The sequence below is a fragment of the Cannabis sativa genome, chromosome 6 (assembly GCF_029168945.1).
Source record: "Cannabis sativa cultivar Pink pepper isolate KNU-18-1 chromosome 6, ASM2916894v1, whole genome shotgun sequence".
In the NCBI taxonomy this organism is placed as follows: Eukaryota; Viridiplantae; Streptophyta; class Magnoliopsida; order Rosales; family Cannabaceae; genus Cannabis; species Cannabis sativa.
In genome coordinates, this window is record NC_083606.1 from 59,982,427 (window position 1) to 60,126,605 (window position 144,179).

The 144,179-nt window shown below is 34.0% G+C and overlaps 6 protein-coding genes across 6 annotated transcripts in view; 3 read left to right on the top strand and 3 right to left on the bottom strand.

The window, feature by feature from the left end:
- Positions 1-38,874: 38,874 nt before the first annotated feature.
- LOC115695338 (3-ketoacyl-CoA synthase 7-like) lies at positions 38,875-40,691 on the top strand. The gene has a single exon (XM_030622411.2). The coding sequence runs from the start codon at positions 39,103-39,105 to the stop codon at positions 40,585-40,587; it is 1,485 nt and encodes a 494-aa protein (XP_030478271.1). The 5' UTR covers positions 38,875-39,102; the 3' UTR covers positions 40,588-40,691.
- Positions 40,692-67,289: 26,598 nt separating this feature from the next.
- LOC133039318 (uncharacterized) lies at positions 67,290-70,428 on the top strand. The gene is made up of 5 exons (XM_061118184.1): positions 67,290-67,600; positions 68,062-69,235; positions 69,353-69,923; positions 70,057-70,274; positions 70,370-70,428. The coding sequence occupies exons 1-5, from the start codon at positions 67,574-67,576 to the stop codon at positions 70,426-70,428; spliced, it is 2,049 nt and encodes a 682-aa protein (XP_060974167.1). The 5' UTR covers positions 67,290-67,573.
- Positions 70,429-70,581: 153 nt separating this feature from the next.
- Positions 70,582-71,909, bottom strand: LOC133038875 (uncharacterized). The gene is made up of 2 exons (XM_061117327.1): positions 71,590-71,909; positions 70,582-71,489 (listed from the first exon to the last, which is right to left on the bottom strand). Exons 1-2 carry the CDS (start codon positions 71,883-71,885, stop codon positions 71,294-71,296), a joined length of 492 nt encoding a protein of 163 aa, XP_060973310.1. The 5' UTR covers positions 71,886-71,909; the 3' UTR covers positions 70,582-71,293.
- Positions 71,695-73,603, bottom strand: LOC133038874 (uncharacterized). The gene is made up of 5 exons (XM_061117325.1): positions 73,462-73,603; positions 72,850-73,117; positions 72,454-72,752; positions 72,225-72,357; positions 71,695-72,081 (listed from the first exon to the last, which is right to left on the bottom strand). The coding sequence occupies exons 2-5, from the start codon at positions 72,940-72,942 to the stop codon at positions 71,905-71,907; spliced, it is 702 nt and encodes a 233-aa protein (XP_060973308.1). The 5' UTR covers positions 72,943-73,117; positions 73,462-73,603; the 3' UTR covers positions 71,695-71,904.
- Positions 73,604-89,344: 15,741 nt separating this feature from the next.
- On the top strand, positions 89,345-91,207 carry LOC115695340 (3-ketoacyl-CoA synthase 7-like). Its single transcript, XM_030622412.2, has one exon. The coding sequence runs from the start codon at positions 89,650-89,652 to the stop codon at positions 91,078-91,080; it is 1,431 nt and encodes a 476-aa protein (XP_030478272.2). The 5' UTR covers positions 89,345-89,649; the 3' UTR covers positions 91,081-91,207.
- Positions 91,208-144,102: 52,895 nt separating this feature from the next.
- Positions 144,103-144,179, bottom strand: part of LOC115695341 (uncharacterized) — a 2,554-nt gene continuing 2,477 nt past the window's right edge. Inside the window, exon 3 of the mRNA XM_030622413.1 lies at positions 144,103-144,179. This exon is cut by the window's right edge and continues 756 nt beyond it. Within this exon, the coding sequence (XP_030478273.1) occupies positions 144,103-144,179 (77 nt within the window).

Consider the following 144,179-nt stretch of genomic DNA (forward strand, 5'->3'; position numbering starts at 1 on the left):
GACCTAAAAGTAGGCTTAACTAACAAATCAAAGAACACGAATAGCCTTTCAAGATTGAGCCTAATCATAACAGGATTAAGAACATTTGATCTAGGATCAACTTGGCGATATTGACTTGAATAGATTTTACGGTAAGTTTCATTAAATCTAAGTCAAAGTTCAATATCGGTCCCTTCCGATGCATACTCCATGCATCCAACCTGAGCTTTACTTTAACCAATGTTCTGGAAAGAACATAGCGTTTCTCCAAATGCAAGTAAACTCTTGTTGTAGATTATCATATCAGTAAAACCCCGTGTCTGATAAATCTAGGAAACTTTATTCACATAGTCATGTTTACTTTCTAATGTGATGACAACACAATAAACAGGATCAAGTATGTGAAAAGGGTTTAAGATGAATTTTTCAAATCAAATAGACAAGCAATTGATAAAGTGAACCAAAACATACACAAATGAATGAAAAATACTTCTGTTTCTTTATTGATGTTGAATAAAATAGATTACATTGAAATGGAGTTTTATTTAGGGCATAAAACCTAACACAATATACCTCCTTTTCGGTGCAAAAACTTGTGTATTCTTAATTTGCAACATGCACTTTCATCTAGTTGCAGCAAGAATAGGCATCCATGAAAGACATCAACTCGTGGTCGGATGTCGCATCAACTATTTTGTCAATCCTTGGTAAGGGAAATCGGTCTTTGGGGTAAGCTTATTTTAAATCAGTAAAGTCTATGCAAATTTGCCAGTTCCCATTGGGTTTTGGGACAAGGACTGGGTTTGCCAACCACTTCAGGTAATACACATCCCAAAAGAAAAAAATTCTAACATCTTTTCTACTTCTTTCTTCAAAGCCTCTACCTTCACGGGATCTAATAAACGTCTTTTTGTTGCATGACAGGCATATCTGGATTCACGTCAATACATGAAAAATTTCGGGTCAATTCCTATCATATCCTTATGACATCAGGCAAAGATGTTTGGAGATTCCTTGAGAGTGCTTGCGATCTCCTCCTTCATTTAAGGGTCAAGGTTTCTTCCTATGCAATGGCTTTGGTTGGATCTGTTGGAATATATTTTACTAGGATCTAGATTTACTAACAAGTATGTTCTTAACATCCTAAACATGAACTTCTAAAACGATATAAAATAAACACATAAAAGGCATGAGAAACCTTACATTGGTTGCAGCGGAATTAAATGACTCATTCCGCTTAGATCTCTAACCCTTGTATCCTTTCTGTAGCAGAGTATCACCAAGATCTGAGACCAAAACTCCTTCTGTTGTTTGGATTCTTCACAGTCTTACACACTATGATTGAGGGCTCACTTGCTATGTGTGGGCATGCACTCAATCACTAAGGCTCAAATTTGATAGTGAAGAAGGCTATAGGAATTCAAAATTAGAAGAAGAAAGGAAGAAGATGAAGTCTCATAAACCTAGTTGTCAAAGGGAAAGAAAAACTAGGTTTTTAGCTTTAGAAGCATTAGGTGGATAATGAGACCATAGCTTTTCTTTTATACTAATTTCACCTAGGGTTAGGGTTGATTTATTTGGAATAAAAAAAATGATAAAAAATAGAGCAAAAATACCTTTAAGTGGCCGGCCATGAAATGGGCTCTACACTAGTTGGATTTTTGCCATTTTTCTCAACCATTTTATCTATTTTTCATAATTACCACATTTTACACTTTCAACCTTATAAATGCCAAAACTATTTATTTAATAATTGAAATAATTATTAAATAAAATTGTCATTTATAATATTTATTAATTAGACTCCATAAAGTCTCTTAATTAACAAATAAACCCTAAAATCCTATTTCTTCACAATCGAGCCATATCTTAGTGAAAATTCATTAACTAGACATAGTCTAATTTTAGAATTATAATGGATTAACTAAAATTAATTAACTGAGTCTTACAAGCAGTTTGTCTCAACTAGTATGGGGACCATGGGCCTATATAACTGAGCTCCCAATAAGCAGATCTAGAACTTACCAAGTAAATTCTCTAACTTATTAATTCCTCATTGCACCAGTATAGAACTTGGAATTGCACTCTCAGTTATATAGAACGCTCTATATGTTTCACGATATAGATACACTATAAGATTATCCATTTGTTATTATCCCAATAATCAATGATCCTCTATAGATGATTTACATTGCATAGGGATTAATTTACCGTTACACCCTTCAATGTATTTTATCCTTAAAACACTTAGCTACCTGTAAATGATATTTCAGTGAACTAATATAATCAATAAAATGAGTACTCAACCATTTATCTGGTGAGCCAAGCTTGAAGGAAATAATCATTTCACTTCTATGTTCGGATAGAAGCTATAGATTCTGTATCTATGATTATCGCTCCCACTCAATTGAACTACAATGTTCTTAACCTATACGTCACGGGAGGAACCATTTGGTCGACTTTAACTAATATTTTAAAGAACACAAATAATGCAACTGAACTAGAACCTAACCATCTCAGGATTGAGATCATTTGATCTAGGATCAACTAGGTGATATTAAATTGAATAGATATTACAGTAAGTTTATCATATCTAGTTCAAGTTCAATATCGGTCCCTTTCGATGCATACTCCATGTATCAAACCCAAGGTTACTTTAACCAATACCTTGGAAAGGACATAACACTTATCCAAGGTGCGAGTAAACTACATTGTAGATTATCATATCAATTAAACCCAGTGTACTCATAAATTATAGGAATATATTTAATCACATAATCTTGATTACTTTCCACTGTGCTAACGACATTATAAACAAGAATATCAATGTGATAAGGATTTGGATGAATTTATAATCAAATAAACATATAAATGATCACATGAACTAAAAAAATATACTAAATAAGTAATGAGAATAAATATGTTTCTTTATTGATAATTGAATAGAAAAGATTATATGATTCTTAGGTATAAACAGTCCATCCTATCAGTTGATTTTGTCGCTCTCTTTGGAGTGTGTTGATTTTGTCTCTTGCTGTCCTTTTTGTTCTGTTTTTTGGATTACCTGCATCATGGCTTCTAGTAGCAATAGTGGGGGTGCTTTACATGAGAAGTGGGCAGATATGTGCCTAGAGGAAGAAGAAGAAACTGAAGTCGTTTTTGATGAGGAAGACCCAGACGACAAGGAACCTGATTTAGACGACCGATGGTGCTTAATTGGGAAGCTATTGACTGGAAAAATATCTGATTTTGTTATCTTTCAAAACATTATGGCGGACCTTTGGAAGCCCGGGAAAGGGATGTATGTGAAGATTTTAGAACCAAATCGATTCCTTTTTCAGTTTTATCATGAAATTGACATTCAAAGAGTTATTAAAGGTAGTCCATGGACCTATGATCGGAAACAATTGTTAATCGAGCGTCTCATACCAGGGGCTAATCCTAAGAATGTTGTGTTGAATACCCTTGATATGTGGGTGCAAATTCACGACCTTCAATCTGGTTTTCGTACTGAGAAAGTTGTTCTTGAGGCAGGCCGGTTCATTGGGGAATATCTAGAATCTGATCCGAACAATTTCACGGGTGTTTGGAGAGAGTATTTCAGAGTAAGGGTACGTATCAATGTCACACTTCCACTGAAGCGGAGAATGAAGTTTCATCGCAGGGGAAATGAGTCCTATTTTTACGCCAATTTCAAATAAGAGAAAGTCCCTACATTCTGTTTCATCTGTGGGGTGTTAGGACATTCAGAAAAATTCTGTCCTAAGCTATATGATACTCCTGAAGATCGTATTATCAAGCCATACAGATTGTTTATGAAAGCTCCTAATAAAAGACAAAATTTCCTTACCGCCTCACCATGGTTGCGAACGAGGAAGACGACTGCTCCGGTTGACAGTGAGGAACCCGACGATGAAGCCATCAACAATAACTCCTCTGCCCATTTCACGCCTGAATTTTCGAAGCAACACAATCATAGGGATTTGATTCCCAGCAGCCCCGTGAATGAAGGAACAACTGTGACAATAAATGGCAATGATACATGTTTTTCTTCTGATTTGGATGTGGTAATAACTGAAGGAAAAAGAAAGAGATTAGCAAATGGGCCTGACACTAACTCTATTGGGCTGGTTGACTCTTCAACTTATGGCACTTTGAAAAATACCACAAATGCTGGAAACAATTCAAAAAACGACTCAAAGGTGGGTTCTGGTGTCCAGGCCCACCTATTATTATGAATACGCTGAGTTGGAATTGCCGTGGGCTTGGGAACCCACGGGCCCAACAATTCCTTGCTGACATTTGCTGTCAAAAGAAACCCAAATTCTTATTTTTGTGTGAAACTCTTTGCTCTAAAGATTTGGTGGATCGGGTAAAATTCAAATTGGGCTTCGAATCATGTTTTGCTGTTGAAGCTGTGGGAAGGTCTGGTGGGCTTGCATTCTTTTGGAAAATTGATGAAGAAGCCCGGTTAATTGGTTACTCAAAGCATCACGTGGATTTTGAAATCACAGTCCCAGGCACGACTACTTGGCGCCTGACTGGTTTTTACGGCGAGCCAGACCGTAGTCTCCGATTTCGGACGTGGGCTCTCATTCGTACCCTCCTTGCTGATTCTCCTCTCCCATGGTGTTTAATTGGTGACTTCAACAACATTGCTAATCAAAGTGAGAATAATGGAGGCCGTCCGTACCCGAATGCACTTATTGAGGGGTTCCAGTCGGTGCTTCACGAGTGCTCCTTACATGACTTGGATCTTCACGGTCATCCCTACACTTGGGAACGTGGACGTAACTCAGGCAATTTGGTGGAAATAAGGCTTGACCGAGCCTTAGTTTCCCAGCTTTGGCTTGATACTTTCCATGAGGTAACTTTATCAAACCTCCCTATTTCCTCTTCGGATCACACACCAATTTTTTTGGAATTTCATGATTGTTCTTATAGTAGCAATACATATCATTTTCGTTTTGAAAATTCTTGGTGCCGTGAGCCTATGTGTGCACAGATTGTTAAAGCTTGTTGGGACAATAATAGTCATCTTTCTCTTATTGAGAAAATTAAACTATGTAGCTCTCAATTTGTAAGTTGGGGAAAAGATCTCACTGGTAACTTTAAGAAACGTATTGCTAAATCCAAAAATAAAATGGCTGCCTTGAAACACTCTGGTCTTGACAATTGCTATCAGGAGTATGCAACAGAGAAAAACAACTATTTTGAGATCCTTGCTCAGCAGGAACTCTACTGGAAGCAGAGATCTAAGCAATTCTGGCTAAATTCGGGTGATAAAAATAGTAAGTACTTTCATGCTACTGCTAGTTCTCGCAAGCGAAGCAATCAAATTTATCAGTTGCAGAATTCAGATGGAGATTGGTCAGGTTGGGACACCGGTCTTAGCAAAGTGATTTCTGATTATTTTGATGATTTGTTTACTGCTAATGGTACTTTCCATGACGTTGTTGCTAACGACATTAGGTGTTGTATTGATGAAGATCATAATAATTTACTGATGCAGCCGATTTCCTCTGATGAAGTCAGACATGCCCTCTTTCAAATGCATCCTGATAAGGCACCTGGTCCTGATGGTATGGGCCCTGGTTTCTATCAGAAACACTGGGATGTTGTTGGTCCGGATATTGTCAATATGGTTACTGATTTCTTTGGCTCTGGTGTGATTCCTAATGGCCTGAATGCTACAAATCTTGTTTTGATCCCCAAGAAGAAGAACTTTATTTCTATGAGCGATATGCGGCCGATTGCTCTTTGTAATGTGCTATATAAAGTGCTTTCTAAAGTTCTTGCCAACCGTATGAGAGTTATTATTGATCAGATCATTTCGGTGAACCAGAGTGCTTTCATTCCTGGTAGACTTATTTCTGATAATGTGATGATAGCCTTTGAGGTGATGCACTATTTGAAACGAAAAACAAAAGGCAAGAAGGGGTTCATGGCGCTTAAACTCGATATGAGTAAGGCTTACGACCGGGTTGAATGGAATTATCTTCGTGCTGTTATGACTAGTATGGGCTTTCATTCGAAGTGGATTGATCTTGTTATGTCTTGTATTTCTTCGGTCAGCTATAATGTCATCCATGGTGGGCATGTTATTGGTCCTATTACTCCTTCACGTGGAATTCGACAAGGTGATCCTCTATCCACATATCTTTTCATTATGTGTGTTGAAGGTCTTACGGCACTTATCAATCGATTTGAAGCAAACCGAGCTCTTCAAGGATGTAAGGTGGCTCGTGGGGCCCCTGCCATAACTCATATGCTCTTTGCAGACGACAGTTATCTTTTCTGCCAGGCCACTCCGGATGCTGCTATGAGTATCAATACTCTTCTTCATATGTTCCAACAAGCTTCTGGACAACAAGTAAACTTTTCTAAGTCTTCTATCTTTTTCAGTCCAAACATCACTGCTCAGTCTCGTTCTAGTATTTGTTCTGTGCTTGGGATGCTTGAAGCGACAGAAGGTAGTCTCTATCTCGGGTTGCCTAACATTATCGGCCGAAATAAAAACTCTATTCTTGGTTTCTTGAAGAATAAGGTTATGGCTCGGGTTAACAGTTGGGATGGCAAGTTTCTATCTAGAGCCGGCAAGGAAATCCTTCTGAAAACTGTGATCCAATCCTTGCCCACTTACGCTATGAGTGTCTTCTTAATACCTCTTGGCATTTGTGAGGATATTGAGAAGCTTATGGCAAGTTTTTGGTGGAAAACGTCTGCAAAGAAAAGGTCGTGGTATTATATGGATGTCTTGGGATCGGATGGCAAAACCCAAGTTAGAAGGCGGTATGGGATTTCGGCATCTTCATGATTTTAATATTGCAATGCTTGCTAAACAAGGATGGGGAGTTTTGTGTAAACCGGACTCACTTTTAGGCCGAATTTTCAAAGCCAAGTATTTTCCTACAAGTGACTATCTTTCGGCCGATTTGGGAAATAATCCCAGTTTCGTCTGGCGCAATATTTGGGCTGCTCAAAGTGTGGTTCGGCACGGGGCTGTTCGTATTATTGGAAATGGGGAAACTACTAGCATTCTCTCTTCACCTTGGCTGCCTGACAATGAACATAGACTTGTAACTTCAACTCATCCCGCTCTCTTGAACAACACTGTGAGTTCTCTTTTCTCTCCTGAGGCTCGGATTTGGGATTATGAGGTTATTAATGATCTATTCAATAACCGAGATGCTAGTTTAATTCTTGGCCTTCCGTTGTCTCCAAATGTTGATACTGATTTTTGGTCTTTGTCGGGAGATCGTACTGGGTCTTTTTCTGTAAAATCTGCCTACCATTTGCTGCAGAAAATTAAACCTGATCACTTTGGCGCTGACAATTCTAGATTTTGGCGCAAGCTGTGGCATTTGAAGATTCCACCCAAGGTTAAGAATTTGTTATGGCGTGCAATTACTGATTGTCTTCCTACCTGTCTTCAATTAGTAACTAAACATGTCAACATTTCTGCCACCTGCCCTGTGTGTAAACAACAAGCTGAGACTATTATTCATGCTCTCCTTACTTGTCCTTTTGCTATGGCATGTTGGCATACCCTTAGTATCACTTACGATACGCTTCATCCTTTATCTTTTGGTGGTTGGTTTGAGAAAGTACCTATGGCTCTTGATGATGAGATAGCTTCACGGGCAGCTGTGCTCTGTTGGGCAATTTGGAAGGCTCGTAACCTTGTTGTTTGGAAAAGTAAAACATCCTCACGATCTGAAGTCATTGCATCTGCACAAATAACTCTTGATCATTGGCGTAACGCTCAAGATAACACTACACTATCTTCTTTATTCTTTGAGAAGGAAGGAGATGGAGCTGAGCGTTGGACTAAACCTGAAGAAAATAAAATCAAGATAAATGTAGATGCTACTCTCTTTCCTCAGGATAACTCTTATGGGTTTAGGATTGTTGCTCGAGACAGTTCTGGCAGTCTCATTGAGGCTCAAACAAGGTACTTTGGCGGAGTCTATGATGCGTAAGTTGTTGAAGCGATGGGAGTCAAAGAAGCTCTGAGTTGGATAAAGAGTAAGAATTGGTCTGATGTTGAAATTGAGACGGATAGTATGCTCACTGTACAAGGCATTCGTAGTAATCATACCTTGAATTCTATTTTTGGGTTGATTATTCATGACTGTCAGATTTTATTTTCCTCTCTCAATAATGTTAGGATTTGTTTTATTAGACGATCAGCAAACCGAGTTGCCCATGTTGTTGCAAGGCACTCTCGCTTTCTCTCTGGTCGTAGCATTTTTGAGCATAATGCTTGGGATGAGCTATCTTCCCTTATGTATTCTGAATGCTAATCATTTCAATGAAGTTGATATTTCATTTTCAAAAAAAAAAAAAAATAGAAAAGATTATATTAAAATTGAGTTTTATTTAGGGCACAAAGCCCAACAGGATCTTGATTGCAAATTTGAATATTTTCCATTTCTTCCATGGGCTCCAATACCTTATCTGCCCCCACACGCGGATTTAGCTCGTCCTCTTTGTATTGTTGTTCCCTATCCTTTCCCTAATCAGCTACTAGGATTGATGATTTTGTAGCTACATTATAGAATTTCTTAGCCTCAGCTTAGTTTTCGTGGATGGTTCCCACTTCTATGACCTAGGTTGGAAATTTGAGACATAAGTATCAGATTGAGGTCACGACCCCAAATTCCACTGAGGCTGGTTGTCCAAAGATGGCATTATAGGCAGTTGTGCAATCAACAATGACAAAAGTACAATACTTGAAGGTGCTTTGTGGGGGTGTCTTGACACAGCATGATGGCCAGTCGTATCTTCACCATTGAGATCAAGAAGTCTCTAGTGAATCTTGTAAGTTGTGAACCACTGGGGGACAGGTCTTGATTCATGAGGCCAATGGCTAGGAATGCATCCTTGAATAGTAGGTTTGCTGAACTACCATTTGTTGGGTTTTATGCCCTAAATAAAACTCATTTCATATAATCAGATTTACTTATTAATAAAGATCAGAAATAACATTTTATGTTGCATGGTTCACATGATTTATTTCATGATTATATGTATATAATGTATGAATTCCTTTTAAGTCCAGAACATATGAGTTTGTTAAGATTATAGTGTTGTCAGCACAGTGGAATATAATCTTAATTATATGTTCAAAAGTTGATTCCCTGATTTGTCAGAACATTGGATTTAGACTGACATGGTATAATCAGCGATAGGTATTCTTACACCTTGGAAAAGTGTTATGTCCTTTCCAGGACATTGGCAAAGTTTACCAGTATCGGATGTATGGAGTATACATCGGAAGGGACCGATATTGAACTTTGATTAGATATATTAAAATTTACCGTAATATCTATTCAATTCAATATCACCTGTTGATCCTAGATCAAATGATCTTAATCCTGATATGGTTAGGTTCAATCTTAAGAGTGTTACTCGTGTTCTTTGATTTGTTAGTTAAGCCTACTTTTGAGTAAGGGTGATACGAACATTTTGGGAACACGGTAATGCAATTGAGTGGGAGCGCTAACATAAATATGGAATCTATAGCTTCTATTTGGCAAATAGAAGTAAATGATGATTTCCTTCGAGCTTAACCAAAGAAGATAATTGGTGGAGATATCATTTCACTTAGGTGAAATATCATTTATACAGGGTTAAGTGTTTTAAGGATAAAATACATTGAAGGTGTAGCGGTAACAGTAGTGCCTTTTCAATGTAGATCATCTATATAGAGGATCATTGATCACATTAGGGTTATAACAATGGATAACTAATGACGTGTCTATATCATGGAACATATAGAGCGTTCTATATGACTGAGAGTGCAATTCCAAGTTCTACTGTGGATTCAATGAGGAATTAATAAGTTAGGGAATTTACTTGGTAAATTCGGTTCGACTTATTGGAAGCTCGGTTATATAGACCCATGGTCCCCATACTAGTTGAGACCATACTGCTTGTAAGACTCAGTTAATTGATTTTAATTAATCAATTAAAATTCTAAAAGTTAGACTATGTCTACTTTATGAATTCTCACAGTTTAAGGATGAAATTGTAAAGAAAAGGGTTTCTAGGTTTAATTATTAATTGAGAGACTTTGCATGTCTAATTAATAATTATTTTAAATGACAATATTATTTAATAATCTATTTTAGTTATTAAATAATTAGTTTTGGCATTTAAATGATTAGAATTGGAAAAATGGCATTTTTGGAGAAATAGAAATAAAATTGAGGAAACTGCAAAATCCAAGTGAGGCCCATTTCACCCTATGGCCGGCCACATGGTTTGCTTGTTTTCCAATTATTATTTTCAATTTTAATTTCCATGTAATTGCTAATCAAAGCCTAGCAATAATAGAAAAGTGGTGGATCACACTAAATAAGGCAGTTAATCAATTACACAGTAAAAGAAGAAACTATTTATTTGGAAAGTTGTGCTCTCCCTTTTCCCTATATAAAGCAACCTTTGTTCTCTTCTCTTGCATGTCATTGTAATCGTAAGCTTAAAACCACGAAACTCAAGAGAGAAAAAGAGAGAAAAATTTCGAAATCCTTGTGAGATGAGTAGTGCCCACACACATCAAGTGGTATCTCAATCATAGTATGTAAGACTATGGAATTTCTGCATCAAAGAAGGAGAAAAGAAGATCCAGGTTCAAATCTTGGTGATGCTCTGCTACAGAAAGGAATCAAGGGCTAGAGATCTGAACGGAAGGAGTCATATTATTCCGCTGCACCCACTGTAAAGTTTTCTAACTTTATATGTGTTTATTTTCATTATTTTAGAATTCATATTAGGTTGTTAATCCAACATACTTGTTAGTAAATCTAGATCCTGGTAAAATAATTTCCAACACCATTCTCTATCAAGTTGCGGGCTACTATTTTGTTTGTAGTTGGCACTTCAATGACTAGAGGATCATTATTCGAGATCATCAATCCTAAATAAATTAGAATTAACAAAGTCTCTTAATTAATAAATAAACCCTAAATAAAACTCTATTTCAATATAATCATCTATCATTTAAATATCAATAAAGAGACAAAAGTATTTTCATCACTTATTTAATGTGTCATTTGGTTCATGTTATCATTTATATGTTTATTTAATTTATAAATTCATCCAAACCCTTATAACATTTATGTTCTTGTTTATTTTGTCGTCAGCACAGTGGAAAGTAATCAAGATTATGTAATTAAATATATATTCCTAGATTTATCAGTACACAAGGATTTAACTGATATGATAATCTACAACATAGTTTACTTGCATATTGGATAAGTGCTATGTCCTTTCCAGGGCATTGGTTAAAGTAAAGCTTGGGTTGGATGCATGGAGTATGCATCGGAAGGGACCAATATTGAACTTTGACATAGATTTATTAACTTACCGTAATATCTATTCAATTCAATATCACCTAGTTGATCCTAGATCAAATGATCTTAATCCTGATATGATAAGGTTCAATCTCAAGAGTATACATGTTCTTTGATTTGTTAGTTAAGCCTACTTTTTGGTCAGGGTGATACGTACATTTTGGAAACATGGTAGTGCAATTGAGTGGGAGCGCTAGTCATAGATATGGAATCTATAGCTTCTATCAGGACATAGAAGTGAAATGATAGTTTCCTTCGAGCGTGGCTAAACAGAGATAAATGGTTGAGTACTCATTAAAGTGATTATGTTAGTTCAATGAAATATCATTTATAGGTGACTAAGTGTTTTAAGGATAAAATACAGTGAAGGGTGTAACGGTAAATTAATCTCTATACAATGTAAATCATCTATAGAGGATCATTGATTACTGGGATTATAACAATGGATAACTAATAGCGTATCTATATCATGGAACATATAGAGTGTTCTATAAAACTGAGAGTACAATTCCAAGTTCTATGGTGGATGCAACGAAGAATTAATAAGTCAGTGAATTTACTTGGTAAATTCTAGATCTGCTTATTGGAAGCTCAAATATATAGGCCCATGGTCCCCATACTAGTTGAGACAATACTACTTGTAAGACTCAAATAATTGATTTTGATTAATCAATTATAATTCTAAAATTAGACTATGTCTAGTTTATGAATTTTCACTAAGCAAAGGGCTTAATGATGAAGAAAAGAGATTCTAGGGTTTATTTGTTAATTAAGAGACTTTTTTAAGTCTAATTAATAAATATATTAAATGACAATATTATTTAATAGTTAATTTTTGTTATTAAATCATTAGAATTGGCATTTAAGTGGTTAAATTGGAAAAATGGCATTTTTGAGAAAATAAGATGAAAAATGAGAAAAATGGCAAAATTGCAAAGTGGGGCCCACAATCCATGGCCGGCCACTTCACAAGGGTTTTGCCACTTTATTTTTATATTATTTTTATGCTAATTAAATCTAACCTGACCCTAAGTGGTTTTCTATAAATAGGTAGTGATGGCTAAGGGGAAAAGATGATGCATCTCATTCCTTCATTAAAATTTTTGAGCCTCTCTTCCTATACCTAGCCGAGACCTCTCTCTCTCTCTTCCTCTCTTCAAAACCGAAGCCTGAAAGAGTGAGTGCCCACACACATCAAGTGGTACTCAATCATAGTGTGTAAGGCTGTGAAGAATCCAGTTTCAAGAGAAGGAGATTCGGACTCAGATCTTGGTGATACTCTGCTATATAGAAAGGATACAAGGGTTAGAGATCTGAGTGGAAGGAGACATTATATTCCGCTGCAACCATTGTAAGGTTCCTGATACTTTATACGTGTTTATTTCATAATTCCAACAACTAACCTTAGAGCCATGGTAATTGATTTACTTTCAAGAAATTTGAACTTAAAACGATTTATGTGTGATTTGGATGGTTTCATGTTGATTTGTGTGTTATTTGATGATTGATTGATGTTTGCAAAAATTTTATGAAAAATAATTGAATTTTTGTTCTGGAATTATTTTTGTTGGATAGTTTGGGAAAAATTAAGCAATTCACTTTTTTTTTTACAGAACTTGATTTCGATTTAATTTGAATTAGTTATGATTTTTTTGAAGTTTTGAAAAAAGATAGTGGTGGTGTCACTCAATACGCGCGCGGATCCGAGTGATCACTCGGTCACGCGCGCCTCAGACACGAAGCTGTCCGAGATTTCTCGGTCTGAAGCCTCGAATTTAGCTATTGTTGGAAATTATTTTACCAGGATCTTAGATCTACTCACAAGTATGTTTATTAACATCCTAAATATGAACTTTCTAAAACGATAAAATAAACACATATAAAGTTTAAGAAACCTTACATTGGGTGCAGCGGAATAATATGACTCCTTCCGTTCAGATATCTAGCCCTTGATTCCTTTACGTAGCGAGCATTATCAATATCCGAACTGGATCTCTTTCTCCGAATCTTTTATCTTTGAAACTCCTTTCTTGATGATCTTTCTTCACGATCTTCCTCACTATGATTGAGGTATCACTTGCTGTGTGTAGGGCCTTACTCATACACTAAGGATTTCAGAAATTCTAAGGAAGAAGAGAGAGTGGTCGGCTAAAGATAGGGAGAGAGAGGCTCGAGTTTTTCTCTGAAGGAAAAATAGAAAATTTAAGTGTAATTTTCACAAAGAACGCCTTCACTTTATCCCCATTTATAGCATTCCACTAGGGTTAGATTTGAATTATATGGCATTAAAATAATGAAAAAATCAATTTAAATTTCCTACAAAAGTGGCAGGCCATACACTTAGTGGATTGGGCCTTGCTTTTTGCAATTTTGCAATTTTAACACCTTTTGTATCTGATTTTCTCAAAAATGCCAATTTCCTAATTCAAACATTTAAATGCCAATTCTAACTATTTAATAACTATAAATAATTATTAAATAATATTGTCATTTATCATATTTATTAATTGAACCATACAAAGTATCATAATTAACAAATATGCCCCTATTAACTCTTTCTTTACAATTTAGCCCTTACTTAGTGAAAAATTCACAAATAGACATAGTCTAATTTGAGAATTATAATTGATTAATCAAAACCAATTACATGAGTCTTACAAGCAATATTATCTCAACTAGTGGGGGGACCATGGGTCTATATAACCGAGCTTCCAATAAGTAGATCGAATTTAGCACTAAAATTCACTAACTTATTAATTCTTCGTTGAATCCACGCATAGAACTTAGAATTGCACTCTCGGTTATATAGAATGCTACATGTTCCACCATATAGACACATCATTAGTTATCCATTGTTATAATCCTAATGTGATCAATGATCCTCTATATGAATGATCTAACTTGTAAAGGGATTAAATTACGGGTTACACCTACAATGTATTTATTCACTTAAAACACTTGACCCATATAAATGATATTTCGACTTATGTGAAATGAGTACTCCACCATTTATGTTCGTTTGGTCAAGCTCGAAGGAGATCATCCTTTGCTTACTATTCGCCGAGATAGAAGCTATAGATTCCATGTTTATGCTAGCGCTCCCACTCAATTGCACTAGTGTTCCCAAAATGTACGTATCATGACCTAAAAGTAGGCTTAACTAACAAATCAAAGAACACGAATAGCCTCTCGAGATTGAGCCTAAACATATCAGGATTAAGATCATTTGATCTAGGATCAACTAGGCGATATCGACTTGAATAGATATTACGGTAAGTTTAATAAATCTAAGTCAAAGTTCAATATCGGTCCCTTGATCATACTCCATGCATCATTTGACTTTACTTTAACCAATGTTCGGAAAGAACATAGTATTTCTCCAAATACAAGTAAACTGTAGTAGATTATCATATCGGTAAAACCACGTGTCGATAAATCTAGGAAACTTTATTCACATAGTCATGTTTACTTTCCAATGTGTTGACGGCACAATAAACGGGATCAAGTATGTGAAAAGGGTTTAGGATGAATTTATACATTATGTACATATAATCATGAAATAAATCATGTGAACCATGCAACATTAAATGTTATTTCGATCTATATTAATAAGTAAATCGATTATATTGAAATGAGTTTTATTTAGGGCATAAAACCCAACAAACTCCCACTTGCACTAATATAAAACAAAAAGTGCGTTTCAAATAATCTCGACACCTTGATATACAAATCAAGTGTAGTAGTAGTAAACTCTCGTAATAGGATGCGAAAGGTTGAATTAACCACAACCTTTTCTCCACCATTACTCTTCCTTTAATCACAAAATCATTGATAATGTGAAATTCCTCTCTATATGTTTACTCTCTTGGGATCTTGGATTCTATACCTTTGGCAACTACTTTTGGTTAATCGAAATTAACACTAGTAGTTTAAGGCAATTTGGAATGGTGCCAAAGATGTATAGAACTTTCCTTAAGAATAAGTACCTTTCTGAAGCTTTAACATTCAGTCTCTCTCTGGTAGACCTAGAGACTTGGATAGGTTTTAAACTTCTCCAAAATCACTATTCCACCCCCAGAGTAACCACCATCTTATCGAAAGATTTTTTACAGCACTAAGGCAAATTTCGAAATCGATATGGTGTAGTCTAAGAGTTTTTAAACACACTCTTATAGACTAACATATAGTTCCTCTTCTTTATCTTAAGATTTACTTGATTGTCTTCCAATGTTCTTCTCTCTGGATTAATCGATACCTACTCATTACTCCCGGCTCAACGGAGTGTATTGCAGGCATACAAAAGCATATCAAGACCTCTCACTTGTTGATGTAAGAAATTCTTTCATGGCTTTATCTTTTCTGGAATAGTCAAGACTTTTCCTTAGATAAATAAAATCTATACCTAAGAAGTTGTGAAGCTTAATATGGTGCCATTAGAAAGAAAATGCTTGACATCTTACTAAAGTAAGTTGCTTGCATTAGAGTAAGTAATTACCGGTTATACCACAAGCCATAGGTTTAGATAAACTCAAACCTATAATACTAGGAACAAGAAGTTTTGTTAAGTCCATTGAATGGACTTATAAACAAAATTTCCTTTTATGTCCTTGTAATAGAAAACTTTAGGTTACTCCATGTGAATGGATTAAACCATAGTTCTATTAGCTTTCTTCTTAGTTTCTTATCTTGACAATCCATTACTTGTTTAAACTCACAATGGATTTTAATCACTAGTGTCTCCCAAATCATGAGAAGGTGAGTTCCTAGAAACTCTCCCACTACGACAAGGTACAGTGAATTATGTCTAAGAAATCTAAATGGTATTGATCTCTTCGGTTGTGACAAGACAACGAGGCGATTGGGATCATCATATGTCATATAAGATGATAGAACACTTTTGGAATCAAGAATTAAATATCTCCTTTATTTGCTACTTGTCTTCAGACTTAGTCATTTTCTTAGAAAAGTAGTATTTGTTTGAACAAACACTTTCTTATCTATTGACAATGGGATGGTCCACCCCCAATCACTTAGAATAGCTAAGAAACCATGGTTAACGATTCTAGCTTTTCTTAAGATTTTGATTAGGTCATCCATGAATCTAGTAATGATTTACATTAAGTATACAACCATTACATCATTCGAAATTGTATTACCATAGAAGGATTTAGGCAACGACTAGTAACTAATCATCAACATGCAACTCGAAATTTGCAGGGAGGTAAGTTTGGATATAATTCAAAAATCAATTTAATGATCTTTGAGCTACATATCTACTAACTATTTCTCCACCCCTATCGATTCGCAAGATCTTTAACCACTTACCTTAATGGTTTTAACCATTGCTTTAGAAATTAATGAAATTTTTCAAACATTTCAAATTTCTTTGCATAAGGTATAATCTAGAGTTATCGTTTTAAGAATACAACGAAAAACTCATATCCACCCCCTGAATGTACATCCATGCGAATGAGATGAACTACTTTCGGTGGATATAGGCATATTAACTCTTTGCGAGAGATTGATCTTGTCAAATCCATTATGAACAAGATACAAATGCCATAGATTAAAAAAATGTGGTAGTGTCTATTGATGATATAGGTTTAGTTACATCGAAGAGTTCTTAGAATAGTGCAAGTGGATCCACAGTCACGAATACCTAACTCATATTCCATACGGTTTTAATCCATTAATAGAAGATGGATATTAAACACTTGAGAAAGTGTAAGCGTATTGTATTACGGAATTAGAAATATAAGAAAATTTCTATTTGGAATCTAAAATTAAAGTCAAAGACTTAAATTTATACCAAATATAATGAGTAATTCTATCTTGGACCAGCACTACTAATACAAACTCTAAGTCGGATTTGCCCATACAAGTAGGAGATTTCTAAGATTGAGGATTTATATCAATTGGGAATAGAATTTCGGGATTATAATCATATGCGTCATATAAAATGACATGAAATGATTTATAGACCATTCATCCAATGATATATATGAAAGCTAATTCGAAATGAATAAGCTAAGAGGAATTAGGATAATTTCGTTTAAAATAAGAATCCAACGATGCTTCGATTAGCGAAAGTCAAAGTAATCTTATTTATATAATCTTCTTGTTTCATATCGTAAAAATACTAGTCTAAGGTGTCATCAATTGATGAACGGCTAGATATCGCATATACAATATTTATCTTTCGAGATCTAACAATTTATTATGTATGTCCCCTAATGGTGAAAATCCACTAGGGATTTATCTCATTAGATAAACAAGCCAAGTTAGACCAACAATGAAGATTCGAAATTAAACTACAACTTAATAACAGAAAATAACATGGTTCAATATAAATTCATACACAATTCAGAAATTATAAGCATATAGCAAGTAGGAATGACAAGTGAAAATACTAAAACTTACAATCCTAAATAATTTCCAAGGTTTTCAACAAGCGATATCGGTGTCCGTTTAGGCGAGAGTCAAAGCTACCATTCATTGAATAGAGTTGTCGGCTCGTCTAAAATGTTAAACATTCTAGCAACCTTTTATTCGATCAAGATTGGAATTCGGCGTTGTCCGTTTAGGCGAGAGTCAAGGCAATTCTATCTTATGAGCTTCCACCATTGTTTCATAATTTGCAAGTCAAGTATGGTCGCCACCATTAGGGTGATCCATACCATACAAAACACTTACAAACTACTTATCATGCGAGGTTAAACGGTGCGAAATTGCTAATGAACGTTCCTCCATTAGGGAGGATTACTCACTAAAACAAACGCGGTGTAAAACCCACAATGGAGATCGAATGTCTACATAATAAAGCTCATTATTTGAAAAGAGTTGTATTTTCTATTATTCTCTTTATTTATTCTATTTATTTTAAATATATATTTATTTAATTAAAATTTCCAATTTAGAATGAAAAATTCTAAATATAAATTTTAATTTAATATTTATAAATTTTACTTAGATGGATATGAAAATAATATGAATTATTTCCATCTTAGTAATAATTTCCAATAAATATTTAGAAAAAATATTTAAGTTGTTACAAAATTAATTTAAATTAATTTACAACTCAAATTTAATTTTCTATAAATATATATATTGCATTTCGAAAAATTAAAGTATATAAGAATACAATTTTCGAAAAATGCATATTAAAATAAAAAATAAATCCTGGAAAAATTATTCTAATTTAATGTTGGCCCAAAATTAATTAATAAAATTAATTTACAACAAAAATATAATTTTCCTATTTAATTAAATATATAAGAAAAATTACAAATATTTAAGTATGATGATGAAAATCAACTTAAATATTAATTTTCTATTTAATTAAATACACTAGAAAAATACTTCAAGCAAAAATATCACCTATCTAGATTTTCCTTTGACTAATTAATTCTATTTCTAATAATATACTTTAATTCAATTTATTTTAAATTAATCAATAAATGAAAAAATCATTGATTTAAGTTGATCCAAGAATTAATTAAAATAATTAATTTACAACTTAATCTATTTTTCAAGATAAATTCGAAATTCTAGCATTTAAGAAATGCAATTTCGAAAATTGATTAATAAAATAAAGAAAAAATATATTTTGAAAATTATTTAAATTTAGTTGAAAAAATAAATTTCAACTAAAAATAATTTTCTATTTAATTAAATGTCATGAAAAAGAAATATTTAAGTATGATGATAAAAATCAACTTAGATATTTAATTTTCAAATTAATTAAATGTATTAAATTCAAGAAATAAATAATTAAGTGTAGAAGGCTTAATTATTAATCTCTACAGTTTAATACTAGGAAAAATATACTTAAAATAAATTGTACCAAAATTAATTATTTAAATAATTAATTTCACAATTTATAATATTTTCCTATTTAATATTAGAAATAATAAGTAGTCTAGAAATAGCCTATCTAGAAAATATCTTATTTGACTAAGTATCTTTTCCACAAAATTTGAAAAAATATCTAATTTAAGTTGTACTAGAAAAATCTAGAACTTAAATATTTTCAAATTTAAATTTAATTAAATATCAAAAATTAAGTTGTAACCACTTAATTTGAAAATATTCCATTTTAAGTTAATATTTGAAAAGATATTAACTTAAAAAAAATATCTAAAGAATCTTAATAACCAATGCCTAAAATTCCTCAACTTAATTTTGAAATTTTGAATTCAAAAGATATTCAGATTTAAGTTGGTTAGTTGAAGATAACTAAATATCAACTTAAATAGGAATATTTAATGAAAAATTTAAATTAAGTTCGAAAGAATCAGATGGTTATAATTCTATATTTAATTAAATACAAGAAAATACATATAGTTTAGCTTAGAATAAAAAATAATTCTTTAAACTATATTTTTCTTAAATTAATTTCAAAATAAATGAAATTAATTATGTTGCTAATCAATTTTAATTAGGTTAAACTAGTGTAATTAACCTAGTACAGTCATTCAAATCAGGCAAATGGGCCTTCACAATTGGGGTGGTTTGTGTGAGGGGAGTGCGGTTCGGTATGTAATTACCCTTCTATGGCTCCAAACTCTCACCTGAGGCCCAAGAGAGGAATTTAACCTTAATAAGAACAATGCTGTTATTAATTGAATAAGCTTGATAACTAAATGGGCCTAAATAAATTCTATCGAAGCTATGATAATTTATTTTAGCAACAACAACCTATATGTATCTATAATCAAATTAAACACATAGGCTCACACGTGCACACTTTGGATGGGTCTATCATGTTGCTAGGTCATACACGAGATGAAAGAAGATTGTAAAATTTTTACATTACAAATTATTAACTTGACCAAGGGAGCCATCGGATCATTGGGATACGAAAAAGTAACCATGGCTATTTGCAATCGAAGTAATAATAGGTTTTGAAAACTTACAAACAAGCTAAAACACATACTCATAACGGGGTTAATTTGGATAGTTGGAAGTAGGATTTATTTAATTTTAAATAAATAATTTCGAATAAATAAATAATTAAATTAAAAAAAAATTTAATATTCGAAAAATAATTTAAAAAAGAATTAATTTCGGAATTTAAAATTAAATTTCGAAAATAAAAAAATTTAAAATTAAACCTACTTTTTATCTTATATCTATTTAAAATTACATGATTATAAATATCTATTTTAAATTTAAATAAGGTCAAAATATCTAAAAAGATTTAATTAAAAAATCTTAAAAGATAAGAATTTTTAAAATATCTTAAAAGATATTATAAATATCTTTAAAAGATATTATAAATATCTTAAAATATCTGACTTAAATTTAAAAAATATAATCGGAAAATTTAAAAATAAGATATATTTTTTAAGCAAAAAGATAAATACAATTACATTCAAATTCAAATTACACTAATATCTTGAATTAAATTAAAAAAAAATTTAAATTAATTCAAAATGATAATTAGAATTGAATTAGGAATAGAAATAGTATATATACAAAACCATACAAAAAATTGGAAGTTAATTCCATGAAAAAGTATGAAAAATTGAAGAAAATTGAAAAAATTCGAAACTGTACGGACAGTTCTGCGATCACGAAACTATCGGCCGATTTTGTCAAATCTTCAAAAAATCATAACTAATTCAAATAAAATCCAAATTGAGTTCTGTAAAAGGCTAACTTGCTTAATTTTTTTCCATACTATCCAATAAAAATAATGCCAGAACCGAAATAACAATTATTTTTCACGAAAATTTCACAATCATCGATCAATCATCGAAATAACACTCGATACAACATGATACCATCAAAGAACATACAAACAATCGTTTTAAAGTCAAATTACATGTAAGTAAATCAATTACCATGGCTGCGAGGGCCAGTTGTTGGAAATTATTTTACCAGGATCTTAGATCTACTCACAAGTATTTTTATTAACATCCTAAATATGAACTTTCTAAAACGATAAAATAAACACATATAAAGTTTAAGAAACTGCTTACATTGGGTGCGGCGGAATAATATGACTCCTTGGATTCGGATATCTAGCCCTTGATTCCTTTACGTAGCGAGCATTATCAATATCGAACTGGATCTCTTTCTGCGAATCTTTTATCTTGAAACTCCTTTCTTGATGATCTTTCTTCACGATCTTATCACTATGATTGAGGTATCACTTGATGTGTGTGGGCACTACTCATACACTAAGGATTTCGAAATTCTAAGGAAGAAGAGAGAGAGTGGTCAGCTAAAGATAGGGAGAGAGAAGGCTCAGGTTTTTCTCTGAAGGAAAAATAGAAAATTTTAGTGTAATTTTCCTGAAGCCTTCACTTTATCTATTTATAGCATTCACTAGGGTTAGATTTGAATTATATGGCCTTAAAATAATGAAAAAATCAATTTAAATTTCCTACAAAAGTGGCAGGCCATACACTTAGTGGATTGGGCCTTGTTTTTGCAATTTTGCAATTTTAACACCTTTTGTATCTGATTTTCTCAAAAATGCCAATTTCCTAATTCAAACATTTAAATGCCAATTCTAACTATTTAATAACTATAAATAATTATTAAATAATATTGTCATTTATCATATTTATTAATTGAACCATACAAAGTATCATAATTAACAAATATGCCCACTATTAACTCTTTCTTTACAATTTCGCCCTTACTTAGTGAAAAATTCACAAATAGACATAGTCTAATTTGAGAATTATAATTGATTAATCAAAACCAATTACATGAGTCTTACAAGCAATATTATCTCAACTAGTGGGGGGACCATGGGTCTATATAACCGAGCTTCCAATAAGTAGATCAAGAATTTAGCACTAAAATTCACTAACTTATTAATTCTTCGTTGAATCCACGCATAGAACTTAGAATTGCACTCTCAGTATATAGAATGCTCTATATGTTCCACCATATAGACACATCATTAGTTATCCATTGTTATAATCCTAATGTGATCAATGATCCTCTATATGAATGATCTACATTGTAAAGGGATTAAATTACGGGTTACACCCTACAATGTATTTATTCCTTAAAACAACGACCCCCGTATAAATGATATTTCGGCTTATGTGAAATGAGTACTCCACCATTTATGTTCGTTTGGTCAAGCTCGAAGGAGATCATCCTTTGCTTACTATTCGCCAGATAGAAGCTATAGATTCCATGTTTATGCTAGCGCTCCCACTCAATTGCACTACCGTGTTCCCAAAATGTACGTATCACCCTGACCTAAAAGTAGGCTTAACTAACAAATCAAAGAACACGAATAGCCTCTCGAGATTGAGCCTAAACATATCAGGATTAAGATCATTTGATCTAGGATCAACTAGGCGATATCGACTTGAATAGATATTACGGTAAGTTTAATAAATCTAAGTCAAAGTTCAATATCGGTCCCTTCCGATGCATACTCCATGCATCCAACCTGAGCTTTACTTTAACCAATGTTCTGGAAAGAACATAGTATTTCTCAATACGAGTAAACTCATTGTAGATTATCATATCGATAAAACCACAGTGTACGATAAATCTAGGAAACTTTATTCACATAGTCATGTTTACTTTCCAATGTGTTGACGGCACAATAAACAGGATCAAGTATGTGAAAAGGGTTTCAGATGAATTTATACATTATGTACATATAATCATGAAATAAATCATGTGAACCATGCAACATTAAATGTTATTTCTGATCTATATTAATAAGTAAATCTGATTATATTGAAATGAGTTTTATTTAGGGCATAAAACCCAACAGCTATGTGCGTGGACAAGGCTGCTGGCAGCCTCTCTGGCCGAGATTTCTCGGCTGTGCACCCTGGGTTGCGCGCGCGGATGGTATGCAGTGCATACCATCCGTACCATTTATAATTTTTTTTTCAATTTTCTTCCTTTTTTCATGCTTTTTCATAGAATTAATTTCGAATTTTTTGTGTAATATTGTATTTAGAATTTTTTTTTCATATTTCAAATCTAATTATCAGAATTAAATTTATTAGTATTTTTTAAAGTAATTTAAGATATTAGTGAAATTTGAAGCTTGAAAATAGGTAAAAATCTAATTTTTTGCTTAATTAATTATCTTATTTTTAAAATTTTATTATTTTATCTTATTTTTAAATTTAAGGTTAGATATTTACATTTTTTTAATTGATTGACCTTATTTGAATTTTAAAATAAGATTATTTTAATCATGAACTTTTAATTTGAAATAGGATATTTTTGCTAACTTTTAAATTTTGTTATTTTTTATTTAAATTAAATTATAAAATCAGAAAAATAATATTAAATTATCATTTTATTTTATTGAACATTTAATTTTTTAAAATAACATGAAATTTGAAAAGTTGTTAGCATTTTTTTAAAAAAAGATACTTAGGTTAATTGAAACCTAATTTTTCAAATTTATAGGTTTAATTTTATTTATTTATTTATTTATATTCCGATTTTTTTTAATTATTTATTTTATTTTTGAAATTATTAAATAAATTAATTAATTTAAAAAAAAAATAAACCCTATACCCAACTATCCAACTTGTTGCAGGTTTATGTGTTTTATATTGATTGATTATCAAAACAAGTTTTATAAAATCTATTATTGTTTGATCTAAATTGCCATGGTTAACTTGTTGACAGATCCAATGATCTGATTTTAACCCATGGTTCAATTGTCAATAGGTCAAACAAATAATTTGTAACATGTAAATTTTACATTATTCTTTCATCTGTGTATAACCTAGTAACATGATAAGATCCATCCAAATCTGTGTGCCTTTGTGAGCCTATATGTTTGCTTTGGGCTTAGATGCATATAGGTAGCCCATTTAATTTTTGTAATTAAAATGGACTAGGTTGCTAAATAAAATGTCACACCATGATAGATTTTATTTAGGCCCAATTAGTGTTTTGGCCTATTCAATTAATAACAGTTGTTCATTTTAAGGTTAAATTCCTCTCTTTTGGGCCTTGTGTGAGAGTTAGGGGGCCATAGCAGTGGTTACGACATACTGAACCTTACCCTCCCTCACATGAACAACCCCAACTGTGAAGACCCATTTGCCTGATTTGAATAACTATACTAGGTTAATTAAATTAGTTTAACCTAATAAAAATTGATTAGCAACATAATTAATTTCGAAATATATGAAATTAATTTTTCATTTGAATATTTTGAAATTAATTTAAGAAAAACACACTTAGTTTAATGAAATTAATTCAAGATAAACTACATGTATTTTTCTTGTATTTAATTAAATATAGAATCTAACTAATTAGATTCTTCAGAAGCTTAATTATTAAATATTTCATTAAATATTCCTATTTAAGTTGTAGATTAGTTATTTATAACTATTTTTTTTTATCAACTTGAATTTAAATATTTTTGAAATTCAAAATTAAGTTGAGGAATTCTAGGAATTAGTTGTTGAGAGATTCTTGGAATATTATTTTAAGTTGAAAGTTTGTTAATTTTGGATCAACTTAAAATGAAATATTTTTCAAATTAAGTGGTTAGTAACTTAATTTGTTATTTAATTAAATTTTGAAAAATAATTTAAGTTGAAAATTTTGTTGTTTTAGAACAACTTAAATTAGATATTTTTCAAGCATTTATTTTATTATATTTTACAATTTTCGAAATTTTATATATTTTTATATAATGATTTTCGAAAATTAAATATTGAAAATTAAATTAAAGTTAAAAATTAATTTTTTAATTAATTTTGGACCAACTTTAAAAATAATTAATTTTCATTATTAAAATATATGGATTAAAATAAATGATTAACTAAAAATACATTATTTTAAATAATGAGCTTAAATTAAGAGATATTCGATCTCCATTGTTGGTCTTACAATAGTTAAATGTTTTCAATATAACCTCGAGACGCTAGATTTCGTCCTCCTTTTGGATGGTTATTCGTTGAAAGCATTTAACACCGTAAGATCTCATATGATAAGTGTTTTGTAAGTTTTCGTCTCTATTAGACTCTCTCCTACGGTGACTACTTAGAGATAAATTTACAGAACATGAAACAATGGTGAAAGCTAATAAAATGAGAATAACCTTGACTCTCGCCTACCGGGACAACGTTGGATTCTCATTTTGATCAAATAAAAGGTTGCTAAAATGGTGTCCATTTTAGATGAGCTGACTACTCTATTCAACTAATGTTATCTTTGACTCTCGCCTACCGGGACACTATATTTCATTATGTTGGAACCCTTAGAAAATAATAAATATGTTTAGTTTTTGGTATTTTTACAAACATATTTGCTTTACTTGTTATTTTCTGAACTTTTGTATGAATTTATCAAACCAAATGATTTACTTCTGTTTATTGATATTTGTAGTGTCAAAAATGTACAACCCACATCCCAACACTCATCTATAATATGCCTTTAGGAATGAACTTGAAGGTGTGAAGAAGACTCCTAGTTAGAGTAACACTTCACACTTGCTCATGATGAACATGAAATTTCAGAAAGCAGCTAATTAAGCTGGGAATTGTTCAATCTGAAGAGCAAAGAGTTCATAGCTCCGACAATCCTACTACTTCAAGCTCAGTTGAGAAGAATAGAGAAAGTGATTCCACTTCCTTAGATTATCCTTCACAACAGATTGAACCCACAATAAGAATAATCCAAAAATGGTTAAGCAATGATGCTTTAGTTTGTGAATCATGTATTTTAGAGAATGATAAATTCATCTGGATTCTTGATTCTAGATCTACAAACCATGTCAGTTGTTCATTGCAATTGCTTGAAAACTGGAATTATTTGAAATCCGGAGAGTTGAAACTTAAAGTTGGTAATGGCGAAATGGTACGGTTAGATAAGTTGAAACTTAAACTTAAGGTTCCTGATACTTTATATGTGTTTATTTCATATCGTTTTAGAAGTTCATATTTAGGATATTAATAACATACTTGTTAGTAAATCTCGATCCTGGTAAAATAATTCTAACAGGCCAGTCGTATCTTCACCATTGAGATCAAGAAGTCTCTAGTGAATCTTGTAAGTTGTGAGCCACTGGGGGACAGGTCTTGATTCATGAGGCCAATAGCTAGGAATGCATCCTTGAATAGTAGTTTTGCTGAACTACCATTCTCTATCAGGTTGCGGGCTACTATTTTGTTTGTAGTTGGCACTTCAATGACTAGAGGATCATTATGCGAGAAGTGCACTGGTCTGGCATCCTCTTTAGTGAAGGTAATGGGTTAATCCATGAGCCTAGGCCTTCCGCAAGGTAATTGAGTCACTTTCCATACTTTTCATGATTATCCAACTCTTCTACATATCACTTTCCATGCAGTCCTCTAGATATCATCGCTACTCTCCTGTTAGGTCAAGGGGGATTTAGAGGCATTCCTGGTTGTACTGAGTTTTATGCTGGCAAGGGAATTTCGCACTAGGAGCTTAAGGTATACCTCCTTGAGGTATTTGACCCCCAGCGTGTCTTTCTTGCATGTGTGGTAACTAGTCTCGTACTCAGTCGTGGAGGTGTGCCAATTGTATCAAATTTTTGATTTCATCTTTCAAGCATTTGCACTCGTTAATATTGTTCTTGATTTCATTGTGATATTCACACTTCTTATTTGGGTCCCTCTTAGAATGGTCCTGGAATATAGGTGGAGGCTTTCGGTAAGACACATTCTGATGTGCGACTAAACACACTCGCTCTTGGGTGTCCCTGAGGTCGTTGTATTATGCATACTACGGGTCGTACCTGGATGATTTATTGCCTTTATTATTTTTAGTCTAGGTATTTCCCTTTGCAAGTCTTTTACTCTGTGCAGTGTGGTGAGTTGGTACAGTGCTCATGGCTAGAGACGCTATGGGAGTTGGGTGTAGAACAAAGGCTCTTGGTGCTACACTTTCTGCCGAAGGAGCTCTGTATTTGGAATAGGCTGGCATGCGACTGTGTTTTGCGAGTAAGCCAAGTGGACTTGGAATTGCACACTTGAAGTAGGCACCACTCTGGGTGGTGTTGAAGATCCAGTAGGTACTCCTCACGTGTACTGTACTCCGTAAGTGTTATTCGACCTTCCGGTCAGGTAATATCCACCAAATACTGTGATCTGTGCTTCTTCCATATTGATGTATTTTTGGGCTCACTTTTGGAAATCTTGCAGGTTGGCTGCACCTTCTTGTTGAAGCTCGTTCCAAAAAAGGGTTCCCACTCCAATGCCTGCTTGTAGCAATCCTAGCTGTTGCTCGTCATTAACTTTCTTGGTTTTAGATGCTTCTTCTTTGAATCTCTTTATAAAGGTTTTCATAGTTTCTGTAGGCAACTTCTTGATTTAAGTCAGAGCAGTGACTTCGTGGTTTATTTTTTTGAAAGCCACAAATTGCCTCCGGAAGTTAGTTTGTAGCTTACTCCAGCAGCTCACGGAACCTAATTCCAACTTTTTGAACCATTCTTCTGCGGATCCTCCCAAGGTCAATGGGAAGCACAAACACTTTGCATCATCATCACTCACTCTTAACACGGTCATAAGTCTATTGAATTGTGACAAATGGTCACTGGGGTCCGTGTCCCCCATGTATTGTTGTTGGTATTATGTTTATCCAGGATCTTAAATCTATTTGCAAGTATGTTGATTTAACAACCTAATATTGAACTTCTAAAACGATGAACTAAACACATAAAAGTTAAGAATAACTTACAGTGATTGCAGCGGAATTAATGTCTTCCTCCACTCAGATCTCTAACCCTTGATTCCTGTCTGTAGCAGAGTATAATCAAGATCTGAGCCCGAAAGTTCTTCAGTTGGATGTGATCCTTCACAGTCTTCCAAACTATGATGAGATACTGAATGATGTGAGTGGGCACTTCTCTCTCACTAGGGATTTCGAAATCTCTCTCTTGTTTTTCTCTCTTGATTTCGTGTGACACACTTTGCAGAGCAAAGTTTTCTCAAGCAAACACATGCATACAAAGAGAGGAGAGGGGCTGCTATAAATAGGAAAAGGGAAGATCACAACTTTCCAAATAAATAGTTTCCTCTTTTACTGTGTAATTGAATAATTGCCTTATTTAGTGTGATTCACCACTTTCCTATTTAGGCTAGGCTTTGATTAGCAATTAAATGACAAATTAAATTGAAAAATAATAATTGGGAAAATACAATGATGTGGCCGGCCATGGTGTGAATGGGCCTCACATTGATTTTGCAGTTTCCTCAATTTTATTTCTATTTCTCCAAAAATGCCATTTTTCCAATTCTAATCATTTAAATGCCAAAACCAATTATTTAATAACTAAAATAGATTATTAAATAATATTGCCATTTAAAATTAATTATTAATTTAGACATGCAAAGTCTCATAATTAATAATTAAACCTAGAAACCCTCTTATTTACAATTTCATCCCTAAACTGTGAGAATTCACAAATCAGACATAGTCTAACTTTTAGAATTATAATTGATTAATCATAAATCAATTATAGAGTCCTACAAACAGTATAATCTCAACTAGAATGGGGACCATGGATCTATATTCTGAGCTTCCAATAAGTTGAACCGATTTACCAAGTAAATCCCTAACTTATTAATTCCTCGTTGAATCCACTCTTAGAACTTGGAATTGCACTCTCAGACTTATATAGAGCATATAATATGTTTCACGATATCAATATGCTATCTCATTTAACCATTGTTATAATCTTAATGTGATTTAGAGATCCTCTATATAGATGATTTACATCGAGACGGGACCAATTTACCGTTTACACCCCTCAATGTATTTTGCCCATTTGAACACTTAGTTACCTGTAAATGATGTTTTAGTGATCTAATATATAGTCACTGAAACAAGAGCTCATCCATTTACTTCTATTTAACTAAGCTCAAAAGGAATCATCACTTTACTTCTATACACCAGTAGAAGCTATAGATTTCCATATTTATGTTTAGCACTCCCTATTCAGTTATGCTATCATGTTCCCAAAATATATGTATTATCCTTACTCAAAACAGGCTTTAACTAATAAATCAAAGAACAAGAATAGCACTCCTGAGATTGAGCCTAAGCATATCAGGATTTAGATTCTCTTAATCTAAGATCAACTTCTGACATTGACTTGGAAAGATACAACGGTAAGTTTACGATATCTTTAACCAAGTTCAATATCGGTCCAGTCCAATGCATACTCCATGCATTCGAAACCAGTATACTTTGCCAATGTTCTGGAAAGAACATAACACTTACTCCAAGTGTAAGTATACTTCATCGCTGATTATCACATCAGTGTAAATCCAAAACACTGATGAACAGGGACCAAATCTTTTGAATCATATAATCACAATCACATTCCACTGTATTGACGATACTGTAATTGTGAATAACTATATGTTCTGGATTTAACTGATTTTGTGCATATATCAAGTATATGTATTAAACCATAAACATGTAACATACATGTAAACATACTTCACTTCTAAATTGATAACTAATCAGATTGTAATGAGTTTTATTTAGGGCATAAAACCCAACAATTGTGTCATTTCTGGCATTTTAAATTTTGTAGGGAGTTCAGTCGTTAGGACATTTCTAGCACATGAGTCCCGATCCTCACAATCAAATTCAAAATCATCTCCTTTCTATCGTCAAGACACTTTGTAGATATCTCTCTTAAGAATGGTCAACTCTGCCATGATGCCCTCATTCAAAATTTCCTTAGCATTTGCTGAGTCATTCCTTCAAGAGTTCATACGAGGTCTAAGGTCTCCTTTTTTTGCATTGCTTATTTTTCTCTCAAGTCCACTGGTGGGTCTCTTTTGCTTTCACAACCTTGGTGTAGGGATATGCATTGACGCTCCTTACTATCCTTGGGTTTGTGCTTTCTTCGAGGAAATACATTCCCTTGCGAGAGATCAAAACAGACCCTACGAGGGTCTCGATGGGTTTTGTGCCTCCTAGGTACTAGTGAAGGGTTATCTTTTAAATAAGAGGGTCTTTGTGTTGGGATTTATGCCCTAAAAGCAAGAAATTAATGGATGCCATTTTCTCTCTCTCTCTCTCTCTCTCTCTCTCTCTCTCTCTCTCTCTCTCTCTCTCTCTCTCTCTCTCATGATGATTCCACACCATCAAAGGTGTGTGTGAGATCAAAACTCTAACTCTATTACACATTAATAAAACATACATTTCACAAAAAAAATTTTGTGTACACCTTCTCCAAGTTGTTAAAAGTCCTTTTGCTCAATCTGAAAATAATTAAAATTAAATATTTTCAATTATAGAAATAAATTAAAAATATAAAAAAAATATACAACAAAATATATATAAATAAGAAAACAGAAAAATACAAAAAACGAAAAAAAAAATTACAAAAATACTATGGGCCGGCCCATTAAATATTTATATAGTCCACATACAAATATTTACAATAATACCACATGCACTAAACCTTCAGCTGCACGGAGCGAACGATGAAGATGAACATACCTCGATCGTTTCAAAACAGCAAACCAACCAAAATGAAACCAAAACAAAGGAAATACAACCATTAATTCCGGCGAAATCAACTGGAAAAGAAGACCTGCAATGATCTAAACTGAAAATGACGAAAAAAATCAGAAAAACTGTGAAGAAACTGAAATTACACATTTGTTTTCTGCTTTATTCGATCAAAACAACTCCCCCTAATATCGAAATCCATATTCATGAAATGTAGATCTGTAACAAACATATCTGGAGCTCCCACCAAATCCAAAACAATGTATAATGTAAAAATTTAAAAAAAACCTCATGAATAATACATCTACGATATATACAGTTGCATTTTGATTGATTACTGGTTTCCAATATAAATATATTTATTTAAAAACACAATAAGAAGAGTAAATTCGAATTAAGGTACAACCAGTTACGTATAAGTCTGTTTATTTTTTGTTTTGGTTGCCTTATAGTTGCATTATCATTTTCTGATAGTTTATATATTATGCAGGAATTTAATTTGACGGGGACTAAGAAATAGTAGTTATACATAGTAAGTTTTGTGCAAATAGTTGCATATTAGTTTTATAATGAAATAACATATGCAAGTAGCAAAACTAAAATAAAACTACAAAACAATTGTATACAAACTAAAATACAGGAAAAACTCTTTGAACATCAACATCCATGATAAATCTCATTGTTACCCATTGATGATATAAAAATGGACAGGAAACAACTACATAAAAAACATATATAAAAAAATACATACAGAAGGTGTTTACACTATTAAAAAACTATGAAAAAACTATGACAAAATGAGAAATCAATAAACTCAAAACCCACAAAAGTTGAATATGAAAAAATTTCAAAAATGGGGGAAAACCAAAAAGAAACCGAAAACAAACCTGCGATCGAAGAGGAGCACCATCCTAATCATTTTTTTGAGCAGGAGCATGAGAAATTTTTTGATGGGCAGTAACCTTTGATTTCTTTTTAGGAGGAGCTCGCTCACGTTTCGACAAATGAGGAGCAAAATCCGAGTCATCGTTTTGAACAACAGGACGTTTGCCCTTATTCCTATTAGCTAAAATTTCAATCCCATTTTAGAACTTTTCTTTGGCACAAGGGAAGGAGAAGAGTTCAGCTATGGAGGTTTTATTTCTTTTTTTTTAAAAAAAAAACTGAAAAGTAATTGAAAATTATAAAAAGAAAAAAAGAAGAGAAAAAGAGAGGAAAATGATGTAAGGTATGATTGATATAAGTCATCAGTGGAGGTTACAAGATATTTAAAAAAAAAAAAACTGAAAAGAAATGAAAAATCAAAGGAAAAAATGAAAAAAAAGAGAGGGAAGTCATGATTAATGGTTGATTGAAGAGGGATGGGGGAGATGCACGTGTCATATGCATGGGGGGAGTGTGCATGTAGTATATATGTAATAAAATAAAGAGAAAAGGTAAAAATATTGAGGTAACCGTGTGTAAGTATTTATGTAATAAAAATTCTATTTTGTATTTTTGGTGTAAAAATTTCCATAATAAACTGTACACAATCTATATAGTATATATATATCTGCCTATACTATATACATTATATATATACATATATATATACTAGGTGAATGTACGTGCCGAGCCACGTATTGCTAGTTTCATTTAAGATTTTGGTCTTTTTAAGATTTTGAATATTATTTAATAATGTATTAAAAATAATATTAATGTAATTATAAAATTATAAATAAATTTATTATTGGAGTAGTAGATTATTCTATTTAGTTCTTTTTTTAACATAGCATTGTAATGTAAGTTTATATCTATAAATATTCTGTTAAGTGTTAATATTATATGAACATCTCCATTTATAAAGCTAAAAAGTGGGTAATGACAGAAGTAGTATATCTGCAATCACACAAAGATAGAAGTGGTATTTCTGCTTCCTATGCTTATCCAGAAAAAACATTAAATAACGTGAGGTTAACTTTAATATATAAAGATTTTTCTTTTTTAAAAAATAAATAAAAAAAATTATTAATATTCTCTCAAGATAGGTTTGTTAGAGAGATATGTGGCTAAGATGATTTTTTTAATTTAAAAAGATATTATTAATATTTAAAAGATTGTTTAATTTTTTGGGTTTAATTATTGGGTTTATTTGTTAACGGGAGATCAAACCTAATCGTTAAATTTAACAGAATATTCTTTTATTTTTAAGTATATTTTGTTAAACCAAGAAATACCGTTAGATAGGCACTTTTAATATATAAAGATATATAAATAAAAAAAGCATATATATTATATATATACATTTAAATAATCAATATATCTATAATACACATATACTACACTATAGATATATTATACATATAAAAAATATACACAGATAAAATATATATATATATATACACAGATCAAAAATACATATATACACAAATCAAAAATATATACGGTAAAAATATATAATAAATAAATCTGTACACACCCTAAAATAATCTATATATATATATTTATACACAGATTTATATATATACCCAAACTTAATTATATAAATAAATATATATATAAATACACATTATATATAAATTTAAAACCTAAAAACAATTTATATCGTTAAAATTTTTCAACTAAAATAAAATCAGAAATATAAAACAAAAAAAAAAAATACTTACATGAAATAGTGTGCCGGTATTCGGTGGTGGTGGAGGTACGTCGTTGTGGTCCCGCGTGGTGTGTCGTGGTGGTGGTGGAAGAGGGTCGGATGGGGAAGAGGCTGAAGGGAATTAGGGTTAGAGGAAAAAAATGGAAAAAAATGGGAGAAGAGGGTCAGATGAGGTAATTATAGAAGCATTAATGGCGGATAGTTAATAAATATTTTTTATTATTATTAGCGGTGGGGTCCCCTGCTAATACCCTGCGGCTAATAATATTCGAACTGAATGGGCTGAATTTTTCTCGCCCATTCATTAGCGGCAGACCCCGCTGCTAATACTATTACCGGTGGGCACTAGCGGCGGACAGCTCGCCGCAAATAATATTAAAAAAAGTAAAAAACCCCCAATTAGCGGCGAAAATTGGAGTCCGTCGCTAATACTACCATTATTAGGAGTGAATTTTATCCGTCGCTAATAATTTCGCCGCTAATTAAGAAATTTGTTGTAGTGATAGTTAGTTACAATGTTAGTAATTAGTATTGTAATAGTTAGGATAAATATTATATTGTTATATTGCTGAGTGATAAGGTTAGATATTATTGAGTGTTAATGATAATTATAATAAGCTAAAAAAAGATACCTGTGATCAAAAAGATATATTTATAAGTCCTTACCTCTATACCAAATAACTATTTTAAATAAATTAACTTTTATAATTTTCTTTAAATATTAAAAGAGATATAAAGGGAAATTAGTATTGCACATTTATTGTAGTAAAATTAACAAATACATGATAAACATTGATTCTAATACTTAACATAAGAATTATATTAGTTTATTTCAGGTCAAATAGGAAAAGAAAACACAAAAAATTAGGTGAAAATAGTGTATAACATGATTTTAGTATACAAAATAGTATTTTTTGGACAAAATAGTTGGTCAAACTACCATAGGCTATTTGGGATGCATAGAATGCGAAAAAAAATACCCAAATTCAAAATAAAAAAAAAAAATTGCCTCAAACGGATAACTAGATCAAAAGTTATTGATGTTTAAATTTTTTGAAAAAGTTTATGTATTGTTTGGTCTTTCTCTTATTTTATCCATTCATTTTGTACCTTAACTTATTACTTTATTGTATTGGTCTTGAAAACATTATATGAAATTGAGTGGTCACATTACATAATTGGTTAAGAAATGAAAAAATTATGCCATTTCGAACCTACTAACTGCCCTCTACTCAATTTAGTTTTTAGCACCACATAGTTTAGGTCATTCTCTTATTTTTTTTTTTTCATCATTTGATTGCTTCTAACTTGTTTTTTTATTCTATTAAAACTTCAGTACAAAATTCTTTTTTGATGTCTCGTATACACATCATTATTTGGTATGAGGTATGTTTCTTTATAAGAATATATTTTTTTTTTCCATATTTAGGTAATCCTTAAATAATTAAAGTAATTTTAGAATAACATTAGTGTAATATATTTACTTAGAGTAGAATTCTTTTTAAAAAAATATGTATAAAAATATTAAATTACATAAAAATTAAAATATCACATATTATTTATCATTCAATGTACTAATTATTATACGAAACATAACTTAAATTATAAAAATAATATTAATATACTAAAAAAAATACAAACCCATATTATAAAATTTAAATATACAAAAATATTAAATTATATAAAAATTAAAATACTAAACATAATTATTATTCAATATATTAATTATTAAACAAAACATAAATTAAGAAATTATAAAAGGATACTAAAATACTAGAAAAATACAAAAAAACATATTATAAAATGTAAAACATGAATAAAAAGATGGCTAATATACAAATACTTAGAGCAATGTAAATTTGTATTTATTTAATTTTTCAATTTAATTTTTATTAATAAATTTAGATTTTTAATAAAAGTAAAAAAAAATAATGTTAATTAAAGCTGAAAAAAAATCATAAGAAGCCCCTATGGAGTCGGTTATTTCATAAAAATTGACTCCTTAGGGTCCATATAGTGTCGATTATAGGGACCTTATGGAATTGGTTATTTCATAATAATCGATGCCATAGGGTCCCTATGGTGACAGTTATTTTATACCCCTTTAGCGCCGCCCAAAACAGCGTTGGTAGTGAATTTTGCAAAAACCAACGGTGAAGGCCTTAAAAACTGCCTCTAAAGCCTACTTTTCTAGTAGTGGGTTAGATAGGTTAGATTTATTAGGTAATTTTTTTATATAAATGGGTCGATGCCTGTTACCGGTATTGTGTTTTTATTCTTTTGTTTTTTTGATTAGATGTTGCGTCGGTTCACAATTAACGCATATAACCTTGAAAATAATGCTAACCTTGGGTCAGTGCATAACTGACACCAAATTTTCCAGCTCTTTAATTGCACCAGTTTTTAAATTTTGTGGACGTTAGAACTAACACAAAAATGTGATTTTGTAGTATGTTTGGTGAAAAATTCCACAGTTGTAAGGGTTAGTGAAACCCATTTACTTGGCTCGATAGTTGAACTTAAAATTAGGTCCATGGCTTTGAAGACTAATGACGTAGGTTGTTTATTTGAACCTTATAAAAATCGAGAGTTTGCAATTTTTATCCTTAAACTCTTTACATTTCAAGTTTAATATTTGTTTATACTTGTGATTATCTTTGTTATTACATTAAACATGAATATTTGCATAAATTATCTTTGGGGTTTTTAAATTTTCAAAATTAGTTAAAAAATTTTAATTCACCCCTCTTGAAAACCTATCTTGGGTTAACAGTGTATTTTCAAAGATGTCCAACTACATCAACAATCCGAATAAAAATTGCTTGTATCGAATGACGGGCATTAGTAAATCATACTAATAACCTTTGATTAAAGATTATGTACTTTAACATGTTGCTGACTCTTTTATTCATAGCACATGATCTTAATTTTCTTATGCCATTACATAATGTTTTTTTTTTTTTTTGTGATAAAATCACACAAAAATATAATATTTATCCCCTTACAAAAATATTATCTTGTGTACTATTATATAGTTACTTCCTCATGCATTTTATAAATAAATAATCTATTATTGTAAGTTATTATCTTGTGTACTATTACATAGTTACTTCCTCATGTATTTTATAAACAAACAATCTTTTATTGTAAATTATTAATCAATTTGTTATCAATAGGAAGTCACACATTATTTCTAATTTGCATTTAACTTTTCCCCATAAACTGTCCAAGTTTTCTTTGAATTAGTTAGTTGAAGTTGAAGAGCAACACTCTACTTCATGATCACAAGATTTACATGTAATAGTAATTTAACAAACAAACGGTAGCTTACCTAATTAAGTTATAATAATATCAATCAACCCTAATCAAAATATTTTAATATAAGTAAACAAATATATATATATATATAAATATTTATATATATATATATATATATATCTTATCTTACCTATTTTATATAAATGTTTATGTAATTAAAATTTGTTGGGTATTTAACTATTTGTTGTGTTTTTAACAGAATATACCCCTTAGAAGTTAAGTTCAACAGATTTTATATTGCTAAGTAAAAATATATTAAAGAGTTGTACCTTCTCACAAAGACATCCACCCACAACAAGTAAGCACTCACTCACACTTACTCCTTTACATGAATTTGTATCAAATTATACATACCATACATGATACATTTCATTATTAGAATTTCTATTGTTTTATTTTAATGACCACATATATATATTCTCAAAATTAAAAAAGAAATTAAAAAATAAACTTTCAACTGATCTTATTATTATTATTATTATTACTATATAATAAGAAATTAGCCTAATTATCGTATGTATATATATATCGCAAATTATAGATTTTGTACAATAGGGAATTAGCTTAATTATTGTATGTATATATATTAATACAACTATGCATCGAGTCACAATGTCCAATATATATTAATACAAATATATATAATAACATATTAATAAATACAATTAAACAAATGTTACACAAATTATTGACACTGTACTGGTGAATGACTTGAATTGTTATCAAAGTAATAAAAAAAAAACTTTAATTATCTGAAGAAACACATTGTGTATTTGTGTTTAAACGCAATGTGTTTTGTAGTGGGATGAAAGAGGATGAGGATAAGAGAGTGCTTGAAGTGTCAGGGTACATAAGAGCAAGCCTTCCTTTTAGATACCTCGGCATTCTAATTTGCTCCAAAAAAATATCATCAGCCGAATGCAAATGTATTCTTAAGAAGATGGTGATTCGTATTAAAGTATGGAGTTCGAAGAACTTGTTATATATGGGAAGAAAAACACTCATCAACTCGGTGTTAATTGCTATTCACTCATATTGGGTTCAAATCACAATCTTGCCAAAGAAATTGTTGAAGGATACGGAGAGCATTTATAGAGCATTTCTTTGGAAAGGCATGACAGTCACTTCGGGGCCTGGCTTCGTAGCATTGCAGCAGGTGTACGTGTTCACCTAACAAAGCAGGGGGGCTAGGCTTTTGGAACATACATGATTGGAATACTGCAGTAATGGGGAAATATGTATGGGCACGCAATTGCCACCAAAGAAGACAATTTATTTGGCAAGTGGATCAATGAGGTATACTTGATGGGAAAAAACTGGTGGGAGTACCCATCAATCGACTGCAGCTGGTACTGGAAGAGGATAGTGGCAGTTAAGAACATGCTCATGGCTAAGATTGATCAACAGGCCTTTGCAGCAATGAGTTATGACATCAAAATTGGTATTGATTTACTGTTTACCGAGCCTGTAGATGTAAGTTGGAGCAAAATAGTTTGGAACAGACTAACTATACCAAAACACAGGGTGATTATATGGTTGATATTGCTGCGAAAACTTAAAACAAAAGAGCAAATACAAAAGTTCAATCCAACAGTGGATAAAATTTGTTTATTATGCAGTAATGGATTCGAAACATTGGAACATCTTTTTCTCAACTGTCATCACAACAAAATGTGTATACAAGGGATTAAAGAGTGGCTGGAATGGAAAATAAAGGCATACAACCTGCTGCATCTTGCTAAGTGGACTAATAAATCGAAGCTGTCTTCAACTCAGAAGATCATACTTCATGCTGCACAGACAATACTCAATGGTGTAACCAACAAGCTGATGAGAGAGAGAGAGAGAGTCTCAAGCGAATGAACAGAGAATGAGAGAGAAAAAGTAAATTTTGTAAAAATAAAAAATTACAATTATAAATTGATTAGTTACGCCCGAAACAGTTGTTCTGAGTTCCTTAAATAATTACATTTTTTAAAAAATATTATCTTTTAACGTAATAGAAACTCTAAATTGTTGTAGTGTTGTTATGGTTTCTTTCTTATTTTTTATGGTGCACGTTTGGTGAATGTATAACTTATTTAATTCAAATTGATGGGTTTTTCTTTGTTATACATTACACAAAAAAGTAGTGGTTAGTGTTCCCTCTAGGCATTATTTAGTTCTCCCGTATTATCTCCTCATACAAATTCCCTTCGTAACAAATCTCCCTTAATGCCATCAGCTCTTCAACAATCTTAAACTAAAGAATTATTACAATATATAAATATTTCAAAACATACATACCAAAAACTACTCTTAAACCATTAAACCAAGATATACATAGAGTTCTTATCCTTTTAACATTTCAACATGGATATCATGAGAAATATCACTATGGTGATAGTGAAATCCTTCTCTACAGTCACATCAAACCTACATAACATCATCACAAATAAAGCTCCACAACTACTAATCATAATCTCTCAACTACTCGGCCATTACCATTTCCCACAATCAGTCTTATTAGCAACAACAACAATTTTACTCATCTCGCTTATGATAATACTTTATTTCTCGACAAAACACAAACCCATTTATCTCGTAGATTTTGCCTGCTACCGCCCTCCAGACTCGCTACGAGTTACGCACTCGAATTTCACCGAGCACTTAGAAAGGAGTGGTCGTTTCACCCAAGAAAGTGTAGATTTTCAAGACAAGGTGTTGAAAAAATCAGGCATCAGCAGCCAAACATGTATGCCACTTTCACTCCATCAAGTTAACCCCAATCTTTCAATACGTGCAAGCAAAGCAGAGATCGAACAAATCCTTTTTCCTATTGTGAAACAACTTCTTTCAAAAACAAGAAACAACAACATAAAGATAAACCCTAGAGACATTGATATTTTGGTCACCAACTGCAGCCTCTTTTGCCCTACTCCCTCTATTTCGTCCATGGTAATAAACAAGTTCGGGTTCAGAAGCAATATCAAGAGCTTTAGTCTTAGTGGAATGGGGTGTAGTGCTGGGATTTTGGCTATAAGTTTGGCTAAAGATTTGCTTAAAGTTCACAAAAACTCCATAGCTTTTGTTCTTAGCATGGAAGTTGTGACTCAAAATGGTTACGAAGGCAACGTGAAGTCCATGCTTTTGTCCAATGTTTTGTTCAGAATGGGTGGCGCAGCCATTCTTCTTTCAAATCGAAAAATCGACAAGCCTGCCGCTAAGTACGAGCTTCAACATCTTGTTCGAACAAATACCAGTTCAGATGATAATGCTTACCAATCTGTTTTCCAACAACCGGATGATAATGGGTTGCAAGGGGTATCCATTTCAAGATCACTTATTCCTGTTGCGGCCAAAACCTTAACTATCAATGTGTCAAGGTTAGGCCCTTTAGTGCTTCCCTATTCTGAGCAGTTTCGGTATGGATTGTCTGCAGTGTTGCGGCGAGTGTGGCAGTCGTCATCGTCGCCCTCTTCATCGTCCGGTAAGATTTCAATTTACGTGCCTAATTTTAAGAAAGCTTTTGAGCATTTTTGCATACATGCTGGGGGAAGAGCTGTGATTGATGCTCTTGAAGATAGTCTAAAGTTGAATAAGGAAGATGTAGAGGCTTCAAGAATGACACTATATAGATTTGGTAATACTTCTTCTTCTTCGGTTTGGTATGAGCTTAGTTATTTGGAGGCGAAAGGAAGAGTTAAGAAAGGAGACCGTGTTTGGCAAATTGCATTTGGAAGTGGTTTTAAGTGTAATAGTGCGGTTTGGAAATGTATTTCAGAATCAAGTGATGTAAATGCTTGGTCAGATAGAATTAATATGTATCCTATTGAAGTACCAAGCATGTTCGATTAATTGTTACATGATCGATCTAACAAAGTTGGGTGTTCTCTTATATATAATGTTGTATACTTTAATATTAAAGGAATCTAATTATCTTCTGTCGTGTTGGGTATGAATCATTGTATCAAATCATATATATAAATTTACTAAAAAATACACCTCATAAAATATATAAAATTTAATTTCCACATGAATTGGTAATATTAAATAAAAGAGAATAATACTTATTTAAATGTTGACTTTGCCATATATATAACATATTGGAGGGTCTGCCCTAATAAAAAAAATTATTTTATTATAATAATTGTTATTTATTTCATTACAACTTTAAGTAAGTATCAATCTTCTATTTAAAAAAGATCATTCTTCGCACACTTTTTGAAGCGAATTCATCAACCATCTCTTCATAATTTACAGTTTCTAAAACATCATTTTCAATCGCAATCAATGCTAATCCATTAAGTCTTTCTTGTAATATGGTAGACCGTAGGTAGGACTTCAACAACTTTAATTTCGAAAAACCTCTTTATGCAGAAGCAACTGTCACAGGAATAGTTAATAAAATTATGTACGCAATAATTGTATTAGGAAAACAATCTACGCCTTTCACAAAATTTAATATATCTATAGCTCTCATTTTTTCCCTAGGTAAGATTTCTTTTAATAACTTTAACTCCACATATAATTCATTTCCATCAATATCATATTGTTCATTATGTTTCAAATGCCTTTTCAAAATGACTACAACAAGACTTCAAACCTGTATTGTCTAATGATTGGAGCTTATCAGAAGTAAAGAAGAAACCAAAAATATTTTCATATTCTTCATATTGTTCAAATCGCTCAACAAGGTATAAAAAATAATTAATTCTAAAAGATTCTTCTCCAGATTACTCAATAGATGGGGTATTTAAATTCTCATCCAATTGTCTTTTTCTTCGAATTGTTCGTCTTTGAGGAAAAATTCGATCAATATTCATTTCAATAGCAATTTCCTTAGCACTATTCAAGGCATCATAAAAACGTGTTTCTCTATATTTTTCAAAAAAAAAAAAAGAAATTAACCCTTTTATTTTTTCCATATTAGCATCAATAAGCATATCTTTTGATTGTAAAAGCTTGCTAACTAAATTCATAGCAGATAATACTTCAAACCAAATAATAATTGCTATTAAAAACTCAAAATCTCCAAGCTCATTTGTTGCCAAGGATTTTGCTTCACTTCTTATTTTAGAATCAAGTTCATCTTTTTTTTTGACACTTCAAGTAAAGTTTCTTTAAATTCTGATAATTAAAATCTTATAGCTTTAACACTATCTACACGACTTTCTCAACGAGTGGGTGACAATGATTTTGGAGTCAATCATTTCACATTATCTTTGAAAATTTTCCATCTCTTAGTAGAATTGGCAAAAATCGTATATATGCGCTGGATAACTCCAAAAAAATCTCTAGCTTTACTACATGATTCAGTCATGTCACATAATGTCAAATTAAGACTATGACATCCACAAGGAGTATAAAAGACTCCTGGATTTATGTCTAAAATTTTATTTTGCACACCTTGATGTTTTCCTTTAATATTTGACACATTATCATAACCTTGTCCTCGCACATCAAATATGTCAAGATTAAGTTTTTTCAACTCATTTTGTAAAACATCAAAAAGTCCTTGACCAGTTGTATAATTCACATTTAAAAATCCTAAAAAAGATTCTTCAATGTTAGCCGAATGTGAAGAAACATCTGCATATCTCAATATTAAGGACATCTGCTCTTGATGACTAACATCAGGAGTACAATCAAGTATCACAGAAAAATATTTTGCTTGTTTAACTTTTTTAATGATTTCAGTTTTGATTGCAGAAGCAAGCAAAAGTATTAACTCATTTTGGATGTTATGTCCAAGACAATGATTGTGAATATCATCATTTGTAATACGTTTAACATGTTCTTAGACAATAGGGTCAAACTCGGCCAACATTTCAATTAAGTCCAAAAAATTTCCATTACTATTTTGATACAATTTCTCATTAGAACCACAAAAGACCAAGTTATGTTTAGCAAGAAATTTCACTATTAAAATAATTCTTAGTAAAACTTTTTTCCAATGATCTTTTTCTTTTTCAATTAGCCTTTGAGTAGTTTTATCAATCGTTCGATTCCTTTTCAGCCTTAGACGCAATTCATACCAAGTGGTCATATATTTAACATGTTCCATGCTAATCTCATGCTCTTTAAGTCTTTCACCAATATGCGCCCAATTACTAAAGCCTTCATTTGTTAACATGCCTCTACCAATCCTAGTTTTAAAAACTTTGCAACAAAAACAAAATACTCTATCTAACTCTTTTAAATAAACAAGTCAATCTCTATCACACTTCTCTCCATTTGATAAAATTCTAGTATACAAATTAGCAGTGAATCGTCTAAAAAATTTAGTTTTAGAACCACTCATAACAGAATAATCTCTTTTTGGACCCTTCATCACTAATAAATCAATCATTTTTGAATCAAGAACATCCCAATTTCTTGGATCAAATATATCAAGCAAATGTTCGAATGGGTTTAATTGGTCTGCATTGTTATCATCATTATCCTCTAAAACATCTTCGTTTTTAAGTGACTTATTCAAATGATTATCATCACTATTTGTAGTATTATGATTTTAATTTTTCATATTATCATTTTTAAATGACACATCACTATTATTTTCCACATTAGCATTTTTAATAGGCACATCACCTCTATTTTTCACATTAACACTTTCATTTTGATTCTCAATACTAACATTTTCATTAGAAACCATATTTTCAAGAATTTCAACATCAACAATGTCATAATTATGATTTTCTAAAGAAACTAATGGTTCTTTTATAATAAATTTATCAAGAGTTCTTTTTTGAGATTGAGTTAACTCCCCATTTTTTTTCTTTTTCTTACGTTTTTCATACCCAGACTTATATTTTGTAATATTGGGAGGCATAGTAAAAAAAATAACTAATATAATATTTCAAAAAGCAATCAAGAGAGTAATAATTAAATTAAAAGTGAATAAAGGAACAAAAGAACCTGGTATTTGTTGCTATCACAAATTCAATGTCGCCAATTGCCCAATACCACAATAACCAGGTGAAAAAAAAATAACAAACCAACCACCAAGTGAAAACTCCAATCTAAAAAACAAATATATATATATATAGAGAGAGAGAGAGAGAGATTAGATTAGATAGAAAGAGAATACATATAAACAATATATATACATTATGTAACATTTATATTATGTAATAATATATATATACCTGGCTTTATTTATGAGAATTGATGGTAGCAAAAAACTAAAATTGATTAATAAAAAAAAGGGAAAGGAAGAGAATGGTACTGATTTTTTTTAAAAAAAAATGAGAAAAAGAGGAAGAATGAGATAAAAATGGACATATCAATTGTGTATTTATATAATAATTGTACATAACATTAACATTAACGTTATGGGCAATTACCAAAAAAAAAAAAAAAACTTTCTCATTCTCAATATTAATTAACATCCTTTTATATTCTCAAACAAAGAAAAAAAAAATAGGCCCCTATTATTTTGGGGCCTTGTGCAACTGCCATGTTGCACAGACTATTAGCCTGGCCTGATTACCTCATGTATATTCTTATGATAAACTCAAAATGAACCACTATTTATAGTACTAAATAAATTATACTGACTAGATCTCTACTATCGTCATCTTTATGCACAGCTCTATTTATTTATTTTTTTTCTTTTTTTGTTCTCTTTTTATCTTATATATGTTTATAAATTATTATGTTAGCCAAAACAGTACTTTTATTATAAAGTGCACTATAAGAATATTATAAGTTAATCTTATAGCTAAAATCTCAATATTTTTCTCATGTTTATGGCAGGTGGATGATCAGTTCTTAACTAACATAATTTTGGATATGTATATTAATTTATCTCATGAATATATGTAGTGATGTTCAACTACCAAATTTATCTCATTAATTTATCCTTGAGGCCAAATATCTTAAAGGAAAGTCCTTTCTAGATTGTGTTCCGAAAGCCTCGGACTCCTGGTTTTGGAAGAATGTTACTAAGTCAAGAGACGTCATTCATAAGGGGGCTTGTAAACGTGTGGGTGATGCCCAGGATACCAACATTTGGTTGGACCCTTCGATTGCGCATCTAAAGGGATTCACTCCCCAACCTAGTGGGCGGGTCATGACTAGGGAGACCAAGGTAGCCGAGCTCCTGTTACAGAATGGTGGATGGAATTTCCAGATGCTCCACCAGTTGTTTAATCAAGAAACGATCTCTGCTATCCTCAGCAAAGGTGCCCCTACTGGTCGGGGAAAGGATAACTGGGTCTGGACCTTGGAAAGTAATGGTAGGTTCACCTGCAAATCTGCCTATTTGGCCCAAACCGTGGATAATTCAAACCCTTCAGAGGTTTCTCCCTCTATGTGGAACAAGCTTTGGAATAGTAAAATCCCAGAGAGACTCAAAGTCCTTTGGTGGTGTATTCTGTCTAAGGCTCTCCCAGTTCGTTCGGTGTTAGGTAGAAGGTTTCCTGTTGAGGATGAGAGTTGCCCCCTGTGTGGAGCAGAAAGTGAAACTATGGAGCATTTATTTCTCTCTTGTAATGTTGCCTTTCACCTATGGTGATCTTCTCCTTGGGGTATCTTCCCCATTTGTGACGCGGGTATAAGAATGTGGGATTGGGTTAAGTTCTTATGGGAGCTCAAAAACAAAGGAATTAATGAACAAGAAATTTTTTTATACGCTTCGCTCATCATTGACACCATCTGGCGGACAAGAAATGAAAAGGTACATCATAATAGTCCGGTGGATATCTTTAAATGTATTGACGCTGTTCGTTTTTCTTTTGCAGATCATCATGCTTACTTGCTCCCTTGTCCAACCCGATGCCTGACGGAATCTTGGAGTCCACCCCCACAGGATTGGTTGAAGCTCAACTGCGACGTTAGAGTGGGGATGGATAGCATGTGCGCTGCAGTGGTTGCAAGGGATCACGTCGGCAAGGTGATCTGGGTATCTACAAAAAGACTGGATTTTTCTAGTGCTCTCTGTGGGGAAGCGGCGGCCTGCTGTTTGGCCATAGAGGAGACAAAAGCTCGCGGTATTCAGTACCTTATAGTGGAGAGTGACTCGAGGGTGGTGATCAACGTCCTCAATGGGAAGGAGTCCCGTTGGGAGCTTGATAACTATGTCTCATTTTGTAAAACCACCTCCACCTCTTTTATTTGTTGTAATTTTCATTTCGTCCGTAGACAGTGTAATTTTATGGCCCATAATGTGGCTAACTGGACATTTTCCAATCAGAGGTTTGGCTCTGTCCCGATTTCCTCTTTGCCTGAAATTATATTTTCTAATGACCGGGAGGTCTAACAGTTTCTAATCTAATATAAGTACGCTTTTCATCAAAAAAAAAAAAAAAACTACCAATCTATTATTTTGGTACAATATACTCAGGATTCATAAATTTGTAGATACGTGTATAATGTTTATGTATCTATTTAAATATTTTTAGATTTTGTGACTAGAATGATTAAGGCTACCTTGAAAAAAAACTTGTACCAAACATGTTTTAATTATTTTTCATTGTATACAATTTGAACTTTTATAGTTATTTATAAGAGGAGTGCTAAGGAGACTCTCTATCCCACTCTCTTTTGAACTCTCTCTTTGATGTAATGACAAATGTCAAATTTTGAGTAAGTTTTGTTTTTGCTTAATATTTAGTTATGATATTCTAATGTTATTTCAATTATGACATTCTAATTATACAAATTATTTTAGGAGAATTACCCCATACACTGTTTTTTAATTTTTTTTTTTTTTAAATTTACGGTTTGGATTTCTAAAGTGGTTGCAGCGCTAGTTGCAATAGGAGTTTCTATACGATTTTTTATTGCGATTTAGGTTGCAGCGCTAGTTGCAATAGAGGTTTCTATGTAAAATTCCGTGTAAAAAAAAAAAAAATTATTTTAAAGTGTAAAAATGAAAAAGCCCTATTATTCTACTATAATCTAATTACTTCATTAATTTTTTATTTTTACTTAATTACAAGTGAAAAATATACATATTTAGAAGAAAAAATAACCATATTAAAAAAATTTAAGAAGTACAATACGTATATTTAAATTATACATAGATTAATTGCAAGTTTTATTTTTTTTTAAAAAAGTAAAAACTATAATAAGTTTAATGTATACAAAAATTAATACAATTAAAAAAAAATCAATGGCTTAAAACTATTATTATTAATATTTTGAAATTTTTACATCAAAAATACAAAATGCAATCTTTATTACATAAATACCTACACACGAATAAAGCGATTTTTATACACTTTTGCTTAAATTTATTACATATTTACCACATGCACACACAATTCTTACTTTTTGACACGTCAGTGATTGATGTATATACATCATTTCCATCTTTTTTCTCTTCTTTTTCCTTTTATTTTCTATTTCTTTTTCAGTTTTTTTTTTAAAATATTGACCTCCATAGCTGAACACTTCCCCCTCCACGATCCCAACTCCATTTTCCCTCTTCTTTTTTTTCTTCAATTTTTTTTTTCAACTCTCATTAACCGAATCCCATAACCGTTTTCTCTCTTTTTTTCTTTCTCTTAATCCATATATAAATATGACTGTAACTCGTTCTTCATCAACTCCTTCCCATGTTCAAAAGAAAAGTTATAAAATTGGGTTGAAATCTTTAGCTAATAGAAACAAGGGTAGACGACCTGTTGTTGAGGAGGACTCTGATTTTGCTCCTCCATTGTCGAAACGTGGGCGAGCTCATCCAAAGAAGAAATCGAAGGTGGTTGCCCAGGAAAAAATTTCTCAAGATGATGCTCAAAAAAATGATCAAGATGGAGTTGGTCTTCGGTATCAGGTTTGATTTCAGTTTCTTTTTGGTTTCGCCCCTTTTTAAAATTTGTTTGTATTTGCCATATGTGTGCTTTGTGTTTTTCGATTTTACTATTCTAGGTTTTTTATTTTAGCATTTTGTTTGGTTTTTTAGGGCTTCTATTTTTTTAGTGTAATTTATTTATTCTTTTTATGGGTTTTTCATTTTCGTTTGTTTAGTCTTAATTTCTGTTTCATTTTGTTGTCTTAATTTCGTTTGTTTTTTGATCTGCTTGGATTTTAGAAGAATATGTCCCATGTTCGTGATTTAGGTTCTGACCCTAAAGCTCCTCTAAGAGTTGTGGAGATTGCTGGTCTGCCATCTCAACAAAAAAGGGAGTTGTTGTTTTTAAGTTTATTTTATGTTGTATAATAGTTGTTTAACTGTTTTGTTTTCCTTTCTAGGTAATAGTGATTGCGGAGCATTTGTGGCTGCATTTGCCGAGTTCTTCATCCATGGGAAAGATGTTCCTAGTGATTTTAACATTGAAGTTTATCGCACTCAACATGCTGCCCTCTTCTTCTCGTACAGTCAAAGGAAAAATGATGAAAGTGTTGAGAGCGGGGATGAGAAGCAAAGCAAGTCTTCCAAGGCTTCTAAATTGAAAAAGTAGGGTCATTTTTAGGGAAACTTTATTGTTCTTGGTTGATTTTCATTTCAGACAATTTTTAATTTTTTTTTATGTTTGTAGGTACTCTATGCGTTTTATATTCTGGAACTGGTTATAAACTTTTAAGATATTTGACATTAACCATTATAATATGTTTATTTTTTTTAATATTTTAACAACAATAGTGTTATGATTTTATATTTAATCATGTTTGTTTTTTTAAAGTCGTCCAACTATAGATAAACTATTATGCAACTGTATACAAACTATTTTTAGTATTCAACATACTTGTTATTTTATTTGTGACATCTTATCTCAATATATTCCTTACTGTTATGCAACTTTTTCCTTCTCCTTATTATACAACTTATAAAAAATCATATCTGACTTTAAAAGATTTTTATATTGAAATTCTTTTTGTGATAAATCCTTAGTAAGTGTCAAAACTGTCCTGAAACTATTATGCATTTAATAGAAAACTATTTAAACTTTGTCAATTAATAACAATCTATCAAATATAATATTTCATCCTGTGTAAATTCTCATAGAGACTTAAACATTTCAAATAATCCTGCTGTATCTATTTTATTGCTTGATTATTGCATGTCATTCGATTGTGACCGTGTTGACCACATTTGCTACACCTGTTCTGTTTTTTTGTATCCCAATCAGTTATAAAGCTTCTTTTCCTTAGTTTTCCAGATCTTATTTTCTCGTTTGGTGGCAGAACAAAGATATCTTTTATGTTATGTGGTACATCCCATGTTGTGTGATTGTGTGCCGGATATGTTGAGTCGTTGTATGTTTCAAGCCATGTTCTTGTTGTGTAATAACTTGAATAGTAGTTGTAAACATTCAAGTTCATCTCTTTTATCACAGCAAGTGCATGAGCACACGGTAATTCGTCAATTTGGAATCAGTTGCAACTGCATGTTTTCTCCTTTAGATCGATCACCCATGATCTTGTTAGTTCTACCACTTCAAAGATGCTCTCGTTTATTGGCTTTACCTGCAAATTAGGTCAATATAATCAATTGTCAAACTGTACTGGAAACTGTAATGCAACTTAAAGTTTAAAGAGGTTTTATATTTTCTGTGAATGAGTCGACAAAGTTGTTGACTAGCTTCTTCTCTACTGTAGGTGTCAAAAATATTGTGGTTTTCTGTACTTTTTTCCTGTTTGTGTATGTCCATTGTTGTATCAAAGCTCTCAATGACTCCATTAGTGTTGTGATTGGTAGTTCTCTAACTGCTAAGTTTGTTGCATTTAGAGATTATTCAGCAATATTAGAAGTCATAGTTGAATACCCGTTGTGTTTGATGTGGTATATCTTGACCATTTATGGTATCCAACTTGTTGTAAATATGGTCTAACACGAATGTCCAAGCTGTCCAACTCGCTCATATGCTTTCAGTTGCAGAACAGTGTTTTCTTGGTTGCATTACAAGACCTCTTTCAGCTTCCGTTGTAGTTCTTCATACTTACAATTGATTGAAATGTAATGTCCACTAGCTTCATAATTTTTATAATTCACTCGATCATCAAATTGTCCATTGCAAAAAACTAGGAATGGATGTCTTCTTTTTCTTGTGATTTTGAAATTATTATTAGTGTAAGGCAACAATTTTGAAACTGTTTTGATTCTGTTATTGCTAATGTTAGTAATGTATATGAACATTTTTTAAACTGATTTTTATAACAAAAAAAACTTTTATATTTATGAAATAGAATAGAAACTTACTTCTATTTCCTTTCCTCTGTTCAAGTCTTGTATTTCCAGTTCTGAACCTTGTTTTTCTCATTTTTTGTTTTATTATTGTTATGAAACTATGAAAAAACTGAAATGCAGCTATTATGAAACGTTTTAAATTTATTACACAAACTAACCATTTGTCCAATTGTTTTCTCTTTTTCCTCTATCCAAAATAAATTCCTGCAATTTTGAATAAAACTATTATGAAATATTGATGCAACTGTAATTCAACTTGAAAAATCATGGAACTTAACTGCAATTAACATAGTTGTTGCTTGATTTTATTTTGAAATCATAAAAAAATGACTATGCAACTGAATGTAACTTATCTATATTGGTTATACCTGATTTGGATTGATTGGGAGCTCCTCATCTTTTCGTTATTTCAGGTCAGTTGTTACCAATTGTGAACCTTGTGCTTTACATCAGTTTTATTTTAATCAGATCTTTTTTCCAACATTATAAAATTAATATGCAATTATTGCATAAAATTTACCATGTATAACTATTATTTGTTGGTACCTGTCAACTTAAATTCCTGCATAATACATAAACTATCATAAAATGATAATGCAACTATAAGGCAACCAAAACAAAAAAATAAATTGACTTATATATGTAACATGTTGTCCCTTAATTCGAATTTGCTCTTCTTATTGTGTTTTTAAAATGGCTAATTAGCAATTTTTCCCCCTGAACTTTTTTGGCCGTTAAAAATTCCCCCTGAACTATTGAGATTGTTAAATTTAAGGACTTTTGTCTAATTTCATTCAATTTTACTGTTTCAGTGATTGTTTATGTACTAAAAGATGCTCAGACTTTGATATCTACCAAATTATGCCCCTCAAACTTTGATATGTACTAAATCATGCCCCCTTAACTTTCATCCATGTTAGAATTTTTTTACTAAAATTAGACAAAAGTCCTTAAATTTAACAATTTTAATAGTTCAGGGGGAATTTTTAACGGCCAAAAAAATTCAGGGGGCATGATTTAGTACATGTTAAAGTTCGAGGAGAAAAATTACTAATTAGCTTTTTAAAAAACTGAATTCCACATTGGAAACCAGTAATCAACCAAAATGCAACTGTATATAACGTAGATATATTATTCATGAGGTTTTTTTTTTTTTTTTTAATTTTCACATCATACCTTGTTTTGGATTCGAGCAGAGCTCCAGATCTGTTTGTTACAGATCTACATTGCATGAATCTAGATTTCGATATTAGAGGGAGTTGTTTTGAACGAGTAAAACCGAAAATAAATGTGTAATTTCAATTTCTTCCTAGTTTTTCTAGTTTTTTTTTTCGTAATTTTCTGTTTAGATCATTGCAGGTCTTCTTTTCCAGTTAATTTCGCCGAAATTAATGGTTATATTACCCTTGTTTTGGTTTCATTCTGGTTGTGTTGCTGATTTGAACGATGCAGGTATGTTCATTGTAACACCCAAACTATCTTAGGCGTATTACGTGATTTTTAAACGTACTGTGCAGCTCGTTGCTAATCAACGAGGTTTATGGAAAAACGTGATTAATTAAAATTTTGCTTTTTCATTGAACTTATAAACCATTTTACAAAAAGTCTCGGGATCCCGATTTATAAAAATATTTACAAACGTTTTTACTGTTCAACTTTTACATCAAAATAAAGTCGTCTAACGACAATTACAAAATCTCAGCCGTGCTGTCCCGAGGATCGTACGCTCCAGGCCTAACCGCCCCGACATGTACAATCCCATAAGCTCGCTCACGGTCCATCAGCAACTGCCTTGCCTTTACCTACACATGAACGTAAACTGTGAGTCGACAGACTCAGTAAGAAAAGCATAATAATATCATACATAAAACTGACTGCCGTGTCCAACACGATACTGAGTCCCGCTACTGCCATGTCCAACATGGTACTGAGCACTACTGCCATGTCCAACATGGTACTGAGTTTTGAACGTTCAGGGGACGGTACTATTGACAAGTATCCTCCTGATCGGTCGAACCGGTCATACTCCGGCTGCTGGTCATACTCCAGCCTGTACCGACGGGATAGGTCAATAGCACTGAACCACCAACCAGTGTCAGCCTGATCGGTCGAACCGGTCATACTCCGGCTGCTGGTCATACTCCAGCCTGTACCGACGTGACAGGGTTGGGTGGTTCGAAGCCTAAATACATATCTAATGTAATCTAACAGGCTTCCTACATGCACGCTAAACATGTAAACTACATATGCATACTGTTATACTAATCTTACCTGGATTCCGATTTCAGGTGTGCCGGTCAACCTGATTGGAACTGAAGCTGAACGGCGGATTACTGGCTCCTAAACCATAAAAATCACAACGCTATAAGTGACACGCTAAATCACTTCCCGGGGACTAAAACTCGAAACTAAAAGTTTCCCTATCGATAAAAAGCATGGCAATACCCCTAAAAACCCAAAAACAAGGAAAACTAGGGTTCTGAAAAATCCCCAACCGGCAGACCGGTTGCCCAACCGGAATTCCGGTTCTGGGAAAATTCAGGACCCCATCCGGAATTCCGGATGCTCAACCGGAATTCCGGTTCCTCGCAGGCAGCAACCAAAAATCACATATCTTGACCAATTCAAACCCAATTGGTCCCAAACTTTCCAGACCTGTTCTATAGGTCCCAAATAACAATCCTAGAGCATCAAACCTACCCAGAAATCCCACATGCAAAATTCACCATTGAAGCTCAAGCTTTGAGTTCCAAACTCAAGCTTGAGCAAAACCAACTAAACAAGCAATCCACTAGCTTAATTCACCTTAAACTAGCATAAAATAGCCTCTGCAAACTAACAAGAACAACAACAACAACACAGAAACAAAACATCACATTTTCTTTCCAAAATTCATAACTTTTGCTAAGAAAACTCAAGGCTTTAATAATCTAACCTACATGCTTCTAACATAGCTTAAACAACAACAATAATCATGCTTTAAACAACTTAAATCAACAACAAAACACAGCAGAAACATCTCTCAAAAATCACATGCATTATCATCCATTTTCATCATTTTCTTCAAGGAATTTAAAGAGAAAAGAACTATAAAACACATACCACAACAAGAGATCAATAGGTTGCAAATTAGGGCTTGAATCACCAAAGAAAACCAGCCCTTTTGAACCCCCAAGCTCAGCCGAAAGAGAGGAAAAGAGAGAGAGAGTTTTTCTATTTGATTTTTTCTAATTTCTTTAAAATTTGACTAAGTGATGGAATTTTTAGAAAAGGGGATTTATAACATATTACTCATTTAATTTCAGCCAAGAAAAATAATTTAAAATCAACATATAATTTCCATTTACAAGCCACAAAAGACAAAAAGTCATTGGGGCAAAAAGACCATTTTGCCCCTCCACCATAAAATTACATAATTCATACCAAAGGGGTAATTTTGGGACATTCTAAATTCCCGGCCATTCCCGACATTCCCAATGTCTAAAACCCGTCCCCAAAATACTAACATACTAAGTTGTGATTTCTACTGAGCCAAACGCCGCGTTCCAAAATACCGGACACCGGAAATGCGAAATATAAAAACTACTGATGACATGATTATGCATATCTGAATTCCATAAATAACAATGATAAATTATTTAAATAGCTATAAATAATTTCCTGATTAACATAAATAACTGCTAATTTCCAAATTAACTAAGCGGGCTTTACAACTATCCCCCCCTTAAAAGGATTTCGTCCCCGAAATCTAACCTGAATAACTCTGGATATTGAGCTCGCATATCTGATTCTAGCTCCCAGGTGGCTTCTTCCACCTTACTGTTTCTCCAGAGAACCTTGACCAACGCTATGGTCTTATTCCGAAGGACTTTATCCTTTCTATCCAGGATCTGCACTGGCTGTTCCTCATAAGACATATCTGACTGAAGCTGAAGGCTCTCATAGCTGAGTATATGAGAGGGGTCTGAAACGTATTTTCTCAACATTGAGACATGAAATACGTTGTGCACTGCTGATAACGCTGGAGGCAATGCTAACCGATATGCCACTTGACCTATCTTCTCGAGAATCTCGAAAGGTCCTGTAAACCTAGGGCATAACTTGCCTCTTTTCCCGAAACGTTTAATCCCCTTCATCGGAGATACCCGCAAAAACACATGGTCCCCTACTCGGAACTCAACATCCCTACGTTTCGGATCTGCGTAACTCTTCTGTCTGCTCTGGGAGGCAAGCATTCTAGCTTTAATCTTCTCTATTGCCTCATTGGTCCGCTGAACTGACTCTGGACCTAGGTATTTCCTCTCCCCTGTCTCATCCCAGTGGATAGGGGATCTACATTTCCTACCGTACAACAGTTCGTAGGGTGCCATCCCTATCGTACTTTGGTAACTGTTGTTGTAAGAAAACTCTATCAACGGTAGGTATTTATTCCATGAACCCTCAAAGTCCATAACGCAGGCTCTCAGCATATCCTCCAATATCTGAATTGTCCTTTCGGACTGACCATCTGTCTGAGGATGGAATGCTGTACTGAATTTTAGCTTCGTACCCATTGCCCGTTGCAAACTCTGCCAAAATTTGGAGGTGAATTTCGGATCCCTGTCCGAAACTATAGACTTCGGTACCCCGTGAAGTCTCACTATCTCCCTGACATATAACTCTGCCAACTGATCCACTGTAAACGTTGTTCTAACCGGCAGAAAATGGGCAGATTTCGTAAATCGATCCACCACTACCCAGATGGAGTCATACATACCCGTGGTCCTAGGTAACCCGACCATAAAATCCATCGTAATGTCCTCCCATTTCCATTCTGGTAGGGTTAGAGGCTGCAACAACCCTGCTGGTCTCTGATGTTCAGCCTTGATCTGCTGACACGTGAGGCATCTCGAAACGAATTCTACCAAATTCTTCTTCATACCGTTCCACCAAAAGTACGGTTTCAAGTCTTGGTACATCTTGGTGGTGCCGGGATGCAGAGAATATGGAGTAGAATGAGCCTCCTCAAAGATCTCGTTCCTCAAGTCCACACTGTTCGGGACACAAACCCTGGCTTTATACAAAAGCATCCCACTATCTGACACTGAAAAGTCTTTGGCCTGACCAGCCAATACCTCATCTCGGATCTTCACTAACTCCGGATCTGTCGTCTGAGCAACCTTTATTCTTTCTAACAGATCAGATTGCACCGTTAAGTTGTGAAGCTGACCTACCACAAACTCAATGCTGGATCTAACCATATCCTCTGCTAGCTGAGGTGAGATCTGAACCATGCTAGCCACTTGCCCGGGACCCTTTCTGCTCAGGGCATCGGCCACAACATTGGCTTTCCCGGGATGGTAAAGGATCTCACAATCATAGTCCTTCACTAACTCCAACCAACGCCTTTGTCTCATGTTCAAATCTTTCTGAGTAAAGAAATACTTGAGACTCTTATGGTCGGTATAGATCTCGCACTTCTCACCATACAAGTAATGCCGCCAAATTTTCAGTGCAAAAACCACTGCGGCCAATTCTAAATCATGAGTCGGGTATCGCTGCTCATAATCCTTTAACTGACGGGAGGCATAAGCGATAACCCGATCGGCTTGCATCAATACGCACCCCAAACCCTGTTTGGATGCGTCACAATAGACCACGAACTTCTCCTCGTCCGAAGGCAAAGCTAGTACCGGAGCAGTAATCAACCTCTGTTTCAGTTCCTGAAAACTAGCTTCGCATTTATCTGACCAGATAAATCGCTGATTCTTCTTTGTAAGCTCGGTTAGGGGCATTGAAATTTTGGAGAACCCCTCCACGAACCTACGGTAGTACCCAGCTAATCCCAAGAAGCTTCTGATCTCTGTCACTGTCTTCGGTCTCGGCCAATCCCTGACGGATTCGATCTTCCCGGGATCCACCTTGATCCCATCTTTACTCACAATGTGCCCTAGGAAGGACACCTGAGACAACCAGAACTCACATTTCTTAAACTTGGCGTAGAGTCTATGTTCTCGAAGTCGTTGCAGTACCATTTGAAGATGTATCTCATGCTCCTCTTCTGACTGAGAGTACACGAGGATGTCGTCGATAAATACAATCACACAGATATCGAGGAAATCCTTGAATACCCTATTCATCAGGTCCATGAATGCTGCAGGAGCGTTGGTTAGTCCGAATGACATAACCAGGAACTCGTAGTGTCCATACCTAGTGCGGAAAGCCGTCTTTGGAATGTCCTCCTCTCGGATTCTCAACTGATGATAACCCGAACGGAGATCAATCTTAGAAAAGACCGTCTTCCCCTGAAGCTGATCGAACAAGTCATCGATCCTAGGTAATGGATATTTATTCTTCACCGTCAGCTTGTTCAACTCTCTGTAGTCGATGCACATTCTCATAGATCCATCCTTCTTCTTCACGAACAAAACCGGGGCTCCCCAAGGTGACACACTGGGCCGAATGAAACCTATGTCAAGCAACCCCTGGAGCTGAATCTTTAACTCCTTAAGTTCAGCTGGAGCCATCCTATACGGGGCTTTAGAAACCGGATCCACCCCTGGTGCCAAGTCAATCACAAAGTCAATCTCCCGATGAGGTGGTAACCCTGGAAGTTCTTCGGGAAAAACGTCCAAAAATTCCCGAACCACACTGATGTCCTCTGGCCGAATGGTGTCTGGCCGAGTGGTGTCCACCACCACGGCCAGAAACCCTAAACACCCACCGTGCAATAATTCTCTCGCTGACATAGCCGAGATCACCGGGATCCGAGATCCCTGAACCGAACCCACAAATACGAACGGTTCTTCACTTTCCGGTTGGAAGACTACCATCTTCCTCTTACAGTCAATGCTCGCCGAATATTTAGATAGGAAATCCATTCCTAAAATAATATCAAATTCGACTAAGCTCATCTCTATCAGATCAGCGCTTAACTCTCTACCATCTATCCTGATCGGCATAGACCTAATCCACCTGTTGGAGATAACCAATTCTCCGCCAGGTAACAGGGTTCCAAACCCTGACTCATATCTATCAAAGGGTCTACCCAACTTACTAAAGACTCTGGCCGCCACATAAGAACGTGTAGCCCCAGAATCAAACAGCACTGAATAAAACGAGTCGTTAATAAGAATCTGACCTGTAACAACTGATGGGCTGGCATCTGCATCAGCCTGCGTGATCGCGAATACCCTGGCTGGAGTGGGCATCGCTGGAGCTCTCGGTGCCTCTGGCCGGAGCTGGGGACATTCCCTCTTGAAGTGCCCGGGCATGCCACAATGAAAGCATCCCTGCCCCTTGCACTCTCCCCGATGATGCCTCTTGCAGCTAGGGCACTCGGGATAGGAGAATCGAGTCTCATTACCACCAGGACGACTCCCTCTGTTCTGGTTCCCCCGGAACCTCTTGTTCGACTCGAGCCGCCGAAGCGGTGGGTGCCCTCTTCCTCCGATCAATGGCCGAACCACTACTCCCCGCTAAAGCCCGATGCAGGAGGGGTAGGAGCTCCGCCACCAACCGAGTACCGGGCCGAATCTGACATACACCCCACTGCGCCCTCAGCTCGCAGTGCCTTCTCCACCATCTGAGCGTAGGTGGTGCTGTCGTCAGTGGTAATCATCAGGTCATGCCTGATCTTGGGATTCAACCCGTCCAGATACTTCTCCTTCCTGCTGAAGTCGGTCGGCACGATTCCCGAGGCTAACCTCGCCAACCGGTCAAACTGAGTAGTATACTCAGTGACACTCATGTTCTCCCGCTGGGTCAGGTGAACGAACTCTTTCCTCTTGGCGCTTCTAACCGCCTCATTGTAGTACTTCGCGTTGAAGAGTTCCTGGAATCTTTCCCAGGTCATGGTGGTGACATCGTGAATCTGAGACACCATGTCCCACCATACTGTGGCATCCTCCCGGAACCGAAATGTGGCGCACACCACTCGTCGTTGCGGTGACACCCATGAAGTTCAAGATTCTGGTGATCACCGTAAGCCACTGCTCGGCTTTTGACACATCTGGACCTCCCAGGAACACCGGAGGTGCTTGCTTCCGGACCCGCTCAGATAAAGGTTCCAAGCGGTGGGCCGCCACTACCATCTCGGCACAGGCGCAGGGGCAGGTGCCGCTGGAACTACTGGCACTGGAACTGCAGGAGCACCCTGCTGTCTCAACCTCTGAATCTCAAGGTCTTGTTCTTCGATCCGGGCTTGCATCTCCGCAAACCGCAGCTCCCGCCCGGGGCTCCCCGATCGGCCGGGGGAGCCTCAGGCGCCCGTGGCGGGTTCTCATCACCCCGACCACGAGCCCTGCCTCGGGGACCTCTACCTCGGCCCCTAGCAGGTGGGGGAAACCGAGCTCCCTCTCCCTGATTCGACCCCACGGAGTTGCCTCGACTCCTGGTAGTCCGCCTGGCGTCCATCTAGTTAGAACCGCCTGCGAAACCAAGAGTTGGCATATCAGGTCGTATTCAAGGCGAGCTTACTAATGCCGCTTAATTTGGAAATTAGAAATGAAACATGCGCCTATTCTACTATCAGGCTACTAACATGCTTCCTATCAGGCTTTTCTTTTTCATAACTGAATAAAATAAACTACTAAAGCAATAAAGGCTTACTGAACCGTGAACCGAGCTAACTGCTGATGATGATTGTACATGTCGTGACGATCTTCGGAAGACAACCTGGCGGCTCTGATACCAAATTGTAACACCCTAACTATCTTAGGCGTATTACGTGATTTTTAAACGTACTGTGCAGCTCGTTGCTAATCAATGAGGTTTATGGAAAAACGTGATTAATTAAAATTTTGCTTTTTCATTGAACTTATAAACCATTTTACAAAAAGTCTCGGGATCCCGATTTATAAAAATATTTACAAACGTTTTTACTGTTCAACTTTTACATCAAAATAAAGTCGTCTAACGACAATTACAAAATCTCACCGTGCCGTCCCGAGGATCGTACGCTCCAGCCTAACCGCCCCGACATGTACAATCCCATAAGCTCGCTCACGGTCCATCAAGAATCGCCTTGCCTTTACCTACACATGAACGTAAACCGTGAGTCGACGTACTCGCAAGAAAAGCATAATAATATCATACATAAAACTGACTGCCGTGTCCAACACGATACTGAGTCCCGCTACTGCCATGTCCAACATGGTACTGAGCACTACTGCCATGTCCAACATGGTACTGAGTTTTGAACGTTCAGGGGACGGTACTATTGACAAGTATCCTCCTGATCGGTCGAACCGGTCATACTCCGGCTGCTGGTCATACTCCACTCGTACCGACGGGATAGGTCAATAGCACCGAACCACCAACCAAAGGTCGGCTGATCGGTCGAACCGGTCATACTCCGGCTGCTGGTCATACTCCAGCCTGTACCGACGTGACAGGGTTGGGTGGTTCGAAGCCTAAATACATATCTAATGTAATCTAACAGGCTTCCTACATGCACGCTAAACATGTAAACTACATATGCATACTGTTATACTAATCTTACCTGGATTCCGATTTCAGGTGTGCGGTCCAACCCGATTGGAACCGAAGCCGAACGGCGGATTACGGCTCCTAAACCATAAAAATCACAACGCTATAAGTGACACGCTAAATCACTTCCCGGGGACTAAAACTCGAAACTAAAAGTTTCCCTATCGATAAAAAGCATGGCAATACCCCTAAAAACCCAAAAACAAGGAAAACTAGGGTTCTGAAAAATCCCCAACCGGCAGACAGGTCAACCAACCGGAATTCCGGTTCTGGGAAAATTCAGGACCCCATCCGGAATTCCGGATGCTCAACCGGAATTCCGGTTCCTCGCAGGCAGCAACCAAAAATCACATATCTTGACCAATTCAAACCCAATTGGTCCCAAACTTTCCAGACCTGTTCTATAGGTCCCAAATAACAATCCTAGAGCATCAAACCTACCCAGAAATCCCACATGCAAAATTCACCATTGAAGCTCAAGCTTTGAGTTCCAAACTCAAGCTTGAGCAAAACCAACTAAACAAGGAATCCACTAGCTTAATTCACCTTAAACTAGCATAAAATAGCCTCTGCAAACTAACAAGAACAACAACAACAACACAGAAACAAAACATCACATTTTCTTTCCAAAATTCATAACTTTTGCTAAGAAAACTCAAGGCTTTAATAATCTAACCTACATGCTTCTAACATAGCTTAAACAACAACAATAATCATGCTTTAAACAACTTAAATCAACAACAAAACACAGCAGAAACATCTCTCAAAAATCACATGCATTATCATCCATTTTCATCATTTTCTTCAAGGAATTTAAAGAGAAAAGAACTATAAAACACATACCACAACAAGAGATCAATAGGTTGAAAATTAGGGCTTGAATCACCAAAGAAAACCAGCCCTTTTGAACCCCCAAGCTCAGCCGAAAGAGAGGAAAAGAGAGAGAGAGAGTTTTTCTATTTGATTTTTTCTAATTTCTTTAAAATTTGACTAAGTGATGGAATTTTTAGAAAAGGGGATTTATAACATATTACTCATTTAATTTCAGCCAAGAAAAATAATTTAAAATCAACATATAATTTCCATTTACAAGCCACAAAAGACAAAAAGTCATTGGGGCAAAAAGACCATTTTGCCCCTCCACCATAAAATTACATAATTCATACTAAAGGGGTAATTTTGGGACATTTTAAATTCCCGGCCATTCCCGACATTCCCAATGTCTAAAACCCGTCCCCAAAATACTAACATACTAAGTTGTGATTTCTACTGAGCCAAACGCCGCGTTCCAAAATACCGGACACCGGAAATGCGAAATATAAAAACTGCTGATGACATGATTATGCATATCTGAATTCCATAAATAACAATGATAAATTATTTAAATAGCTATAAATAATTTCCCGATTAACATAAATAACTGCTAATTTCCAAATTAACTAAGCGGGCTTTACATTCATCTTCATTTCGTTCCGTGCAGCTGAAGGTTTAGAGCATGTGGTATTTTTGTAAATATTTGGGTGTAGGCTGTATAAATATTTAATGGGCCGGCCCATAGTATTTTTGTAATTTTTTGTCCTTTTTTATATTTAGCTATTTTTTTCCCTAATCTTTTTGTACTATTTTATATTTTATTGGTTATTTTACTATACAGTACTAGTTTTTTTTTTTTTTGGATGGATCACTCTATTATTAAGTTGTTTTTTATTTTTTTATACAAGCGAAAATTCAGTCCACTCTTAATACAATATTTTTCAAGTATTTTTAAATTATTTTCTTTATTTAATATAATATTGTTATTATACAGTTTGTTTGTTACATTATTACATGCAATCCTTGTGATCTCGAAGCACAATTATGTTGCTTTTCAACTTCAACCAACTAAATTGAACCTAGGTTCTTTCTAAAAAAAATTCAACCAACTAATTAAAGCTGGACAGTTTTTCGGATAAATCTACTTAGACTTTTTTTTTTCTTTTTCCTTTCAAAAATGCCTTAAGACTTTGAAAAACCGTGTTTTTGCAAATGTCAGTTGTATATAAGAAAATATAAAAACTGTAATCGTTTGCAGCAGCAGAAAGTAATTCTACTACAGCAAAACAGAACAGGCAGAATATAAAATATTTGCAGAAAAATAAATAACTTGACACAAGAGATTTATACGTGGTATCAGTGTTCTCCCGAACACTCCTAGTCCACGGGGCCACGCCCAGAGAATGAAATCAATTAATAAAGTATCAAAATTACAAAGACAATTGACTTAAACAAGTTTAGACTCCCTCTAAAGTATTGCCGCAATCCTTTGTAATCCACTTTATGAATCTGACTTCTTGAAACACCTTCAAGCCCGAACTCCCTTCGTCTTTGAAGTGTGAGTGCTTACTTCCTCCCGAAGTAAGGCTTCAACAAGTCTTCTCCCGAAGACCAAGTGCTTACTTCCTCCCGAAGTAAGGCTTTATCAAGTCTTCTCCCGAAGACCAATCTCTTGTTCAGTCAAGTAGTTCTTCACAACCTCTAGGATAGAGTAAGAACAGAAATAGAACAACTAGAACCTAGATGAACAACTAGGCTCTCACAAAACAAAGAAAGACTCTCTTCTCTCAAAAGATAAATGTAGAAAATGAATAATGGAAGAGGTAATTCGAATGGTTGCTCTCTAGGCTCTATTTATAGAACATAGAAACCAAAGAGGCAACCACAAGTTCGAATTAGCAGCTGTACAAAAACTTTCCAAAGAAAACACGATCTGCAACATCAGATTCGGATGCTGACGCAGCAGATCAAACCAGAAACGGGAAACTTGCTATAATCGGGTCCGATCCTCTATTAATGCTTGATTCCTGCCAAAAACAGATTAGATATTCTGATTGTATCAAGATACAATCGAAATCAATAAGGAAAAGGCAATAATCAAAGTTTCCCTAAAAAGGACAACTTTCCAAAAGAGAATTGCTTCTCTTTTAAGAAGTTTCCAAATAAAAGAAAGTCCAGCTGAAAAGTGCAACTTTCCTAACAAGGAAAAGAGCAACTACAATCCGAATAAACAAGGTAAGAAATCGGTTTTGAATGCACAAGAATCTTACCATAAAAGAAAAAATATTTTGTCAACTAACTTGCCAAAAAAAGACTTTACAATCTCCCCCTTTGGCACTTTAGATGAACAAAATATTTTTTAACACAAAGTACCTGCAAATTAAAGTTAGCAAGAACAAATAACAACTCCCCTTGAGTAACACACTCGAAATTGTAAAACAACAAAACAACATGCTAACTTTTAATCCAAATAAGTTCACAAGTACCAAACACAACTCCCCCTGGAAAAAGGGTCTAGAGTTGATAAAAACAAATTGAATGCTCAATAAAATGCACATTAGTTAAAAAAATATTTTGACAACTAAATTGCCAAAAAAGGATCTAACAATCTCCCCCTTTGGAACTTTAGATAATCAAAATATTATTAATTAAAAAATACCTGCAAAACAAAGTTAGCGAAACAAACATAAAAACTCCCCATAAGAAGCACAACATTAAACCAAAATAAAAAACTAACTTTGACCAAAGACGAATACAAAACAAACACAAACACAAACACAAACCTCAACTCCCCCTAGACAGTTGAGTATACAATTAAAAACCCAATTACTCCCCCTTTTTGTTTATCTATAAGGGCCAAAGACAAAAAGAAATGAAAATATAGAAATATGTCCACAAAAACAAAAAGAAAGAAAACTTATGCCCCATAAAGCTTGATCAATGAGGACAGCTGCTGGGACATCTCTTGCTGAACCTCCTCCATGGCAGCAAATCGATTGGAGCAGCAAGAGGAGCATTTGAGGGGACTTGTTCGGATTCCACCAATTTTTTGAGATGTCGTAGGTTCTTTGTTCTCACCATTTTGATCTGAAAAGGAAGATGAACAGAAACACACAAGAAACAGGAAAGAGGGTTCGGGTAGGTAGTGAGTTAAATGACAAAGATTGGTTTATATAAGCTTCGAAGCAAGACAAGAAAAGGAAACCAATTTTTAAAATTTAAATGGTAACCGCCAGCCCATGAACACATAAAAGGAAACAGCCCACTCCTCAACTCCTTTCCCTTTTTTTTTAAAAAAAAAATAAAAGGAAACTAGAATTGCCAACAATATTTCCAAAAATAAATCAATCTTTCAAGAATAAAGGCACATTACCATATAAAGATTAATCTTTACTTGGAAAAATATCAAAATAAATCAAAGAAGAATGAATGTTGATACTTACCATTTAAGCACAAGATTCCCTTAACCCATGAAGTAAGTCACACACCTCCCTCTTATTTATTTTTTTTTTTTTTTTTTAAAAAACCGAAAATAAAATACAATGTGTACAATAGATATATGTGATTCGAATCAAGCAAAGAAATCAAATATCATTGACAATTGACAAAATAAAATACATGTTATGCTTTTAAAGAAAATAACTAATCAGTATCTCAGGGACAAATCATACTTAATTGATGTTGAGGAAAAAGATATGCATGTTACTAAAAATTGTGAACCAGGATTATCAATTTAATTTTAATAGAGGAGACTTACAAATTTGAACACACTTGTCAGACATAAGTGTGTGTAGTGAAAATAGGATCATTGTCCTTGGCAAGATTTTTCATTTTGCCTTTTTCAATTTGATCCCGCAACTGGATGCTTTCACACCATACTGAAGGTAGCCCTTTTCTATGGTAGTGCATCCTCATCATAGTTGCTAATTAAAATGTTCCAGCTTACTCAACAGATGGCTTTCACACCTCAGTATGGGTAGCTCTATTCCAGCAAGGGGCCTGACAAGACTGAAACAAAAATTGCTCAACTCTGTATAAGTACATTATTTAATCCTAGACACAAATAAAGAGTAACATGAACCTTTTAACACAACATCACAAAGTATGATAAGAATGAGATCCTAACTGATTATAATCCAAAAGCATAAACATGATTGTCAAAATACAATGATAGGAGATTAAAAGCTAGAGAAGAATCACATAACACTATTGTACAAAAATTATGAACATGATAAAATTAAACAATGCAAACTCCCAAAGACTTTTTGAGGGAGTCAAAGCGACTTGCATCTAGGGCCTTTGTGAAAATATCAGCTAATTGTTTTTCAGTATCAACATATTCTAATTGCAATGATTTATTTTCAACAAGTTCCCTGATAAAGTGATGTCTTATATCAATGTGCTTTGTTCTAGAATGCTGAACAGGATTTTTAGAAATATTTATGGCACTAGTATTATCACAAAAAATAGTCAAAACACCTAATTCAAACCCATAATCAATCAACATTTGTTTCAACCACAATAGTTGAGTACAACAACTGCCAGCAGCTATGTACTCAGCTTCGGCAATAGACAAGGAGATGGAATTCTGTTTCTTGCTATGCCAAGATACTAGATTATTCCCAAGAAAGAAACACCCTCCACTTGTGCTCTTTCGATCATCAGCATTTCCTGCCCAATCTGCATCACTAAAACAAGCAAGATTTGAATTAGTATCTTTCGAGTACCAAATTCCATAATCAGGAGTGCTATTAACATATCTAATAATCCTTTTTACAGCTGATACATGAGATTCCATATGATTACTTTGATATCTAGCACACACTCCCACACTGTAACAGATATCAGGACGACTAGCAGTTAAATACAAAAGACTTCCAATCATGCTACGATAGAGTGTAGTGTCTACCTTTACTCCATTCTCATCTTTTGTTAATTTCAGTGTGGTGCTCATTGGAGTACTTACCTGCTTAGCCGATTCAAGGCCGAATTTCTTGACAAGGTTCTTAGCATACTTACTTTGAGATACAAATGTACCTCCTTCCATTTGTCTCACTTGAAGACCTAGAAAGAAATTAAGCTCACCAACCATCATTTCAAATTCACTTTTCATTTGATCAACAAATACCTGCACTTCATGGTTAGATGTAGAACCAAAAACTATATCATCAACATAAATTTGAGCAATGATAAAATCAGATTTTATATGCTTGATGAAAAGAGTTTTATCCACACTACCTCTGTGATAGTCATGAGAAAGTAAAAATTGAGTCAACCTTTCATACCAAGCTCGAGGAGCTTGTTTCAGACCATACAAAGCTTTTTCAAGCTTGTATACATGGTCTGGAAATTGAGGATCTTCGAATCCTTTTGGTTGCTCAACATAAACTTCCTCATTCAAAATACCATTTAGGAAGGCAAATTTCACATCCATTTGAAACAATTTAATATTCAAAATACAAGCAATACACAAAAGTAAACGAATTGATTCTAATCTTGCAACAGGAGCAAAAGTTTCATCAAAATCAATACCTTCTACCTGTGTGTACCCTTGTGCCACCAATCGAGCCTTGTTTCTCACAATTGTACCGAACTCATCACTTTTATTTTTAAATAACCACTTTGTTCCAATTACATTTATACCTTTTGGTCTTCGGACCAAAATCCATACCTTGTTGCGAACAAATTGGTTGAGTTCCTCTTGCATTGCATTGAGTCATTCCTCAAAGGTCATGGCTTCCTTCACATTTTTCGGTTCATATTGAGAAACAAAACAAAGAAAGCTGATTAAATTAACATACCTTCTGCGAGTTACCATGCTTTCTTCAAGATTTCCAAGAATGAGATCTTTTGGATGATTCAATTTGACTCTGGTGCTTGGTTCTTTCTGAATAGAATCAGTGATGATGTTTGGATGAGTCAAGATAGACGGTTCTGGTTCTCCAGTTTCAGTTGCGATGCAGATTCGTCATTTGCGGCATCGTAAATGGGTTCTGCCGCATCGGGATCCTTTTGCTGCTTCTGGAGGAGCATCCATGAGACTATCTATCTTGGCTTCTGTGGAAAACTCTGAAAAATCTCTAAAATCATCAACAACCACATTAGCTGATTCCAAAACAGTTTGAGTTCTCATGTTATAAACACAATCGGACCCATCGGACCCCAAGGTCCGACCGTCTTTTAATTTTTTTTTTCTGCGATTTGAGAGAGAGAGGAAGAAAGAGGTCCGATGGTCGGACCTTGGGGTCCGATGGGTCCGACAATCGGACCCATCGGACCCCAAGGTCCGACCGTCTTTTAAATTTTTTTTTTCCTGCGATTTGAGAGAGAGAGGGGAAGAGAGAGGTCCGATGGTCGAACCATGGGGTCCGATGGGTCCGATTGGTCGGACCCCATCGGACCTCATGGTCCGACCATCGGACCTGGGGTGTGGGATTCTTGGGACCGGCCGAGATAGAGAGAGAAAGAGAGATGCTGTGAGAGTTTGGGGGTATTTTTGGGGTTTTGAAAAAAAAGGTATAGTTTTTTTAGGGTTTAAATTATTGGTTTAGAAATCAAATTTTTTGATTTTCTAAGTATAGAAAATCAAATTTCCCTTTTATAATTACATAAAATTTATTAAAAATATTTACTAATAATTACACTAAATGTTCATATATATATTTTTATTTGTGATTAAGATGATTGAATTAAACTTTTTTTTTTTTAAAATAATCAAAATATATTAAAATTCTAAAAAAGAAGAACATAACATTATTCTAAATATCTAATAAATATTAAGCTAACAATTAATCTTAAATTATAGTTCAACTAAAATATTTAACAGAACAAAAGCCATTTTATTAACATATTATATATATATAATATCAATTTTAAATTTTTATCACAACTAAAATATTTAATACATTTAAAAAAAAAAAAAAAAAAAAAAAAAACATACTTTAGACAAATGAAAATTTGTGAACTTCTTATCCAATAAACCGAATTTCAAAAGAGATTTTTTCTAATATAGACTAAAAATAGATGAAATTTACATTTATGACCCCAAAAAAGGAAATAAACAAAAATGGAAATTATAAAGTTGTTAATTACAAAAATGGCGGCTGAGAAAACGGAAAGGGAAACTTCATCTTCTTCGTGACCCAGCCGCAGCTTCTTCGTGACCCAGCCGTCCAACCCCAACAACCCAATCTCAACCATTTTTCTTCCAAAAACCAGCAAAATCAAATTCAATTCAAAATGTAGCACTCCTAGGAAACAAGCTGAATCCCGAAAATCCAAAATCAAAAACGAAAAGGAAAAAAAAAACCAGGAAACCTCCATTGATGTACAAAAAAAACTCAAAAACAACAATCATTGAACAAAGAAATCGCGATCAGAGGAGAAGAACCGAGTAGAAGGAGAGCTGGAAATCAAAGAAACTCACCCATGATTGAATCAGAAGGAGAATTGAAGGTAAACAAATTTTTTAATGAACGTGAAAAAAATTTTTAGTGTAGATGAATAGAAATTTGATATTAATTGATGAAAACCGGATTAAATTGAAATAATAATGAAATATTGATGAATCTGAGAAAAAAACAACAACGGTTTGCATGAAAATAAACATTAAGGCATATAAATAGTTGCTACAGTGTTTTATTCTGAAACTGTTGTTTACAAGTTGTTTTACAGTGGAATAATAGTTGTTTGGGATCTACAAACTGGAAAATATGAATCTACTGTTATTAATTGGTGATCAGTTTTGAAATAGTTGTTTGATAGTTGATTTAACCTATATAAATAGTCGGTCAGATGAAAGTGTTAGATGCATAAGTTATTGTTGGAAATAGTTGTTTATTGGTTGTTTTGACAGATTAAAATAGTTGTTTGCAACTACAAAAACTGAACCAAGTAAATAATTTACATTATTTCAGGAAACGGAACCATTACAAATATTGGTGCAGAGCAATGGGCATTGGGATGACAACAGAAACTATGTTGATTATGAATCAAGTGGAGAATTAATTTCGACCAAGTGCACTTTTGAGGAACTAATGAGAATAATGATGGAAGAACTCCAATGCAACCATGAATCAACACAACTACAACTGAAATATCAACTGAAGGAAGGAGGCCAACCACTACAAATCAAGGATGACAAAAGTCTGTTGTTCTACATAAAGCTATTAACGAAGGAGGTTGATTTCACAAGGTACCCATTGTGTGTGAACAAAACCAGTAACACGGCACCACCTAACCAAACAATGGTGTGGAACAATATGATCATGGAATCGTATGAGAACAACGCAGCACAGGAAGACTTGCAGCAACCTGGAAACAACACGGCAACAACTTCCAAGCAACAACTATCTGCGCAGACGATGGGATCTGGTGAAGTTGATGCATTTTTCCTAGAAACAGACACAGTGTCATCAGAATCAACCATACAACAACCAGACAACAACAGAGAAAAAACTACAGCAGTAGATGAAGATTTTGACTTCACCGACTATGCAAAGCTTGTGGCTGCGAAATGGTACAAAGAACTAGAAAACAACCGGGAAGAAGAAGAGGAAGTGGACAACACAGAAATGATGATCATCAATGACAAACGACATGAAACAATAGAGAAGGGGCAAATTTACAAGGACAAAGAAACATTGATAAGTACACTATGCTACTTTGCAATCAAGAAGACATTTCAATACAAAGTAGTGAAATCTTGCACAAAAGAATACAACATAGTGTGTTTGGACACAAACTGCAAATGGAGTTTAAAGGCTACAAAAAATGGAAACACAGAAACATTCATAATAAGGAGCTACGAAGAAGAACACACATGTGCAGTTACAATAAGATTTGGAGATCAACGACAAGCTACATCAAAGTTGATAGCAGACTTTGTAAAACCAAAATTCTTGAACCTGAAAACAAAGTGCAGCCCTGCAGACATAAAGACAGAAATGAAAGACAAATACGGAATAAAGATGAATTACATGAAAGCATGGCGTAGTAAAGAGCGAGCACAAACCCAGCTACATGGAAATGCTAAAGAGTCGTACAATCTCTTGCCTAGATACCTGTACATGCTACAGAAAACAAATCCAGGTAAAAAAAAATTTAAAAATTTTACTTTGATAATATTTGTGAAAAAACAGTTGTTTTTGAGTTGTTATTTCGTTGAGTACATGTTGTTTGAAACAATCCTGTTTGATTAAAATTCAGGAACATTAATAGACATAGAGAAAGATGATGATGACAGTTTCAAATATGCATTTGTTGCATTGAATGCTGCTATAAAAGGTTGGCCAAACTGCAAACCAATCATCGTGGTAGACGGTACATTCCTAAAGGCCGCGTATGGAGGCACGTTGCTCACTGCCAACACACAAGATGCAGAATCTAAAATTTTTCCACTAGCATACTGCATAGTTGATTCTGAGAACGATAAATCGTGGGAGTGGTTCTTAAAAAAAATAAGAGAAGCATTCGGGATTCGAGAATGTCAATGCCTAATATCAGACAGACATGAAAGCATCATCAAAGCAACTAGGAAAGTGTTCCCTGAAATAACACATGGCTACTGCATCTTCCACCTCTTGTCGAACCTCAAAACAAAATTCAAGAAAAATGCAAAGCATTTCAGAGTGCCATTCTTTGCAGCTGCAAAAGCTTACACAGAAATGGAGTTTGAATTCCATATGAGGGAGCTAGACAACTTGGATAAGCGCATAAGACCGTACCTGGAGAAAATTGGCCATGAAAAATGGTCAAGGTATCATTCAGAAAACAACAGGTGAAAACTAATAAGGAGGATAAAATTAATGATATGTTCACCTATTTATAGCGTTGTATTTGCGTTGTTTTTGCGTTGCGTTTGAGTTTTTTTTCCAAAAGTAGAACTATGACAGAAACTGTCCAAATTGTAGGTACTCTACCATGACATCAAACATAGCTGAGGCACTGAACTCAGCAAATTTAGCAAAGAAGGGAAACACCGGTGACAACATTAATGGAGTGCTTCGAGGGCACAAATGCAAGAGTGGACATACAATAATAGAAAGGAGGCACAAAAATGCACAACAAGGCCGACACCATCATCCGAGAAAAACTCATAGGGAACTATGTACGATCATTGCGACTAACGGTAAGTTCGCATTATCGTTCGCATAAAGTAAAATTAAAACGAGCTTGTGTTTGCATAGTTTTTTGGTTGTTTTAAAGTTGGTTTAAAACTTGCAGTGAAACCAAAGAAACCGAGAACTCTGTTTGAGGTGATAGATGAAGACGAACAAGAATAGTAAACTTGAAGGAGAAGACGTGCACATGCAATAGATTTCAAAAAGATGAAATGCCATGTAACCATGCAAATCGCCGTCATGAAGGACTTGAACATAAACACATACAACTACTGTGCACAATACTACACATCAAAAGCATGGCTGCAAACATATGAAGAAACAGTATACCTAGTTGGAAACGTAAGAGAATGGGAACTTCCAGATTTTTTTGAAGAAATCATAGTGTTGCCTCCAAAGGAGAGAATCAAGTCTGGAAGGCCGAGGAAAAGAAGAATGGCAGCAGCTTGGGAAACAAAGAAACAAAACAAGTGTGGCAAGTGTGGACAAAAGGGACATAACAAAAAGACCTGCAGAAGAATTACAGCATAGAAGTGGAAACAACTACACATCAACCAAAAAACAACTATATTAAAACATTTAGAAAACACATACTGCATATTACGATTGGTTGTTACATACATTTTTTTATTGTGATTTTTTATGTGGAGAGATATTGATAATAGGGAATTGGTATTATTATCATTAATATACAAAAGAACATCAAATATTATAGTTAAATAATTAAATGAGTGGAAGAAGGTTGAAATTAATAAGAAGGAAAAATAAACTACATAAAGTGATTACAAATGCAATTTAGTTGTTTGTCAGATGGTTGTAATAAGGTTGTTAATAGTATGCTGTCATGACTAAGAGTAAATATAAAGATTAAAAATCCAAAAATATGAACAAATTAAAAACCAATTCCAATTAAGAAAAAAACATGACAGAAACAACAACTTGTCTATGATTATGAACATAATCTGGTAATAGAAAAACAAAAGCTACATAAAAAAAAGTAGTATTTCCAACAACAACCAATAGATAACTAAGACAAATTCTTCTTTGGACCCTTCGGAGGAGCCTCATCTTCACTATCAATAAATTCCACTTCTTTCATGCGAGCATACTTATAGAACAACACAGCAAGCCTATCACGGTGTTTCTCAACATCAAATATGGGAGGAATCGGTTTCATATCAATAAAGTATTCGGCGAACGATGCAACGAAACAACCACAGTCACTGCAAAACAACCAAAAAACAACAGCAGAAAAACTTAGAAAAGGAAAATAACATTACAAATTTTAAAAAAAATTGAAAATAAAAAATAAAAACAACTTACTTCGAGGTTTGTTGAGGCAAACCATCAACCTTAACAACTTCGAAAGGGTCTAAACAAACCGGTTTGTTTTCCTTTTTGAACTCATCAAACAAAGCAAAAAAGTGGGGCAACAACACCGCAAATGGCTGACAAGCTTTGATAGCAGCACTATCTTTCATAGCAGTCGACAAGGAGTTGTACATGTACACACGCCTTTCCTCAATATTCAATCGACCAAGAATCCAATGTGATTCAGTCTCCATATGGATGATAAAGAAAACATGATCGCACAAATGCCAAGGGGAACCACATAACATTTTTCTACCTCTTATATAATCAGCAATGGCATGCTGGGCAGTTATCAAAGAAAGATTTTTTTTTCTGTGCAATAAATTTTTCATACAAAGCATGAATGGTTTTGAAGAATAAGCAATCGGTGGTTGTGAACTTAACCTTTGGCTCCTTTGCATACTTTCCTTTTTTACGTAGATAGTAAAAAATGATGTCCAGATGCTGAACAATAAAAAATGATAAATGTTGGAAAATCAGAAAATGAATTATATTTCAACAACTAAAAAACAACCAACAAACAACATGAATAAAACTATAGACTGAAATTTTTGAAAAAAATCAAAAGAAAAAATAAATTAACTTACAGAATTAGTCAAACATTGGCCAGGATATGCAAGCTTGTGGAACCACATCTTGGTTGCAACATCTTCCACGCCAAAACGAAAAGGGGGAACAATCTTATCCTTACCCTTCAAGTAAACCTTCTCCTTATCATGCCTAACATTTTTTAAAAAAAAAAAGTGAAACATAAATAGTAAAGTAAACAACAAAAAATACAAAAACACAACAAAAATGCTGAAAATAAACACTTACGGATCTTTCTTCGATCGGCGTCCTTCACCAAGCCACAAGTCAAAATCAATCTCGTCTTTATGTTCTACATCTTCACCAATCTTATCATCGAGAGGACACAACCCAGCCACATACTTAACAACTCCATAACCAGAACCATCTTTAGAACTAGAAATGGAAGAGTCATACTCCATAAACGGAGACGTCAGCGCTATGGGTTTCTTAGATTTCCTCTTGTCAACAAGAGGAGTTTCTTCAACGGGAATTGGGTCATCTTCAAGTTCAATGTTAGAATCAACATTGAGACCTGTTGCACCCATCTAATATATTTTTTCCACAAAAATGAAAGAAAATAGACAGTGTTAAACACAAAAAGTATGAAGAAACTAAAAAACAACCAAAAAAAAAAAAATATACCTCAAAACAAACAAGACGACGATCCGTAACCTCAACATTTTCAGAAACTGAAATCTGTTTACAAGGATCACCACCAATTCCATCTAAAGACATCTGTTTATATATGGTATTAAAAAGGAATTAGAGCATGGTTAAAAAATAACAACCTTTACACAACCAAAAAACAACACAAAAGCAACATTACCATAAGCTCAACTGCTTTTACCCCGGACTGAACAGTAGCCTCAACATCTATTTGAGTAGGGCCGTCATTGAAATCAACGAAATTCTTGATACAGAAAATAAAGGAAAAAGAAAATGGAAAAAAGTGAAGTTATTTTTTGTGAAATACTTCAACAACTAAAAAAAAACTACATAACAAAATAAAAACAACAAGTAAAATAATAAGACCAACAATAAATTCCGAACAACATAATCTACAAACACAACCATATAAATAACATAATAAATACAAATAAATAGTCTGAAAATAGTTGCAAATTTCTGAAAAATAAAACATAACAAGAGACATAACAATAACATAGAATTACAAGAGCACTACCTAAAACGGACTTACAACAAAATAAACCACACAAAGTAACTAAAACCTAGTTACATTGTCTACTTATCTACCTTCTCCTCACTATCAGTGGCATCATCATCACTGCCATTATCATTTTTTTCTTTTGAGTCAGAATCTTCATCGGCTTGATCATCCTTCTCTTCACCTTCACTACCCTCCCCTTCGTCATCACCCATAACATTCTCTTCTTCATTTTCATCGGTTTCTTCGCATTCATTTAAATCAAAATCGCTTCATCACCACCTCCATCATCCTCCTTGGAAGAGTCACTGCCTTTTTCCTATATTGAAATTACATATTAAATTAGTATAAAACAACTTAAAAAAAAACCGAAAAACAACTATTGAAAAACTAAAATACCTTGGCATAGGAATCGGCAAAAACGGTAGAAAAGCGTATGCATTGAAGCCATCCGAGCACCAAAAGAAACAACCGTGCGTACACAAACTCTTTCAACTCAACCAAATCGGATGAAATCTTCTCGTTGGGAAGTATGCAACGAATCGATCTTGACCTCCAACCCATGAAATTTCTCGTAAAAGGCCTCAAGCTTGACAAAATGTCACTGCGAGCAACAATTGGCTCTTCGGGGACGGGAAGACTCTTGTAAGAGTTGAAGTCGGTGTCGAACTTGAAACCGCTCGGTTTCAAAGCTTTGAACTCACCAGTAGTGGGCCTCATATTTGAAAGTTGCGGTCGATCAAAAAACACCAAAATTAAAATTTCAATTATAAAGATTAATAATAATGAAAAACAACACAAAAACAACTACTGAAAAACCAAATTACAACAAACAGATATACCTTATCTTTGGAAACATCAAAGATAGTAGTCTTCAAAACTTTGAAAGTAGGTTGACTATTGCATGTCCACTGAGTGATCCTTGGAATACGAGAGCTTTCCTTTTGGCAAGACTTACCTTTCATGTACTTACAACACTCGTAGAACCACACTTGAAGAACATGAGGACAACCAATCAAAGTGTAAAAAACACTCGGCCTCTTTCCCGAACTCTTTGCCTTCCTAACCCCCTCAACCCAACTATCAAGCTTACCCTTCAATGAGGAAATAGTCAATTCAAAAGAACTCCGGCCCCAAGCAAATTCATTGTACCTCCCACTATCTACAACATCTAAAATAGACTTGGGTACATTTTTATGCTTAGTGCCACTAAGCAAGAACCACTCCACGAAATACAAAACTGCCAACTTCACAAAGCATCCTCATCGTAATCACCCCACCTCTTGGTGGTAAAACATTCCCTAACAGATTCCTTAGTGATAGAGGACGAAGTTGGCCAATATCTTTCACAAAGACTATTAACCTCTTGCTTAAAATCTAAGACACTACAGTCACCTTCACAGTCTAACCCAGTAATCAATGCAAATTCCTCAATGCTAAACCTAAGCCTAACACCGCGTATCATAACCCACAACTCAGCATCATTAGGTTGCCGAACCTCTCGAGCAACAACCCATGAAACACTTGGGGTTGAACTTTAAAATCGGGAAGGTCAAGGAAATGACCAAAACAGTTTTTGAAAAGATTTCAAGTCAGTACATCCGAAAGACAAGATTTAATGTTCTCTATCACTCGGAAAGTAGCAGTGGAAAAGGCTTTAGCAATGAACATTCTTCGGTCATATATATAATCCCATTCCCGTAGCAATATAAACAAAATAAATCGGGACAAAAACAAAAAAAACTAAAAAAAATAGAAAACAAATAAAAAAAATAATATTTTTTTTTAAAAAAAAGACACCTTAGCGGGATTTTTCTTTGGTAGGTCAAATCCTTCAACCTTCACTGAGGTCCTAGCATGGACCTGCAACAAAAAAGAAAAACAAAAGCAACAAATCTTAGATACAATAACAAAGAATATATGAAAATGTAGTAACCAAATTACAGCCAATAAAAAACCTAAAAACAACGTTTTCCTAAACCCTTACAAGATGATAAATGTAAGAGATAAACAACTTTCAAAAAAATATAAACAACTAAAATAAAAACAACACTGTACAAACTCGTTGTTATGAAATTTCGAAAATGGTAGTCGATAATAGTAGTGTGACAAACAACCGAGAAAAAACTGACAATAAACATATACAAAACTAAAGAATAAACTGAAAGATCTGGTTGCAATTGAAATTAGTAAAATGCTTCTCAATACCAATAGTGTGTAAAACAACCGAAAACAAATTCACAAAAAACATATAACCAACCAATGGGGAAAAGCAATTCAAAACTGTGACAAAATACGAATTGAACTGGGTTTTTTTTCAACAACCAAACAACAACTGAATAAAAACAACAAAACAACATCAACCACAATACATGACAAATGCATAAAGAACACCAAAAAAACATAAAAACATCCTAATAAACACCTAAACCAGTGACCTAAAAAGCTCATGTAAAAATTAACACAATAAAATGAAACCAAGCAAATTTAAATTACCTTTGATTCAACTTTGGGCTTTTGGTCCTCACCATGCACTTCATCCTCAAAATCGGAATCTGAGGAAACCTAGAACAAAAAATGGGGAAAACTTGAAATCATCAAATGTAACACCAGAAATAAAACAACCAGAAAAAAACTAAAGAAAAATTTAAAAACAACAAAGAGAAACTTACATCGCGTGCAGACTTGGAAATTTTTGCTCTCTTAGTCTTAGGAGCATCTACTTTACCAGGAAGGGCTCTTTTCTTAGAGGCCGATGTCTCTGGAACATCAGCCACTAAATTTTTAGCAATTTTTTTTAACCCCATTTTAGGTTCGACTTTGGAAGTAACAGCTGGACCCTTCTTCGATTTTTTAGAAACTTTCTTCGCCGGAGATGGTGATTTCGAACCACTTCTAGTGGTTGCCATTTATATAGAGAAAAAATAGAGGAGGAAGACAATGTAGGTTGAGGAAAACGTGGGTGAGGGCTTGGAGAAGGTGATCGTGGGAAGAAAAAATTGGTTAGGGCTTGATAATGGTGATCGTGGGAAGCTCTGTTTGAAGAGTGGCTGAATCAGGTAGATGAAAAATTCAAAAAAAAAAAAAAGAAAGGATTTATGAGGTGGCGTGCGTGTACGTGTGTAAGGAAGAAGGAAAAAGGTAAAATTGTAATTATTAAACTTTTTGAAAAGTAAAATTGAAAAATGTAAAAGTTAAAAATGTTTAAAAAACCGTGTAAGGATAAAAATGTAAAAAAGGTGTCAATTTTGACATGAGGTGTAAAAATCTCATTTCAAAATCCAAAAATAATTAAAAAATGCATTATAAACAAATTAAAATTAAGCATAAAAAATATATATTCACCTAAAATTATTTATATAGATATATTCATTATAATATACATAAACTTAAAAAATATACAGATTCTAAAAAATTCAAAAGCACATATATATGAATATACAAAATCAAATAATATACTAATCCATATTAAAACAGATCAAAAGAATATACAAATAAAATATTGACTTTATAGTTGATGCTCCAACGTTGTAGAATTTCTAAACCACTTCAAATTAGTGCTTCAACATCCATTCAAGCAAGAAAAAAAATAAATATTTTTTTGAAAAGAATAAAGAATGAAAAGAAAAAAAAAATATAAGAGTATAGAGATTCGAAAAAAAAAAATTACCTATCTCCGGCATATGGTGGTGTTCGCCTTAGTAAAATGGTGGCGGTGGAAGAGGAAGAAGCAGTAAGTGTTGGAAACATTTAAAAATGAAAAAATTGAAAAAATAATAAAAAAAAATATGAAAACCGATTCGTGGGAGTATATATAGAAATTTAATACCGGCAGAAACCCATCAATAATACTGGTTCCTGCCAGTGTTAATATTATTGGCAACGGATATATATATCCACGTTGGTAATGATCCGTCTCTAATTCATTTTAAATGCACCAAGCAGGAAAATTCTCACACTTATTATCTGCCCAACAATAGTGGTTGGCAGTCCGCTGGTATTAACTTTTGCCCGCTGATATTACATTTATTATTTGTTTATTTATTAATTTTTACACACTAATACGAGCGGCTCCAAAATCCGTCGGTGACATCCCTATTAATAGGGGCAGATTTGGCCCACCGATATTGGGTCCGCCCCTAATTAACAAAATTGTTATAGTGCTAAAGAATGTTTATTTTTTTCTTTCCATGTTTTTGATATAGATTTAAAAAACTAATAATAATGAAGGACTTAAACAATATGATTTCCTTCTCTGTTTCGGAGAGATTAAAAGACAATAATCTAATAAGTTTTTACAAATTTCACTATAAAAATTTTTACTTTTAGTCATAACAAAATTTGTGACTAAAAGTAAAAAAATTGTGACTAATTATAAATCAGCATACCTATGTTGTGATTAAAAAGTCCGTGGCTAAAAGTATTAGTCACAAAAATTACAATTTGTTGTGATTAAATGTGTTTTTTATAGTCACAATACTTGTTGTGACTAATAAAACTAAATTAGTGACAATTTGTAGCTAAATAGTGTGTATTCGTCACAAATAACTTTTTGTTTTGACTAAAAATCATATATTCAGCCACAAAAAATTTATATTATGACTAAAAAGTTGTTACTAAAAGTAGTTATGTTTTGTAGTGTTTAGCATAGTTATTTAGATGGATCGATTGTTTTATCACTATCCAAATATTTTCACTACTTGGAAGAAAATATGATTTTAATAAATGGTATCAATAGTACTATACTTTTTATAGTGCATGTATTTTATTTTATTTTATTTTTTGTACTGCATGTATTTTAGTTGGGAAATTTGATTTTTTATACTTAAAAAATATTAAAAAAAATTTCTTAAACCATTACATTTTAAACTACAAAAAATATGACACTTTTTTCAAAACCCTAAAAATACCCCTCTCATAACTCAAACTCTTTCTCTCTCCTCCCTCAAACTCTCTCTGCATCTATGGCCGACTGCACCACCACCTCCACGCAGCCCCCCAACCATCATCACCCACCCACCCACCGACTGCCCCAACCCTCCACGTAGCCCCCCTCTCCAGGACCACCCAACCCTCCACGCAACCCCCCTCTCTCGGACCACCCAACCCTCCACGAACACCCAACCGGCCGAACCCTCCACGAAGACCCAACCGACTGGCCCTACCCTCCACGAAGACCCAACCGGCCTGCAACAAATCACCGCACCACTACCTCCAACCCAGCCCCCCTCTCTCGGACCACCCAAACGCACCACCACCCCCATCGGCTCTCTTCCTCTCTCTCAAACCGAACAAAAAAAAAAAAGAAACCCAGTGGTTCGATGGTCGGACCATGGGGTCTGATGGGTCTGATGGGTGGGTCCGACCATCGGACCACTGGGTTTCTTTTTTTTTTTTGTTCGGTTTGAGAGAGAGGAAGAGATAGGGGCCTTGGTCCGATGGTCGGACCATGGGGTCCGATTGGTCGGACCCCATCGGACGCCCTGGGTTATTTTATTTTTTTTTTGTTCGGTTTGAGAGAGAGGAAGAGAGAGGGGCTGCGTGAAGGGGTATTTGTGGGATATTAGGAATGTGGTCATATATGACCAATATTATTATGTATGCATTTAGGAAAAAAATATTAAAGTTTTTTAAGTATACAAAATCAAATTTCCCTTTTAGTTCTCATAATAATGTATAGATAGATAGGGTCAATTTTCTTATTTCAAATTAAGTCATTTATGTTGGAATTTATTTTACCAGGATCTTAGATCTACTCACAAGTATGTTGTTTAAACACCCTAAATATGAACTTTCTAAAACGATAAATTAAACACATATAAAGTTAAGAAAACCTTACATTGATGCAGCGGAATTAATGTCTCCTTCCGCTCAGATCTCTAACCCTTGTATCCTTTCTGTAGCAGAGTATAATCAAGATCTGAGCCCGAATGTCCTTCTTCTTCAAGTTTGATCCTTCACAGTCTTCCAATCTATGATTGAGTTACTGCTTGCTGTGTGTGGGCACTTACTCTTTCACTAGGGTTCGAAATTGATGAAGGGAAAAGAGAATAGGGATTTCGGCCAGGTATAGAAAGTGGGGAAGGCTCAGTTTTTCTGAAGAGAGAAATTTCTGTCAGATTACTAATGAAAGCTTATTTTTTGACTGAGCCATCACTTTCTATTTATAGGCAACTACTAGGTTTAGGTTAAGAATTATTTGGCATTAAAATAATGAAAATATTAATTTGAAAATCCACAATAAGTGGCCAGCCATGGTGTTGTAGTGGGCCCCACTTGATTTTGCAGTTTTATCAAATTTTATTTTTATTTTCTTAAAAACGCCAATTTTCCAATTCTAACCTTTTAAATGCCAAAACTAATTATTTAATAACTAAAATAGATTATTAAATAATATTGTCATTTAATTTAATTATTAATTAGACATATAAAGTCCATTAATAAATAAATAAACCTAGAAACTCCCCTACTTAGTGAAAATATTCATAAAATTAGACATAGTCTAACTTTAGAATTATAATTGATCAATCACGAATCAATTAATGAGTCTTACAAGCAGAATGTTCTCAACTAGAATGGGGACCATGGATCTATATGCTGAGCTTCCAATAACTGAACCAAATTTACCAAGTAAATTCCTACTTATTAATTCTTCGTTGAATCCACTCTTAGAACATAGAATTGCACTCTCAGACTTATATAGAGCATATTGTATGTTCCACGATATCAATATACTATCTCATTTAACCATTGTTATAATCTTATTGTGATTTAAAGATCCTCTGTATAGATGATCTACATCAAGATGAGATTTCTTTACCGTTCTCACCCCTCAATGTATTTTGCCCCTTAAAACACTTAGCTACCTATAAATGGTGTTTAGTGATCTAATAAATAGTCAGTTAAACAAGAGCTCATCCATTTACTTCTATTTGCTAAGCTCGAAGGGAATCATCACTTGACTTCTATACACCAGTATAAGCTATAGATTCCATATTTATGTTCAGCACTCCCACTCAATCATACTATCATGTTCCCAAAATATACGTATCACCCTGACCTAAAAGTAGGCTTAAATAATAAATCAAAGAACATGAATAGCACTCCTGAGTTGAGCCTAAGCATATCAGGATTTAGATTCTTTTAATCTTAAGATCAACTACTGATATTGACTTGGAAAGATATGTATAACGGTAAGTTTGTAATATCTTAACTTAGTTGCAATATCGGTCCAGTCCAATGTATACTCCATACATTCGAAACTAGAATACTTTACTAATGTCCTGGAAAGAACATAACACTTACTCCAAGTGTAAGTATACATCATCGCTGATTAACACATTAGTGTAAACCCAATAACACTGATGAAACAGGGACTAAATCTTTTGATTCATATGATCACAATCACATTCCACTGTGTTGACGATATTGTAATTGTGAATAAACATATGATCTGGATTTAACTGATTTTGTGTATAATAGTAATAAACATATTAAACTATTAGCATGTAGAATTCATGCAAACATTAATCACTTCAAATTTCTTATATTGATAACTAATCAGATTGTAAAGAGTTTTATTTAGGGCATAAAACCCAAAAAATTCCCACTTGCACTAACGTAAAACAAACTGTGCAAATAGGTCAATTTGATGTCTTGATCTTCAGATCAAGTGTAGTATATTTGAATCCACCCAAACTTCTGGAAACTAGTTCATAAATTCACTTATGAAACATCCTTTACTATATGATTTACTTATCAAGGGATACTGAAATCTTTACTGTTTTAAAAAGTACATCTGAATAAACAGAAGACATATATCTCATATTTTAAAATATGTAAATGAGATAATACAGTGTAGACTTTTCTTCAGCAATATAACTTTCTGGTATTTTCGAATAGATAAAGTTATAATTCTTCTCTAGTAGAGCTTGAATTATTATTCAATAATTCATCTACCCCCAAAGTAAGTACCAATTCAAAGATCTCGTAATGAGTTGGTGAGATACCAGGACAACTGATACACAGTTTCTTAATATCTAACATATAGATCACTTTCATAAATCTTTCTTGAATATCTTCTAATGTTCTCTATTTGATTACATCTCAGATAGCTCCCACTCAATAGCAGATGTCTGGTTAAATAATACTTTTAACCTCTTATTGTTTAGAGAGTTATCCAGTTGTGACTTTTGTATTAGTCTTAAAACTTTAAGTTAAGACTAAGTCATCAACATAGCAGACTAGTATTTGAAGTGAAAAATACATGCCAGAGATAAAGTAATCAAAAGTAAGATACCATAAAATTTCATGAGGATCAAGAATTCTAGGTTCAAGTCATTTGAATGGACTGAACTAGAGTTCTTTATCTTATTCTCATAATTCTGATAAGCTATACCTATCCATGTGAATGGTTAGATTCGCTTTTTAGTAGTGTTCTTAAGTACCTATCACAATTATCAACCTAATGAAGATGGGTATAGAATTTTAAAATTCTCTCACTCAATTAAGGTAGTGTGAAACTTTAACAAAGAACTTTCAAAAGTATCAAACTTTTACTTACAACAGTAAAACGAAATGGAACATACAATCAAGATCAAAAATTTATATTGACAACAGCTAACTCATCATATTACTTCCATGTTTAAATAAGATATGTGTTACATAGGGAATTGTGGAATAGACTTCACCCCTAAGAATATACATGTAGGGTACTATGGATAACCTCCACCCCTAAGTATATAGAGATTATGATCCACCCCTAAAGCTTGTAAAGATCATTATTCTCTTAGTGTGATAGAGTTTATGTGGAGTTGAATACTATCCAGAGTTCATTAGATATAAAAGATCGTTGAACTACATAGTTTTCTTAACTTTTCTCCACCCCTATCAGATCAAAAGATCCTTTTATTAAACAAATTCTTAATAATTGTATTAGAATTAACAATTATTAATAAACATAAAAATAATTTCTAGTGTTTATTTAATATAACTCGATGAAGAGTTGTAAATATTATAGAATTTGCTTCAATAATAAAAACACTTACACATACAAACATACAAATATAATGTGGTAATAATTGATGAAGATAAAATAAATGAAGCTCAATCTCATAAATTGCAATGGTGATTTCGAAAATAAAGAAACTTTATTAATAATAATAATAATAATAAAAAATGTATTGCAACAATATGAGAAAAACAGAGATAAATATCTCTAACTAAAATTTGAAATCCAAATTGTCTTTAAACTAAAACAATTAATTCAAAAATAAATTGAAGAGCTTCATCTTCATCTGGACAATTTCACCCTTTGGTCCAGCTTTCTGATCCAACTCATCTGAGTTCAAGTAGCTTGGCCTATAAGAAGAAGAAAACAAATAAACAAAGTTAGTCCAGAATCATAAATCCAATTAAATAACAATTCACTAAAACTCTTAAAGTTTATAAATAGAAATACCTTGTTTCTTTGCAAGAAGTTTAGGACATTGGGGTTTCCAATGACCTTTCTCATTGCAGTAGAAACACTTTCCTTTAAGTGTAGCATCACCAGAAGGAGCAACCTTTTTATTCTTCATGGCTTTTGTTCGCTTCTTGGTGTTGTTCCACTTCTTCTTCGATTTGGGCTTCGAAGCAGAGGCAACATTTGCTTCAGGTTTGTTCGTCCCATTACCATTCCCAGGATTATGAGGTTTACTCCCTTTCTTCTTGGGTCCTCCAATCAAATTTTCATAAGTTTGAAGGTCATTGACTAATTCATGAAACTCAATTTCCTTCTTATTCATGACATAATTTGAAGTGTATGGTAGAAATGCTGGAGTCAGGCTATTCAAGATAAGGCTTACTTGAGTAGCACTGTCCATTTCAGCACCATGATCCTGGGCTTCTTGGAAATAACTAGACATGAGGAGAACATGGTCATGCACGTTTTGATGAGGTTCCATTCATGCATTAATGTACTTCTTAGTTGCGTCAAAGCGTGACTGAAGTGATGCCTTACCGAATAGCTCATTTAACTTCGTCATAACTTCAGCAGCCTTTTCGGTTTTAGAAAACCGAGTTTTGAGGGTGTTAACCATGCTAGAAAGCATAAAGTATAGAGCTTTGTCATTTGTTTTTTTGCCAACGCTCATAGTTTTCTTTCACAGCTTTGGAAGCATTGTCCCCAGGCACTTCAGGTGACGGCTCAGTTAAAACAAACAAGGCACTTTCTCCTATGAGAGCAATATTAATGTTCTCATTCCACTTATTAAAGTTAGATCCATTCAGCTTGTTTTCAGTCAACAGTGATAACATGGGATTCATTTTGATAATACAAGATACTACAAAAATAATAGAAATCAACAAATAGAAATTAATAATGGTTTAACACAAAATCAATTCAGAAATTATAAGCACATAGCAAGTAGGAATGATATGAGAAAATACTTAAAAAAAAAAATCAATCCTAAATAATTTCCAAGGTTTTTCAACAAACTGATATCAGTGTCCCGTTTAGGCGAGAGTCAAAGCTACCATCCATTGAATAGAGTTGTCAGCTCATCTAAAATGTTAAACATTCTAGCAACCTTTTATTCGATCAAGATTGGAATCCAGTGTTGTCCCGTTTAGGCGAGAGTCAAGGCTATTCTATCTTTTGAGCTGCTACCATTGTTTCGCAATTTGCAAGTCAAATATGGTCGCCACCATTAGGGTGATCCATACCATATAGAACACTTACAAACTACTTATCATTCCAGATTAAACGGTGCGAAATTGCTAATGAACTTTCTTCCATTAGGGAGGATTAGTCACTAAAACAAACGCGGTGTAAAACCCACAATGGAGATCGAATATCTTAATAATAATAAAGCTCATTCTTTAAAATGTATTTTCTTTATTATTCTAATAAATAAATTCTCATTAAATTCGAAATTTAGAATTAAAATTCAAAATAAGAATTTAATATAATATTTATAAAATTATACCTAGATGGTGATTGAAATAAAATTAATTATTTCCATCTTAGTAATAATCTTAAATATAAATATTAAGGAAATTAATTTAAGTTGAATTAAATTAAATAATTAGCAACTTAAAAATTTCCTTTAAGAATATATTTATTGAGCTCGAAAATTTAAAGTATAAAACTATACAATTTTCGAAAAAATAATAAAATAGAAAAGAAATACTTCAAGCAAAAATATCACCTATCTAGATTTTCTTTTGACTAATTAATTCAATTTCTAATAATATATATATATTTTAAATTCATTTATTTTAAATTAATCAATAGATGAAAAAATCATTGATTGAAGTTGGCCCAAGAATTAATTAAAATAAATAATTAATTTACAACTCAATCTATTTTTCAAGATAAATTCGAAAAATATTGCATAATTAAAATACAATTTTTGAAATTGATTAATAAAATAAAGAAATATATATATTTTGAAAATTATTTAAATTTAAGTTGAAAAATTAAATTTCAACTTAAAAATAATTTTCTATTTAATTAAGTGTCATGAAAAATAAATAAATATTTAAGTATCATGATGAAAATCAACTTAGATATTTAAATTTTTCAAGTTAATTAAATGTATTAAATTCAAGAAATAATAATTAAGTGTAGAGAAGGCTTAATTATTTAATTTCTAGTTTAATACACTAGGAAAAAAATATACTTAATAAAATTGTACCAAAATTAATTATTTAAATAATTAATTTCACAAAGTATAATATTTTCCTATTTAAATATTAGAAATAATAAGTATTCTAGAAATTACTATCTAGAAAATATCTTATTTGACTAAGTATCTTTTCAACAAAAATTTGAAAAATATCTAATTTAAGTTGTATAGAAAAAGAAATCTAAAACTTAAATGATTTCAAATTTAGATTTAATTAAATATCAAAATTAAGTTATAACCACTTAATTTGAAGATATTTTTTTTAAGTTAATATTCGAAAAGATATTAACCTAAAAAATATCTAAAATATTCCATTTTAAGTTAATATTCGAAAAGATATTAACTTAAAAAATATCTTAAGAATCTTTAATAACTAATGCCTAGGATTCCTCAACTTGATTTAAAATTTAAATCAAATATTCAAATTTAAGTTAGATAAGAAAAATAAGTTGATATAACTAATTTATAACTTAAATATCCAGAAAGAATCTAGTTAGTTAAAATTCTATATTTAATTAAATACAAGAAAAATACAAATAGTTTGTCTAGAAATAATATCTAAACTAAAAGTACTTTTCTTAAAATTAACTTTAAAATACTAAAATGAAAATAAATTTCATATATTTTAAAAGTTAATTATGTTGCTAATTCAATTTTATTAGGTCAAACTAATATAATTAACCTAGTACAGTTATTTAAATCAGACAAATGGGTCTTCACAATTGGGGAAGTTCATGTGAGGGGTTGCTGGGTTCAGTATGTCGTACCCACTTCTATGGCTCCCAACTCTCACACAAGGCCCAAAAGAGAGAAATTTAACCTTAAAATAAATAACTGTTATTAATTGAATATGTCCAATAACTAAATGGACCTAAATAAAATCTATCATAATGAGACATTTTATTTAGCAACAACCTATATGCATCTATATAATAAAATAAACACATAGGCTCACACAGGTACACATTTGGATGGATCCTATCATGTTGCTAGGTCATACACAGATGAAAGAAGATTGTAAAATTTACCTGTTACAAATTATTAACTTGACCAAGGGAGCCATCAGATCATTAGATCTGGCAAAAAATAACCATGGCTATTTGCAATCAAGTAATAATAGGTTTTGAAAACTTACACACAAGCTAAAACCACATACTCCTGCAACAAGGTTAGCTGGATAGTTGGAAGTAGGATTTATTTAATTTTAAATAAATAAATTTCGAAAAAATAAATAATTAAATAAATAAATAAAAATAAAAAGATAATTTTCGAAAAATAAAATTAAAAAAAAATATATTTTCGAAAATAAAAAAAATATTTATTTAAATTTCGAAATTATTTAAAAAATAAATATTTAAAATTAAATGTTATTTTATAAATGAAAATTAAATAAAAATTAGAAAAGATAAATTAAATATCTTTTTCAGATTTTAAATTTAATTTAAATAAATAAAATAATAAAATTTAAAAGTTAGCAAAATATCTTACATTTATTTAAAATTACATGATTATAGTTATCTTATTTTAAATTTAAATAAGGTCAAAATATTTAAAAAAAAATTAATTTAAAAAATTTAATATCTGACCTTAAATTTAAAAATAAGATAAGATATAATCAAATTTAAAAATAAGATAGATAATTAAGCAAATAAGATAGATATTTACTAATTTTCAAATTCAAATTACACTAATATCATGAATTAAAATAAAAAAAATATTAAAATAATTCATTATGATAATTAGAGTTGAATTAGGAATAGCAAATATATAAATACAAAACTACACAAAAAATCGGAAGTTAATTCCATGAAAAAGCAAGAAAAATCGAAGAAAAACGAAAAAATTGCGAGCTGTACGGACAGTTTTCGCGATCGCAGGAAAATTTCAACACAACTCTGTTTTTTTCGAATCTTCAAAAAATCATAACTAATTCAAACTAAATCGAAATTGAGTTCTGTAAAAAAGTAACTTGCTTAATTTTTTCCATACTATCCAATAAAAATAATTCCAGAAACATATATTCAATTATTTTTAATGAAAAATTTACAAACACCAATCAATCATCAAATAACACTCAATACAACATGATACCATCCAAAAAACCAACAAACAATCGTTTTAAAGTCCAAATTTCATGCAAGTAAATCAATTACCATGGCTCTGAGGCCAGTTGTTGGAATTTATTTTACTAGGATCTTAGATCTACTTACAAGTATGTTGTTTAAACACCCTAAATATGAACTTTCTAAAACGATAAATTAAACACATATAAAGTTAAGAAAACCTTACATTGATGCAGCGGAATTAATGTCTCCTTCCGCTCAGATCTCTAACCCTTGTATCCTTTCTGTAGCAGAGTATAATCAAGATCTGAGCCCGAATGTCCTTCTTCTTCAAGTTTGATCCTTCACAGTCTTCCAATCTATGATTGAGTTACTGCTTGCTGTGTGTGGGCACTTACTCTTTCACTAGGGTTCGAAATTGATGAAGGGAAAAGAGAATAGGGATTTCGGCCAGGTATAGAAAGTGGGGAAGGCTCAGTTTTTCTGAATAGAGAAATTTCTGTCAGATTACTAATGAAAGCTTATTTTTTGACTGAGCCATCACTTTCTATTTATAGGCAACTACTAGGTTTAGGTTAAGAATTATTTGGCATTAAAATAATGAAAATATTAATTTGAAAATCCACAATAAGTGGCCGGCCATGGTGTTGTAGTGGGCCCCACTTGATTTTGCAGTTTTATCAAATTTTATTTTTATTTTCTTAAAAACGCCAATTTTCCAATTCTAACCTTTTAAATGCCAAAACTAATTATTTAATAACTAAAATAGATTATTAAATAATATTGTCATTTAATTTAATTATTAATTAGACATATAAAGTCCATTAATAAATAAATAAACCTAGAAACTCTTTTCTTTACAATTTCACCCCTACTTAGTGAAAATATTCATAAAATTAGACATAGTCTAACTTTAGAATTATAATTGATCAATCACGAATCAATTAATGAGTCTTACAAGCAGAATGTTCTCAACTAGAATGGGGACCATGGATCTATATGCTGAGCTTCCAATAAGTGAACCAAATTTACCAAGTAAATTCCTACTTATTAATTCTTCGTTGAATCCACTCTTAGAACTTAGAATTGCACTCTCAGACTTATATAGAGCATATTGTATGTTCCACGATATCAATATACTATCTCATTTAACCATTGTTATAATCTTATTGTGATTTAAAGATCCTCTATATAGATGATCTACATCGAGATGGGATTTCTTTACCGTTCTCACCCCTCAATGTATTTTTCCCCTTAAAACACTTAGCTACCTGTAAATGGTTTTTAGTGATCTAATAAATAGTCAGTTAAACAAGAGCTCATCCATTTACTTCTATTTGCTAAGCTCGAAGGGAATCATCACTTGACTTCTATACACCAGTATAAGCTATAGATTCCATATTTATGTTCAGCACTCCCACTCAATCATACTATCATGTTCCCAAAATATACGTATCACCCTGACCTAAAAGTAGGCTTAACTAATAAATCAAAGAACATGAATAGCACTCCTGAGTTGAGCCTAAGCATATCAGGATTTAGATTCTTTTAATCTTAAGATCAACTACTAATATTGACTTGGAAAGATATGTATAACGGTAAGTTTGTGATATCTTAACTTAGTTGCAATATCGGTCTAATCCAATGTATACTCCATACATTCGAAACTAGTATACTTTACTAATGTCTTGGAAAGAACATAACACTTACTCCAAGTGTAAGTATACATCATCGTTGATTAACACATTAGTGTAAACCCAATAACACTGATGAAACAGGGACTAAATCTTTTGATTCATATGATCACAATCACATTCCACTGTGTTGACGATACAGTAATTGTGAATAAACATATGATCTGGATTTAACTGATTCTGTGTATAATAGTAATAAACATATTAAACTATTAGCATGTAGAATTCATGCAAACATTAATCACTTCAAATTTCTTATATATATTGATAACTAATCAGATTGTAAAGAGTTTTATTTAGGGCATAAAACCTAACAATTTATTGCCACGATACAAAATTATAATTTGGTCATTTTATTACACATGTACATACACAAATAATACTCTAACGTATACGTCTAAGTGTTTGTTGGCCCTCATATGTATAAGATGCATCAATATTTTTCTACTTAATTACCAATATTTTAATCACTAAATTATTAAAACAGAAAATCAGGCCATGTGTATGATACATATGATGTAACCATAAAAATGAGAAAACGTGAAGAAGTGATTTAGGTTGAAATGAAACTAATTATCTTCCTTCAAAAAAAAATAAAATACCTATATATCTATCACGTAATATAAAAAGTATATACAGTAATTAAAACCATAATATTCTTTTACTCATACAAAAAAAATTTCATAATCAAACTCTCTCCTTGATTGTTTGATTGTTTATACTACCAAGTCGATCTCTTCCTCAATATTGGTCAATTCTTCTACAATAGTTGGGACTCGTATGCATAATCCTAAACTCAAAAACTCCACTGCTTAACCAATCTAGAGTTTATTAATTTATATATAGATATTATGATGAGTAATATGAGTGGGGTAATGCTGAAAATTTTATCTACAATCACAGACCAAATTACCATAAAAAATACAGTGCCACAGCTCCACCATGGAGCTGTACTAGCAATAACAACAACATTAATCATCTTCCTTATGATGATTCTCTACTTCTCCACAAAACCCAAGCCAGTTTACCTTCTCGACTTCGCATGTTATCAGCCACCGAACACACTACGAGTTTCACCATCAAACTTTATCGAGCACGTTGAAAGAAGTGGTTGTTTCAACCAAGAAAGCAAAGATTTTCAAGAGAAGGTGCTACGAAGATCAGGCATTGGAAACGAGACATTCTTGCCGATTTCAGTGCATGAAGTTTGCCCTACTCCTTCTATCAAGGCAAGCAAGGCAGAGATTGAACAAGTACTTTTTCCTATAGTGAAACAACTCCTCTCAAAACAGAGAAAAAACTTAAGGATAAACCCTAGAGACATTGACATGCTTGTCACCAACTGCAGCCTGTTTTGCCCTACTCCTTCTATTTCATCTATGGTGATAAGCAAGTTCGGGTTTAGAAGCGATATCAAGTGCTTTAGTCTTAGTGGAATGGGGTGTAGTGCTGGGATTTTGGCTATAAGTTTGGCTAAAGATTTGCTTAAAGTTCACAATAACTCCATAGCTTTGGTTCTTAGCATGGAAGCTGTGTCTCCAAATGGTTACCAGGGCCAAGTCAAGTCTATGCTTTTATCCAATGTTTTGTTTCGTATGGGTGGTGCAGCCATTCTTTTATCGAACCGAAAAATCGATAAGCCAATTGCTAAGTACAAGCTCCAACACCTTGTTAGGACACATACAGGATCAGATGACAATGCTTACAAATCTGTTTTCCAACATTCAGATGATGATGGAAAACAAGGGGTATCAATCTCAAGATCACTTATTCATGTTGCTGCAAAAGCCCTAACCATCAATGTTTCATGGTTAGGTCCTTTAGTACTACCCTATTCTGAACAATTCCGGTATGGATTGTCTGCAGTGTTGAGGCAAGTGTGGCAATCCTCATTCTCATCTTCATCCTCAGGTAGGCAGCTAACGATTTACGTGCCGAATTTTAAGATGGCTTTTGAGCATTTTTGCATACATGCTGGAGGAAGAGGTGTGATTGATGCTCTTGAAGATAGTCTAAAGTTGAATAAGGAAGATGTAGAGGCTTCAAGAATGACACTATATAGATTTGGTAACACTTCCTCTTCTTCAGTTTGGTATGAGCTTAGTTATTTGGAGGCAAAAGGAAGAGTGAAGAAAGGAGACCGTGTTTGGCAAATTGCATTTGGGAGTGGTTTCAAGTGCAATAGTGCTGTTTGGAAGTGCATTTCAAATCTTGATTCAAGTGAAGCAAACACTTGGTCGGACATAATTAATATGTACCCTGTTGAGGTACCAGAAATGTGAAAAAAAAAAATTACATGAATTTTTACATTTGGGTTCTCTCATTTTATACAAATGATCAATATATATATTGTAGTAAAATAAGACGATGAAATGACACTAGTATATACATACAATCTGTTGTGCACCATTTGTTTTCCCAGTTATTACTCTTTCAGCTACAAAGCTTTCTAATTTCATATGCCTAAGGCTGCTTAATTATTAACTAATTTGACTTCACTTTTTCAATGCTCTTTTCTTTATGAAAGGAATAATTTTTGGATTGGTCTATCATTAAAGTATAGTTATATGGGAGTCATGTACCTTTGCTTCTTTGCTAATATTATTATGTGAGATGTTTGCAGGTTGTTCTTATTGTGATGTTTGTGGAAATCCCATTCATTAAGATTCAGTTAGGATAGTTAATCATTATCATTACAATTATGTATTAAATCTAGATAAGCATTAATCTTCTTTTGAGTCGATTAACTCTTATATATGAAACATACACACAAATATAATGTAACATTCATCATGAATAATCTAGGCGAGAGAAGTTTTTTATTTTTTTTCTGGTAATTAGGACAAGAGAAGTTGTTTTAAATACAACTTGTTTTGTTTCAACCAATATTCATTTACAATGATGGACAAAGTTTAATATTTTAGTATACAAAATTTAAATAAAATTAATTAGTACAAAAAAAAAAAAAATTATTCTTACCACAAAAAATGCCATTTTTGCCAACGCATTTGGCCAAATGTGTCAGCAAAAGTCGTCAGCATAAATAGGCCAAACGAACTGCGAAAGCATTCTGTTAACACTTTGTCAGCACACTATTGCACCAAAGAAAGTGACATATATCGGTGTAATTCGTGAATTACATTGGTAAAAAGCACGAGGTGAACGGCCTTTTCGCGCGAACCATTTCCAAAGGTTTATTGACCTTTGTCGGCACACGCAAGTGTCGGCAAAAGGTCTTAGAAAAGGGGAGAGAGAACTCCCCGCGTTAATAATGGATTAGGGGGAAACCTTTTGCAGGAGTGTATGTACACTGGCAAAAGATCATTAAAAATAATTGTCACATTTTTTAGTGGAAAAATTAGATTATTGCCGGCATAAATATGCACTGGTAAAAGTTTCAAAAAATATGTGGAAAAATTCCTGCATCGAATACGTAGTTGTTATACCTAAATTTCGACCAATATAATAAGAAGCTGACACGTGTATCAAGGTTGGAATATGAACCAGCTCCAAACCGCACAGTATTAAATGCACATTAAATGACTCACCTCAAAAAATACAGTTAATAGAACTATTCGAACTCGCTGCCATATAAGCAATCAAAAGATGAAGAGTAATAATTATTAACTAATGAGACCAGCGACAAATAGGTCCATCTTGGGATAAATAGAATGCACAATGAAAGCTATTAAGAATAAATAAACAAAGAGCTTGTAGCTCATTGACCCACTACTCGTGAGTAAGAGCTTTGACCCACATACTCGTGAGTGTGCTTAAGGAATGGAAACAACTTCAACATTCATTCACCTCGCTTTTGACATATGGAAGTAACCACCTCGCTAATACCTTTCAAACGGCAAAGGAGCACCATGAGATGTATTATATCTTAACACTAAACTTTTTTTCCTACAAAGACAGTTAAGAAAGATAACATGCAATCGGCGAGGACTATCCAACACAGTCAGTATAACTGTCTATGGATAAAGATAATAAATAGGGGTTGAACGGTTATTTAATATTATCTTATGTGCATAAAGATGAAACGTGAGAAATGTCTACATTTCGTGAGCGGTTATGAATGAATAGATCCCAATGGAATAACTATCACCCCAAATATCTATAAATAGAGACAGAACCCAGAGTAAAAGGGACGGTCAATCTAGAGATAAAAGAGATACCATTACTAAATCATATCATTGTATTCTGTATTCAAATATATTTATCTTAAATAAGATGGACTCGTGGACTATGAAGATTTAACTTCAAAGCCACGTTAAAACCTTCTTGTTATTTGCTACTTATTAGAAAATTAATTGCAATATAATCAATTATGTAATTTATTTATTACAAAAAGGCTAATATTTTAGTTGACAAAAATTTGCGTTAATAGTTTGGTGCTTTCATTGAGTGCATTTGTAATAAAACTCAAAAAAAAAAATAGAAAACAAATGAAGTATCCCTCAACTCAAGGCACAAAATCAATGGCAGCTCAGCGTCACGAATTTATAAGTGAATTATCAAATTATTTAATAAAATTACATTTTTTTTAACAAACTAACACTAATAAGAATATAGAAGGAGCTAGATAAATATATCATCCATGCTTGGAGAGATAGTTACACTAGAAAAAAAGGACAAAGCTTGGGTCAATGATGCTGCTAAAGAAAAATGGGTGCGTTACACTAATATTTTATTTTTTTTCTTCATAAAATTATGACATTGTTGTATTTTAAATCATTTTTATCTATGGTTAGGATGAATCGACCCATAAAATAGAGGTAGAGATGGCCAAAAACATACTTGAAAGCCAATATGGTAGTGATTTTTGATCCTTACAGTTGACGCTTGACATCCAGTACAAGGTTATGGGTAAGATATTTGAAGAGAGGAGTGACTATATGCACGGAGTTGGTTACATCTTAGGAAAGAAGGGGACAAAATCAACATCTGGCTCTCCAAGTCAAAGTCAAAGTCAATCTCAAGCAAGGTCTACTCGTTTCCAAGATGTTAGTATATGGGCTGAGATGTTTAAGAGATTGCGTGAACACTTTCCATCAGGACACAACACTTCTGATTTGTATGACCCGCGATTTGAGAGTTTCCTCCAGCAATATTTACGAACACAACCTCAAGGTAGTGCAAATTGTCAAGGCCGCAACAACAATCGTTTTAGCAGGCTCAACAGTTCTCTCCTAACATGCATGGAAGTTCAACCCAATCTCTTCTTATTCTGAACATGTTTGGACGCTCCTCCCAGTCTCATCAACTTTTCTACTCATATTTGTTTAGGGGATCACAGTCACAACAGCTGATGTTTGGTCGATTTAGGAGCTCATCTCAACAGTCGATGATGTTTGGGGGTTCAATATAGGAACCTTCTCTGGGTCAATTTTTCAGTCCAAAAAATCAATATTTTTTCCCTGGTCAGTTTCAATAACAATCTCTAAATTTTTCACAACAACAAAAATCTCTGATCCTGCCACAACAACCACAGACTCAACAATTTATTGAGATGTTATCTTCACAGCAGCCATATTACCCTTCATCGCCAGTTTCGCAAGCTCAGAATAATGCATAAACAACCCATTTAAACTTGAACACCGACGATTTAGAATTTTGAGATAATGTACTTGATGAAGACAATAATTATTAATTTAATTTTTAATTATGTGTGGACCATAATTATTAGATTAATTTTTAATTATGAGTGGACAATAATTATTTTTTTAAGTTTTTAATTATGTGTGGATAATAATTATTTGTTTAATGTAGTATGTTGCAAAATTATTAATTAGTTATGTGTGTAAAATTAGTTTAATGTAAGTTTATTTTTAATTAAAAATAAAATTCTTATTGTTATTAAAATTTTAATTGTTTATATATATTACTAATATTAATATACATATTGTATATTTTATAAATTTTATATTTAATTATTTTCTTCTACTTTAAAAAATACAATGCTGGTAGGACCCCACCGCTCCTTATGTATCAGAATTTTTTTTTTGAAAAGGTCAATAGCAGGGTGACCCCCTGCTATTGATCTGCCGATATTAATAATTAGTACCAGCGAATGTGTCAGTCTGCCTCTATTGTTGTGTAATAACGATCATCTATTACAAGCAGGCTAATAGCGGTGGGACCCCGCCAGTAATGGCCTATACCGACGGATTTCATAATCTTCGGCAGACTTCTCTGCCAGTAAAGTTGATATTTCCTGCAGTGAGTTGTTGGCTCAAATGTTGAATGACCTGTTGATTAAGATGCAACTGAGATAGATGAGTGGAAGTGTCTTGACTGATGGCACCAGTGGTCGAGGCTTGATTGGTCTTGGCAGTTTTAGATTGTTTGCATTTCTCTCCATATCCAGGACCATATCTAGGAGGAAATTCGTTAATGAAGTAACATTTCTCAACCAAATGACCTAGTTTGAGGCAGTGAGAGCAAGTAGGACAAGGCCTCTTGCTTCAAGATGGATTGTTAGAGTTGTTGGAGGCAGGGCAAGCAGACAAGGCAACAACGGTCATGGCATTGGTATTGTCGAGAGAACAATGGCACTCTTACTACACCACCATAGAAAACACCTTGTACAAAGGTGGAATAGGATCAAACATTAAGATCTGATCACGAGCACCAACATAAGATTTGTTAAGACCATTGAGGAATTGCAATATTTGATCACAAGTGTAGTAATCCTGAATCCGTTGCATAGCACCACAAGTGAAACCACAGGAACAGTGTGTAAAAGGTTTGAACTAATTAAGTTCATCCCAAAGAGATGGCAATTGAGTAAAATAAGTGTTGACAGAATTGGCGCCCTGTTTGATGCGACTCTGAGACATTTTGAGCGTAAAGATTTGAGGGTCATTGCTTTGATTGAGCTGATCGTGGAGACTATTCCATATAGCCATAGTAGAATCCTTAAACATAACACTGGCAGTAATTTCTCGTAAAATAGATTGTAATATCCAAGTTATAACCATACTATTACATTGATCCCAAGCATATCGATAAGTATGACTAATGGGAGGACGAGAGAGAGTACCTTCAATGAAGGGAGTCTTGTTCTTGGTAGCCAGGTTGATGGTAGCAGCACGCTTCCAGGACTGAAAGTTGTCTTCACCAGTCAATTGAAAGGGAACAATAAGGAAATTCGAGTTGTCTCTAATTCCAAGGTGATATGGATTGCATTCATAAATGGAAGGTCGATCCAGATTAGCGTGAGGAGGATCAAAGTTGCAAAAACTAGGGGGAAAGTGAGGAAAAGTCATTGGAGCCACTGAAAGAGCAGCAGATAGACTACAAAATACCAAGATCGCTGGATGAGAATGATTTGTCTGAAAGAAGGAGGAGAACGGTGGAAGAGTGAAAGATCCACCAATATGAGACGACAATGAATAATGCAGCCATAAGAATGTTGAAGAAGGAATGTCAGAGGTCTCGTTCATATGCTCTATTGGATCCAAGATCATTGAAGAAGATGTGACGGTGGAGCTGACGATGATTGTTGGAGAAGTCAGAGCATTGGGAGAGAACATTAGAGCTGAAACATTCATTAACGAATCTACAAAATCTAGCGGAGACGTCACGACACTAAGCTATGGTGGTGCGAAAGGAGGAAGAAGAGAAGCCTAAGAAACGATGGACTCAACTGGAGCAGCAGCGAATGATGGAGGCGGGTTGGTGGCGGTGGTAGGAGAGAGGCGTAGGGTTCCTCATGTCTGAACCATGGTTTGGATATTAGGATTTTACTACTGATACCTGTTAACGCAGATTTTTATTAACCAATAATAAGCCTTTTGTAATAAATATAATAAAAAAATAATAAAAAAAAATAAATAATGTATAAATAACACCAGATATTTTTTACGTGGTTCTGCAGTTAAATCTTCATACTCTACAAGTCTATCTTATTTAAGATATTTTCTGAATACAAAATACAACATGCAATTGATCATATATAGTTTCTCTCTCAAATTCTTCGTTCTATTCTCTATGGGATCTGCCCCTATTTATAGAAATATAGGTTGGCAGTTATTTACATTCTATTTAAAATATAATTGTTGATGAAAAGTGATAAATTCCCACGTTTCATTTAAATTGCATGTGGATAATACTTGATAACCGCTTAACTGGTTGTTATTCTTATCCTTAAAGATGATCAATGTTGATTTGGAAAACTGTATCTTGCTTATCTCTGAGTTATTATTCTTAGCTATTATAATGTAGAAAAAACGCTAAGTGTTAGCAAATGATTCGTCTCACCAAGTTTCTTATAAATAGCGAGGTGATTGTCTTGCTATACATAATCCGAGGTTGCTTTTCATAACCGTATTCATTCTATCGAATAAATGAATTATCTCCTTGGATCTGTGTACTCCGAGGCAGGCATGTGTTTCGTCAATATAAGTTTTAATAGACCTATATCCTTATCTCGCGTAAGACTACATAGTCAGCGAGTTACGAATATTTTTTATTAATCTTTTATTTAACGAGTTATTCTTTTTCCTTCGCATTAAATGATATAATTTCATTATATCAGGTGGTTCATATTCCACTGTGTGACATGTGCCACCTCTTGAAATGAAGCTAAATTTTAGGTATAACAATTGCCCCTTAAAGTTCTTTTTTTTAATAAAAAGAACTTTTTAAATGATTGCAAGGGTATTTTTGTCTTAATCCAATTTTGAAAAATTACATACTTTGAGTTTTGCCGGTTCATGATTTCGAGGCACATCATTAGCATTAATTTCCCATCTTTTCCAATTCTCTCTAGTTCCCATTCGTTATATCTTTTTCCTCCTGATCTAACGGTGATTACTTGTAAAGTATATAATTCAAGAGAAAACAATCATTTCACAATTTCTGCCTTTCGAACCTTCAAGCTTTTCTGCAAAAATTGCTCTCTCAACTTCTTAATACCTTGCATGCCCTCTCTATCATTGACATATTTTTTGCGAATTTCTTCGAATTTAATTCTCAACCTCAGGAGTTCTCAGAGTACGCTGATTCGCTCATCTCAATCCCATTTACAGAATTCTTCCTTGTGCAAAAATCCATCTTTGAACAGTAAGTGGTTCATTCCTTATTTCTTTCTGGTATTTCTTTTTCCAGAGTTGGTACTCTTATTTTTGTAATTAATTGTATCATTGTTCACTTGTTTGGTTTAAGTGATTTCAATTTAGTTTCTAGATAATTTCTAGGGTTTAAAAGAGAAAAAGCTTAGGTTTACTACATTCATAGGTTTCTGGTTTAAATAAATTTCTTTCGAAAATCGGGATTATTCTTTTTTGTAAAAATGTCTCAATCTTGTTTCAAAATTTCAACTCCAGATTTTAAAAAAAAAATAGAATGTCCTAAAGAATTAGCTCTTCCATTCAAACCCAAAATCCAAAAACCTAAATCCAAACTTGAGATTAATGATGCCAAAATTAGGGACCATTTAATAAAAACCAATTAGGATGAAGTTTCCAGTCGCTATAGGAAATTTTTACAAGAAATAACTGAGGGTTAACGTCGTTACTTGCGAGATGCAGCCTGGCCTGAACCTTTATCTTTATCGTCTATTCCTTTAGCTAAAGCCTTTTTTTTTACCCAGAGTCATTGTTGCTTTTTCATCAGGTGACCTTGATTTTGAAATTATGTCTACCAAGCCTCGTAAATCAAAGACCCCACAGGACCCTAATGTTACTTTTGAAGCCGAGCTCATTGAGTCTAAAGTAAGGGCCATTGGAGATTATGTTGGTGGTGTTTTAGAGTCTCGTGGCATCAAGCAAACGCGAGGATACCGTATTAGACATGTGGCTCTAGGAGAATTCAGTTGCTTCCCTCCAAAAAGGGTTATCAGCAAGGAATGTGATGGTGCTAATACTAGCGGCTTGTCTGGGATAGGCTTTTAGAGCCTCGAGCACATCAAGGCTGGAGCAGTTATCCTCTTGAGAGAGTACTACAAAGAGTTCTGTAATTATCTTGGAATTTCTCCCTTCCAATCGATTCCAAATTCTTACAAAATTCTGGAAGGCCTATAAGTTTTGTACCATACTTTAGGCTGGGAGTGTCCCACTCCCCTCGAGATAGTTTATACCTACTCCATCAAGGCCATTCTTGTACGGATGTGATGTTCAAGGGACTTTTATTACCTCGGTACCCACACAAATGACCACATGATCATCGTGAGGTTACGAAATAACCGAGTTCAAGGAGGATTTCTTCTGGACAACCGGTCTTTGTCCTATCAACATAACTGCATTCTGCATTATACGTAAGTAATTTTTGTCTCAAAAACATGGTTTTGAGTTCTTTTTATATTTATGACTTTGAGTTCGCTGACTTAATACACTTATTGTGTTGACGGCGGTCTCCAAAAGACCAATCCCCACCCCTAAGATGGTCGAGCATCACAAAATCCTACTGGGTCTTCCATTCGGATTGCGATTAGCAGCTTTCTTTTGAACGAGGCCAATCTGACGACGGTCAATCTTCTTGCTCGGACGAGTATACTTGTGATTACAAAGTCCCGAAGTACTCTTCGTGAGAGAAGGTCCCAGTCCCAGCTAATGAAGAAAGCCAAGATTACGTTGCTCGCGTCCATTACCTCTGGAAAGTAACCCCTCGGGAAGGTGAAGAAGAAGCATCCTGAGGTAATCAATGTGGATGGTCACCTACCATACTAAAGATAGAGTGCACTTCACTAGTAACTTTTCAGGATAACCAATATAATTTCTATACTTGGAATAATTTCCTCATAAACTGTATAACACATAAGTTTGATAGTTGGTATCCTAGGTTCCACGTCCAACTTAGTTGCACTAGCTCATATTACAGGATTGCCACGCCGTATGGTACCAACTTTGATAGGTCGAGCCATCCAGATTCAAATTGGGATTTATCTTTAATAAACCCTTATGATATATTAATGATCACATGGTCTAAGGAGTTTAGTAATTACTATAGTCCTCCCTCTTCATCATTTTATGATTATGGTAACTTTTCTTTAAGTGAGAGTTTATTCCCCATTTTTTTATCTATTTTTGAACAAGTGTTAACATATTTACTTGCCTAATAGATATGGATGTAGAAAACCTTCTCAACACCTCTAGCAAAAAAGGGAAGAAGAGGATTGTTGCCTCAGAAACCTCATCGAGGTTGAATATAGAACCTCTGAAGAGATCAAGGAAGACCACTGCCACAAGAAATGTGCCTCGCAGCCTATAAATCCCGAGTCAGCAGAAGATTAGGTTCAAGCTCACACTTTGGCCATTGTACACGTTGAGGAACAAGTCTAGGGCTCAACTCATCATGCTACGTCTTCAGGTAAAAGGCCTGAAATGATTCTGCTTGAACCTTCTTGCCCCTTGCCCAACGAAGCGGGGAGCACTGGTTGGGAGTACTGCTCGCAATATGCCACCTGTAGTTGGCGCCATTTCAAATTCTTCCAGTCTGGCGACTGGGATTTTGTTAACAATGGTAGCTATGAGGAATTATTTTAGAGGAGTCTCAACTTTAGCCTCTCGGTTAGTTCCCTTCTTCATTCATTTTTTTTATCTTTCTATCAAATTTACATATAAAAGAAATCATATATATATATATTTTTCCCTTTTAGGCATCTTTTTTTATCTCATGTGGCACAACATCAGGGTCTCCAAAAGGTCCAACAACTGGAAGCTGACCTTCGCAAATCCATTGAACAACGCGAAGTCGTTGCCAAGCAATGGAATGATGCTAAAAAGGAGATCACACGACTGACTAAGGATGCTGAGGAGTTAAAGAGGAACTACATGGGAGATTTTGAGGTAGCTCAGAAAGAAGCCAAAGACAAATGCGAGGCCTACCAAAAACTTCAGGATGAACTCAATGCAGCCAATGTGAAGCTTAAGGGAGTCGAGGCTGATGCTAAGGAAAGGTGCAACAATGATGAAAAGAGATCCATCTATAGAGCCTGGCTGGCCAACCCCGACATGGACTTGAGCTTCTTGGGTGAAGGCGCTGAAGAGGTTCTGGCTTACTACGAGCAAACCGAAAAAGAAGATCCAGTGGACTCCGAAGAAGAAGAAGAAGATCCATCCAAGTCTCCACCATGTAGACTTGGTTTTTTACTTTGTTTTGTTTTTTTTTTTCATATTTAGAAAATGACCTTCTAGCAGAGATAATGGTTGCCCTTAGTGGAAGCATTTTTGTAAAGACAATTTTGCATTGTTAGATGGCCAACTTTTCTTTTTATGCATTTATCTTTACTTTCAATGCCTCGTACCTTATATTTGAATTGAATATATTTGTTCATTGCGTTTTATTTCACAATTTAGACATTTATATTTGATTCGACTTATAAGATACTCTAGGAAGTATTTCCACTGTACTCGCTTTTTCTTTGATGCGTTTAAGTAGTTATTGGTCTACTTTGTATGTGCGCGAACAGTTATAATCTCTGTATAGTCTCAATTCGTGAGCATTTTTCATCTGCTTTATTTTATATGAGCAGTTTCAGTCTGTCTTGTTATACACGAGTAGTTTATAATCTACCAGACATTGTATGAACAGTTTTAATCTACCGTACATAAAAAAAATTTAGAGCAAACTTAAAAATACTATGAATAATTTACTTTAGGAACTATTTTGTATATTTTTTGATTGCTCATATGAATAGTTAGGTCTTCTATTCTTATTTTAGCTTAAGTATTATTTTTTCAAGGCATTTTTATGCCTCGTTTATAGTACATGCCAGAATAATGCGAGATGTTAAGTATTCAGCTTCACATGTAGCTTTTTTTTGTTTTATGAGTTGATATCATACACAACTGCTACTTTTAACTTTTTTTTTCCTTCTTTTCTAGAGGAAAAGTTTTTCAATTCTATGACTTTATAATATCCACAGAAAATTTTAATCAATTATCTTTTCCGTAATGGAAAAAATTTAAAATGGGTTTGCAATATAATATGTACTTCTAGATAAGTTCCAGTTAACATACATATATATATGCCCCTCAAATAATTTTAAAGAAAACTTTGTAATTACTTGAACAAACTTTAACTTTATTAATAATAAGAATTTACATATTACAGAGATAAATACAGCATTTACATTTTAACTTTACTAGTAATAAGATCGTAAATGTTCATTTTTCCAGTAGTTTTTTATCAGCGAGCCATTAAGTCGAGCCAATTTATAAACCCCGGTTCCCACTACTGCTTCAATAACATAGGGAACTTCCCAGTTTGGGTTAAACACTCCAGCAAATGGATCTCGTGTATTTGCAAATACTCATCTTAACACCAAATCTCCAATATTAAAGAGTCTTTTCTTAACTCTTTTATTGAAGTATCTTGTGATTCGATGTTGATAGGCTGCGTTAGTTATTCGTGACTCATTACGTCTTTCTTCAAGTAAGTCCAAGGACAAGTTTGTAAACTCTTGGTTTTCTACTTGATTATAAAATTCACGCCTATGGGTTGCAATATTAACCTCTACGGGTAGCATTGCCTCCGAGCCAAATGCTAACGAGAATTGAGTGTGCCATGTAGCTGTTTTCTCTGTTGTTCTGTGAGGCCAAAGTACTTGTGGAAATTAATCTACCCATCTTCCTTTAGCAGCGTCCAACTTCTTTTTAATAGTATCTTTTAATGTTTTATTAACAGCTTCAACTTGTCCATTTGCTTGGGGTCTTGAAACCGACGAGAAGCTCTTGATAATTTTATTCCTTTCACAGAACTCAATAAACAGCTCGTTGTCAAACTTAGTTCCATTGCCAGATACTATTTTAATGGGTATTGCAAATCTTCAAAGTATTTTCTTGACAACAAAATCAAGAACCTTTTTACAAGTTATGGAAACTAGAGGTTCAGCCACTGTCCATTTTGTGAAGAAGTCGACTGCCACTAATGCATACTTTGCGCCTCCTCGCCCTGTGGGTAATGCCCCCCAATAAGATCTATGCCTCATATTGCAAATGGGTAGGACGAGGTCATCATCCTTAGTTTTCCTGGTGGTACACGAGGTATATGTGAAAACCTTTGACATTTGTCGCACCTCTTGACAAATTCATGTGTCTTTGTTGATTGTTGGCCAATAGTATCCTTGACAGATAATTTTCTTTGATAAGCTTTGCCAACCTGCGTGATCTCCACAAAAGCCTTTGTAAATTTCTTTGATTATTTTGTTTGCTTCTGTTAGCAGTACACACCGTAAGAGAGGCATTGAATAACCCCTCCTATACCATTTTCCCTAGACTATTGTATAGCGAGGTACTGAATACAAGAGTTTGCGTGTCTCGTTTTGTCTGTTTGAAGTTCTCTGCCGATTAGATATTTGAGTATAGGTGTCATCCACGTCGGCAAGGCATCTATAATATCAACCTCTTCGTTTTCACATATATTAAGGTCGTTCAAAACTTTGACCGATACTAGATTTAACTTATCAAGTTCATTTTGCGAGGCCAGCTTTGCCAGTGCATCAGCGTTTGAGTTATGTTCTCTTGGAATTGGTTCAATCTTAAAATAATTAAACTTCTCCAAGTTCTTCCGAAGCTTCTCTAAATATTTTTCCATCTTTAATCCTTTCTCCTGGTACTCGCCTAGAACTTGATTCACAATTAGTTGCGAGTCACTATAACATATAAGATTCTTAACTTTTAATGCTTCGGCTATTCTCAAGCTAGCCAATAAAGCTTCATACTCGGCTTCATTATTTGAAGTATCCAATTGAAATCTCAATGTGTAGTGAAATTTGAAGTTATCAGGGGACATCATTATCAATCCTGCCCCCGAGCCATTCTCATTTGATGCTTCATCCACATATAATTTCCAAGTTTCTGTATCGTTCTTGACAAGTGGATCTTCTTTTGAGATTTTTCCTTCAATTAGGAAATCGACCAAAGCTTGGCCTTTGATTGATGTTCTCGGGTTGTAGGTTATATCGAATTGCCCCAACTCGATTGACCATTTTATCAATCTTCCTGAAGCATCAGGTATTGATAAAACTTGTCTTAATAGTCGATCAGTTAAGACTTTTATGGGATGTGCCTGGAAAATAGACGTAGTTTGCGAGATGCATGAATCAGGCATAGGGCAAGTTCTTCAAGAGGGGAATATCTCGACTCTGCTCCCAATAACCTTTTACTAACATAGTAAACAAGTTGTTGGTGTTTTCCCTCTTCTCACACCAAGGCTACACTGATTGCACTCTCTGAGACAGCTAAGTAAAGGTATAGAGTTTATCCAGTTATTAGTTTGGCCAAAATTGGAGGTGTTGATAAATGCTTATTTATGCCTTTAAAAGCTTCCTCGCATTATTCTGTCCATTCAAACTTCTTATTGCCTCATAAAACATTAAAGAATGGCAGACATTTATCTGTTGATTTTGAAATAAATCAGTTTAATGCTGTCATTCTTCCTGTTAAGGCCTGAACTTCCTTAGGCTTCGTTGGTGAAAGCATCTCTATTAAGGCCTTGATTTTTTCTAGATTTGCCTCAATTCCCCTCGCATTAACTATGAAACCAAGAAATTTTCCCGAGGATACTTCAAAAGAACATTTCTTCAGGTTAAGCTTCATATTGTATTTTCTAAGAATTTCAAAGCATTCTGCGAGGTCTTTTGTATGATCATCAAATTTTATTGACTTTACCATCATATCATCGACATAGACCTCCATATTTCGCCCAATCTACTTTTCGAACATCCCATTCACTAGTCACTGATATGTTGCCCCAACATTCTTTAAACTAAATGGCATGACTTTATAACAATAAAGTCCCATGTTGGTCACGAAACTTGTATGTTCTTGATCAGGGACATGCATTTTAATCTGGTTATATCCTGAATATGCATCCATAAATGTCATCAGCTCTTGCCTTACAGTTGCATCTACCAACTGTGGGAAACAATCTTTTGGACACGCCTTATTTAAGTCGTAAAAATCAATACAAGTCCTCCAAGTGCCATTTAGTTTCGGGACAAGAATAGGATTTGAAATTCACGAGGGATCGAAGGCCTCGCGTATGAAATCATTGGTTAATAACTTTTCAACCTCTTCTTTAAGTGCCCCTTGTCTCTTAGAATCTAAGGGTCGCCTTTTTTGTCTTTTGGGCAGGTAATTGGGGTTGATATTCAAATGATGGAAAATCACTTTAGGGTCAATCCCTATCATGTCTGAATGGCTCCAAGCAAATTGATCCTAGTTTCCCTTCAGAAAGTTTATTGACTGCTATTTTAGTTTTTCATCTAGATTTTTCCCAATAAACACACATTTAGTGGGATTGTTTGGATCTAAAACAACCTCTTCTAGTTCTTCAATTGGTTTTAACTGTTTTTTCTTATCTTGGATTCTAGGGTCTAGATCCTCTTCTTTCTTTTCGTCTTCTTCTATTATGACCACCATTAATTGATGGTTAGCTCTTCTATTTTGAAGTTCTACACGATAACATTCGCGAGCCAACAACTGGTCGCCTCGCTCTACACCTACTCTTGCTGGTGTTTAGAATAATCGAGATACGTGTTTGATTAAACTGACTGCCCCTAGTCCAATCAATGTAAGGCGACCCATCAATATGTTATAAACTGATGGTAGATCAACGACTAAGAACTCTTGCATCAGTGTTGTAGAAAATGGTGGCTCTTCTACAGTTAATGGGAGTCCAATGATGCCTTGGCTGGCGACACTATCCCCACTTAATCCGCATAAGCTCACCATACAAGGTTTTAACTTTGCATCTTGCAGCCCCATTTTCTTCAATGTATCTCTATAAAGGATATTTACCGAGCTTCCATCATCCACCCAGACTATTTATTCTCTTGTTGGCGAGTTGAACTGCAACAACGAGAGGATCAACCTATGTCCTTTGTATCTTCCTCCGAGAATATGATTGGAGGTTCTTTAGTTTTGGCCTTTTTTAGTGGTTCTGGAGCAAACACCGATTGCTCGTTTTTTATTTTATTGACATATCTTTTCTGGGCATTATTACTCTCTCCAGCGAGATGCAGCCTGTTGGGTTTTATGCCCTAATAAAACTCATTTCAATATAATCAGAATTACTTATTAATATAGATCAGAAATAACATTTAATGTTGCATGGTTCACATGATTTATTTCATGATTATATGTACATAATGTATGAATTCGTCTGAAACTCTTTTCACATACTTGATCCTATTTATTGTGTTGTCAACACATTGGAAAGTAAACATGAATAAAGTTTCCTAGATTTATCAGACACAGGGTTTTACTGATATGATAATCTACAACAGAGTTTACTTGCATTTGGAGAAATGCTACGTTCTTTCCAGAATATTAGCTAAAGTAAAGCTCAGGTTGGATGCATGGAGTATGCATCGGAAGGGACCGATATTGAACTTTGACTTAAATTTATTAAACTTACCGTAATATCTATTCAAGTCAATATCGCCTAGTTGATCCTAGATCAAATGATCTTAATCCTGATATGATTAGGCTCAATCTCGAGAGGCTATTCGTGTTCTTTTGATTTGTTAGTTAAGCCTACTTTTAGGTCAGGGTGATACGTACATTTTGGGAACACGGTAGTGCAATTGAGTGGGAGCGCTATCATAAACATGGAATCTATAGCTTCTATCTGGCGAATAGTAAGCAAAGGATGATCTCCTTCGAGCTTGACCAAACGAACATAAATGGTGGAGTACTCATTTCACATAAGCTGAAATATCATTTATACGGGGTCAAGTGTTTTAAGGAATAAATACATTGTAGGGTGTAACGGTAATTTAATCCATTTACAGTGTAGATCATTCATATAGAGGATCAGTGATCACATTAGGATTATAACAATGGATAACTGATGATGCGTCTATATGGTGGAACATATAGAGCATTCTATTATACTTAGAGTGCAATTCTAAGTTCTATGCGTGGATTCAACGAAAAATTAATAAGTTAGTGAATTTTAGTAATAAATTCTTAATCTACTTATTAGAAGCTCGGTTATATAGACCCATGGTCCCCGCACTAGTTGAGATAATATTGCTTGTAAGACTCATATAATTGGTTTTGATTAATCAATTATAATTCTCAAATTAGACTATGTCTATTTGTGGATTTTCACTAAGTAAGGGCAAAATTGTAAAGAAAGAGTTTTAGGGGCATATTTGTTAATTATGATACTTTGTATGGTTCAATTAATAAATATGATAAATGACAATATTATTTAATAATTATTTATAGTTATTAAATAGTTAGAATTGGCATATAAATGGTTGAATTAGAAAATTGGCGTTTTTGAGAAAATCAGATGCAGAAAAGATAAAACTGCAAAATTGCAAAAAGTGAGGCCCAAATCCACATGTATAGAGCCGGCCACTTTTGTAGGTTTTTCCCACTGATATTTTCATTATTTTAATGCCAAATAATTCAAACCTAACCCTAGTGGAATGCTATAAATAGATAGTGAAGGCTTCAGGAAAATTACACTTAAATTTTCTACTTTTTCATTCAGAAAAAACTGAGCCTTCTCTCTCCCTATCTTTGGCCGAACCCACTCTCTCTCTTCCTCATTGAGATTTCGAAATTACCTTAGTGATTAGAGTAGTGCCCACACACAGCAAGCAATACCTCTATCATAGTGAGGAAGATCGTGAAGAAAGATCATCAGCAAAGGAGATTCAGCATCAAGGATTCAGAGAAAGAGATCCAGGTTCAGATATTGATAATGCTCTGCTACAGAAAGGAATCAAGGGCTAGATATCTGAACGGAAGGAGTCATTATGTTCCGCTGCACCCAATGTAAGGTTTCCTAAACTTTATATGTGTTTATTTCATCGTTTTAAAAAGTTCATATTTAGGGTGTTAATCAACATACTTGTGAGTAGATCCAAGATCCTGGTAAAATAAATTCCAACAACTGGCCTCAGAGCCATGGTAATTGATTTACTTGCAAGAAATTTGGACTTTAAAACGATTGTTTGTTTGTTTTTGGATGGTATCATGTTGTATTGAGTGTTATTTGATGATTGATTGGTGTTTGTGAATTTTCGTTACAAATAATTGAATATCTGTTTCTGGAATTATTTTTATTGGATAGTATGGAAAAAATTAAGCAAGCTACTTTTTTACAGAACTCAATTTCGATTTAATTTGAATTAGTTATGATTTTTTGAAGATTCGAAAAAAACGGAATTGTGCTGAAATTTTCCTGCGATCACGAAAACTGTCCGTACAGCTCGCAATTTTTTCGTTTTTCTTCGATTTTTCATGCTTTTTCATGGAATTAACTTCCAATTTTTTGTGTAGTTCTATATTTATACTATTACTCTTCCTAATTCAATTCTAGTTATCATTATGAATTAATTTAATATTTTTAAATTTAATTCAAGATATTAGTGTAATTTGAATTTGAAAATAGTTACTATCTATCTTATTTGCTTAATAATCTATCTTATTTTTAAATTTGATTATATCTTATCTTATTTTGCTAACTTTTAAATTTTGTTATTTTATTTATTTAAATTACATTTAAAATCTGAAAAAAGATATTCATTTATCTTTTTTAATTTTTTATTTAATTTTTATTTATAAAATATCATTTAAATTTTAAAAGTGGTCAGCAAATTTTTGAAATGATATTTAGGTTGGTTGAAACCTTATTTTTCAAAATTGTAGGTTTAATTTTAAATTTAAATTTTTTTAAAAATTTCGAATTATTCAAATTTTTTTTAAATTTTCGAAAATTATTTTTTTATTTAATTAATTATTTTCGAAATTAATTATTTAATTTAAAATTAAATAAATCCTACATCCAACTATCCAACTAACCTTGTTGCAGGAGTATGTGTTTTAGCATGTGTGTAAGTTTTCAAAACCTATTATTACTTGATTGCAAATAGCCATGGTTACCTTTTCCCAGATCTATTGATCTGATGGCTCCCTTGGTCAAGATAATAATTTGTAACAGGTATATTTACAAATTTCTTTCATCTGTGTATGACCTAGCAACATGATAGGACCCATCCAAAGTGTGCCTGTGTGAACCTATGTGTTTAATTTCATTATAGATGCATATAGGTTGCTGATGCTAAATAAAATGTCATAGTTCTTAATAGATTTTATTTAGGCCCATTTAGTTTTTGGGCTTAGTCAATTAATAACAGTTGTTCATTTTAAGGTTAAATTCCTCTCTTTTGGGCCTTGTGTGAGAGTTGGGAGCCATAGTAGTGGGTACGACATACTGAACCCAGCACCCCCTCACATGAACCACCCCAATTGTGAAGGCCCATTTGCGTGATTTGAATAACTGTACTAGGTTAATTAAACTAGTTTAACCTAATAAAATTGATTAGCAACATAGTTAATTTCATTTATTTTGAAATTAATTTAAGAAAATTATAGTTTAAATAATTTTTTATTCTAAGCTAAACTATATGTATTTTCTTGTATTTAATTAAATATAGAATTATAGCCATCTAGATTCTTTCTGAAGCTTAATTTAAATTTTTCATTAAATATTCCTATTTAAGTTGATATTTAGTTATATACAACTAATCAACTTAAATCTGAATATCTTTTGGATTTAAAATTTGAAAATTAAGTTGAGGAATTTTAGGCATTGGTTATTAAGATTCTTTAGATATTTTTTTAAGTTAATATCTTTTCGAATATTAACATAAAATGGAATATTTTAGATATTTTTTAAGTTAATATCTTTTCGAATATTAACTTAAAATGGAATATTTTTAAATTAAGTGGTTACAACTTAATTTTTGATATTTAATTAAATTTAAATTTGAAAATATTTAAGTTCTAGATTTTTTCTAATACAACTTAAATTAGATATTTTTTTTTTTTAAATTTTGTGGAAAAGGTACTTAGTCAAATAAGATATTTTCTAGATAGTTATTTCTAGACTACTTATTATTTCTAATATTAAATAGGAAAATATTATACATTGTGAAATTAATTATTTAAATAATTAATTTTGGTACAATTTATTTTAAGTATATTTTTTTTTCCTAGTATTAAACTAGAGATAAATAATTAAGCCTTCTCTACACTTAATTATTTATTTCTTGAATTTAATACATTTAATTAATTTGAAAATTAAATATCTAAGTTGATTTTCATCATGATACTTAAATATTTCTTTTTCATGACACTTAATTAAATAGAAAATTATTTTTAGTTGAAATTCTTTTTTTCAACTAAATTTAAATAATTTTCAAAATATATTTTTTTTCTTTATTTTATTAATCAAATTTCGAAATTGCATTTCTTAAATGCTGGAATTTCAAATTTTATTTGAAAAATAGATTAAGTTGTAAATTAATTATTTATTTTAATTAATTCTTGGATCAACTTAAATCAATGATTTTTTTCATTTATTGATTAATTTAAAATAAATTGAATTAAAGTATATTATTAGAAATTGAATTAACTAGTCAAAGAAAAATCTAGATAGATGATATTTTTGCTTGAAGTATTTTTCTAGTGTATTTAATTAAATAGAAAATTAATATTTAAGTTGATTTTCATCATCATACTTAAATATTTGAAATTTTTCTTATATATTTAATTAAATAGGAAAATTATATTTTTTGTTGTAAATTACTTTTATTAATTAATTTTGGGCCAACATTAAATTAGAATAATTTTTCCAGGATTAATTTTTTATTTTAACATGCATTTTCGAAAATTGTGTCCTTGAATACTTTATTTTTTCGAAATGCAATATATATTTATAGAAAAATTAAATTTGAGTTGTAAATTAATTTTGTAACAACTTAAATTGAATATTTTTCTAAATATTTATTGGAAATTATTACTAAGATGGAAATAATTCATGTTATTTTCATATCCATCTAAGTAAAATTTATAAATATTAAATTAAAATTTATATTTAGAATTTTTCATTCTAAATTAGAAATTTTAAATAAATATATATTTAAAATAAATAGATTAAATAAAGAGAATCAAAGAAAATACAACTCACTTTAAATAATGAGCTTGATTATTATTAAGATATTCGATCTCCAGTGTTGGTCTTACAAAAGTTAAATGTTTTCAATATAACCTCGAGACGCTAGACTTCGTCCCCCTATGGATGGTTATTCGTTGAACGCATTTAACACCGTAGAATCTCATTTGATAAGTGTTTTGTAAGTTTTTGTCTCTATTAGACTCTCCCCTACGGTGACTACTTAGAGATAAACTTATGAAACATGAAACAATGGTGGAAGCTCATAAAATGAGAATAACCTTGACTCTCGCCTACCGGGACAACGTTGGATTCTTATTTTGATCGAATAAAAGTTTGCTAGAATGGTTTCTATTTTAGATGAGCTGACAACTCTATTCAATGAATGATACTTTGACTCTCGCAAACTGGGACACTGTATCAGTTTGTTGAAAACCTTGGAAATTATTTAGGATTGTATGTTTTAATATTTTCACTAGTCATTCCTATGTGCTATATGTTTAATAATTTCTGAATTGTGTATGAATTTATATTGAACCATGTTAATTTCTGTTATTAAATTGTAGTTTAATTTCGAATCTTCATTGTTGGTCTAACATGTTTGTTTATCTAATGATAAATCCCTAATAGATTTTCACCATTAGACATACATAATAGTGTAAGATCTCGAAAGATAAATATTGTATATGCGACATCTAGCTGTTCATCAATTGATGACACCTTAGACTAGTATTTTTACGATATGAAACAAGAAGATTGTATAAATAAGATTACTTTGACATTCGCTAATCGAAGCATCGTTGGATTCTTATTTATAAACGAAATTATCCTAATTCCTCTTAGCTTATTCATTTCGAATTAGCTTCAAAACATATCATTGGATGAATGGTCTATAAATCATTTCATGTCATTCTATATTTTCTCTTAAGAAATTAAATGACGCATATGATTATAATCCCGAAATTCTATTCCCAATTGATATAAGTCCTCAATCTTAGAAATCTCCTACTTGTATGGGCAAATGAGACTTAGAATTAAATTAGTAGTAGTGGTCCAAGATAGAATTACTCATTATATTTGGTATAAATTTAAGTCTTTGACTTTAATTTTAGATTCCAAACAGAAATTTTCTTATATTTCTAATTCCAGGATGATATACAGTTACACCTTCACAAGGGTTTAATATCCATCTTCTATTAATGGATTCAAACTGTATGGAATATGAGTTAGGTATTCAGTGACCAGGATCTACTTGCACTATTCTAAGAACTTTTTGATGTAACTAAACCTAAGTCATCAAAACGACACAACCACATTTTTATTAGTCTATGGCATTTGTATCTTGTTCATAGTGGATTTGACAAGATCAATCTCTGCAAAGAGTTAATATGCCTATATCCACTGAAAGTAGTTCATCTCATTCGAAGATGGATGTACATTCAGGGGTGGATATGAGTTTTTTGTTGTATTCTTAAAACGATAACTCTAGATATACCTTTTAGCAAGAAATTTGAAATGTTTGAAAACTTTCATTAATTTATAGCAATGGTTACCATTAAGGTAAGTGGTTAAAGATCTTGCGAACTGATAGGGGTGGAGAAATAGTTAGTAGATATGCACTTCAAAGATCATTAATTTGATTTTTGAATTATATCCAAACTTACCTCCCCAGAAATTTCGAGTTGCATGTTGATGATTAGTTACTAGTCGTTGCCTAATTCCTTCTATGGTAATACAATTTCAGAATGATGTAATGGTTGTATACTTAATGTAAATAATTACAAGATTCATGGATGACCTAATCAAAATCTTAAGAAAAGCTAGAACTGTTAACCATGGTTTGTTAGCTGTTCTAAGTGATTAGGGGTGGACCATCCCATTGTCAATAGATAAGAAAGTGTTTGTTCAAACAAATACTACTTTTCTAAGAAAATGACTAAGTCTGAAAATCAAGTAGCAAATAAAGGAGATATTAATTCTTGATTCCAAAAGTGTTCTATCATCTTATTTGACATATGATGATCCCACTGCCTCTGTTGTCTTGTCACAACCAAAGAGGTTAATACCATTTTCTTAGACATAATTCACGGTACCTTGTCATAGTGGGAGAGTTTCTAGGAACTCACATTCTTATGACTTGGGAGACACTAGTGATTAAAATCCATTGTGAGTTTAAACAAGTAATGGATTGTCAAGATAAGAAATTAAGAAGAAAAGCCAAAAGAACTATGGTTGAATCCATTCACATGGAATAACCTAAAGTTTTCTATTACAAGGACATAAAAGGAAATTTTAGTTAATAAGTTTATTCTATGGACTTAACAAAACTTCCTGTTCCTAATATTATAGGTTTGAGTTTATCTAAACCTATGGCTTGTGGTATACCTGGTAATTACTTACTCTAATGCAAGCAACTTACTTTAGTAAGATGCTGAAGCATTTTCTTTCTAATGGCAATCTATAGAAGCTTCACAACTTCTTAGGTATAGATTTTATTTATCTAAGGAAAATTCTTAACTATTCCAGAAAAGATAAAGCCATGAAAGAATTTCTTATATCAACAGTGAGAGGTCTTAGATATGCTTTTGTATGCCTTAGACCAGACACATGCTGTTGAGTGGGAGTAATGAGTAGGTATCAGATGAATCCAGGAGAAGAACATTGGAAGACAATCAAGTAAATCCTAAGATTAAGAAGAGAAACTATATGTTAGTCTATAAGAGTGTGTTTAAAACTCTTAGACTACACCACATCAGATTTCGAAATTTGCCTTTGTGCTAGAAAATATTTCTGATAAGATGATGGTTACTTTGGGGGTGGAATAGTGATTTTGGAGAAGTGTAAAAACCTATCTGAAGTCTCTAGGTCTACCAGAGAGGGACTCAATGTTAAAGTTGCAGGAAAGGTACTTATTCAGTCTAAGGAAAGTTCTATACATCTTTGGCACAATTCCAAATTGCCTAAACTACTGGTGTTAATTTCCTGATTAACCAAGAAGTAGTTGCCAAAGGTATAGAATCCAGTATCCCAAGAGAGTAGACATATAGAGAGGAATTTCACATTATTAATGATTTTGTGATTAAGGAAGAGTAATGGTGGAGAAAAAGTTGTGTTTAATTCAACCTTTCAGATCCTATTACGAAGAGTTTACTACTACTACACTTGATTTGTATATCAAGGTGTTGAGATTATTTGAAATGCACATTTTGTTTTATATTAGTGCAAGTGGGAGTTTGTTGGGTTTTATGCCCTAAATAAAACTCATTTCAATATAATCAAATTTACTAATATAGATCAGAAATAACATTTAATGTTCCATGGTTCACATGATTTATTTCATGATTATACGTACATAATGTATGAATTCGTCTGAAACCCTTTTCACATACTTGATCCTGTTTATTGTGTCGTCAACACATTGGAAAGTAAACATGACTATGTGAATAAAGTTTCCTAGATTTATCAGACACAGGGTTTTACTCATATGATAATCTACAACAGAGTTTACTTGCATTTGGAGAAATGCTATGTTCTTTCCAGAACATTGGCTAAAGTAAAGCTCAGGTTGGATGCATGGAGTATGCATCGGAAAGGACTGATATTGAACTTTGACTTAGATTTATTAAACTTACTGTAATATCTATTCAAATCAATATCGCCTAGTTGATCCTAGATCAAATGATCTTAATCCTGATATGATTAGGCTCAATCTCGAGAGGCTATTCGTGTTCTTTGATTTGTTAGTTAAGCCTACTTTTAGGTCAGGGTGATACGTACATTTTGGGAACACGGTAGTGTTGGAAATTATTTTACCAGGATCTAGATATACTAACAAGTATGTTGGATTAACAACCTAATATGAATTCTAAAACAATGAAAATAAACACATATAAAGTTAGAAAAGCTTACAGTGGGTGCAGCGGAATAATATGACTCCTTCCGTTCAGATCTCTAGCCCTTGATTCCTTTATGTAGCAGAGCATCACCAAGATCTGAACCTGGATCTTCTTTTCTCCTTCTTTGATGCAGAAATTCCATAGTCTTACATACTATGATTGAGATACCACTTGATGTGTGTGGGCACTACTCATCTCACAAGGATTTCGAATTTTTCTCTCTTTTTCTCTCTTGAATTTCGTGGCTTATGGCTTACTAGAGAAGAGACACAAAGGTTGTTTTATATAGGGAGAAGAGAGAGCACAACTTTCCAAATAAAACAGTTTCCTTAATTACTGTGTAATCAATTAACTGCCTTATTTAGTGTGATCCACCACTTTCCTATTTTTGCTAGGCTTTGATTAGCAATTACATTGCAATTAAAATTGAAAATAATAATTGGGAAACACACAAAGAGGTGCCGGCCATAGGGTGAAATGGGCCTCACCTGGATTTTGCAATTTCCTCAATTTTATTTCAATTTCTCCAAAAAATGCCATTTTTCCAATTCTAATCGTTTAAATGCCAAAACTAATTATTTAATAACTAAAATAGATTATTAAATAATATTGTCATTTAAAATAATTATTAATTAGACATACAAAGTCTCTTAATTAAGAATTAAACCTAGAAACCCTTTTCTTTACGATTTCATCCTTAAACTGTGAGAATTCATAAAGTAGACACAGTCTAACTTTTAGAATTATAATTGATTAATTAAAATCAATTAACTGAGTCTTACAAGCAGTATGGTCTCAACTAGTATGGGGACCATGGGTCTATATAACTGAGCTTCCAATAAGTCGAACCGAATTTACCAAAGAAATTCCCTAACTTATTAATTTCTCATTGAATCCACACTTAGAACTTGGAATTGCACTCTCAGTCATATAGAAACGCTCTATATGTTCCACGATATAGACACGTCATTAGTTATCCATTGTTATAACCCTAATGTGATCAATGATCCTCTATATAGATGATTTACACTGTAAAGGGATTAAATTACCGTAACACCCTACAATGTATTTTATCCTTAAAACACTTAACCCTATATAAATGATATTTCACCTAAGTGAAATGAGATCTCAACCATTTATCTTCGTTTGGTTAAGCTCGAAGGAAATCATCCTTTACTTCTATTTGAAAAATAGAAGCTATAGATTCCATATTTATGTTAGCGCTCCCACTCAATTGCACTACCGTGTTCCCAAAATATATGTATTGCCCTGACTCAGAAGAGGGCTTAACTAACAAATCAAAGAACACGAATAACACTCTTGAGACTGAGCCTAACCATATCAGGATTTCGATCATGTGATCTAGGATCAACAGGTGATATGGAAATTGAATAGATATTACCGTAAGTTTTAACATCTCTAATCAAAGTTCAATATCGGTCCCTTCCGATGTATACTCCATACATCCGATACTGGTAAACTTTGCCAATGTCCTGGAAAGGACATAACACTTTTCCAAGGTGTAAGAATATCTATCGCTGATTATACCATGTCAGTCTAAATCCAGTGTTCTGACAAATCAAGGAATAAACTTTTGAACATATAATAAAGATTATATTCCACTGTGCTGACAACACTATAATCTTTAAATTAACTCATATGTTCTGGACTTAAAAAGAATTCATACATTATATATATATAATCATGAAATAAATCATGTGAACCATGCAACATAAAATGTTATTTCTGATCTTTATTAATAAGTAAATCTGATTATATGAAATGAGTTTTATTTAGGGCATAAAACCCAACAAACTCCCACTTGCACTAATATAAAACAAAACGTGCATTTCAAATAATCATTAACACCTTGATATACCAATCAAGTGTAATAGTAGTAAACTCCTTGTAATGGGATCTGACAGGTTGAATTAAACACAACCTCTTCTCCACCATTACTCTTCCTTAATCACAAAATCCTTGATAATGTGAAATTCCTCTCTATATGTCTACTTTCTTGGGATACTGGATTCTATACTTTTGGGCAACTACTCTTTGGTTATTCAGGAAGTAACCCTAGTAGTTAAGGCAAGTTGGAACAGTGCCACAAATGTATAGAGCTTTCCTTAGACTGAATAAGTATCTTTCCTGCAACTATTAACATTCAGTCTCTCTCTGGTAGACCAAGAGATTCCAGATAGGTTTTTACACTTCTCCAAAATCGCTACTCCACCCCCAAAGTAATCACCATCTCATCAGCAGACTTTCTAGCACACAGGCAAGTCTCGAAATCTGATGTGGTGTAGTCTAAGAGTTTCAAAACCACCCTTATTGACTAACATATAGTTCCTCTTCTTAATCTTAAAATTTACTTGATTTTCTTCCAATGTTCTTCTCCTGGATTAATCTGATACTTACTCATTACTCCCACTCAACAGCAGGTGTCTGGTCTAAGGCATACTAAAGCATATCTGAGACCTCTCACTGTTGATTTAAGAAATTCTTTCATGGCTTTATCTTCTCTGGAATAGTTGAGACTTTTCCTTAGATAAATAAAATCTATATCTAAGAAGTTGTGAAGCTTCTATAGATTGCCATTGGAAAGAAAATGCTTCAGCATCTCATGCTTGCATTAGAGTAAGTAATTACCAGGTATACCACAAGCCATAGGTTTAGATAAACTCAAACCTATAATACTAGGAACAGGAAGTTTTGTTAAGTCCATTGAATAGACTTATGAACGAAAATTTCCTATCATGTCCTTATAATAGAAAACTTTAGGTTACTCCATGTGAATGGATCAAACCATAGTTCTCTTGGCTTTCTTCTTAGTTTCTTATCTTGACAATCCATTACTTGTTTAAACTCACAATGGATTTTAATCACTAGTGTCTTCCAAGTCATAAGAAGGTGAGTTCCTAGAAACTCTCTCACTACAACAAGGTACTGTGAACTATGTCTAAGAAAACTAAATGGTATAGACCTCTTCGGTTGTGTCAAGACAACAGAGGCAGTGGGATCATCTTGTCAAATAAGATGATAGAACACTTTTGGAATCAAGAAAAAAAAATCTCCTTTATTTGCTACTTTATTTTCAGACTTAGTCATTTTCTTAGAAAAGTAGTATTTGTTTAAACAAATACTTTCTTATCTAATGACTATGGGATGCTCCACCCCTAATCACTTAGAATGGCTAACAAACATGCAAACCAGGGTTAGCAGTTCTAGCTTTTCTTAAGATTTCGATTAGGTCATCCATGAATCTAGTAATGATTTACATTAAGTATACAACCATTGCATCATTCTGAAATTTTATTTCCATAGAAGGATTTAGGCAACGACTAGTAACTAATCATCAATATGCAACTCAAATTTTTGGGGAGGTAAGTTTGGATATTATTCAAAATCAAATTAATGATCTTTGAACTGCATATCTACTAACTTTTTCTCCACCCCTATCAGTTCGCAAGATCTTTAACCACTTACCTTCACCATTGCTAGAAATTCATGAAATTTTTCAAACATTTCAAATTTCTTTTGCATAAGGTAAAATCTAGAGTAATCGTTTTAAGAATAATACAACGAAAACTCATATCCACCCCTGAATGTACATCCATCTGAGATGAAATTACTTTCAGTGGATATAGGCATATTAACTCTTTGCAGAGAATGATCTTGTCAAAACCACTATGAACAAGATACAAATGCCATAGATTTATAAAATATGTGGTTGAATCTTTTGATGACTTAAGTTTAATTACAACAAAGAGTTTTTAGAATAGTGCAAGTGGATTCTGGTCACAGAATACTAAACTCATACAGTTTAAATCCATGGAAAGAAAATGGTTATGAAACACCTGTGAAAGTGTAACTGTATAATTAGTAACTCTTTCTTGGACCACCACTACTAATCTAACTTTATGATTTGCCTATACAAGTAGGAGATATCTAAGATTGAGGATTTATATCATTTAGGGATAGAATTTTGGGAATATAATCATATGCGTCATCTAATCTCTTAAGAGAAAATATGACTTTACATGATTTATAGACCATTAATCCAATGATATGTTATTAAGCTAATTCGAAATGAATAAGCTAAGAGGAATTAGGATAATTTCGTTTTAAATAAGAATCCAACGATGCTCCGATTAGCGAGAGTCAAAGTAATCTTATTTATACAATCTTCTTGTTTCATATTGTAAAACACTGGTCTAAGGTGTCATCAATTGATGAACAGCTAGATATTGCATATACAATATTTATCTTTCGAGATCTAACACTATTATGTTAGTCTAATGGTGAAAATCCATTAGGGATTTATCTCATTAGAAAAACAAATCAAGTTAGACCAACAATGAAGATTCGAAATTAAACTACAATTTAATAACAGAAAATAACATGGTTCAATACAAATTCATACACAATTCAGAAATTATGAAGCACATCGCAAGTAGGAATGACAAGTGAAAATACTAAAACATAATCCTAAATAATTTCCAAGGTTTTCAACAAACTGATATCAGTGTCCCGTTTAGGCGAGAGTCAAAGCTACCATTCATTGAATAGAGTTATCAGCTCATCTAAAATGTCAAACATTCTAGCAACCTTTTATTCGATCAAGATGTGAATCCGCGTTGTCCCGTTTAGGCGAGAGTCAAGGCTATTCTATCTTATGAGCTTCCACCATTGTTTCATATTCTTGCAAGTCTTATACAGTCGCCACCATTAGGGTGGTCATAAACTATATAAAAAAAACTTACAAGATTACTTATCTTTCGAGATTAAACGGTGCTAACTTGCTAATGAACGTTCCTCCATTAGGGAGGATTACTCACTAAAACAATAGCTATGTAAAACCAACAATGAAGATCGAATATCCTTATAATAATAAAGCTCATTATTTAATGAAGGGTTGTATTTTCTTCTAATATTTATTTTAATCAATTTATTTTAAATATATATTTATTTAATTAAAATTTCCAATTTAGAATGAAAAATTCCAAATATAAATTTTAATTTGATATTTATAAATTATACTTAGATGGATATGAAAATAACGAGAATTATTTCCATCTTAGTAATAATTTTCATAAATATTTAGAAAATTATTCAATTTAAGTTGTTTCAAAATTAATTTAAATTAATTTACAACTCAAATTTAACTTTCTATAAATATATATTGCATTTTGAAAATGCTATAAAATAAAATAAAATAAATCCTGGAAAATTACTCTAATTTTATGTTGGCCCAAAATTAATAAAATTAATTTTCAACAAAAAATATAATTTCCCTATTTAATTAAATATCTAAGAAAAATTTCAAATATTTAAGTATCATGACTAAAAAATCAACTTAAATATTAATTTTCTATTTAATTAAATACACTAGAAAAATACTTCAAGCAAAACAGATAATATCTATCTAGACTTTCATGGACTAATTAATCCAATTTCTAATTATAATATATTTTAGTTCATTTATTTTAATTAACCATTAAATGAAAAAATCACTGATTTAAGTTGGTCCAAAATTAAATAAATAATTTTCAACTTTAATCTATTTTTCAAATAAAATTCGAAATTTCTACATTAAAGAAATGTAATTTCGAAATTTTGGGAAATGATTAATAAAATAAAATAAAATATATTCTGAAAATTATTCAAACTTAAGTTATTCTGAAATAAGATTCCAAACTTAAAATAATTTTCAACTTTAATTAAATAACATGAAAATAACAATGTTTAAGTATCATGATGAAAATCAAATTAGATATTGAAATTTTCAATTTAATTAAATGTATTAAATTCAAGAAACAAATAATTAAGTAAAGAGGAAACTTAATTATTAATTCTAGTTTAATACTAGGAAAATATTCTAAACTTAGATTGTACCAAAATTAATTATGAGACAATTAATTTCACAATCAATGATATTTTCCTATTTAATATTAGAAATAATAACTAGTACTAGAAATAACTATCTAGAATATATCATTGACTAAGTGTTTTTCTAAAATTAACTTTAAAATATTACAATGAAAAATAAATTTCATATATTTTAAAAGTTAATTATGTTGCTAATTCAATTTTAATTAGGTTAGACTAATATAATTAACCTAATACAATTATTTAAATAAGGCAAATGGGCCTTCACAATTGGGGTAGTTCATGTGAGGGGGAGCTGGGTTCAGTATGTTGTACCCACTTCTATGGCCCCCAACTCTCACACAAGGCCCAAAAGAGAGGAATTTAACCTTAAAAAAAAAAAACAATTGTTATTCATTGAATAAGCCCAAATCTAATTGGACCTAAATAAATTTCCTTATGTCAAAATTTATTTTAGCAACCTAGTCCATTTACTTAGTAAAAACTTAAATGGGCTTCCTATATGCATCTAAGCCCAAAAGCAAACATATAGGCTCACACAGGTCAAATGATTTGGATGGACCCTATCATGTTACTAGGTTTACACAGATGAAAGAAGTACAAAATTTACCTGTTACAAATTATTTATAAGATCTATCGTCAATTGGACTATGATTAAAATCAGATCATTGGATCATGATCTCAACAAGTTAATCATAGCAATTTAGATCAGATAAATAATATGTTTGTTAAAAAGTTTTGAATAAACAATATAAATAAACAAACATTGTCCATGTAACAGATGTGAATCAAGATATTAATATAATTAAATTATTATTCTTAAACTAACCAAATAAAGGAAACTAATTTTAAAATATCTAGGTTTATTTGAATCAAAATTAAATATCTAATAAGATCAATGATTTGAAAGGAAAGAATCTTCAATATCACTTTCAGATCTTATAATTTAATAAAATAAACCAATTTTAAAATAAATTTGGTTAGATAATTATTATTTTAGGAATAAAATAATAACTGAATAATAATTACCATAATTATATGTCAAAATATCTCAAATTAAGCAATATTCAAATCTCTACAAAAATATCTATGTTATTTAAATATTTAAGATATGATTTATAAATTAATAAGGAAAAAATGATATATATATATATATATAGAAAAAATATCATTTTTAAACTTATAATTTATAAATAATTAAATATTTAACTAAATAACAAACTTTTAAATTTGAAAACATTATGGTAAGTATATATATAAAAATATCTATGTTAATTTCAAATTTATTAATTATTTAATTTGTCATATAAGATAATTTTAATATAATATTTTAAATAAAAAGACAAAGTTATCTTTTAATTTAAAATATCTTAAATATCAAAATATCTAATCTTATAATTAAATAATAAATAAATATTAAAGAAGTTAACAAATTTTTAAATCTGACCATAATAGGAAATATTTAAAATTGAAAACATTCCAAAATAAAAATATTTAAAAATTGAAAAAATTCCAAATTGAAAATATTTAAAATTGGAAACATTTCAATTTAGAAATATTTAAAATAGGAAAAATGAATTTTGGGAACCAAACCCATGAAAAAAAATGGATTTTTTGGGGAAAAACCCCAAAAATCGCAATTTTTGGGAAATCAGCCCAGTAGGCTGCATCTGCAGCCCAGGAGAGGCTGCTAGCAGCCTGTCACGCGCGCGGATGGAGTGCTCACGCCGAGGAAGCTCGGCGCCTGCAGGGTGCCTGACCGAGAAAACTCGGTCAGCTGCAGGGTGCACGCCCAGGCTTACGCGCGCGGACGAGAAGGCTGATCCGAGGGTCTGGTGCGCATGAGCACCACCCTTGACAGCCTTGAATCCCGATTTTCCAAAATTCATATCTGTAACACCCTAACTAACTTAGGCGTATTACGTGATTTTTAAACGTACTGTGCAGCTCGTTGCTAATCAACGAGGTTTATGGAAAAACGTGATTAATTAAAATTTTGCTTTTTCATTAAACTTATAAACCATTTTACAAAAGTCTCGGGATCCCGATTTATAAAATATTTACAAAAGTTTTAACTGATTAACTTTTACATCAAAATGAAAGTCGTCTAACGACAGTTACAAAAATCTCAGCCGTGCTGTCCCGAGGATCGTACGCTCCAGGCCTAACCGCCCCGACATGTACAATCTCATAAGCTCGCTCACGGTCCATCGCCCATGACCTTGCCTTTACCTACACATGAACGTAAACTGTGAGTCGACAGACTCAGTAAGAAAAGCATAATAATATCATACATAAAACTGACTGTCGTGTCCAACACGATACTGAGTCCCGCTACTGCCATGTCCAACATGGTACTGAGCACTACTGCCATGTCCAACATGGTACTGAGTTTTGAACGTTCAGGGGACGGTACTATTGACAAGTATCCTCCTGATCGGTCGAACCGGTCATACTCCGCCGCTTGGTCATACTCCACCGTACCGACGGATAGGTCAATAGACCGAACCACCAACCAAGTGTCACTGATCGGTCGAACCGGTCATACTCCGGCTGCTGGTCATACTCCAGCCTGTACCGACGTGACAGGGTTGGATGGTTCGAAGCCTAAATACATATCTAATGTAATCTAGCAGGCTTCCTACATGCACGCTAAACATGTAATCTACATATGCATACTGTTATACTAATCTTACCTGGATTCTGATTTCAGGTGTGCCGGTCAACCTGACTGGAACGGAAGCTGAGCGGCGGATTACTGGCTCCTAAACCATAAAAATCACAACGCTATAAGTGACACGCTAAATCACTTCCCGGGGACTAAAACTTGAAACTAAAAGTTTCCCTATCGATAAAAAGCATGGCAATACCCCTAAAAACCTAAAAATGAGGAAAACTAGGGTTCTGAAAAATCCCCCAACCGGTAGACCGGTTGCCCAACCGGAATTCCGGTTCTGGGAAATTCAGGACCCCCATCCGGAATTCCGGATGCACAACCGGAATTCCGGTTCCTCGCAGGCAGCAACCAAAAATTCCATAACTTGACCAATTCAACCCCAATTGGTCCCAAACTTTCCAGACCTACTCCATACATCCCAATTAACATTTCTAAAGCATCAAACCTACCCAGAATGCACAGAAATGAAAAACACCATGTGAGCTCCAAGCTTTGAGTTAAAACTCAAACTTGGCTAAAGCTCACTCACAAGCCCCAAAGCTAGCTTAGAATCACATAATCAAGCATAGAAACACTGCAGAAAACAAAACCTAATTCATGCAATAACTACAGCCACCAATTTCTCAATTTTTTACTTGAAAACCTTAGTTTCTTAACAAGAAAATTAACCAACTCAAGCAAGAACAACTAGCATGCATTTCAACCTAACTTAACATAATTAATTCAACATTTTAAACATAAAAACAACAACAATCACAAGCAGCAGCAACAACATCATAAAGCATGCATTTCACTCCATAATTCATCATTTTTTTCAAGAAAACAAAGAAAGACAAATAAGAAATACATACCACAATCAAGAGATCACTAGAGTTTGCAAATCAATGCTTGAATCACCACAAAAATCCAGCTCTTGAACCCTAAGTTCTCAGCCGAAAAAGAGAGAGAGAAAAGAGAGAAAAAGCTTCCAATTTTCTATTTTTTCTAAACTTTGAAACTTTGAAAAATAAACTAATAAATCACTTAACATATATTAACCTTATTTCAGCAAAGTAATAAGCATTTAACAAGTCTTTTTCAATTAAATAAAATCACTAAAAGACAAAAATATCATTGGGGCAAAAAGACCATTTTGCCCCTCCACACTAAAATCACATAAATCATACTAAAGGGGTATTTTTGGGAAATTCTAAATTCCCGGCCACTCCCGACATTCCCAATGTCTAAAACCCGTCCCCAAAATACTAACATACTAAGTTGCGATTTCTACTGAGCCAAACGCCGAGTTCCAAAATACCGGACACCGGAAATGCGAAATATAAAAGCTACTGATGACATAATCATGCATTTCTGAATTCCGTAAATAACAGTAATAAATTATTTAAATAGCTAGAAATAATTTCATAATTAAACATAAATAGCTGCTAATTTCCAAATTAACTAAGCGGGCTTTACAACTATTCCCCCCTTAAAAGGATTTCGTCCCCGAAATCTAACCTGAATAACTCTGGATATTGAGCTCGCATATCTGACTCTAGCTCCCAGGTGGCTTCTTCCACCTTCTCGTTTCTCCGCAGAACCTTGACCAATGCTATGGTCTTATTCCGAAGGACTTTATCCTTTCTATCCAGGATCTGCACTGGCTGTTCCTCATATGACATGTCTGGCTGAAGCTGAAGACTCTCATAACTGAGTATATGAGAGGGGTCTGAAACGTATTTTCTCAACATTGAGACATGAAATACGTTGTGCACTGCTGATAAGGCTGGAGGCAATGCTAACCGATATGCCACTTGACCTATTTTCTCGAGAATCTCGAAAGGTCCAGTAAATCTAGGGCATAACTTGCCTCTTTTCCCGAAACGTTTAATCCCCTTCATCGGAGACACTCGCAAAAACACATGGTCCCCTACTCGGAACTCAACATCTCTACGTTTCGGATCTGCGTAACTCTTCTGTCTGCTCTGTGAGGCAAGCATTCTAGCTTTTATTTTCTCTATTGCCTCATTGGTCCGCTGAACTGACTCTGGACCTAAATATTTCCTCTCCCCTGTCTCATCCCAGTGGATAGGGGATCTGCACTTCCTACCGTACAACAGTTCATAGGGAGCCATCCCTATCGTACTCTGATAACTGTTGTTGTAAGAGAACTCTATCAACGGTAGATGTTTACTCCATGAACCCTCAAAGTCCATAACACAGGCTCTCAACATATCCTCCAATATCTGAATTGTCCTTTCTGACTGACCATCTGTCTGAGGATGGAATGCTGTACTGAATTTTAGCTTCGTACCCATTGCCCGTTGCAAACTTTGCCAAAATTTGGAGGTGAATTTCGGATCCCTGTCCGAAACTATAGACTTCGGTACTCCGTGAAGTCTCACTATTTCCCTGACGTACAGTTCTGCCAACTGATCCACTGAAAATGTTGTTCTGACCGCGTAAAATGAGCAGATTTCGTAAATCGGTCCACCACTACCCAGATGGAATCATACATACCCGTGGTCCTAGGTAACCCGACCACAAAATCCATCGTAATATCCTCCCATTTCCATTCTGGTAGGGTTAGAGGCTGCAACAACCCTGCGGGTCTCTGATGTTCAGCCTTGATCTGCTGACACGTGAGGCATCTCGATACGAATTCTACCAAATTCTTCTTCATACCGCTCCACCAGAAGTACGGTTTCAAATCTTGGTACATCTTGGTGGTGCCGGGATGCAGAGAATACGGGGTAGAATGAGCCTCCTCAAAGACCTCGTTTCTCAATTCCACACTGTTCGGAACACAAACCCTGGCTTTATACAAAAGCATCCCACTATCTGACACTGAAAAGTCTTTGGCTTGACCAGCCAATACCTCATCTCGGATCTTCACTAACTCCGGATCTGTCATCTGAGCAACCTTTATTCTTTCCAACAGATCAGATTGCAGCGTTAAGTTGTGAAGCTGACCTACCACAAACTCAATGCTGGATCTAACCATATCCTCTGCTAGCTGAGGTGAGATCTGAACCATGCTAGCTACTTGCCCGGGACCCTTTCTACTCAGGGCATCGGCCACTACATTGGCTTTTCCGGGATGATAGAGGATCTCGCAATCATAATCCTTCACTAACTCCAACCAACGCCTTTGTCTCATGTTCAAATCTTTTTGAGTAAAGAAATACTTGAGACTTTTATGGTCGGTATAGATCTCGCACTTCTCCCCATAAAGGTAATGCCGCCAAATCTTCAGTGCAAAAACCACTGCGGCCAATTCCAAATCATGAGTCGGGTATCGCTGTTCATAATCCTTTAACTGACGGGAGGCATAAGCGATAACCCGATCGGCTTGCATCAATACGCACCCCAAACCCTGTTTGGATGCGTCACAGTAGACTACGAACTTCTCCTCGTCCGAAGGCAAAGCTAGTACTGGAGCAGTAATCAATCTCTGCTTCAGCTCCTGGAAGCTAGCTTCACATTTATCTGACCAGATAAATCGCTGATTCTTCTTTGTAAGCTCGGTTAGGGGCATTGAAATTTTGGAGAACCCCTCCACGAACCTACGGTAGTACCCAGCTAATCCCAAGAAGCTTCTGATCTCTGTCACTGTCTTCGGTCTCGGCCAATCCCTGACGGATTCGATCTTCCCGGGATCCACCTTGATCCCGTCTTCACCCACAATGTGCCCTAGGAAGGACACCTGAGACAACCAGAACTCACATTTCTTGAACTTGGCGTAGAGTCTATGTTCTCGAAGTCGTTGCAGTACCATCTGAAGATGTAACTCATGCTCCTCTTCTGACTGAGAGTACACGAGGATGTCGTCGATAAACACAATCACACAGATATCGAGGAAATCCTTGAATACTCTATTCATCAGGTCCATGAATGCTGCAGGAGCATTGGTTAGTCCGAATGACATAACCAGAAACTCGTAGTGTCCATACCTAGTGCGGAAAGCCGTCTTTGGAATGTCCTCCTCTCGGATCCTCAACTGATGATAACCCGAACGGAGATCAATCTTAGAAAAGACCGTCTTCCCCGAAGCCGATCGAACAAGTCATCGATCCTAGGTAATGGATATTTATTCTTCACCGTCGGCTTGTTCAACTCTCGTAGTCGATGCACATCCTCATAGATCCATCCTTCTTCTTGACGAACAAAACCGGGCTCCCTGTGGTGACACACCGGGCCGAATGAACCCTATGTCAAGCAACCCTTGGAGCCGAATCTTTAATTCCTTAAGTTCAGCCGGAGCCATCCTATACGGGGCTTTGGAAACCGGATCCACCCACAGTGCCAAGTCAATCACGAAATCGATCTCCCGCCGAGGTGGTAACCACGGAAGTTCTTCGGGAAAAACGTCCAAAAATTCCCGAACCACTCGATGTCCTCTCGGCCGAATGGTGTACGGCCGAGTGGTGTCCACCACCACGGCCGAAACCCTAAGCACCCACCGTGCAATAATTCTCTCGCCGACATAGCCGAGATCACCGGATCCGAGATCCCCGAACCGAACCCACAAACACGAACGGTTCTTCACTTTCCGGTTGGAAGACCACCATCTTCCTCTTACGATCAATGCTCGCCGAATATTTAGATAGGAAATCCACTCCTAAAATAATATCGAATTCGACTAAGCTCATCTCTATCGATCGGCGCTTAACTCTCTACCATCTATCCCGATCGGCATAGACCTAATCCACCTATTGGAGATAACCAATTCTCCGCTGTAACGGGGTTCCAAACCCCGATTCATACCTATCATAGGGTCTACCCAACTTACTAAAGACTGCGGCCGCCACATAAGAGTGTGTAGCCCCGAATCAAACGACCTTTGAATAAAGCGAGTTGTTAATAAAAATCGACCCGTAACAACCGATGGGCCGGCATCCGCATCGGCTGCGTGATAGCGAACACCCTGGCCGGAGTGGGTATCGCTGGAGCTCTCGGTGCCTCTGGCCGGAGCTGGGGACATTCCCTCTTGAAGTGTCCGGGCATGCCACAATGAAAGCATCCCTGCCCCTTGCACTCACCCCGATGATGCCTCTTGCAACTAGGGCACTCGGGATAGGAGAATCGGGTCTCATTACCACCAGGACGACTCCCTCTGTTCTGGTTCCCCCGAACCTCTTGTTCGACTCGAGCCGCCGGGAAGCGATGGGTGCCCTCTTCCTCCGATCAATGGCCGAACCACTACTCCCCGCTAAAGCCCGATGCAGAGGGGTAGGAGCCCCGCCACCAACCGAGTACCGACCGAATCGACATGCACCCCTTTGCGCCCTCGGCTCGCGGTGCCTTCTCCACCATCCGAGCATAGGTGGTGCCGTCGTCGGTGGTAATCATCGGGTCATGCCCGATCTTGGGATTCAACCCGTCCGGATACTTCTCCTTCCCCGCCGAAGTCGGTCGGCACAATTCCCGAGGCTAACCTCGCCAACCGGCCAAACCGAGTAGTATACTCGCGGACGCTCATGTTCTCTCGCTGGGTCAGGTGAACGAACTCTTTCCTCTTGGCGCTTCTGACCGCCTCATTATAGTATTTCGCGTTGAAGAGTTCTTGGAACCTCTCCCAAGTCATGGTGGTGACGTCATGGATCTGAGACACCATGTCCCACCATACCGGGCGTCCTCCCGGAACCGAAATGTGGCGCACACCACTCTGTCATTCACGGTGACACCCATGAAATTCGAGTGCGGTAATCACCGTCGCCCACTGCTCGGCTTTCGATACATCCGGACCTCCCAGAATACCGGAGGTGCTTGCTTCCGAACCGCTCATATAAAGGTTCCAATCCGTGGGCCGCCACCACTATCTCGGCACAGGCGCAGGGGCGGTGTGCCACCGGTACAATAGGCACCGGAACCGGCAGGAGCACCCCGCCGTCTCAACCTCTCGAATCTCGAGGTCTTGTTCTTCGATCCCGGCTTGCATCTCCGCAAACCGTAACTCCCGATTCGGGGCTCCCCGATCGGCCGGGGAGCTGGGCGCCCGTGGCGGGTTTTCATCACCCCGCCACGAGCCCCGCCTCGGGGACCTCTCGCCTCGACCCCTAGCAGTGGGGGAAACCGAGCTCCCCGTCCCCGATTCGACCCTACGGAGTTGCCCCGACTCACGGTAGTCCGCCGGCGTCCATCTAGTTAGAACCGCCCGCGAAACCAAGAGTTGGCATATCGGGTCGTATTCAAGGCGAGCTTACTAATGCCGCTTAATTTGGAAATTAGAAATGAAACATGCGCCTATTCTACTATCGTGCTACTAACATGCTTCCTAACAGCTTTTCTTTTTCATAACCGAATAAAATAAACTACTAAAGCAATAAAGGCTTACCGAACCGTGAACCGAGCTAACTGGCGATGGTGATTGTACATGTCGTGACGATCTTCGGAAGACAACCCGGCGGCTACGATACCAAATTGTAACACCCTAACTAACTTAGGCGTATTACGTGATTTTTAAACGTCTCGTGCGGCTCGTTGCTAATCAACGAGGTTTATGGAAAAACGTGATTAATTAAAATTTTGCTTTTTCATTAAACTTATAAACCATTTTACAAAAGTCTCGGGATCCCGATTTATCAAATATTTACAAAAGTTTTAAGCGATTAACTTTTACATCAAAATGAAAGTCGTCTAACGACGAGTTACAAAAATCTCGGCCGTGTCGTCCCGAGGATCGTACGCTCCAGCCTAACCGCCCCGACATGTACAATCTCATAAGCTCGCTCACGGTCCATCGGCTACGGCCTTGCCTTTACCTACACATGAACGTAAGCCGTGAGTCGACGGACTCGCAAGAAAAGCATAATAATATCATACATAAAACCGATCGTCGTGTCCAACACGATACCGAGTCCCGCCATCGCCATGTCCAACATGGTACCGAGCACTACCGCCATGTCCAACATGGTGCGAGTTTTGAACGTTCGGGGGACGGTACTATTGACAAGTATCCTCCGATCGGTCGAACCGGTCATACTCCGCCGCTGGTCATACTCCAGCCTGTACCGACGGGATAGGTCAATAGCACTAAACCACCAACCAGTGTCAGCCTGATCGGTCGAACCGGTCATACTCCGCCGTCGGTCATACTCCACTGTACCGACGTGACAGGGTTGGATGGTTCGAAGCCTAAATACATATCTAATGTAATCTAGCAGGCTTCCTACATGCACGCTAAACATGTAATCTACATATGCATACCGTTATACTAATCTTACCCGGATTCGATTTCGGGTGTGCGGTCAACCTCGAACGGAAGCCGAGCCGGCGGACATCGGCTCCTAAACCATAAAAATCACAACGCTATAAGTGACACGCTAAATCACTTCCCGGGGACTAAAACTTGAAACTAAAAGTTTCCCTATCGATAAAAAGCATGGCAATACCCCTAAAAACCTAAAAACGAGGAAAACTAGGGTTCTGAAAAATCCCCCAACCGGTAGACCGGTTGCCCAACCGGAATTCCGGTTCTGGGAAATTCAGGACCCCCATCCGGAATTCCGGATGCACAACCGGAATTCCGGTTCCTCGCAGGCAGCAACCAAAAATTCCATAACTTGACCAATTCAACCCCAATTGGTCCCAAACTTTCCAGACCTACTCCATACATCCCAATTAACATTTCTAAAGCATCAAACCTACCCAGAATGCACAGAAATGAAAAACACCATGTGAGCTCCAAGCTTTGAGTTAAAACTCAAACTTGGCTAAAGCTCACTCACAAGCCCCAAAGCTAGCTTAGAATCACATAATCAAGCATAGAAACACTGCAGAAAACAAAACCTAATTCATGCAATAACTACAGCCACCAATTTCTCAATTTTTTACTTGAAAACCTTAGTTTCTTAACAAGAAAATTAACCAACTCAAGCAAGAACAACTAGCATGCATTTCAACCTAACTTAACATAATTAATTCAACATTTTAAACATAAAAACAACAACAATCACAAGCAGCAGCAACAACATCATAAAGCATGCATTTCACTCCATAATTCATCATTTTTTTCAAGAAAACAAAGAAAGACAAATAAGAAATACATACCACAATCAAGAGATCACTAGAGTTTGCAAATCAATGCTTGAATCACCACAAAAATCCAGCTCTTGAACCCCAAGTTCTCAGCCGAAAAAGAGAGAGAGAAAAGAGAGAAAAAGCTTCCAATTTTCTATTTTTTCTAAACTTTGAAACTTTGAAAAATAAACTAATAAATCATTTAACATATATTAACCTTATTTCAGCAAAGTAATAAGCATTTAACAAGTCTTTTTCAATTAAATAAAATCACTAAAAGACAAAAATATCATTGGGGCAAAAAGACCATTTTGCCCCTCCACACTAAAATCACATAAATCATACTAAAGGGGTATTTTTGGGAAATTCTAAATGCCCGGCCACTCCCGACATTCCCAATGTCTAAAACCCGTCCCCAAAATACTAACATACTAAGTCGTGATTTCTACTGAGCCAAACGCCGAGTTCCAAAATACCGGACACCGGAAATGCGAAATATAAAAGCTACTGATGACATAATCATGCATTTCTGAATTCCGTAAATAACAGTAATAAATTATTTAAATAGCTAGAAATAATTTCATAATTAAACATAAATAGCTGCTAATTTCCAAATTAACTAAGCGGGCTTTACAATATCTTTCTCAATTTTTATCGGAATCGAGTTCCGTAAAAAACAAAATTGCTTAATTTTTCACAAGGAATCCAAATAAAATATTTTTAAAAATTGAAAAAATATTTTCCATGGAAAACGAAACTGTACAACATCAACATTCATCATAAAAGCACATAAACCAACATGAAACCATCCAAATCAACACAAAAACATGCAAATCATCGTTTTAATTCATATTACATGAAAGTAAATCATTACCATGGCTCTGGTGCCAGTTGTTGGAAATTATTTTACCAGGATCTAGATTTACTAACAAGTATGTTGGATTAACAACCTAATATGAATTCTAAAACAATGAAAATAAACACATATAAAGTTAGAAAAGCTTACAGTGGGTGCAGCGGAATAATATGACTCATTCCGTTCAGATCTCTAGCCCTTGATTCCTTTCTGTAGCAGAGCATCACCAAGATCTGAACCTGGATCTTCTTTTCTCCTTCTTTGATGCAGAAATTCCATAGTCTTACATACTATAATTGAGATACCACTTGATGTATGTGGGCACTACTCATCTCACAAGGATTTCGAATTTTTCTCTCTTTTTCTCTCTTGAATTTCGTGGCTTATGGCTTACTAGAGAAGAGACACAATGGTTGCTTTATATAGGGAGAAGAGATAGCACAACTTTCCAAATAAAACAGTTTCCTTAATTACTGTGTAATCAATTAACTGCCTTATTTAGTGTGATCCACCACTTTCCTATTTTTACTAGGCTTTGATTAGCAATTACATGGCAATTAAAATTGAAAATAATAATTGGGAAACACACAAAGAGGTGCCGGCCATAGGGTGAAATGGGCCTCACCTGGATTTTGCAGTTTCCTCAATTTTATTTCAATTTCTCCAAAAAATGCCATTTTTCCAATTCTAATCGTTTAAATGCCAAAACTAATTATTTAATAACTAAAATAGATTATTAAATAATATTGTCATTTAAAATAATTATTAATTAGACATACAAAGTCTCTTAATTAATAATTAAACCTAGAAACCCTTTTCTTTACGATTTCATCCTTAAACTGTGAGAATTCATAAAGTAGACATAGTCTAACTTTTAGAATTATAATTGATTAATTAAAATCAATTAACTGAGTCTTACAAGCAGTATGGTCTCAACTAGTATGGGGACCATGGGTCTATATAACCGAGCTTCCAATAAGTCGAACCGAATTTACCAAGTAAATTCCCTAACTTATTAATTCCTCATTGAATCCACACTTAGAACTTGGAATTGCACTCTCAGTCATATAGAAACGCTCTATATGTTCCACAATATAGACACGTCATTAGTTATCCATTGTTATAACCCTAATGTGATCAATGATCCTCTATATAGATGATTTACACTGTAAAGGAATCAAATTACTGTAACACCCTACAATGTATTTTATCCTTAAAACACTTAACCCTGTATAAATGACATTTCACCTAAGTGAAATGAGATCTCCACCATTTATCTTCGTTTGGTTAAGCTCGAAGGAAATCATCCTTTACTTCTATTTGCCAAATAGAAGCTATAGATTCCATATTTATGTTAGCGCTCCCACTCAATTGCACTACCGTGTTCCCAAAATGTATGTATTGCCCTGACTCAGAAGAGGGCTTAACTAACAAATCAAAGAACACGAATAACACTCTTGAGACTGAGCCTAACCATATCAGGATTTCGATCATGTGATCTAGGATCAACAGGTGATATTGAAATTGAATAGATATTACGGTAAGTTTTAACATCTCTAATCAAAGTTCAATATCGGTCCCTTCTGATGTATACTCCATACATCCGATACTGGTAAACTTTGCCAATATCGTGGAAAGGACATAACACTTTTCCAAGGTGTAAGAATACCTATCGCTGATTATACCATGTCAGTCTAAATCCAGTGTTATTACAAATCAGGGAATAAACTTTTGAACATATAATAAAGATTATATTCCACTGTGCTGACAACACTATAATCTTTAAACCAACTCATATGTTCTGGACTTAAAAAGAATTCATACATTATATACATATAATCATGAAATAAATCATGTGAACCATGCAACATAAAATGTTATTTCTGATCTTTATTAATAAGTAAATCTGATTATATGAAATGAGTTTTATTTAGGGCATAAAACCCAACAGGTAGTGCAATTGAGTGGGAGCGCTATCATAAACATGGAATCTATAGCTTCTATCTGGCGAATAGTAAGCAAAGGATGATCTCCTTCGAGCTTGACCAAACGAACATAAATGGTGGAGTACTCATTTCACATAAGCTGAAATATCATTTATACGGGGTCAAGTGTTTTAAGGAATAAATACATTGTAGGGTGTAACGGTAATTTAATCCCTTTACAGTGTAGATCATTCATATAGAAGATCAGTGATCACATTAGGATTATAAGAATGGATAACTGATGATGCGTCTATATGGTGGATCATATAGAGCATTCTATTATACTGAGAGTGCAATTCTAAGTTCTATGCGTGGATTCAACGAAGAATTAATAATTTAGTGAATTTTAGTAATAAATTCTTGATCTACTTATTGGAAGCTCGGTTATATAGACCCATGGTCCTCGCACTAGTTGAGATAATATTGCTTGTAAGACTCATATAATTGGTTTTGATTAATCAATTATAATTCTCAAATTAGACTATGTCTATTTGTGGATTTTCACTAAGTAAGGGCGAAATTGTAAAGAAAGAGTTTTAGGGGCATATTTGTTAATTATGATACTTTGTATGGTTCAATTAATAAATATGATAAATGACAATATTATTTAATAATTATTTATAGTTATTAAATAGTTAGAATTGGCATTTAAATGGTTGAATTAGAAAATTGGCGTTTTTGAGAAAATCAGATGCAGAAAAGATAAAACTGCAAAATTGCAAAAAGTGAGGCCCAAATCCACATGTATAGGGCCGGCCACTTTTGTAGGGTTTTCCCACTGATATTTTCATTATTTTAATGCCAAATAATTCAAACCTAACCCTAGTGGAATGCTATAAATAGATAGTGAAGGCTTCAGGAAAATTACACTTAAATTTTCTACTTTTTCATTCAGAAAAAACAGATCCTTCTCTCTCCCTATCTTTGGACGAACCCACTCTCTCTCTTCCTCATTGAGATTTCGAAATTACCTTAGTGGTTAGAGTAGTGCCCACACAGAGCAAGCAATACCTCAATCATAGTGAGGAAGATCGTGAAGAAAGATCATCAGCAAAGGAGATTCAGCATCAAGGATTCAGAGAAAGAGATCCAGGTTCAGATATTGATAATGCTTTGCTACAGAAAGGAATCAAGGGCTAGATATCTAAACGGAAGGAGTCAGTATGTTCCGCTGCACCCAATGTAAGGTTTCCTAAACTTTATATGTGTTTATTTCATCGTTTTAGAAAGTTCATATTTAGGGTGTTAATCAACATACTTGTGAGTAGATCTAAGATCCTGGTAAAATAAATTCAAACACAGCCCTCCCGAGATAACCAATATATCCTCGCCCTCAATAGGGGGAGATTGAAATCTTTGGTTATTTGGGTTGTTGGGCTGATTGGACTGGTTTAGCTCGTTCCCTTGACGTTTCACATATTGTCTTAAATATCCCCGCAAAATTAGACTCTCTATCTCGTCCTTTAGTTTCTGACACTCATCGGTCGTATGCCCTACGTCTTTACGAAATCGACAAATTCTTGTTGGATCTCATTTATGTCTCGCATGTCTCATTGGCTCAGGTTTGTGGAATGCAACCCTCTGCTCATTTGCGAGAAAGATGTTTTCATGTGTTTCATTCAACTCGGTGTACACGGTGTAAATTGGCACATATTCGTCATGCTTTTTCTGCTTCTTCTTATTTTTAGATGATTCTCTCGAGTCATCTTTTCTTTTGGTGTTTCAATGACTTGGATTATCAGCCTTCGTCGACAAGGTACTTGTTATGGCAGTACTTGTGCTGGGTTTGTTTCCCGAGCCAGTCTTCAGCAATTTCATCTCATTTCTTGCTTCCTCTTTGCGCATAAACACTTGCACTCTTTCGTTGAATTCATTAATGTTTCTTACTGGACGACCATGTAAGTCATCCCACAACTTGCCCCCAACTATTGAAAGGTCGGTTGTGATCCCTACTTAAAGAGCAGTAAGCTAAATACTGTCATTCAAGTTCCTAACCTTTGTAGCGGCAGTGCTGAAGCAACTCAGGTAAGCCTTAATCGACTCGCTTGGTTGTTGCTTTATGTTAGTTATGGATGATGCTTCTGGTCGCCTATCTCTGACAGCTTAAAATTGTTTCTTAAAGTCCTTGGAAAGTTGTTCCCAAGAAGTTATTGAATGGTGAGTTAATTTATCGAACCAGCTACTCGCTGCCCCAGTCAATGAAGTTGGGAATAAAATGCATCGTAGTTTATTTGAGACGTTACTGGCTCGCATTATGGTATTAAAGTTATTCAAATGAGCAATTGGGTCTGTAGTCCCATCATACTGCGAGACGTGTGAATTTTTGAATCCCTGAGGGAATTCAGAATTCATAATATCAGGATGAAATGGCTCGGTTTCCTCATCCGAGTCATAGCCAGGTAATTTCCCATGCTCCCCATCCTAGTACTTTCTAAATTTGTCTCCCAACTCAATGATTTGCAACTGAATGGGGTCCATTTGTTGCTGGTTAGCATTAAGTTAATGGCATAAGTCAGGTGCATTCTTATTTAGTCGCTCGCGAAGATCGGGCTGTCTTCGATTCAAATTCTCACGAAGATCTGGTTCTCTTTGTTCATAATTGCTCACAGATCTCGTATCTGAGTAACTCTCAGATTGATAACTTCTCGTATTGGTCATGCTTTCTTGATAAACATAGCGTCGAGATCTGCTTCCTTCTCGCGTTTGCCTTCCTGATAGACTGTGTCCTCGAGACCTCGAGTGTCCCGAGCTAGAACTTGCCTCATCTTGTACCAGCCTTCTCCTTCGGAATAGGTTAGATACACGTCCTCTATTTAGGTATATGTATACACCTTCCCTCTCAGATCGAGAAGGACATTGGGGGTGCCTAGGTGATAGCCCACTTGTCTTAGGTTGAGTCCTAGGATTTCTCTCGTTATTACGAGGGATTTCCTGTTCCCTAGTTTGGGGCTGCCTTGTTTCCTCATTCCTGGGAGAAGCCACTGGTACATTATTACGTTCATTCCCCTGATTCATAAATCCATGGGATCTTTGAGAAACTTCTCGATGTTATTCTTAGTTATTTTGTTGTTCATCCACTGGAACATCCCTAGTACCCCCAAGTTGCTCCTCCTGGGTGTTTTGGGGATTACCTTGATTTGCTTCCTACCTCCTGGTTCTTGAACCCCGAGGTCTGCCTCGTGGCCTTCTTACCCAGGATCAAGTTGATTTTGTGTATTTGTTCCTTGACTCGTCCTTGCTGCTGCAGCCTTTCCTTCAAACTCGGCGTTTTGTCAGTTAGATTCGGCTAAGCATTGTCGGAGTTGTTGATTTTCCAATTCCACTAATGGTACGTACCTAGTTGGATCATAAGCATCCTCACTTCTAGGTACATATCCTGCAGAAGTATTGGTTTCTTCATTCCTTCCTTCTGGGTTTTGATTATCACCACTATAATTTCTTCTTGAACATGCTGTTCTAGAAGTATGGGGTCTTTGAGAATCCATTAGTTCTTTCCCAAGGTGAAGTGTAGTTTCCTCAGGACGACTTCCATTGTTTTGATTGTTATCAGCCATGGATAGATTTTTGTTTGTAAGGAGGGATTTTTTTGAGTTTTATCACGTAGGCTCTCAATGAAACCACTAAACTGTTAATGTATATTTTTATTAACCAATAATAAGTCTTTTCGTAATAAATATATCACAGAAATAATAAGAAATTAATAATGTATAAATAACACTAGATATTTTTTACGTAGTTTTGCAATTAAATATGCATACTCCACAAGTCTATCTTATTTAAGATATTTTCTGAATATAAGATACAATATACAATTGATCATATATATTTTCTCTCTCAAATTCTCCGTCCTTTTTTCTGTGGAATCTGCCCCTATATATTTATAAGAATATAGGTTGGCAATTATTTACATTCAATTCAAAATATAACCATTGATGAAACATAATCAATTCCCATGTTTCATTTAAATTGCATGTGGATAATACTTGATAACCGCTTAACTGCTTGTTATTCTCATCCTTAAAGATGATCAATGCTAATTTGGACAACTGTATCTTGCTTATCTCTAAGTTACTATCCTTAGCTATTATAATGTAGAAAAAACACTAAGTGTTAGCGCAAATGATTCGTCTCGCCAAGTTTCTTATGAATAGTGAGGTGATGGTCTCGCTATACGTAATTTGAGGTTGCTTTGCATAACCGTATTCATTCCTTCGAATAAATAAATTATCTCCTTAATTGGATCTGTGTACTTCCGAGGCATGCATGTGTTCATCAATATAGGTTTTAATATTATCTCGCTTAAGACTACATAGTCAGCGAGTTATGAATATTTTCTATCTTTATTTGATGAGTTATTCTTCTTCCTTTCGCATTAAATGATATAATTTTATTATAGGGTCTTTTTCATTTGTACACTTCTAAACTTTTTTTTTTTTGCATTTTTACAGAATTTTATATAGAAACCCCTATTGCAACTAGCGCTGCAACCTAAATCGCAACAAAAAATTGTACTAAAACTCCTATTGCAACTAGCGCTACAACCATTTTAGAAACCCAAACCGTAAATTTAAAAAAAAAAAAAAAGTTTAAAAAATAGTATGTGGGGTAATTTCTCTTTATTATATCAGGTGGTTCATATATTCCACTGTGTGACACGTGTCACCTTCTGAAATGAAGCCAAATTTCAGGTATAACAATACCATATTAGAGGAAAAAAGAGATAAAATGTATTTTTTTTTTTATGAATCAAGTGAATATTCATTGCACAAACTCTCATTTACATCCTATAAGCACCAATAATGGCCTCAATAGTCTCTATACAATTTTATCTACAAACTGTCAAACCATTCTCTATCTTTACTTTTTACTTTTTTTGGCATTGCTACCATCAATCTAGTTTTCACATTCTTCTTCAGCTGCTGCAGAAGTTCGGCTGGCTGCTGGGTCTCTCCATTCCATATCAGATTATTTCTCCTTCTCCATATCAGGTACACCAGTCCTGTTATGCATACTGCTTTGACCCCTTTCCTGAATTTAGTTTGTCTTGCTTTCCGTATGATCTTTATCAAATTCCCCAAGGTATCTGCCTGAGTGTGCCACTTAATCCAGTCCTTCAACAGTTGAAAGCATTGCTAAGAAAATTGACACTGAAAAAACAGGTGATCTATGTTTTCTTCTACAATATTGCAGCAGGGGCATATATTCGAATCAAACATCTTGTACTTGCATAACCTGTCTTTAGTCTTCAACCTGTTCAACATAGCATACCCGATTAGGAAACTATGTTTCGGGATGTTGAGTCGTGACCACACTTCATTACTCCATTTCACTCTTTCATGTTCAGGTGCCATGCTTCTATAACCAGCTGCTACTTTAAAGTCAGCTCTTGTAAATTCCTCTATCTGAAGCTTTTCCTTTACTATATCCCTTATGACCACCATTTTTTTCCAGTACCAGCTACTGGTTTGTGGGACTTTATACTCCCACCAGTTGTGATGTTTGATGTATACACAATGAGCCCATTTCACCCAAAGATTGTCCTTCTTGTTTGCCACTGCCCAAACATGCTTAAACATTGCTGCAGTATTCCATTGAGCAACATTCAGCAAGCCTAAGCCTCCTTCTTTTTTCGGTTTACATAAGCTTTCCCACGCAACTGATCCAGCCCCACTCATTACACTCTTCCCTGTCCATAGGAAACTCCTACACACTCCTTCTATTTCTTTAATCACTTTCTTAGGGAGAATCATGATTTGACTCCAATACATATGTATTGTAAGGAGAACCGAGTTAACCAATACTATTCTGCCCGCAAATGACAAATTTCTGGTAGACCAAACTCTAATTCTCTTTGTCATTTTCTGAGCAAGGCTGATACAATCCCCTGCTGCAATTTTCCTTGCACATATGGGCACCCCGAGGTAGTTGAAAGGCTCTTCCTGCCTAGAAAATCCAGTCATATCCAAGACTCGTTTAATCTCTTTTTCATCCATTCCACTGAAATATACTACAGATTTTGTATTGTTTGGTGTTAAACCAGAAGACTTAGAAAACAACTTCAGCCCTTGCATCAAGAGATAAATGCTCTTAAAGTCCCCTCTACAAAATAGAAGTACATCATCCGCAAAGCTCAAGTGATTTAGTTTCATTTCAGCACATCTTTCATGGAAACCAAAGTCCTCCTTCTTCCCAATTTTGCCCATGATCCTACTAAGATACTCCATCCCCAGAATAAATAACAAAGGGGACATTGGATCACCTTGTCTCAAACCCCTTCCTGCTTCAAAAAAACCATGCATAGATCCATTAAACATCAAGGAAAATCTAGGAGTTCTGATACATGTCATGATTAGTCTTATAAACTTCTCCGGGAATTTTAGATAACACAACATTTCTTCCAAGAAATCTCAATTCATTGTGTCATAAGCTTTTTCCAGATCAAGTTTGATCATGCAATTAGGCTTAGACCCTTTCCTACCATAATTTCTAATGAGATCTTGGCATATTTTTATGAGGGTAGAACAGGCAAATAATACAAGCTCAATAAAAAATCGAAAGGAGTAAAACATAAATCCCAATTCTAATATATATAAATCTTGAACAAATTAATTTTCAGAACTAAGTCATATATATTTTTAAAGAAGTAAAATAAAATAAATAGATGATATATACATTGATCACATTCAGAAAATTTACCAATCTTCTAGTTTTTTAATGAGTACATAATGCGTGGAGAATATTTGTGCATAGATTAAGATTTTGTTAATGCACGCCATGTTACCTTTTATATGTGTAACTCGCTATTTAAATTTATTTTTAGCATGGTAAATTATTTAGAACTTTTTAAAAACTAGCTATATTACTATAAATGGAAAAAGAATTATTTTTATTTTTTTTTTGAAATCATGCAAAAAGAATTTAAGTAAAACAAAAACCATATACCCACTCCACCACTATCTTAAAAATAAAATACGTTTGCATATAAATATGTATATTTAGGGAGGTTACGTAAATCTCCTATATAATTATTTATATATATATATAAATTTAAATCTTGTTAGGCAGAGATTACGTAAATCTCCTGACATGAATAAAATATGTAATATTAAACCATTATATATGACAATATAAAAAAGAGATTCCCTACCCACAAATTAATGGGTGATGAATCGAATCCTTTTAACAAATTAATATATAATATGTAAAAATAGGGATATGATTTTGTCCCGTTATTATACTTTCACGGATTATAATCCGTGATGTACGGCAGCCGTCAGATGAGGGAGTTATTTGATTTGACGGCTGAGATTGATCTAGGGGTAATTAGGGTTAAAAAATTGAAACGTACCCTGACACTCATTTAATGTACCCTTAGACCCATATAATGTACCACGAAATACATTCTATGAAAGTACATCACGGAGCAAAATTATATCCCTATAAAAATAATGAAAATATAATATTCATCATATATTATCATTAAAAAAATAAAAGTAATTAAGTAAACCGCATATTTGGACAATGTGTTATAGTTGTTCTATGGACCGACATAGTGTAGAAGCATGCTAATTGAGATTTGGAGATTTAATATTTAATTTTGTGCATCTAGAAATATCATCATATATATTATTAGGTTAATTAAAATGATTTGCATGCAATAATTTAGACTAATTTGCATGAATAATTGAGCGATGTCGTCGAATTCCAACTATAATTTTGTTTTTATTTTAAAAAAATAGATGAGGAAATTATAGAGAGTCACCATATATATATTTGTAATAGAATAATTATCTTTTTTACCCCCTGTACTTATGACACTATACTATTATGCCCCTTAATCTATTCAGCTTGTTACAAATAGTCCTTGTATAATTTTATATGCATACATTTAGTCCTTCTGTTTATTTTGTTTAAAAATACCGTTTGTATTGATGATGTGGTATTATAACAAAGGATAGAGTAGTAATTTCATCTCTTTTTAGAGGGAAAATTGACTATGAGGTGGCATAATAACTGACAATAAAAGATGATTAAAAAATAATTTCATAACCTTTTAAAAAAAATTAATAAAAATAATTTTATTAAAATAATTCCAATCGTTTTTTAGCAGTTCAAATTAGAAAAATGTGTAAAATTAGGATTCTACAGTATTTGAAGAGATGGATATCACTAGAAAGAACATGGAATTTTTGGAAAATTAAGGTAATGATATTCTATTTTTTGGATGTTATTTTTCATTTTTTTTTGTCCTGTGATTGTAATTTTTATGACTTGTAATTTATTTTCCTAATGGTATATAATTTTTCAACTACTATCTATATATAATGCCACATTATTAATTTAACAGTCAACTTTAGTCAATTTTAACAGAATTAGATAGAAGGATTATACTATTCCAACTGATATATTTTAGGGGGTATTTTTAACTACACTTATAAATTAAGGGGCATCATAGTATAGTGTCATAAGTACAGGGACTAAAAAAGCTAATTATTCTTTGTAATATTATAAAGTTAGTGATAACTTTGGTTAAGGGACGTGCTACTCTACGTACTAACAAATTTATGTTCCCACGTTGTTATGTACACTTTTGTAACGTTAAAAAGATATGTTTAATTATGACATATATCTTTTTTTTTTCTTTTTTTCTTTTTGAAAATGAATTATGACATATTCTAAAGTAAATTGATTTTCTTTTCATGGAAATTCTAAACTAAATTGTAAGGAAATAAAATGATGCAATGTTTCATATTTTATTCTCTGTCAATTTGTAAACCATTATGATATTTGACAAAATTTAGAAAGCACGACCATCCAAAATTGGTGGTATATTATTAGCTTTATAATTCTTTTTTTTTTTTAATAGAAGGAGACTTTATGTTAAACAGCCAAACCAGGCTTATCTGCTAACATTTTAGCAACAACACAACAAGGCAAAGAACCAGTCCACAGGTCTGAAGAATGAGTCATGCGACTCCAAATTGCTAAGGCATTTGCCACAGCATTACACTCTCTGTTAATGAAAAAAAATTGCAGAAAAATAAAATTTTGCTTCAGCAAAATAACCTCCCGAACCACCATACCCCAGTTTGAATGAGGAGGAGAATTCGTCTTCAAAGCAGCAACAACTCCCAAGCAATCGATTGCAACACACACCCTCTGCAAAGACCAACGGCACGCAAGATTAACCCCCAACCGAATAGCAGCAACCTCCGCCAAATAGACAGAAAAATAGCCCGGCAGAAACTTAGTTTCAGCGACAATCAAATTTCTATCGTGGTCTCTTATCACAACACTTAAACCACATCCCATTTTATCATGAATAATGGAAGCATCAGTGTTAAGAGTCACAAAACCAGGAAGAGGAGGTTGCCACACCTTTCTAACCTGGATTGGAATGTCCTTCCGAGGCCTAAAAGCCTCTCCTAGATGAACTTCCAAAACCTCCTGAGCCCACATCACCCAAACATGGTCTTCTTGAGCTTTGTTTTGAAATAGTAGTTTGTTCCTGCGTTACCAAATAAGCCAAGAGACTCCAATAAAGTACATCATTTCATCTTTAGATAATTTTCCCCATAAGAAAAACAACAAATTTGGAGCTGTATGTAACCCCTTATTTAGCAGCCTATCGAAACCAAAATGCTTCCAAATCTGTTGAACCTTCGTACACAACTAAAGGGCATGACAAAGGTTCTCTTCTTCCACCTTGCACCAATCACAAGTAGTATCAAATGACATACCTCGTTTTGTAAGCTCCACTTTCGTAGTCATCCATTGATTAAACACACGCCAAATGAAATTCTTCATTTTTGGAATGAGCTTAGACCCCCAAATAAACTTCCACCAAGCTTTCAAAGTAGACTTATCCAAACATTCAACAAGATTCGGGTTTTTAAACCTTAATTTGTAACCACTTGCAACCGTATACTGCCCGTTTGGATTCAAACTCCACGTGATCCAATCTGGTCTAGAAGTTATGGGGAGGATACCAAGCACCCACGGAATGTCATCCTTATGAAACCAGCTATACACTTCATTTATTTTCCAATTCCCCTCCTCATTTAGTAACTTGTTTAAAGTAACTCCTTCCGGGAGCATAGCTTTTGAACGGAGATTGAAAGGAATACCTCTAGGGACCAAGGGTCTTCAT

Coding starts and splice junctions, on each gene's coding strand:
- LOC133038875 (XM_061117327.1), bottom strand. CDS start 71,885: ATGTTATGTGGTTCCCCTTGGCATTTGTGCGATCATGTTTTCTTTATC. Junction 71,490..71,589: donor TTGCCTCAACAAACCTCGAA/GTAAGTTGTTTT, acceptor GTTGTTTTGCAG/TGACTGTGGTTGTTTCGTTG.
- LOC133039318 (XM_061118184.1), top strand. CDS start 67,574: ATGATTGAATCAGAAGGAGAATTGAAG. Junction 69,924..70,056: donor TATCATTCAGAAAACAACAG/GTGAAAACTAAT, acceptor TCCAAATTGTAG/GTACTCTACCATGACATCAA. Junction 70,275..70,369: donor TACGATCATTGCGACTAACG/GTAAGTTCGCAT, acceptor TAAAACTTGCAG/TGAAACCAAAGAAACCGAGA.
- LOC115695340 (XM_030622412.2), top strand. CDS start 89,650: ATGATGAGTAATATGAGTGGGGTAATGCTGAAAATTTTATCTACAATC.
- LOC115695338 (XM_030622411.2), top strand. CDS start 39,103: ATGGATATCATGAGAAATATCACTATGGTGATAGTGAAATCCTTCTCT.
- LOC133038874 (XM_061117325.1), bottom strand. CDS start 72,942: ATGTCTTTAGATGGAATTGGTGGTGATCCTTGTAAACAGATTTCAGTT. Junction 72,753..72,849: donor GTCGTCTTGTTTGTTTTGAG/GTATATTTTTTT, acceptor AAAATATATTAG/ATGGGTGCAACAGGTCTCAA. Junction 72,358..72,453: donor CGCCGATCGAAGAAAGATCC/GTAAGTGTTTAT, acceptor AAAAAATGTTAG/GCATGATAAGGAGAAGGTTT.